Source organism: Lepisosteus platostomus, chromosome 9 (assembly GCF_059453375.1).
Source record: "Lepisosteus platostomus isolate fLepPlt1 chromosome 9, fLepPlt1.hap1, whole genome shotgun sequence".
Lineage (NCBI taxonomy): Eukaryota > Metazoa > Chordata > Actinopteri > Semionotiformes > Lepisosteidae > Lepisosteus > Lepisosteus platostomus.
In genome coordinates, this window is record NC_142619.1 from 29,561,557 (window position 1) to 29,705,735 (window position 144,179).

General features: G+C 37.0%; 2 protein-coding genes and 1 long non-coding RNA gene across 4 annotated transcripts; 2 read left to right on the plus strand and 1 right to left on the minus strand.

The window, feature by feature from the left end:
• Positions 1–12,205: 12,205 nt before the first annotated feature.
• On the minus strand, positions 12,206–16,517 carry LOC148654743 (uncharacterized). The gene is made up of 2 exons (XR_015941133.1): positions 15,746–16,517; positions 12,206–13,867 (listed from the first exon to the last, which is right to left on the minus strand). It is a non-coding gene; the product is annotated as an uncharacterized LOC148654743 (long non-coding RNA).
• A 905-nt stretch (positions 16,518–17,422) lies between these two features.
• hmga2 (high mobility group AT-hook 2) lies at positions 17,423–88,589 on the plus strand. 2 transcript variants are annotated; one of them, XM_088644655.1, is made up of 6 exons: positions 17,423–18,615; positions 20,808–20,894; positions 33,683–33,733; positions 78,437–78,469; positions 84,790–84,825; positions 87,386–88,589. In XM_088644655.1, exons 1-5 carry the CDS (start codon positions 18,508–18,510, stop codon positions 84,823–84,825), a joined length of 315 nt encoding a protein of 104 aa, XP_088500781.1. In that variant the 5' UTR covers positions 17,423–18,507; the 3' UTR covers positions 87,386–88,589. The 2 variants fall into 2 exon arrangements, with proteins under 2 accessions (XP_088500781.1, XP_088500780.1); XM_088644654.1 differs by having other exon boundaries at positions 17,438–18,615; positions 84,790–88,589.
• A 33,698-nt stretch (positions 88,590–122,287) lies between these two features.
• On the plus strand, positions 122,288–142,614 carry dera (deoxyribose-phosphate aldolase (putative)). The gene is made up of 9 exons (XM_088644656.1): positions 122,288–122,442; positions 123,249–123,346; positions 125,478–125,625; positions 128,098–128,193; positions 130,682–130,816; positions 134,430–134,558; positions 138,379–138,491; positions 139,325–139,474; positions 140,574–142,614. The coding sequence occupies exons 1-9, from the start codon at positions 122,412–122,414 to the stop codon at positions 140,628–140,630; spliced, it is 957 nt and encodes a 318-aa protein (XP_088500782.1). The 5' UTR covers positions 122,288–122,411; the 3' UTR covers positions 140,631–142,614.
• Positions 142,615–144,179: the final 1,565 nt, after the last annotated feature.

A 144,179-nucleotide genomic window follows, 5' to 3' on the forward strand; every position in this document is an offset into this window, starting at 1 on the left:
ACCCTTTGGCTGGTTGAAGAATTTTAATGATGGTGGAGGAAAGGATTGCAGGGCAACTGGGACCAGTTTCTATGGTTTAAATGAAGTAAATGCTCTCTTAGTCCTTACAGAGAGGATCTGGAACCTCCTCTCAGAGGGTAGAGGAGTGGATGAGAGGGGTCATCTGAGGTTTATGTGCAAGATTAATAATATGTTGCTCTGTTAGATATGTAATTGAGTTCGAGGATGTGCTGGTTACGCTGGATGCGCTGGAACCATCCATCTTGTTGTAAGTTATTTTGCACTACAGTGCTAAACTCGCCTAAAATGGGAGTTAGGTAATTCTGAATGAACAGAAAGACTTCATCATCCCCGTTTCCCATTTCTGTGTTTTGAATTCCATTGCTACTTTCCCTGAAGATTGAAGACATAGGATACCAAAATCTGATTCTGAAAATCTGGCCTCAAAGACCTTGTATGACAATCCACTAATGTTTTCTAAAATTATATCTATGTTGTTATTCTTAAATGTTGTATTTAGATTTATTTACACCTGTTATTAAGACAGCTTCATTTTGGTGAGTGAAAACCAAGCTGGCCATTTAGCAAACTTGATCAGAATCTTCACAAACCTGATCTCAACGGCTCAAGCTCAACTGTACGTGAGTACAATGTTAATTTTATTTAGCATCAACAATTATTTTTGTTATTCCCAACCAATTTTGAACAGTCAATAGTGTCTTTTTATGTCTCACACACAAGACAGAATGAGAAAGTGTAGGCAGACTTTGAGCCGCTTGTCTTTTAGCACTTCACAGGCACCACAGCCCTATCCTGGACATTAAGCAGTGAGCAGAGGAGAGGCATGTCCCTCAGACAGCACCGCTTGCCTACAAGTGGCCACAGGGGCCACTGTGTCACTGAGAACCAAGACAGCCATTACTATCTAACCCCACCCTACATTAGGCAGTGCTCAGCTAATTGTGAGCATGACCCAGGCTTGAACCCTTTATCATAGAGCTCAACTTGCAGGCAGGGCCTTAACCAGCTAAGCCACCTGGCCGGTCAGGTGAGTAGCCAATATGAAGTGTTGTAGAAGCTAATCCATCACATTTTAATGATCAAATCTAATTTAACTCTTGCCAGGTGTTCCTCGCTACAAATCCTACACAAGTGAAAAGGTTATTTTTTAACTTCTAATCTGCGAATTGTAGAGGTAGGAGATCACCACAGAATCATGTTTCTTTATAAAGAAGGAAAAGCGTCGAGTGAAAAAAAATCAGGCCAATGGAAAATTAGTCTTGCTTAGCACTTTATAGTGTGCAATATACAAGGTGTCTGTTCCTGTATAAGATGGATTTCAAACAGTATGAGATAAAAATCATTACCACTCATTGCTCCTTACCATTATTTAATGTTCCTTACATATATCACTCTGTCTGAGGGAGAAATTCAAATAAATTTAAACAGCTGTTAGATGAAGTGCAAAATCGTCAGTGAATTCCTGTAAATCTTGTTTTCCTTCATTTGTGGTATGTTTTTCAGGGGTCGCAAATCCAGCAGATCTCCTAGATCATCCTTAAATAAAAAAATCATACAAATCTGGAACACATCTGAGTTTTGATCAGTCTTGGAAGTTATTTAGTTTAGCGAGATCAGACATGCCCAACTGCCCAACAGAAAGGGCATCTTTTTCAGGATTTTAGCTGGACTGCTGTGGGAAAATGAACTTTGTTGTGCATTGTTGGCTCTGATGGAAGCATAAACCTAGAGACTGTGTCCATTGTATGTGTGAAACATGCATTTTATTCAAAGCAGTTGCCTGTTATAGACAACAAGCCTCTTAGTCAACAACTGGAATTCACTGAATACCCTCTGACAACAACGAACACCTCTTCCACGCCTAAAACTGATTACTGTACATTCTTCAAATTCCTATTAAAGTGTCACTTACTGAGTGGAGGACGTGATGATGTTTTCTTGTTCTATGGGTAAGAGTGACAGTCACTGTGGCTAAGTCTGTCTTACTCCAATCTTCTCCACTTGCCTCACCTTAACATGTTACTTCTTGGGTTTTCTTTACTTGTTTCCCCATCAGTTGTGATTGACTGAGCCTGGGTGCTTGCTTTTATTTCTTTTTTTCTGATTTTTAGATGAATAATGAATACCTGTTAATACATGGATTTGCACATAAAAGCATATGTCATTATAAGACTTAAACCCCTTCTTCCCTGTAGGTATACTGTATTTTCCTTTTTTTACTATTAGAAATTAATTATATACTCTATATAAAATTGACAGACCCTAGAACAAAATTGTATCCAACTCCTCTCACAGCACACACACACATTTCTGAATACAGCTGTTTTGCTGTATTAAACAATCTAAGTTTTTAAAATGACATGGTTACTCTTACACAGGTAATACCTTACACAACTTATCATGACATAAAAGTTTCAATTTTAAACTAATGTTTTAAGATTGAGTGCTTTGCTAAGCCTAAGTATATTTGTCTTTTGGGCACAAAAAATAATGTAATACCAAAGAAAATACAGTGGCTCAATGCCATGATACATAATAGTACAAATGAGATTTCTGTTAAGGTACGATTTTCTAAATTCATTTTAAAATATAATGAGGTTATAATACAATCCATGAGTAAATCTATTCTGTTAATTAATTTCACCCTCTGGAGGTGCCAAAGAATTCACTTCCCACTGTCGTAGTTCAATCATTATCTGTGGATTGGAGAAGTGTTTTAAGTTGCACAAAAACTGACAATGCTCTTCCATCAGCTAAAAACTGCTGCTATTTGGAAACAAACAGACATGCTTTGAATAAATTGGTATTGATTTTTTGGTTACCTCCTATCATAGAGTAAACAGGTATTTGATGTTTGGTCTGGCCAGGGGGAAAAAAAGTTACCACAACAGTTCATTGTTCAGTGAAGTGAAAAAAGTATTTTATCTTAAAAGACTGAGAACTCATCTTATCTTTTCTTGCTTTCTAGAACATGTGTAAACAACAGAAAATACCAACATTAATTGCTGGTTAAGGAGTTAAAATGGTCAATGTAAGTAGAAGAAACTTTGGGCCTTAGAATCTGCAGCATTCATGTGCAATTCCAGTTGTGCTCCAGAAAGTGGAATTATGGAAAAGGGATTTTAATTTCAAATAAGTAAATACTCTTCAGTAAATATTTCTGCAATATATGTAAAAATCCTCCCCAAAAACAATTCCCAAAAATTGCTTTATACATTTGTCACCAGTTCATATGTTTTATATGTTATGTTTTTTATATATTTATATTTGTTATATTCTCAGTTCAGGCCAGGTACAATGCAATATTTAAAGTACAATGCAATTTTAACTAAAGCAAAACAAACTTCTGTTCTGTTGTTCCTGTAGAAATTTCACAGTGTATACCTTAATAGCAGATAGATGCACAGATTTAATATTTTCATTTTATTCAAAATATACAGTAAGTATCAAGTATATGGTTAGCAGAAGCTCTGTCCTAGGCAAACTACAATCCATATACAATTACAAAATATACATGTGCACACACAACAATAAGGCAAGAACATGCTTAAACAAATATGTTTAAATATCAAATTAGGAGAACCCGGAAGTACAAAGCAAGAACTGGGCAAAACGAAATTAACATGAAGTAGAAATGCCCTGGCTTTAAATACATTGGAATTACCTTTGTGAGATTTAGCTATCACTCCACACTAAATAAAACCAACACAGATTATTTAAAAAAAAGTAAAGGGTGAAATACTTATAACACTAATAACTCTGGACACCTATCTTTGTTATTATTATTATTATTATTATTATTATTATTATTATTATTATTATTATTATTATTATTACTACATGGGGACTTGGTTACTGTTCAAAACAAAAGTAAACAAAAATCTCATAAAATACTGAAGACGTTGTCCCTTTAAAGACTTCAGTTAAAAGGTCTGGATACCTGCATTACTGACCAATGCACATATGCTTCAATCAACCACAAAGAGAAAATAATTATTTAGGTGTCTTCACTAGGTTGCTGTTTTGGATTGCTGTTTATTTGGATTCAGCTTTTGCTGTTAAACACAATTTTATGTTAAACCATATTATTTCTGCTATTAGACCACAAACTAAGTATTGACTATTATAGTCAAATGTGCCACAATCTCAAGTAGGACAAAGTATACAGTATATTGAACTGACATCTGCTGGCAGAAATTGGAACAAAGCATTAATCCTTTCTCTGTTGTCATTATTTATTCACAGACTTCTTGATAGCTGCATCTGGTTGCTGCAGAAACCATTAAAAGGCATAATTCTAAAAAACAGCCATACCTACACCAATAGATAAGTAACAGGGTTTCCCATACTTACCATACATTAGGCTGTAGTCCTTCAAGTTTTCATTCCCATGCAACATTTAGCAATCTAATTTAATTCATTTTTGGCTTAATCGGAAGAGTTTAACAGAATTTCCCAGGTCTTCAGGTGCTGTTGATTTAAAGAGACTTATAAAACGTGCAGGAATGTATCCCTTCGGGACAGTAGCTGGCAAACTAGACTTCATCAGACAGAGAGGCATTTAATAAATTTACTGCAGGAGAAAGGTTCGCTCAAATCAGTTTTCATACAGATAACTCTCAATACTTTTTCATAAGGTTAGACCAGTGATTCTCATCCTGAAGGTTCCTTATCCTTATCCTGAAGGTTCCTTCTGTCTGCTGGTTTTCATTCCAATCGAACCTTTAATTGTCAGTTGTAAATGGTACATATAAAATATCAGCTTGCTTGTTTAGAATTTTTTCTGCACTCAGATCTTGGTTTCAAACTAAAGTACTTCTTGCACTTCATTCCAACAACATTATCATTCATGAACTTTATGCAGTCTCTCATCAACTTGCTAATTAAGAATTTTCTCCCTTATCTCTGACTAAAAAACTCTTAAAAGGTGTCTAGTTTGTGACGAACAGACACAGGTGGGAAATACACTGTATCAGATACTCCCATAGCAAGTGTTTTGCCTTCTGTCTAATTTAATACAATTAAGTTGTGTTGGTCACATTTCAGCTAACACACTGGAAGGAGGGCAGTTATTAGTAAAAGGATGAAACCTTACAATTACAAATCCCATTCATGTTTTAAGACCTGAAATCAAATTTTAAAATAGTCCACAAATAGGAAAACAATTTGCTGGAGCAAAAAACAGAACTGAGATCCACTGAATTAGAAAATTACATCTATATGTATCCAGCAAAATAAAAACTGTGTACATTTTTTTACAGTCCCTCTACAACAAATCACATTCCTGATAGTGAGTAGTTTGTGGATATCAGTTACAACTCCAGTTTTCAACACCAGTTTTCTATATTTTATTTGAAAATAAATGCACTGTTTAGTACACAATACTTTTTAAAATAAATATATATATAACTATAGTAGTTCAGGTGGGTACTTTTATCATACCTGAAGAAGGCTCCACGGCCGAAACGTTGTGTTTTACTTGTTCCTATATATAGCTATACTAACTATACATGTTGCATTCACACTTTGTTCTTTATCCCAGGTTCAAAACATTCATTTTTTCTTTGCTTTTACTGTTTTGCCTTTATAATTAAGTAATTTTATATATTGATTGGAAAAAAAAGTTAATCTGGCTTTGAGAAAAATGAGGGGCCATTCTACTGTAGGTCTGTATAGCTTCTGATAATTACCTATGACCCCCTTGTGTGTCTGAACCACATTTAGTTTTTGCTGGGCTGTCATGAACATGAGCATGACATGAACGTCTACAGATACGACTGACTGCGAGAATGTCCAGCCCATATTTGGTGAAGCTCTGTTTTAAAAGCTGAGTGTTAGAACTTTGTAATTTATATGAAATCATAAGCACCAGAACAGCCAAATAAATACAAATTCTTCATTGATAAGGAATTATTTATATCATAGATCATTCCAGTCACTTACATTACTGCAAAATTATTTATAAAAGCTGGTTCTGGCATTTTTTCAAAGAGCATTATTTTATATCCAAGAAGTCCTGTGGGAAAATGAAGAAATGGTCATAGCTTTAAACAAACTTGTGGTTTTGTTCTGGTAGTGGTAAAGATCTTATCTAGGAGTGTTTCATTAACAAATGTTCCTAAATTATGTGCTGTTCTTCAGATATCAATATCTCTCTGCAGCTTTTCAGTGAGGTACTGAGATTCCTCTAGGGTACTCACACAGTGAACTGCCATCACTTTCAGAATTGAAAAAGGGAGGCATCTCTTTACACAAAGTGAGCTGGATGTGTTTTATCTTAAACAGTTTTATTCAGCAGAGCCGCTGTTGCTTAATTTTTCTACTGGATAATGTAGTGAATAATTATCTATAGTCATGATATCGGTTGTTTTTTGCAGTGACTATGTCCGATAGCGTGACTATTTAAATTTGTTAATAATAGATCAGAATTTGCAATGAATCTCCTAAACAAATCAGTACGGCTAAACAACCGTTCATTCACTGAGCAGCTCATCAGTATTAGAAATATACTGAAAATAGTAAGCCCTTATATTCATCACAACAAGGGCGTAATCCATAATTTGTGAAAGAATTTGTTTCACAAATTGAAGAGCAATTTTAATATCTCACTCTGAATGACTATTTTCTGGTGAACAAGGAATCATATGACAATCCTGTGTATAATGAGCCTGTTAAAGTGATGTCATTCCCTTAGGTTGTTTAGACAGGTGAAATCTCATGGGAATGGGAACTTATCTCTGTTTGATAACTGAGTTAACCTGAGATGGCTGGTCAAATCTGGGATCTCAACCACACTCAATGAAAAAATGGGATTCAGGAAAGGATACATTCTTTTAAGGAACGTGAGGTTTTTGGATTCCTGCTGAAATGGGGTGAGCTAACCTCAATCTGGACCCCTTTTTAATTATTTTGCCTGATTACTGTTAGTTGTGTAAAATTAATTAAGGAAATAAAAGACTGGCAGGTTAGTAGAAACAAAAAACAACACCTTCAGCACTACTGTAGGTGTCGAGACTTTCTCTTATTCTGAAGGTGAGGTTAGAAGAGACATGAAACAAGTCTTTTTAGGGGGATATAAGCAGGCTGAGTTCAGAAACACGGACGTATTCATGTCCATTTTATCACGTCCGTTTCCTCCTCCACAGTTGGGTGCCCAGATTAAATCAAAATCTTGGCCCAACTGCCACGATCATAAATTCCTAACCCTTGCTTCTCATTTTATGCCTGTAAAAAATATATCTGACAATTAGAAACCTGGGTTAATAGTTACTGGAGCTAGGAATATGGTGCATCTGTGGGCCCAAGACATTCTACAGTTGCTGAATGAAGGTAAATAAACCCCCATAAAATACTTTTAAAATGTTTATTTCTTTATTTCCAAAAATCCATACAAAGCCACTAGCATATGTAAGGTTTCTGCTTAGTAAACACAAACACAAAAAACATTATTTTGTCTTCATAAATCTTAGTAGTTAAATGTACTATTAACTGCCCAGTTTCAGATTACAGTTAAGTAACCTGTCTAAGTCACCTCATGCTATTATGGGTTTGTATTCACTAGAAATTTTAGGGTTAGCTGAAAAGTTGTTGGAGGTCATTCACTTTCTTTGAAGTTTTCCAGGCCAAAGCACTAAAAATTTGTCAATGAGTGAAGAGTTAATTGTGAAACAGACAAGGCTACATTTCAACTGCAGCAATACCAGACCAAGGATGTGTATGACAGGCATGCTTCTTCTTATCAAAATACTTCTCTTTCTGGAAAAACATTCAGCCCGGTTTTCTAAATGTATTCACATTTGATTTAAAGAAGAAAAAGAAATGTCACAGATGTGAATTTGAAAAATTTTAAGGCCAGTCTTGAAAGCCACTGTGCACAGAACGAATAATAAAGGTATTTTATTAAGGCAGACAAATTTGAAATGTTCAAAAATTCAATTACGCTTGACATTCATAACCATATCCAGATTGAAAGATGTAACATGCTATTTTGTTTGACAAGCATCAGGCAAAAAATAAATAAAATTGCTTTGTTAATTTCACCAGTGAATGAAAATGAAGCACAGAGACAGCTGAGCACAGATACTACATTTTTTTCAACCATCAGTAGGGATACATTTTCAAAATAAACTGTACATCGTTGGGATATTAAAATGGAAAATGGAGGGCTCCGATTGCTAGTACGTTGTTCAACAATAGACACCGCGAGATACCAATATCCTTTTCTGAGTTTTGTTTTCAGTTCCAGCTTCAGAATGGAAGTAGAACTGTTTGTCTGTGTGGAATCTACTGTTATCAATATCCTGTATGTCAAAGGGCTCAAGGGCACAGAGAAAAAGCCACCTTCTTCTGAAACTGGGCAGCACTGAGTTTCCCCAGTGTGGTTCTGATGCCACAGTTGCCCATGAGTGGCCCTGACTGAGTCCTAGCATGGGCAGAGCTGGTCTCGGAGATCTGTATTACCTGTAGCTTGCTCACCTGTATTTGAAGCTACGGGTTAGGAAAAGCACATATTGGGCTGGATTAAGACAACCTTATAGTTCTTACTGCTTTCCTTTAATTTATACTTTCACATATTAATAGTTAGAGCTCATTATTCCCAAATCAGACCTGCAATGCAAACAGGAGCTCATTGATTTGATTGTGTTTCACAGAATGATTCTACTAAAGGAGCTTAGATCTTGGGTGGTACTTTCTCTGCTGAATTTCATGACTGAGAATGGCCATTGCAAAGTTGCATTTCATTTGCTTTCTGATACCACACTAGAACGTTACCTACTAAATAAACTCAGCAGCACTTTATGTACTGGTCACATTTTAATCTTTCTTTTAGCAAGAAGTGCCGACCAGTAAGGATGTGTGTTGACTTTGGTGTCCTGGTGCCTCTCTAACTTAACTGTTGCCAACTTTGTTATATCAGATTAGCATAATATATAAAGTATCTCATAATATATCACATAGCTTGACTGAAAAAAGAGATAAAGCTGCCTCCCCTCTTCTTCAGAATGTTCTGGAAAGGCTACGCGGAAGCTTGAGAAAATCATTAAACCCTGAATTTTCATAAAAAGGTTTGTCTAATTGAATTGGGGAAGACTGCTTTAAGGTTAGTAAAGCACTTACATACTTGTTCATGAGCTGTGCTTTGTCATAGTGACTGGTACAGGGTACTAGGATCATAAAGAAATGTATGGATGAAACCCAAACAATTAGCCTTCAGAAACACTGGTCCTGTTTCTTCATTCTCAGTATTTGTCCTGCTGCTCGGAGTGAAGAGCTAGTTTGACTCATACCAGTAAGTTTTTACGAGCTATTGATTAATTAAAATGGCTGTTTTCATTATTTTTTATTATTAATCGTATGGTTTCATGTAACAAATAAGCAACTGTTTCAGAAAACAGATAGTGTTTTAGAGATGGTTTGCCAAGCACAAACGTGCACTTCAGTTTGCACTGCTGCCTAAATCAACTCTATTGGCTTCAGTGCTTATAAACATTTAAAATTGGTGAAATGCAGATGTGAGAAAACTGTATGGATTCAGAAAAAACAAAGGTCTTTTGTGTTGACAACAATTGTAAAAAAATGCATCACTACTTTTATGAATAATGAACTAAATAACTGTATGCTTTTGCTTATGAACATATTCTAAAACTAAGCACCTTAGGTATTATATAAAATCTGTATTTTTAAATACATTAAACTTAAACATAAACGTGACAACTCATCTCCTTTTACAATGTCCCCTATTCACTACTGTAGGATATTTAAAGCACAATATGTTAGATGACACTCCAAGCTTTTGAGAAGAAAAAAACTAAATTATACAAATATACCATTGACCTGACCACTCATATCAAGGATTAGTGCACATTTAAACATCCGCTAGTAAAGACAAACCCAGACTATGTGATAAAGACACCAGCCCTGTCCTCTTTGAAGTGTAATATTCATAACAAAGTCTGGGAACAGCTGCTGCTGTCACATCTCCTTGGACTTTTTTTTTTTATTTGGCGAGTGAACAAACCGCATGATTTGTTTTAAAGTTATTTTTTGTTCTCAAAGTTGCTGAAAGCAACAGGAGGTTGTTTAAAGTTTGCTCAAGAGGTTTCCCCAATGTCTATTAAAACAAAACAAAAACAAAAACAGCTGGTTCTCGTTCTGTTTGTAACTTCTGCCACTAAAGTGAGAAGTCATGGAAATCCCCCTGGTTTTCTGTGATACTGCTGAATGGTTGGACGCTGCTCTGTAGGACCGATGGCTCAAATCACATCTCAGATTGCATATCGCATTGGGTGCATGGATTTTCTAATCTACATTAGCATGGCTGGGAAAGGTTTTGTGCGGTATGATTCATATCTACATTTCTTATGCTTCTGTTTTTTTTCTGGTGTTGTTTACTTCAATGTAACATCAATTACTCTTGCATTAAGTTAAGTGGGAAAGTGCAGAATCAATGTAACTGGATGATGGACTATATGGACCAACGGACTGCCTGGGCAGCTGGTTCCTTGAGGGTGAAGAAGTCGGCAAGGGAGACAAAGAGGTCTCGAAACTACATGGCTGAGAGGAAGCAGCCCGTGGTAGTAGATCTGTAAACATGTGTTTGGTGACAGGAGGTGCAGATAGTGAGAAACATGCCTGACAGAGTTTGAAGAACCCCAGGAAAAGGAATATAACCATGACTGGGTCAGGGTACAGTCTTAGATACTACGGAGCTTAGTAGCACAAGCAGTTGGGTTTGTGAAAGTGAAATTTGGTAGGCTTACAATGGGGAAAAGGAATTTATTGTCTTCCACATGAACATGGGAATGGCATGTTCAATATGAGCTTATCTAAAGGTTCTGGTGACATGACAATAGATCCTCTTCCACCTGTAGTGGCTGTGTGTCAATCTGAATATGCCATTTGATAATGTGTTCAGTCTCTCTGTCAGTGACAGTTGGATATACAGAAGTATGAAAAGATGAAAATGTAATGCAAACACACTGACTAGCAGCCTTCCTGGAATTAACTAAAACGCTTGCATTCCCACGAGAGATGCAGAGAGATGCTGTCCATCTAAGTGTCATATGAGCCAAGATGCAAAATTGTGCTGCCCAAAGAGAAAGGCAGCCTGTCGCAGTATGTTTTTTGTTCTTGCCAAGATGAGAAGCAGATGGCCTAGAACCTGGCGAACGGTTAATTTGGCTCAGCAGCAGATGATAGCAGCTAATCAAAATGCCACATCATATGAAAGCATTGTCACTCTTCAGGCATAATTTGAATCAGTAAAGTCATCACCATGACTGTAGAACTGGGATCTATAGAAGCTGTGAGATTAGGGCTTTTTAGATTCACAGGATTGTACATGAACAGATAAGGAAGACCAGATGAAAACAGGACCTATATAAAAACATAAGAATGGTTTCAAAATGAGAGGAGGCCATTTGACCCATTTGGTAGTATTTCAAGAAATGGCAGAATATGTCCTTCAACATAATGGCTGGATAGCTTGTTCCATAGTCTCACTGTCCTTTGTTGTGGGCATATATACACCACCTGGAAAGGGTATAAGGGATATTGGGACTGGCTGTCTGGCCGGGTTAAAAGGACACTTTTATCTGCTGGTCTGTGTTGTAGACTACAAGAAAAAGTGTGACATGAGAGTACAGAAAGCACCTGACCAGCAAGTGAATCTTGAGGTTGTCAATAGTTAATGCTAGCAGATGAGCTGGTACTATAACTTATTGGGCAAAGGTGTGATCTCTTTATTTACATTAGAAATGTCATGTGATCTGATGTGCACCCATCCAGGCAAATGAAATAACTACAACTATCTGTAGTGTATATTTCCTATATTTATTATTTATTATTATTATACAAGTTTGAGCTATGCATTCTACAGTGTGAATAAGGTATCCCATTTTTGCCAACATTCAGCTTGTGTATATTTTGTAGATGGACTCACACCCTTTTATTATTGTCTGTTACAGTCTGTGTTTAAATAATACAAAATATTTGGACCCTTTGCACATTTTATTCTCTTCCTGCTTTATAAGAAAGCTTATAAACTAAAGGAGGTGATTTAGACCATCTCAGTCGTGATTCTAAAGTATCACAATATATCTACTGAGTCCTAAAGCAGGGTTTCAAACCCCAGTGAGACCATCTGGTTTGAGGTCTAGTTACTTCAACAAATGATGACCTTAAGTTAACATATTTAACATTTTATTTCTCATTATATGCAGTTAGTGATACAAAGCTACAATGCATTTCAGAGTATAGTCCCAATGAATTAATGGATAGACTGTGGCCTTATAATCATTTTTTCTGTTACATCTGTGATAAATATTGTCCTAACAAATTATTTGTGTACAGTATGTTCACAGAAATTATCTCTCCTGTCCACAGTAGTGGAAATGGCCAGGAATGTAGTATGTCACATTATTTGTGAGGGCCCTAAGGTAGAAGCAGGCCATGCCCTTTTGCTCAATACGGTGTGCTGAGGAAAGGCAGGTAAATATAAGTGATGACACAAGAAGCATAATCTTTGAAGCTTCTATGAGTTCAGAATTATCATGTGAACACATTAACTTTAAGACACTTATTTCCATATAATTCCTGTAAGAAATATATGCCTGTATCCATAAATGTGCAAATGTAAAAATGATCAAATATAATTTCATATACTGTTAATATTTTGTATTTATCAATTTCTTAAGGACTCTAACAATATCACGAAGAATGTGTGTTTGTAATAATCTTGTGCATACCTTTAAACGGTAGCAGCTAAACTATCACATTCTTTAATTCCTTGTTTACTATGGAATCCTGTATAGCCTATCTAAAACAGAGTTGCAGTGTGCTGTGTTCGGGGCCACCCTGATTACTGATTCACTAGTAAAAGATTTTTATTCAAGAAAGATTCACAGTGAAGCTATGTCTCACACATAATCTTATTTGAGGTCAAAAGCCACTGAGCAATTAGGCTGAGCAATGAATGTACCCTCAGAAAAACGACTGTTTAAGTTAAGTAAATTAGAATAATATGGTTGTTGATAAAGAGATGTGGCTTGAATGGAATTAAAGTAAAAGGGAAATATGAACCTTACATTTACCTTTTCTGTTTTTACTTTATTTATCTTCAATGTTTCTCACAATGTTTCTTAGAGGTGTGTGATGAAACTGTGTGTGTTTTCAACAGTAATCAAGAAGAAGGAACTGTCTGAGCTGAACTTGTAGTTCTCTCTGGAGCGAAGCTCTTCACAGGTAACAGTAGATGTACAGATATGTAGACCATGCTGCTATTTATAAGACATGATACATTTGAACGACTCGGGAAGGCATCCTCTTACCACAGGTGGAACAGTAACAAATGTAGTACATTGAAAACATTAAAGTGAAATATTGTTGTGGTTAGTATGGTTAGTAGTAAAATGAAAAACAATCTGGTAATAAAAAATCTACATCTTTCATGTATTTATGCACAATAAAATTATTTCTCCATTATTTTATTTAAATTTAGGATTGAATAATCAGAAGGAGTTACAAACAAACCACCTTCTGACATTCTGTGGCTCTGTGTACAGCATATAACAGTAGCAGCTCCTTAACCTACACACTCCAACAAAAGATAAGCCACTTTCGTAATTGTGTCTTGTCTGGTCCTAGGCAATACTGGCCCAAAAGCTTGTCTTAGGGACCTACTGCATTCTTCACAGCTTCAGAATGGCACAGGTCTTGTGATGATGAACATGGACGTGGTCTGACCCATCTATTTGACTGTGCCCAAGTGCCATTGGACTCAGGCAGTAACTGCTGTTGTTGAGACATTGATGAGCTCTTCAGTGTGTGACACTTCTTCGGGTGTGTCCTGCTGACAAATGGGTTCAAGATCAGTGCTGTTGTTAAGACATTTAGCCTACTTTGAAACAGACACTCCACCATACCCTGTATCCTGCCTCACCCAGCTCATGTCGTGGTGGTATGTGGAAAAAAACCTTCAGAGTAGTCAGCTTGCCCCCTTTTGCACTGACCACCCCTATTCCTACCTCTTGATTGCCTTAGCTTTGGAAATCTGCAAATATGCACAGTGTGGGTACCCCTTATGCATTTCTCAATTTGTAAAAGCTAAGTGTGAATGTCTTTGTCACCCCAAGATTCAGAACGTGCTCTAGAGGCAGGATTTGACCCAGTATTAAGGTATTATCTTTTTCCACTAACAAGGTTCTGTTCATAGTCATCTCCAGCTTATGTCATAAGACTAACGATGGGATTTACTGTGTTGTATTCAGTGTTAAGGAACGTTACTTTTAAAAGTAATCCATTACACTTACTAGTTACTTGTTTAGGGTTTTTTTGTAATCAATAATTACTTTAAATGATAAATTAAGACAGAAGAAATTGCTTTTAGGAGGCAATAACTTAACATATTGACTATACACCCCACATACAGAAGATCATTGTAACATTTACTTACTTTTTACTTAATTACTTTTGATTACTTTTTTAAATTATTTACCCCAGTTTCGTGTTGATCTTAAAAAGTAATCCATTACACAATTAATTTGTCACTGGATTACTTTTTAAAGTGACTATCTATTACAGATTGCAGTTCACCTAACTAGACTTGCTTCATCTCAGGCATTCAGTTCACATTTGTAATGTGTATGATGGCAAATCCTAGTGCATTTGAAAATAATTTAATCATTTATTTAGGCAGCAAGGGAGATATAATTTCAAATGATATCCTTGTGACAAAGACAAAGTTTTACTTTTCGGGGATGGGCAATTCTCTTAACGACTTTGATGCATCTGCTACAATGAGTTAATACTTAAACATAATATTAAAGTTATTAATGGACTAAACTTGGCAGGGAAGATTTCTTTTATATAACAAAATTAGCACCGAAAACAAATTATAATTTAATAATTTGTATCTACTGGGTGTATTACACGTTTCTTTGTGGGTACATTTTGATAATTGTAATATGTTGCCTTATGCAGCGTTGGGGAAAGTTAATCTTAAAAAGTAATACATTATAGTTACTAACAAGCAAATACAAGTTACCTGTGTAAGAGTTTACATTTTAAAATTAACAAGAAAATGGAGGACATTGCTTTTAGGAGATGATGCATTACTTTGCATTGTAACTGTAAACATGCTACATACTGTAGGTCATATAATGTTTTTTTCCTCCCAACCTCGTGTTAGTTTTAAAAACTAATCCTACTTACACAAGTAACTTGTAACTGTATTGTTGGATTACCTTTGTAATTAAGTTGTTAACTGCTATAGAAATCTGTAAATGGTTCTGTTGCAAAGCGTTGCAAATGGGACTATACCAAATCAAACTATTGATTGAGAAGCACCTTTCATCATTAACGGCGTTAATATGGGGATGAAACGGTTAAAACTGTCACTGGGTGGTTAGAAGACGTAGTTGCCCTCAAATCTTTTTTTATGCTGCTCCAACTTCTCCCACAATTTAGCCCTAAAGCGCTCCCTCTCAATACAAAAGAGGAAATCTTTCAAAACTGCTTTCAGCTCAAGAATGCCTCTTTAAAAATGCATGGACCCACTCATTTAAAACCACTGTGAGCTTGGTTTTCCTCTCATTCCATATACCTGGGGTTCCTCGGAAAAATTAAAAATATTTTTCTAAAAACCTAGAATGTATCATAATGGGCCTATAATATTATTATTCATAATAGGTTTTTGAATAAAAATAGTAATAAATCAGATTCTTACCATGGAACTGCATGACTGCTTCAGAATTATAGATGTTTATATGCAAGCGGGCACTTCATGCTAGAAACAAATATGCGTCGCTTCCACTACACTGTTGTTTATATTAAAGCGCAAAGCCTCTGTGAACTGTGCTTCAAGTTAAACACTATTTTGAGTAATCGATCTTGGTTTTAGTACTTCCTGCAGTAATTTGCGGCCGTGACTATTGATTGTGTTCATTTCATTCGCTCCCAGCCCTGACGCCGTTCTGTCTGCGGGGGCGTGGCCTCGCGATGAAAAGGAGGGATGAAAACACCGAAAATTCCTCTCAGATCCACCTTCTTGGGGGTCCCAGAGCTGTTTTTTTTTATGAATGAACTGGATGCCAGTGACAAATTAACCACTTTCTTTTTAGGAAAGACAGAAGACATATCCTAATAAAGTCCACACCGAAACAAATCAACAAATCGCAGCTCTGTTTCCCGCTATCCAGACTTCATTTCCTCAAGAAAGGAAACGAAAGGAAAAGTCACACAAAATCTGTGCATTTTAATTGTCACGCCTTTAATAGAAAAGAGTGGGTTGCCAAAACGGCACTTGTTTATTTATTACTTTCATGTTTACAATGAAAGCTGACCACTAGGGAAAACGAATCCTTTCGGTATAGTAGGATACCCGACTCTCTTTTTTTTTGTCTGATCGCAAGAACAAATTATTTAAGCTACATTATATTTGGGGTTAAAAAATAGAGAGGAGAGAAAGCTTTTTTTTTATTCCATCGCCGTAGATTTTTTTGGGAGAAAGGTTGTAAAACCCCCAATCACCCGCTTTCTGGTATTTAAAAACATCTTTGGCGCTATTGTATTGAGTGGAGTGAGTAGGGAGGGCTATTCCTCGTCGTTGAGCTGGCTGGTCAGATCGTGGGAAAGTGCCTCCACGTACAGCAGTATATTCTTTGTCACTGTTGTTCTTCTGTAATTGATCTCACTTCATGTCGATGGGCGGAATACTTCAAAGACACATGTGGCTGTTGGAGGTCGGTCTGCAAGCGCACGCTTTCAGTCACAAACGCACTGCTTACTTTCGGACTCCAAAAAAAAAAAAGAAATCCCGTAACAGGAATTCTAGTGGGCTATATAAGCAGTCGTACCCAGAAATGGGGAATGCGTTTTTTTAGGGGAAAAAAAAGAGTGAGACGCAGCTGTGGTATCGTGTATTTTTTTCCCTTGTCACCAGAAATCAATTAAAACATTTTTAAAATTTAATTTCGGTTTGTCTATATGATGTCTTTTTTCGTTATGATATCATGGCGACACTGAAGTCCTGTTACTGTTGTAGACTAAGAGGAATTTGATTGTTCGCTTTCTTCTATTAACATTTTAAAATCCTGTTTCCTGTGGATATTAATTCGTTTATGCATTTTAAAAACATATTCTTAATGTAGTAACATCATATTTAAGGGTTTATACAGCTAGACGTTTTTTTTTCTTTGTAATGAGACTTAACTATTCGTTCACGGCGCGATATTGAAAAATGCACGATTTGTTCAAATTAATGTGCTTAATACCAGGTAAAGATAATCTCACGAAAGCACGATGCGTATTTATGTCCAATAATTCACCTTGTAAAAATGTATGTATTCCATAATGTGCATTATTATTTCCATACAATCACAGGCAAAATATCATAAACAAAATAATTCCGTTATAGGAGCATATTGACTTTATTATACAACATTTTAAGTTAGTTAAGTGCTGTATTGTTGTATGTACCAACGCGCGTATATTGCCTTTTCCTGCGTGATTTAAAGATTGTTTTACTTCCACCATTAAATAAGTGACCATTTATTTTTATCGTCCGCTTTCCCTTTTCCATTTAGAACTTCATTTTGCATACGAAAGGCGGATTTGCGTTTGTCCTTGGTGTATACCTACACAGTCCTTTAACTGTAGCCTATTATGAAATGCGGGATTTCCTGGCCTGTCTCTTTAAACCTGTTGGATCCCAGCCACTGAGATGAATGGTGCTGGACACGTGAGTTTGTCTCAATGTGGTCTCTCCTCTTAACGCCGCAGAATTTCTCATGTTTTCTCTGGCTACGGTCCAACCTTAGTTTTTTTTTCGCTGTGCCTCCTCCGTCTTGTGTTTTTTTCTCAACCCCCTCCTCTGTTTTCCACCCGCAAGGAAAGGTGCTTTTTTAACCCATCCTCATTCAATCCGTGGGCTGGCCTCATAATTTTTACCAACCCCTGCAAAAAGATCTTTTTTTCCCCCCCGTAAACTCTTATAAACCAGCACTTATGATTTGTAAGTCACAGATCCTTTAAAACACTGTGCATGCTCTTGACAGGAAAGTGCGGTGTCACCGTTTCATTTCAAATGTGTCCCGTCCCAATTTGTACCAATGGAATCTAAATTCCTATCTAGCACTGGCTTATTTTCGTATTAAAGCAAAAAAAAAAACAACAACCCAAAATACAGGAAACAAAAACAGTAAAAACAAAACAAAAAAGGGACATTTTGCGTACCAAATACCGCAACAGCACGTGCTATTCCCAGCATATCAAGGGGTTGAGTTTTTTGACTTGTCGGTCCTTTTATTTTTTTCCCCCCTGTTTTTGGTTTCGATCATCCTTATTTATTACTTTTGTGTGGAAAACTCCCGATTCTTACAACAGAAGATCTCCCCCTCTCGAGTTCCGCACCAGGACGTCCGGTGTGCAGAATCAGACCTTGTTTTAAGAGTTGAAGGTGCAGGAGATTACAATTTTGTAGAAGTCACCATGAGTGCACGGGGCGAAGCAGCCGGCCAGACTTCTGGATCCCAGGAGCAGCCCTCGACAGCAGAGGCTCCGAAACGAGGACCCGGCAGACCACGGAAGCCGCAGCAAGTCAGTCTGTTTCTTTTTCTTTGAATCGATATCATTTACTAGAAACAGGCAATTGTCACTGCTCTTCCAGCAGCGTCTTGGAGATAGAAGCTAGCCCGGCCGTTGAGCACCTATCGCCACTGTTTGAATTTCGTTCAGTGCGAAGATAATAGATCTGTGTGATTTTTAATGTAGTGCAGATATTTTAAAACCCGAGATCTTTAAAAGGAACACGCGCTGACTCTGAAGAATCCTGTCCCTTTAAAAGTTTTAAGAGAAGGTTAAAGCTGAAGAAATAGTAGAAGTGGTGGTTGTAGTAGTACATTGTGCTGGTTTCGTTACTGTTACGATCGGGTTACCCTGAACCGTCTACAGTATGTGACTGAAACGCTTTTTGGAATTGTTTTCCTCACCTAGGTGGATCTTCAAGATTAAATCAGTGTGATATGATTTAAAAAAGTAAACTTGGAAAATATTTTTAAATTCAAATACTGCTTTAATTGTAGTATTGATGTGTTCATTGAGGAAGATAAGTATTACTTTTGTTTTGACTGTGTAGATCCACAATCGAAACACGTATTACTTTTTAAAAACCCATTCATGTTTTATCTGTGAAAGAAACTGTGAAATAGTTAGCATTTAATGAATGGAGTATATAATTGAGTTCCTCGCTGTCCTTGCATTTTTTAAAACTTCTTGAATGTGGAAAATGCAGTATTTCAAAGTTTAGAATGGAATTTAGCTGTATTTGTTTCCATATTTTGTAATGCACAGATATGAGCTACCACTCTTCAGAGTAGTGTCGAGAAACTAACTTCGTAATAATTAAAAGGTTATTGGTGTACAAGCAAATAAATTATGAATTAAAAACATGTTGATTTCTAGCACATATTATGTTTATGTTATAATCGTTATTATATGTTATCTTAAAAAGCCGGTGCCTTTGTTCCAATTAAAATGCAGAATGTGCGGTACAAAAATTAAAATTGGCGCTTGAAAAAAAACTTCATAGGGATTCGGACTACTCAGCTCCACCACATCCTGCAGTATTGGTAAGAAAAAAGCACAGTTATATTTTGATCTGCACATGTTTGAGAGCAATGATTCACCACCCAAAGGAAGTATTATATGAATCATACATATTTGTTTTCAAATAACTGTATTGCTCATTGTTAAAATCGTAACACTATCATGTATGTACATTGAATGCCTTATCGTTTTATATATATGTGTACAGCAAATGTTGGCGTCAGTTTGGGAGGTCATTTTACTTCGTTTCAGAGGTAGCTTCCTATAAACCACATTTTAGGTTGGATCAGAAAGGGGAGAGTAAGTAGTCCACAATATACCTTTGAGGTATACTGTGAGCTATATGACTTTTAAACTAAATTGGTATTGTGCTGCGTTACCCATGTAGGATCCAATGGTTAAACTTTTAATGTTATTATTTGTGTACACTAGGTGTACAACTACGAGTTAATTCGCACGTTGCAGTCATTTTGAAAGTGGAGCTATGCCACTTTCTAAAAATGCTTTAAAATAGCGTTCTGAAATCACGCGAGCCTCTGCAATTTCAGAAAACTGCACATTCCACAATCTGTGGTGTAGTTTACCACAAAATACAGCATATGGTATTGACAACTATTCTGAATGTATGAAAACAAGACTCTAATAAAAATAAAACACGCACACAACACAAAGATATAATTTGCATAATTTACAATGAAAATGCACTACTGCTGTAGAGGGTATATATGTGCTGCTACACAATGTGTTTTTTTTCATTTTGTTATAAAATAAACGAAACTTTTCGTATGTCAAATGTCTGCGCAAGGGTGATTAATAATTATTTCAAAAACATTAGAACAGGTTTAAAGAAAACTTTGTGACCTTGAATGGATATGAAACCTTAATTTTAATTTGAAATATGAAAGCTTCTATGGTAATGATAATATATTTTTTTAATTTATCATTTACCGTCTCGGTTAGTGTTTTAAAAGTTTCTTTCAAGTATAATGTGCAATTTCGTTCTGCGTGATCTCATTTTCTGTCTCTTACTCTTTCTCCGTCTGCTTACATACTGTACAAGTTTTAGAGCAGCACTGCGTTAAAATGGACCCCCTCTATCCAGAAGGGCTGGTTTTGAGTCTGGTGGCAGGATTATTCCCCTGTTCTGTTTGTCTCACAAATTGTATTCGCCTCGTCTCCACAAGGAACCAACCGGAGAGCCTGTCCCTAAACGACCGCGGGGAAGACCTAAAGGAAGCAAAAACAAGGGCCCTTCAAAAGCCGCTCAAAAGGTGAGATTCCAGCAGCTTCTGCATGTTGCCATTCCTCCACTACACATCGGTCTTCAAGTCATTCCAATCACACAACAAGACAGCAGTTTGAGATGCTTCATTTTCACCTGTGCAAACAGAAACAGACCAGCCTTTTCTCTTTCCATCTGTAAGCCTAAAAATAAAGTTGTGTTCAGCTGGAAGGCTATGTTGAATGCCTCGTTAATTGTAATTTAACTAAATCAGAGCAAATATAGAAATATATATTTTTCTATTGACAGTGCAGGGGGTTCATTCTCATAATCTGTCACAATTTGACCCTGCCTGTCTTCTCTTGTCTCAAATGCATTTGAAAGGTGTGTACAGTCGTGTCTTTTTTTGATGTTATATCTTATTTTTTAGAGAAATAGATAATTAAAAAAATATTTGTATATGTTGTGATTTAGTAAGAAGGTTTATACCATAATTAAAATGTCTGACCCTACAAGTGTGTTTACCTTCACATTCAGCACTGTGTATTACCTTACTGTGATTCCCATTTTATTTTTTGGTGTCGTAATCAAAAGTTGAAGTTTGAGAAATAATTTAGATTTAATGTTAATATATAAAATCTAATGTACAAAAATGCATATACATCATAGTTTGTATGTTTCCTTCCTAACACTGTAGGAAACGGGGCGGGGGGTTGCAATATGTGAGCTTAGCTGTAAAATGTAATGGTTAAAGCACTATGTTAGGTCTAATTTACTCGTTCCATTGGTTGCATCAGTAGAAAGCACTTATTCAGGGTTACTTACCTTTTATTGATAAATTCTTAAAAGGATGGCACGAGAAAGTACTAAGGTTTTCCTTATAAGAACAATGTTCATGATCTTGTATTTTGTAGTGCAGTGTATGAGGCTGCCTGCTTGATGTCTTAATTAGACATATTGAATGTTTTGCCTTTGAGTGGTCAGGGTGCTGGATCAGCACAAACCACAGTCTGGCAAGATCAAAAGCAGTGCTGCATAAAAATATACACCCTCCAGGCTAGGTCGCTGAATGGGAATTGTAAGTTTTGTTGCACGTATGCCTGAAAAAGTAACCCGTCTTAGCATGTCAGTATCCTTAGTATGTTGTGTGATCTATAAATTAAATATTTATTTGTTTTTATTTTGTTAGACTGTTTGCATTAAATGCTCAATTTTGTTCCTCTTATGTAAACCTTTTTAAAATTGCTGAGCAGTCATCATGCTCTTTTGTCAGTGCACAGCTCGGCTGACACAAAGGGGTATTGCTGGAAAATTATATTAATTTATAATCCCATGTTTTAAGCATAAGAATATGCAATTTATGGTTTTGCTAGAACATAAGTAGGCTTTCCTGTTAGATTAATTTTGACTCATTTGGTCAACCTGTTACTGTTACATGTATGTAAATGTGTAGATTGAGTTGCGAGACCAAATATCCCCCCAGTATTGTATGAAACATGAAATGAAGTGAAAGGTTGGGCTATTTCATCAGTCTGGCAAAAACGACACAATTTGAGCAGAATCAACTCCAAATGTTAAAAGGAATAAATTGTAATTGAGCAGAGAAAAGATTTCACCAGTCTTATTCCCACTAACTTGACATTTTGACAGCTCCTAATATGGTATTTAAAAGTTATGAGTGAAGAGAGGTATCTTAAAATTCAGGTCTTTGTATTTATTAGTACAGGCCAGAATGTGGAAAGTTATTTGGCATCCACTGCTCTTCATGGTTTAAAGTATTAATGCATATTTGCCTTAAGGCCCCAGGCAGGTTTGGATGTGATCATTTATTTAGGTGCTTCAGACAAAATAATAGTACAGTACATTCTTTTTCTTTGGGAACACACAAGAAAGTCAGGTAGACACCAGTCTTATGGCACTGTTTAGACAAAGATGTAAATTAGAAGGCAAAGAGAGTCATAACCAAAAAGCTCTTTCACTTAGACATTCTGACATAGCCAGTCAGTTCTAATAGATTTTTTATAAGGTTGTTTTTCAGTTCCACTCATGTGCTCTTAACATGCCTAGTTTTGCAACATCTAAAATGGATTTAAACAATTATAATACATCCTCATTTTTTCCCCCTTCTTTTGATGCCTTTGCATGCAGTCTTTGTTGCTCCAAAAGTGAAGTCAAGCCTTTCTGAAAGGAACTGAAAGGCTGAACAGGACTGAAATCAAAAGTTGAAGGTTGTAAAATAATTCAATAATTCAATAATTAAGGAAATTGTGCATTCTTGTTTCTTGCAAGGAATTGATTGTAAGACTAAAGAGGCTATAGCAAGTTAAAATCCATTATCATCAAGATGTTGTAAGATTGGTCATGTTCTCTATACCTCTGTTGCACAAGTGCTATTTTATGAATGCTGGTGAGGGAAAGCACTGATGTCTACTGGTCTAGCCTTTTGCTGAAGACACTTTATTATTTGCTTTATTAATAACTGGAAAGGACATGTTGAACTGGGGAAAGACTTCTTGAAGAAACTTTTATCCTGCACCTCAAGCATTTTGCTGATCATTTACAGCCTATTATGTAATATGGAAAGGTGTAAAACACTGCAAATACCAAAGGGAATAAACAGTGGCTTACTCTTTAACAAATAACACTTCAAGTTTTCTTCAGCAGTGTATGAAACAGGATGTTGTGTTAAATGCACAATTCATGAAAAAAGATGGACAAACTGCAAATTAGTGATTTAATTGCAAAATTAAAGGGGCTGACGTTTACGAGTTAGAGACTTCTATAAAATGTAAATCTAAAAATGCATGCCTCGATTGAGGAGAAATGCTAGTTTTAGAAATTATAACCTTGTTGGAGTGAGGCTTAATTAATGTACATTTCAAATAATATTCCGTATGCAACTAGGAATTGGTGTGGATTTGTATCACCTCTATTTACTTCAGTAAATGTTGTATATATCTTTTCATGTGCTCAGTTTGATTATGTCCAGTATTTGGTCAAGCCACCCAAATACTGCTGAAAAAATGAGCTCTGCACAACATCCTAAAATCAGAATGGTATTAGATGGGCCTGGGGATAAATGTCAGGGTTGAACAGGAGTACATGTAGCTGTTCAGCGCTTTACATGGGAAATTCAAACTTGTATGGAAATCTTTACTTAAAATGGCAGTTTGATTGACAACAATGAAAGAAACATACCATATACTAGTATGTCCTAATACAACAAAAACAAGGGGAAATTCCCAAATAAACTAGCATTTAAGATCCCATTCGTGCTCTTGTATTTAGAGATCATCTTTACTCAGATTGCATAATCTCAGTTAAATGGATCAATTTAAATGTCTTGTTAGCTAGCATTGATATTAATTTTTCTTCCAACCAGTGGGGTATGAGACCCAATCCAAATTGGGAATTAAATGTTTTTTTTTTGCTGATTTTTACCTTGAATATCAGTCTGTGAACTGTTAGTTTGGTGTCAGGCACACTGTACATGCTTGTCTGTGGAACACATTCGAATTTCATGCTGTAAAACTGTGTTGCAAATGAGTCATTAACTTTATTTTGATACTTTCTGTAAAATATTTGTTGGTGGGAAGCTTCAAGGAGGGTACTGTAGCTATAGTGGTGTTTCTGAAGGCTGACAATAAGGTTTATAAATAATGAAACTTAATTAAATTCATTGTGCGACACAAAGTATATTGTTTTTATGCATATTATCACACAACATTAAATTATATATTACCACAATGTATTTCTTGGTTTACAAAACAATATTGTCCTTGCACATTTATCATGTTAGAGATTTTTAACATAATGTTTTAAGTAGATTATTTTTTATTGACAGGCGTTCAGTGAAAAATGAATCTGGTAATTATTTTAAAATGAGGTCCATGAGGTCCTTAATGACCAAAGCTCCATTAAGAAGTGAAATGTCATAGGGCACATATGTCTTTTCCTCTGAAAATAACTGCATGCACACATCAGTGAAACACTCAATGTACTTCAGCAGGGTTTTAGCAATTTCCCTCATATACATGTATACTATTAATAATTCAATTTTATGTTACCCTGTTTAAATGTTATTATCCCAGGAAGACATGAATATTATTCTTGTTGTTTTTAGCTATGTAGAATTTAGGAGTGTTAATATTAAATCAAGCACAGAGAAGCAAATACCAGTTTCTTCTCAACATTAATTTATATATCATTTGCTCTATATAATGCAGAATCTCAAGTGCTTCCTGCAATCTGCTCTTGGCATGTTAGGAGTCAGAGTCAGTTACTGGAACTGCTTTTCATTTTTTACTATCATTATCAAGCAGAAGGTTAAACCAGTCAGCCCCAGTGTGCAATATCCCAGTACAAGCAATCCTGAATGTAGCTTTGTAATAATTTTGTCACCTTGCTCTATTATATATTGCAGTGCTATATTTTCAGAAAGTTTTTTTTTTAAATCTGAAATAAAATCTACAATTTTGGGAATGCAGTTGGTTTTTTAAAGGCTAAAATATTTCAAAGGGAGTTTAGAGAAATTTGACATGCACGACTAGGTTTCCGTCCAAATCATTGCTTTTCAAATTTAATTAAAATGTGCATGGGTTAGTTAATCTGAAAAAAAATCACTGTCCCCCTTCAACTGGTTTTAAATGAAAACATCAATATAACCATCCTAAAATAAGGAAAAAAGCAAAGTAGTACTGAACATATAAGACACATTTATAAATTGGGATGCACCAGTAAGCCAACAACCCCTATAATTCCTCAGCACAAGTTCTTACAGCTCAAATAACAAATCATGACATTCTACTAGAGTCATGCTGTATGGTGTCTTAGATATTTATCTGTTAGATGTATTCACAGAGTAGTCCTCTGAGATGCAATATCCCTTGCGTAGTAATACAGTTTGCAGCAGCTTGGCAACAATTCTTAAAAGGTAGGTAACATTTAAATGTTACATTTCAATAAAACCTAAAATTTATTTTTATTTAATATGCAAGACTCTTAAAATCTTAAGTATAATCTTCACTCCAGCTCAAACTCTTTGGCTTTGATGTGGAGATGTTAGCAATGCTTTTATGTGGTCAATATCTTCCCCTCTCATTGACCACTGTCAAATCCCTTGTGCACAGTTACCCATGTAGTGGCATCATGATCTTTCCTTGCATGTAAGGGGGTTGAAAACATTGTAGGTTGTTAATGTACCTATAACAAACACATCTTCTTAGCATCAGTTGCAGGGTTGCACGTGTGGGTACTTGACTATTAAAATAAAATAATTAAACAAATAAAGCATACTTTGTTTCCCTCTCAGCAGCATACATGTTCTTGGAAATAACCCGCAAACACTTCAACTGACACACTGCGTTTATCGTAAAAAGCTTCAGGGGTTTACCAGGGTGCGATTTTCAGATTTAGTTTTTAAGGCAACTAATATTAAATTAATACATTTTTGCAGGTGATTTTTCCATTTATAAACTGTGCCTCAGTAAGGCATTACAATCTTTTAGCGTAGCCTGTCATTGGCTTTTTTGTGTGTGTGAGCGCCTCATTTCAAACTTTGTGCATAAACCCTGCCCTTTGAAGACAAAACCCACAAAGGCAATGGCAGGGAGCTGCTGCAGTCTTGCCTCCATGCAAGTGTTGGTATTTTCTCAAACTGGTGTGTGGCCCCGCTGCTTTTTGAAGCTTGGAATGTACTAAAGTGTTCACAACATGTGAGAGAAGTGTGAGCCTGTTGGGGGCCACTGAACAGACATGCAAAAGTACTCATGATTAATTGAGCGGGTGTTCGCTTACAGACCATTACACCTCACAATTAAAAATGTATTACCCAAACCAAGGGCCAGCTAAAAATACTCTGGTGGGGTCTGCGTCTTTGTCTAGTCGCTAAAGTGTAAATAGCCTTAAATCAGAAGGGCTGGTCAAGAGACTGGAACCCTATCTCCTGTTAGGGATTTTCAGAATCCTACAGCACATGGTTTGCTGTTTTTTACTGTGGGATTTTGTAAGGGCTTGGTAAACTGTCCTTGGGGCGTTGAAAACAAACTGTGCTTGTTAGGAAACGGGTAATGTGAAACTTGACAATGCATGTACATAGAGGGGGAAAGACTGTTTAACACTGCTAATAAGCTGACATACTCTACTAGGGTTTTTATTTCTTTTTCTGTAGTGCATTACATTTCCTGAAAAACACACCTTTTTCTTTGCACCTCTAGGGTGTATTTAATAAAAATGTTAATTTGAATTCAGAATCTTCACTTCAAAAATGTCACAAAGGTTAGATTGTGTACTTCCAGTATCATTCAGTTAATTTAATAGTGGCAGTCTGGTTATGGTAAGAAATGTTAGGATTTACCTCTTTGAGAATGTAAACATATTCACATATCCTGAATACCATACTGTTAAATTATGGTTAGAAAGAGTTACTTGAATGCTCTGGTTTATATCAATTTAATTTTATCTTCAAATCATTTTTTAAAAGTTCTAACATTTTAAAGTGAAAAATATTCACTGTAATTAAAGTGATTATAGTGTTTATTTTGCCCTTAAGTCGTAACATTTAATGAGTATGTGCTTCAAGGTTTTGTAACATGTACATTTCAGCTTGACTGGTTAAAAAATGATCGATTGTCTTCCCAAAGTTTTCGGTATGCAAACTTAGGTTTTTCAGTGTTTGTTTGGTCCTGCAAAGGAAACACTGTCCAGGTACACACACAAAATCACAGTGAGTTTGACCCATGAAGTTAATACTTAGTTAAATGAAATCGTAAACCAGCATTCATTGTTTCCTTCACTAATCAGTTTGCAAGAATCTCTGGTTTAAAACAATATGGTACAGTAAAATCAGCAGAATGTGAATAATGCGTTCATAATGCATATATAATACTGAGCTGAAATTACAGGCATTATTCAGCAGTTGACACAATTCTTTAAGAAATCTCTCTGATATCTGAATTTATCTAATCCCAATTACATTTCACAGTGTGGTATGGATGAAAATTATTTTTACTGTGTCTTAAAAGTATATCCTAAAACAGACAAGTGGATGAAAACTTTCAAATATTCTTCAAATAAAGTGTTGTAACTATGACCAACAATTCTGATTTATGTAGAATTTACAGTGTAATAAAATGAATCAGAAACAACAGTACTTTTGCCCTGTTAATAAAGTTATATTAGGTGTTTACTAACAGTTTTCTGTAACTATTCATTGATGTTGGACCTGACTGTATGTAATTCAAAAGGAATATACTGTAAGAGATTGGCTATGTAAAAAGTTCTCTTACGTCAGATCATTTGTTGTGGGGAGAATTCAGATGTATGCAGATAACCTGGATTCGGAATTCTGCATAAAACATGCATTAGATTGTGCTCTTAATGCTCAGAATTAACCAGTTTAGCTTGTTCACCTGACCATTACACAGAGTTGTAAAGCTTGAATATTTAGGCAATTAGTCTCAATTAGGCAATTGGGCAAATATATATGTATATAATCTTTACACATTGTAAAATGTAAAATATGGTATCTGAGCATGCATTCATATGCCCAATGTAAGTTAACTCACATTCCACAAATGTGCAGTAAAATATTTGGATATACTCAAGTGAAAGTGAATTAACTTCTTGCTCATGTATTGCCTGGTACCTTGACGTCACATCTATTACAAATCACCATTCCTACCACTCATCAGTGAGTAAGATTTAACCGCTAAATCAGATCTTTATTCTAGATCATTTTCCTTTTTGGAGACTCAAAAGCCTGATTGTAACATGCTTTAGCCAAAGATAGTCAGCTGTATAAGTCACACTTGAAACCTGTTTAAATGAACACTAATTAAGTGTTTAGCTTGAGCATCACAAACTTCAAACTCTCACTAGTGGTTTATGTACAGTCTCAACAGAATTGCTGCTCAGAATAATTTTTCATCATGAAAGTAGTTTCATTGTTGTTATATTTTGCCTTGAGCTCCTGGTTAAGGTGGCATTTTTTACCTTTTTCTTTTGGGTTCAGGAGAACACCTGTATCTCTGTTTTCACTCATCAAAGTATGAAATGCCTGCAGCAGTGACATTAACATCTAGAGTCACTTACCAGTCAAAGGGATATGATGCTATAAAGAAGTATCGGCACTGGATATTGTAGACTTAAAAGTCAGTGACGTAATATTAATTATCCTGGGTTTTTCAGTTGCATGATTCTTAATGGTTGTACTGTACATAGATTGATCATTAAAAAGAAAGCATAGTGGGACTAATAACCATCAAGAGCCATAGCTAAAATTCCCAACTTAATCTGCAACAAAAGTTAGCTGTTGATTTTACCAGAAAAGGAACGAAATGTCAGTAAGTTTTAGAGGAAACAAAGGTAGGAAATCCTTGATTCAGGGGGCTGTCAGCTTTTTCTGGGTTGTTAACTATTAGCTTTACGAAAACAATGACCAAAAGCACAAAGACTCAATTTGATTTAAACATATAAATACAATTGTTCCAGATTTCATACTTCAACGTCAACAGGAGGCACTGGCAGTCATGGAGGTGGCCTAATGAATGGGACCCCTGTAGAACAAGTACAGATATTTGTAAATTGTGTACTTGCTGCAGTTGGCTCACTTGAGAGGCATTAACTTCAAACAACTGGCGTTGGGGAGTATCGATGGAAACAAAGAAGATATTAATAATTCAAAAAGGATTAATGAAGTAGGAGAATTAGGAAGTCAGTTCTCTTCAAAAAATAACATTGAAGTTGTCAAACTTACACTGGCTTTTAAAGCTGTTACCCCTGGAAAGAAGAGAGGATATGGGATGGGGATATCGATGGCAAGACTTCCTCCACATACGTTAATATGTCAGTAATGCTCAGTCCTAGATGATATTTATGGCTTCCTCTTTTACGAAACAGCAGAGATGCTTCATTTAACTGTGTCTGAAACTGTAAAAAATGTGTTTTGTTTATCCTGCAGACCTGGAGGGTTAAAACCAAAGTTATAAGAGTAGGGAAAATGAGTTTTCTAGAATTCCCAGTGTAAACATTTATCTGTAAACAAATGTGCAAGATTTCTTTTCTTTATATAGTTGATAGGTCAAGAGTCGGGTCCAGAGCAATGATTCACATAACATATGGAACCACTATACTGAGAAAAATGTTTATTCACTCAGTCCATTCTCATTTACACTGAGAGGTATTAGAACTACAGCCAGTGAGTATTGGAACCACTTGTTACAGTTTTAATGTCTCTAAGTATATTTTGAGATGAAGCTGACCACATAAAAATGATATAATAACTGGTAGATGTTGTTGTTTCAGCAGAAAGAAAGTCTGATATTTGTAGCGTGTGGATGTTTGGCTGTTTCCAGTATTTTCCTTCAACACTGAATTGTGACTGAATTTGGAAAACATTTCAACTTGATTGTATCTGAGATAAATGTACCTGTTAAGAAAGGAGGTAAAACTCCAGTCTGCTTGAAAAATCATTTCCTTCACTGGCACTTACGTCTGTTCTTCCAGTCATCAGCAGATTCCACCTACCAGTATTTCCACCTACCAAAATCTTGCTCTCTGGATCGCTTTGGAAACTTCATAGAGGTCAGGCAGATTGGGTCAGGTTACTTTCAGGTTTCTGTCGGGCAAAAACTGGAGACTGGAGAAACACTTTATATCCATTAAATTATTTAAACTCGTCTTGTCTTGTTAATCGCCCTCAACTGAACAGCTGTGGATTTTCCAGACGGTTATATAAGCAAGTGCCCAGAGATGGGTGAGGAAGCTCCACCTTACTCCTGCTGATCTTGTATCAGTCATCATCTCATTTCAGCATACTGAGAGCCTTCACCTTTGAGGCTTGTGTGTCTTCATATGAATTGTTCAATCAGTCAAAAAGTAGAGGTTGTTTGGAGAATAGGCCTACCAACACACATATTATTGAACATTTTAAACTTGGGATCAGGGGTTGGTATTGTTTGTGGTAAAAAGAAATCAAAGATCAATTTGGTACGGATTGGTCAAAATTACAATTTAAAGGCTATATTAAAAATGACAGGATACCGATATAATATTGGAATAGCATTATGAGTGGGCTAGGTTTAATCTCTCATTTGTGCCACCTGAGAGATAGAGAGCTACACTCTTCAATAACTATGGTTACCTATGTAGAGAATCTTTTTGCATTTTTAAACAAAAAGTTTGTTTTGTATCCAATCAGATAAACCTTCCGCTACCTAGGGCATAAAAAGAAAACTAAAGTGTGGAAATAGGTGAAAAAAAAGATCAGTCAATTCAGCTTGGGCAAGAGAATATTTTGTTTTTGAGAAGCCCACAAACTGCTTTATGTGCAAGATCTGGCCAAAAAATGAAACAGCTCATAACCCCTGCAGCTTGTGATTGTGTCAAGAAATGGTGCAGAGTAATGTTAGAAACTTCACACATCGATTGTAAAGAAGGACAATTCGTCAAGGAGGCCAAAGCCAAAAGACGTAGTTTGGTAAAAGCAATGTTTTTTAACTGCGATGGCGAAGACTTACAAAATGGTCTTGCTTTGCCTGTAGTTTAGCAAAAGCCAAAATTCTGTTTAATGAAAGTCTCATCTTCAAAGAAATTGACACTTAAATTAGCAACATCTGTTACCTTTCAAAGATTACAGTGCAAGAATGGTGGCAAGGAACATTACGATTCAAGGAGACAAACTTTAAGATTTAAGTGAAACTGTTCAAGCAGCTGTAGATGGAGGTCACTGGCTCTAATGACAAGAGTCAGGTTTTTTTTTACCATCCATTAGAGAACTGTAATGCCAATGCATGTGAAATTGGATTTTTTTTACTTAATTTCCATAACTGAGTGATGTAATGCAGTGAATATGACTATAGAGTTGTTGTATAGTTTTTGGAAAATGAGCAAACAAAATTTGCTGTGCAGCAAATTACATCAGATGGGGCATCCATTTTACTTGTCCAATGGGAAGGTGTAATGAGATTATGGAAAGGTCACAATGGCGATTTATTTGTCCAGCACTGTATGACCCGTCACCAAACCTTAAAGGCCTAAGACACCATATCAGTCATACCTGAACTTTGTGAATGATGCTGTGAAAGCAACACTTAAGAATTTCAGAGGAACTGCAAGAAAAAAGCTTAGACTTATCCGAGAAGAATGAAGAGGAGTACTTACATTTAGTAAGTACATGTAGTTTGCCTAGTTACCTTTTTGTAATTAGAGGTATGATTATATATTTATCGAAATTTATTATACACAAATATAGAGATATTCAACATGGTTGAATATTAAATAAATCGTTAAAGTATCCTTTTAGAACTAAGGTAAGCTATGTACTAACTTAAATTGCATGTAGTTAGAGGAAGTTAATAGGTCATGAATGGAAATTTGTGTAACTACAAATAATTACCTTGCATATAACAATTATCTTGGTTTCTATATTTTCGTGCAATGGAAACCTTAACACAGAGTGTGAAGGAAAACTGTGTGTTTGCTCTAGCCTTTGAGTTCTGTATGGGTATCACCTTTCTAAACTCTTGTTTTAATTGGTGTATTAAGGCATAAAGATAACAGGTTATCATGACATTAGGATAACGCTGCACTTCGGAGACTGGTAATTAGTCTTCTTCCATCATATCTGCCACTGAGCCCACTGGTTTTGACAAATAACTGTTGAGCAACTTGCTGGTACCAACCCCTGTCTGGGATTAGGTCTGCTGATGCCTGCACCATTTAACTAAAGCAACCAATTAACTTGGAGTCAAATGGTTTCCTTTCTTTTGTAACATTTCTCATATTCTTATCTGAACAATATGTGCAAAAGGCTGCCATTGTAAAGCCTGACAGGGAGCACATTGCTGTGCAAACTATATCAGATAATAGGTTCATTCTGGGGTTGTGGATTAAGGAAATGTGATGTAATATTCATTTATTTTTTACATCAGAAATGTCTGTCTTCAATTGCACAGCTGCACTACTGATACTCTAAAAACAGAATATAAGGAAAATGGAGGAATGTCAGGCATAAATCTTCAAACTCTTGTCCTAACATCAGGAAATTATCATGGTGATCCGTGGAATTGACAGCAGAATGAACGAGATAAAAAGATTTTACACGAATTGGATTAAGTATAAAGTACTACATGCAACATTTAATTGTTTGCACTGTCGACAGTTTTCCTATTGGGATTTTTGTAGAGTGAAGAGTGAAAGGGGGGAAAAAAGGATCATGCATGGTTGGCAAACATTATCTGGAGAAAGTGAAATTGGGACCACTACTTTGTCATATAACTCTCAATCACTTTTTCATTTTACTTTCATTTCAGTGTTAAGCTGTTACAGACAGTAGTGTGTTTTCAATAAAATCACACAGCATTCACTAGCACTGATTTCTATACCTAGAAGTTTTTTTTCCATATTGCAGGTAACTATTTAGCCTTCACATACTTTGATTGTGATAAGGGGGTGAAACAAAATGAAAGATTTTAGATAAGCACTAGTTACATCATGCAGACTAGTGCTTATCAGCAGATACAAATGAGTTTGTGTACTTCCCTAAGATCTTAGTTTGATTAACCTCAGATCAAGGAGATGTAAATAAAATTTGGTGCTCAAAGTAGCAGAGTGGGGAAAAAAGGTTGCAGATCAACTGTTATTTGTAAAGTGCTGATTTAAAGACAGTAAATTGTGGATGTTTACAGCGTTATGCGTTGATATAGTGATATAGTGTTATATAGTATACAGAGTGTCATTGTCTGCTCAGCTTTACAAAGCTTGAATTACAGTTTAATTCAAAGTATGAATTATGCATGTGTCCTAAGAAATGTTTTTTAAGAAAACATTATTTTGCAGAAAGCAGAGGCCACTGGAGAGAAGAGACCAAGAGGAAGACCCAGGAAATGGGTGAGTCTTTGACTTTTTATAGTGACTTTTATAGTTTTATCTTCTTTAGAACTGCAAACAACTACTGTAGCCCTAAAATTGACACAATTTATGAATACAGCATTTTCAAAGCTTACAAGGAAGAGGTTAAGGTTAATTCCGTGCTGAATGGTAAAGAAAACAAACTGTTTTGGCTGTGGAGCCTTCTTCAGGCAGCCAGACGAAATGTAGTTTCTTTTCTTTACCTTTCAGTTTAGAGTGAACCATTACAACGTTATTAGCAGCCTATGCTTACTGACACAGCTACTTACCCAAACATTTCCAAAGCCTAGTTTTTTTTATTATGACCTTCATTTTTATAACATTTTTTATGTTAGTAACTGCTTGATATGTCCTTTGTTTTTACATCACTGGGCAGCAGACCTGGGAAAAATCATTGATTTGAAATATTCCAATGTTTATAGACAATGCATTCAAAGCAATCAATTCCACTTGTGAAACTGAGTGATGGCACCTAGACTTGTAATTCTTTGATTTCATTTGAAATATTTTATTATTTCAAAATGTTTTAAATACATTTTTGAGCATTCAAGATTGGTGTTTTTTTGCAGGTCTGTTGGACAGTGCCTGAATGTGCAAAGAAACTTGTCACAACAGTCATTTTTGTCTTACTGTAACCATACACAAAAGATTAGAGTAGACATTAAAGATGCTATTGGACAAGAAATGTAGAACTATTTGCACTTTGGAAAATATATATTTTATTTTCATTGCCACAAAATCAAAATAATAAATAGACTCTAATGGTTATAAAACAATGTTATACATAAAATGTATATTTTAAGATTCTACTTTTCCCATTTTTTAAAATAATGTTATTTTTGTTTTTGTTACTTTTGGAGTACACCTCATGTTGTAAGTGACAGATATTATGCGAGATTTATACGAAATAATAATTCTCAATTTCGCTTCCCCTTCACATTTGTAGTTAACCTTGTAAGTTGTTTTGTTTGAAATATGTTTGTTTGCAAATCTTAATAAAAATGTTTTTTATTTTTTTAAGGCCCAGAAATCACTATTTACATAATGTTGCGATCAAAATAGAAGCAACTCTATAGATGTTAGGGTGTTTTTTATCTTTTCATTAAAGCACTTACCTAGTTTTAGTTGTCCAGTTGAAATTAGTTTCTTGTCATTGTGGGTAATTAACTTTAGACGGAGCTCTGACTACTTTCTGAGACTCTGTTTTCTGTTACTGTGGCCAGCAAGCAAATGTTGAAAAAGTCAGATCAGAACAAATTAGTGCTGGACCTACCACACTCTCACCATATTTCCTGCATGAGTGACATAAAGCTTTGCCAAGTGCTATAGATACTAGATATTGTAACCGTTTTTTTTTTTATTTCTCTTGGTCTGTTGAAAGGATTCTGAGGACACTTTGCTTATTCTGTGTACAGAACATGCTAAAGAGAACCACTTCATGTGCTCAGACTGAGTGATGGAACATGTGTAGCAAAATAAAGATTTGTCTCTTTTCTGGAATTGAAGGGAAACCTCTAGGGCTCCTTAAGATGCTGGTTCTTGTCAAATCACTGAATGTGGCCATAAAGCGAAATGACCTATTGGATTGCTTTATTGTTAACTCTAATGCTAGTTTCAGTGTTCTGTATGTTGGCTTGGGATCACAGTTCCCTTCCCATGAATTTTCAGTACCAAAATTCATTGTAGGGAAGTGCAGTAGATATTTGCGCCGTTATCTCCGAGTGTTTGGGTCCGGGGTTTCATTCAAGAGTGTTGTGCCTTTAATGGGCGTTTTCTCTCCATGATATGTGTGTGAGTTTTCCAAACACATGTGAGCTAGATGAATTAATCCGTGTTTCTATTGTCTCTGTGAGCATGCGAGCCCCATGACGAATTTGCATCCCATTTCCGAGGTTTGGTCCTACCTTGCTCCCTGTGCTTTTGGGGGGGTAGGCTCCAAGTAAGTGGTGTTACCCAGAATAAGCCCTTTTCTGATAACGAATGGGGAGCTGGATGTAAAATCTGTTGTTTTCTTTGAGACTGTAAAAAGATGATTTGGATCAGCAGTATTTTAACAGGTACTTCTGAGCTTTCTTTCATTTTTTTAACCTATCATCATGAGGAAAATCTGGAGAATATAGAAGGCTGAAATAAGAATTGCAGTAGAATAACGTAACAGAAGCACCTAATGTCTAATGCATATTATATAGTAGAAAGTCCCTGTAATTGTATAGATAATATTTTGTGCAAACTGCACATTATTCATTTGATGAGAGTAAGATGGGTAAACAGAAGCTAAATTACAGTATAATTTAAAATTTTCCCACCTGTGTGGGATACTGTGTGTTAAATCTGGGAAAATTGTAGAACACCCAGAAAAAGGCCGGCTATGTTGCTCACTCTTTTAAAACACTGCTTTGTTTGCCACTAAAAGAAGTGGAGAAGGCAATGTGTTTCCATGGTATAACAGGCAATCTTGGTAATTAGTCAGCTAATTTAACCCAGTGTAAGGGTAATTGCACTTCCAGTTTTCTACATTTATCCTGTTGGTCATACTGCTTATATAATAACCTACCAGTTTTCCAGTGCTTAATTTGATGATTCATGTGTGCAAGGAGATACTCGGAAATAGCTGTATGTAACAGAATAGTGTTTTGAAATAATTATCGTACAAATATCCCCAATAACAATTTGTACACCGCACTGTAAAGAGGAACTAAGAGTAAGATGGAAAAAAATAAATTAATGACTTGGGCAGAGCACAATGAGGAAATGAGTGTTAGCTGGCTAACTAAGGTGCTTGCAGTCTTCATACAGTATAAATGCTTCAACAGTAATTGAGTTTGTGGTATACAGGTGCATTTAGAAACAGTGTATCTGAAAACAAACAGACCGCATATTATCCTGTTACATTGTAGCACTAATACATTAATATATTAATTATCCAAACTTTTGGAAAACTCTCTGAAATGCTTTATTTTTCAAACTCCATCCTGCACTTTAAATAGGCCATTTTCTGTATCTCTTTCCCTCTATTTAGGATAAATTAGTTCACTGGACTCAGTTTATTGTTCATTGGTTCTCATAAATTCCTTGAAAGTTGCTACACTTCTCTATATGATACTGCAATCTATATCTGTGTTCTTTCCATTGTCACTCTGTTGTGAGGTAACATAACCTTTCTGTTCCTAATGAAGTAACTAGATTATTTACTTAATAGTATTGATTTTATTTTCCAGATTTATATGATGTATTTTCACTCTATATATAATGCCTTGCAAAAATGTTCAGACTTTTTGCACAGCTTTCACATTTCGTTACTTTAAAGCTTGCAGTTACGACATTGCTACGACGAATTGCTACGACATGTAGCAATTAATATCTGTTATACAGACAGCCTACTCCACAAGTTCAAAGAAAAAAAAAACTTAAAGAAAGAAATAGACAATGTCAAAAGAAGGATGAAAAATTAATAATTGTGTAAGTATTCAAATCCAGGATTACCCAGCAGCAATATTACTCTATAACCCACAACTGGCAACCCACTGAAGCTCAGCAGGTGTGAGCCTGGTCAGTACCTGGATGGGAGACCTCCTGGGAAAACTGCTGGAAGAGGTGTTAGTGGAGCAAGCGGGGGGTGCTCACCCTGTGGTCTGTGTGGGTCCTAATGCCCCAGTATAGCGACGGGGACACTATACTGTAAAAAGGCCCTGTCCTTTGGATGAGATGTAAAACTGAGGTCCTGACACTCCATGGTCATTAAAAATCCCAGGGAACAGAGTAGGGGTGTTACCCTGGGGTCCTGGCCAGTTACCCCCAGGTCTTTATCCATCATGGCCTTCTAATAATCCCCATCTATGAATTGGCTTCACTCTGTTCTCTCCACTGATAGCTGATGTGTGGTGAGCGTTCTGGCACACTATGGCTGCTGTCTCATCATCCAGGTGGATACTACACATTGGTGGTGGTGGAGGGGAGTCCCCATTACCTGTAAAATGCTTTGAGTGGAGTGTCCAGCAGAGTGCTGTATAAGTGTGAGGATATCATTACAAATTAATTAGAGTGCACAAATTTAAGCACACAGTTTAATTATCACAGTTGTCAGACTTCTGTTTGTGTTTGATAGTAGTGGTTCTCATGGATTTCAGAATAAATATATCTGTCTCCGGGAGGTTCCTTGGTCAGGTATTGAAGTTTAAGCAAAGATGTGTTTGAATGGATGTTAAGAAGCTTTCAAAACACCTGAAGGGATTAAATGTAGAAATGCACAGACCAAGTGAAGCATATAAAAAAATTGAAGTTGAATATCCCTTTGAGCATGGTGAAGTCATTAAGAGGTGGAATGTGTATCTTACTACCCAGACACTGTCTAGATCAGGCTCTTCCTCCAAACTGAGCAGCTGGGCAAGGAGGAAACAGGTTTAGGGTGCTGCTGTGAGAGCAACAGTGATTTAGAAAAAGCTATGTAGTTCAATAGCTGTGATGGGAGAAAATGTCCATGAGTCAACACTGACAAGAAGGCAGTCATTAATGAAGAAAGACATCTCAAACCCTGCATGTAGTTTACAACAAAGAATTTATGAGAAACCGCAAACATGTGGCACAAACGTTTTTGGTCAAACAAGACAGAATTGGAACTTTTTTAATTCAAAGAGTTACAACCTGATGCAAACCCAACATTCAACATCATCCCTACTGTCAAGCAAAGTGGCAGCATTAGGTTATGGGCTGCCTTTATTGCAATCAATTCACTTATGCAATCAATCATATTTCATTTTTTACTCTTAAGATTTGCTGAAATTTACTGTAACTTATTTTACCCTTCAGTTTGAGTATTTGGATTTTGCATAAAATATGAAGTTGCAAAAAATGGGTATGCATCATTTTGTAATTTCACATTTATTGATGGGACATCATCGAAGAGCCTCTGAATGTTTTTTCAAAGCATTGTAGATAGTAAAGTGGTAGCTTTGTTTTAGCTAGGGATTCCAGATTTACCTGATAGTGAGAAAAGAATCATAGGCAGTTTTTTTTTCTGCAAAGCCGCCTGTAAAGAAAAAAGTGTTCTTATCTCTGGGAACTGAGACCTTTAAACATAAATCTGAAACTGTAAAGAAACACAAAGATGTGTTTTTTCTACTCTTGACTCAACTCTAAACACACAGTTTCCAGCACAGTATAGATGACATTTCTGCATAGTCTTGAAGCTGTAGTGAATAAAGAGATTGTTCTGCAGCCATGGGGTTAGCAGTGATTTGTGGTATGGCTTCACCTCTTAGCAGGTTTTGCTACTGGAGATTTTGACTTAAACCGAATCTTGACTATATGTTATGCTATATACAACATTGTATAATGCATTGTATTAAATGACTAAAACAAATGTAGAAATTATCTGCTTGAAATAAATCTTCTTGTCTTAAAATGATATTTCCTTGATCCAGGTATACTTGAATCTTATTTTTAGAGCAATGAACACTAAGAAAAAGAAGCTTTTTAATTATATCAAATAGGAGATTTTTTAATAGGAGATTTAATGGCATGATTTTTTTTTGCCCAGATTTTGAAATGATAATTGTTTGTCATTGTGTGTATGTTAATGTCTACACATACATACACACACGCATAAGGTAAGAGCCAATGATTTCCAAAGGTAATAGATCTCAATTCTGAATTTCATCTGGATGTTAATAGCGCATCTCAGTATCATGGGACTTCTTACCTCCTATTATAACAGAGCTCTTTTTGAGCTTGCAATATTGGTGATGACAGACTTTTAAGAGCGAACAGTTTTTGACAGGAAAAGATCTGTTTCACTGTCCATGAATTGTTTCAAGTGGGTGTAGTATATGATGATCCTAAAAAGCAACTAAGCAGTTTTTATCATGTGCTAAGGTGTCACAACTAATCTGCTAGAGAACATAAACGCTGCCCTGCTACTATGGACAGTAAATCAGTTTCACAACTCTGCACCCTATTTCCACAAAATGCTGTGGCTTCAGATCAGGCTGTAGCAGTGTAGCAGTGCTGGCAGTGAATGAACTTTTGGACTCTGAATGAACTGATAAAAAAGTTAAAATTTATTGCATGATTTTCTTTGTACTCCTGCCTCAGTGATTCGGCTCCTTTTGATAATCTCCCCCAAGTGACATGTTGGACATAGGTATTGCTACCTAGTACATAGGTCAGTGCCTGGCTCAGTTTTGCTGAAAGTGTGCCGTTTGCCAAATGAAGCTGGTACATGTTCTTGCATACTTACCCACCCACACATATCCCCTTGTTAATGTTTGTTGAAAATATTTTGGCATCGTCATAACAAACACTGAAATCATGCTGGCAAAGTTTCATCGTGAAGTCAGCAGTCATGTACAAAAGGATATTTGATAATCATTTCAACAATACTGATAGATAAAGGTGATCTGATTTTAAAACATAACATTAAAAATCACGTTTTGCACTCATTTGTACTATTTAAATCAACAGAAATGTAATTTCCTTGTGTGGAAAAAGTTAGTACTCTTCTACCTTTATCATTGCATCAAATGCCCAAAATTTGAATCAGGTGCACCACAACAGGATTCAAATGATTAGAACATCACTAGAGTAACCTGGAGGGCACTGCCTTATATAAACACTTCAGAAACCTGTGGTCTAGTTTGGTCTTAGCAATTGAGGTGTGTGGCTACATCATGCCAAGATCAAAAGAGCTCTCTGAGGCCCTCAGAAGAAAGACTGTTGATGCCTATGAGTCTGGGAAGGGTTTTAAAGCCATTTCCAAGCAATTTGTAGTCAATCACTGCACTGTCCGAAAGATCATCTACAAACGGAGAAAATGTCAAACCACTGGCAATCTATCCAGGCCAGGTCGCCCCACCAAATTCAGCCTAAGAGCTGCAGGAAGTCTCCAAGAACCCCAGGATAACATCAAAGGATTTACAGACCAGTCTTGCCTCAATGTCAAAGTGTATGAGTCAACTTTGCCCTACATGTGAGGTCAGGAAGGAAGAAGCCTCTGCTCTAAAAAAGTTTGCTAGACCACACCTAGGTGAAGATCAGGACTATTGGGACAATGTGCTCTGGACAGATGATACAAAGGTAGAGCTTTTTTGCCACAATTCCAGATGTCATGTTTGGCGAAACCAAAAACTGCCTTTGACCAAAAGAACCCCATACCAACTGTAAAGCATGGTGGTGGAGGCATTATGGTTTGGGGCTGCTTTTCTGCCTCAGGGCCTGGCCAGCTTGCCATCATAGAGTCAACACTGAATTCCACATTGTACCAGAGAGTACTTGAGGAGAATATGAGGCCATCTGTCAAAAAGCTGAAGCTGAACCATAAGTGGACCTTGCAACAAGACAATGACCCAAACCACTCAAGCAAATCCACAAAAGAATGGCTCAAAAAGAAGAAATGAAGGGTTGTGGAATGGCCAAGTCAAAGCCCAGATCTTAACCCCATAGAAATGCTTTGGGGGGACTTGAAGTGGGCAGTACATGCAAGAAAGCCCTCAAACATCACACAGTTGAGGGAGTTCTGTAAGGAGGAGTGGGCAAAAAGTTCTCCCAAGTCTATGTAGGAGACTGATAGACTATTACAAGAAACTTCTACCAGAAGTGATTTCTGCCAAAGAGGGCAACACCAGCTATTGAAGCTAGGGGGTGTACTTCTTTTTTCCACAGCAGAGAATTGCATTTCTGACTTTGTTGAATAAATTATTGCAAAGAATAATTTGCATTGTTACTTGTTAAATCACCTTTGTCTATCAATATTGTTTAAATGAAGATCAAATATCCATACATGCAAATATGTTCAAAAACACACACCTTTTCACGGGATGTACTTTTTCACAGCACTGTATATAGGTAAAATACCTTTCTGTATGGTATCCTCAGTTGGCATTGTTTGCAGGTGATACAGGAAATCCCCCTCACCTTTTTTCTTAAAAGCAATTTAGACAAGGTTCCAACTCATCGGTAGTGCCCTCTGTCCCTTCTAGAATTCACGATGAAGAGGAAGTACACGCACTTTTCCCTATTCTGTCAAAACCTAACACAACAATATATATATCTGGGTGGGTAGCTGCATCAGCATGCGTAGGCTGCAAAGGAACAAGTAATAGGTTTATTCCATGCTGAAAAAAAGAAGCAAGAGAACACAACGTTTCGGCCGTGGAGCCTTCTTCAGGTGTGAGAGAGACAGGGCAGTAGCAATATATACAGGGCAATATATATATCTGCCTTACAACTGGCTAAGTGATATGTAGATTAAAACAGCAATGTTTATACTTAGTAAAAAGAGAAAGGCATTAGATTCTATTATTCAAAATAAAATCTGGGAACTTTAATTTAAAAACTATTCCATTATTCACAAATATGTATTATGCCTACTTCATCAGGTTAAGTACTTTCCTATTAGAATGTTGTTTCATAGTTTTTTATTTATTTATTAAACTGTAGCTTTGCTTAACAGTAAAAACCTTGATTCGTAAATATAAATACAAGACATAATATTCACCATATTAATTGTTTCTTTCTTAGGTTCTTCTTTTTTGTTCCTTATTCTGAACAATATTTTTCAATTTTTGTTTTCTTTAGTTCGGTTTTGCCTCTACACTTAACATTATACTTTGTATATAATCAAGAGACCCTGCACATTTCAAACCCTGGCACCTCATAGTTATAGTGCATAGTGAATGATAATTTTATAAAAAATAACAGTGAAACACCAGTAGGTTGTAGTGTGGTAGCATACATTTTCTCACTGTGGCTCATTTATTTTATGCCTGTGTTAGCTTATGTTCTGTCCAGCATGATGTGCTGTTTTCTTTCCTTTCCTGTTACCTCTTGATCCATAGAAGAAACTTCAAGAGAATATATATTGGGGCACCTAACATTTTTTATTAAATGACAAAGTGATAAAGTAATTCACTTTATAATAAAGTGTTCAAAAATGATTTTCCTTGCAATTTTCCTTGCAAAACATGTCTCGCCAACCACTGATGTGTATCTGTTGCATCTACATGCTGCAGTGAGTCGGTGAAGATGCACAGCACTTAAGAGAGGGCAAGTGACTACTAATAGTGTTCTTCAGATGTGGTACAAAGAAATCTCCTTAGCAAAAGGTCTGTTCTATAGCCTCTTAAAACAGTGACCTAAAGGGATTCAGTGCTGTGTGATGTTCTTCATCTGCAAATTGTCCAGATTGTACTATCCAAATGGAAAATAACAAATCTGAAAAAGAGCAATTCTTGCCATAAGTGGTTGGGAAATTTGTACTTAGAAGAGAAATAATTATCACTGTGTGGCTGTAATTGTCTGCACACGTAGTGGGGAGGGCATGTTGAGCTGTAGTAGTGGCATTTGTTTGTTGTCAAACCACTGTAGAACATGTGGAAAGCTAAGACATTGAAAACATCCTGTAATCCCAGAGTGACTCAGCGTGGAGTCATAGTGAAAACTACACTTGAGGGGGCAGTGATCTGGTCCTTTTTTAAGTAGGAAACCATCATCATTCAGTCAGAGCTGAGACTCAAACCACAGAGATCATAGTGTGTTAATTGTTTGGGCAATGACTCATGCTCAGCCTTACACATTAACACAGGAACTTCAATCAGAAGCTTATGAACAACCTTGTTGCTGTTTTTTTATGAATGAAAACAGAAACCACCTCTTTCTGTAGCACAACCATACTCACTAATGTATGGCCTACTTTGTCTCCTTTTGAAAGCTTGGGTTATTCTTTGATTTCTTTGGTAGCTCAGTGTGTCACAGATTAATGTTTTCAGCCAGAGGCTTGTAGCCACATGGCAATTCCACACAAAGTTGACTTGTAGAGGACTTTCACATTTCTTTCCTTACTAAATAAGTCAGCTTTCTTTATTCAGCTACTGCTTACCCTCCTGGAACTAATTATAGCATATCCTTTTGGCTACAACCACCCAGTGGAATGTTTTTCTTTTTCTTCCTCCAAAATGGTTAATGGAAGAAGGCAGCCAAGGTCATTAAAAAGGAGATGTCTTTAACCATATCCATTCCACTGTTCGCTCTTAATGGTTTGTGGGTGAGTCAGTGTTCACATCTATTTTTAAAAAGTCTTAAAACGGGTGAAGGATCCCCCTGAAAAGGCTATAAAACAATGTGAAAATTATTGTCAAGGCTGAAAACAAAACTTTGATTTTCTTGTTGTATCAGTCACAATATTTTTATGGTTCTCAACTTTTTAATAGTGCAGTCGATGTGACATGTTATCATTTCTTCATATTCTTGTTTCAAGAAATCTACTCTTATTTCCTCTTGACATAAAAGTTGTAGCTAATTTTAGAAGTAGAATGGCAGCTTTTAAGCCTGCTGCCAGAGGCTAAATTGAAGATGCAGCTTCATGGTTAAATAGTACAGGTCAAGTTGTACAGTCGTTCTGAACTGAAATCTCATAAACATTTTGTTTTTAAGACTTTTATTAAAGTAGTTAAGGGTTTCAAGCCTTCATATTTAACGTTCTTCAGGAATAAAAAAAACATGACATCATACCCAGTTTTACAGCGCTTTTAAACAATTATCCCACTCAGGTGTCATCAGCTTTAGTATTGCAGTGATCACCATGACATCTGGATTTCGGTCCAAACCTCAACTGAACTGCTTTAGCTGATAAGAAGTATAATGATACTGAAGCATACTTGTTTTCTAAGAATACCATACTACAGACTCGGCATGCTTGTTGCCTGGCGAATGCACTGAGGGCTGTGGCTCGGTGAATATATTATGTTTGCATCTCTGAGCAGGGAAATGCCTAGTTTTGGAGTCTGCAGACCTGTCAAAAGATTTAGCAGATGTCTCGTGTAGTGAGTGATCTGTTGAATACTATTTAGGATGGATTTAAACTCTTAATCGAGAGGGTAGAAAGACTTAATTGTTTTTAAAACAATTTTTTTTTCTGTGATCCTGTGCATTGCTTTGATGCTTTTTTCCTTCCGTCCAAACAGACACGCAGAGCCCCCCTGTCTTCGATGAGATCCAGTGTGTATTCTGGCACTCAGAACCCAGTGCCACACATGGCTGTGCTGCTGGCGGTGCCCGGCGTTTTATGCAGTTGGGCCTGACAGTTTGGTAGGGAAAGAGAACTGACAGGTGAACAGATTATATAGAGAGCACTGAGATGACTGAATCCACTCGGTGCAGGGCCGTTTCTTGTGCGGGATGATTTATTTAAGTCGCAGGAAAAGGCCATCCATCACCCTGCCTGTTGGCTTTGTTGGCACCTTCTCACATTCTTTCAGGGCCGAGGAATTCATTGGTTTTCTGACTGATAAGAACCAAACGGATTTTCGGCCTAAGACCTTGGAAAGTGTAGAGAGTGAGGAATATTGACGTGAAATGGGCAGATTCACTTTCCCAAGCGTCCTTTTTTTGTCCACAACATTTTTGAAGCCAGACGGTGCAACACAATGGTGCTTCCATTTTTTTAATATTTATTTGTGTATTTATTGCGTCAGTCTTTTATTTTATAAAGGAAAGATTGTAACAGATAAAGTGTACGGGTGTGTCTAGGATCAGTCTAGGATCTGGGATAAGCACGACATTTTAAAAGGTTTAAAGATACTAATAGAGACATGTTGGTACACCTATTATATCTAGTTACAGTTGAATCTGCCCATGACCAGTTGGTTTTGTTTTTTATCCTGTGTTGTTGGTGACTGTTGCTCTGATGGTACTAGGAATGAAAGTTTTAACTTGGGAGCAAAAAAGACAAAATTAGAACACGTGTAAGAAATATGTTTAGGGGACCAATTTTGTTCTTTATTGTACTAGTATTTTCATTACTAAATAGAGGAAGACAATCGTATAATGTTTTTGTGGGGTAGTCAGTGAGCTAATAAAAAAATTAAAAGACTAACAAGATACATTTCTTAAAATGAGGCATTCTAGAAAAAAGCAGAGTTTGTAGCTGTCATTGTCAATGTGCAGATATCTAAGCAGGATTTTGCCCATAAAGCAGATGAACTTCACTAAGTATTTTGGCCACTGCATGAATGAGGTTGTTATCAGTACAAAGAACTAGTAAACCTAGGCTTATTAACCATACAGCAGGTGTCTTCATTTCATTTGTGTCATTCCATTTCTTATCTAATATCACAAGATAGTAGCAATAACGAGATCAGAAGAAAGAAACACATCTGCTTGTTATCGGTGCACCTGTGTTTTTTAAACAGAACACATGACTTGTTTGTTTTATCAAAGTAAACCCTACCCTGTTTGTTGAGATTTTCTTCACTATCTTATTTAGGAAGACAGGTGATATGCTAATGTTAAAATACAGCAATTGACATTAATTAATGATAGCATTTGGAAATTTCCTTTTGAAGGCGTGGTGTTGAATTTTAACTTTCTAGAATTTGTCTTGATAGCCAACATACAGACCAATGCAGAATCCAGTTTATCTTGGATCTCTTCAGATAAAGGTCTTTACTTGTTTTAAAAACATTATTTTTAGATATTCTGCTTGTGGTGTTTTAATGTAGTCCCCCAAGAGTAAGTTAACTATTGGTGATATATAATTTACTGGGAATGGATGAAGAGGAGGCAGCACATTAGTGTAGTTATTAGGCTTGCTTTACAGCTCTTAGGCCCAGGGTTCAATTCCCAGGCCCTAAGGTCCCTGTGTTTTCTTTCTCCTGGATTTCTCACACCATCTGAAGTCTCGTTGGAAATGTTAAGTTGCGTCTCTGTTTTGTGTGCCCTGTGATGGACTGGTGGTTCCAGGTCAGGCTTCACATTGTCCCGACCCTTACTAGAGAGTGGTTTCTGATAATAAATGGATGAAGAGGGAAGAATTTTTCAGGTGTATTCGCCATCTAACATTTGCAGCTTGCAATGCCAATAATACCCAGTAAATGTCCCAACCAGGTTTTTTGCTGTGTGAATCAGTCTCTTTGCCTGGTCTCTAGTGGTGACCCCTCTTTCCTGCAAATGGCTTTTTGCATGTCTGTACTATGGTTAGTGTTGCATTTTGTTTAGTTGAAGTTTGGTATCTGTAGTCTCTTCTACAATTTTGGTATCAAACTAATTACATGAAATCAAAGCATACTGTAGTACTAACATCTGCAGTACTACACTTTATTTTTTTAAATAAAACAATCAAATAAAAAAAAATTAGGCTAACTACACGTATATTTGTGATTTGAGTAGTCACCAATGTAGGCATTGTTTTGATATTTTAATGAAAGGTTATGGTTAATAGTATTAGATACTAGAATTCCCATTTGGTTAACATGATAGGTATGGAGAACAGCTACAATGAAAATATCTTTGTCTTTCCTCCCACTTTATTGTTTGCCTGCTGGTCTCATCTGCTCTTTCATCGCTTCTGTCATCCCCTGCAATTTTATCTGCAAAATACCTCTGAGGATTTCCAAGCTGATTGAATCATGTGTTGATTTTGTTTTGGGTTGATTTTGATTTACAACCGCTAGGGCTGGAAATGAGACCAAAGTGTGTTATTTCACCTGTGATCCGAGCCACATCAGAACCTATCTTTCCAAAGGTTAGTTAATTAAAATGCCACACAACCTTATCTTCTCAAAGCAGCACATCATTGATAACGTTCTGTCTCTTGAATTTGCATGTTAAATCATTTCTGACTGAATCATTTTCTTTTATAACCCCCATTCAATACTACTCAATACAAATCTATTTTTAAAATAGATTTTAATACTTTTAACACCAAAAAGTATTTTTAATACCCAAAATAGTATTGCTTTAATACCAAAAATTATATAAAAAAGGACAATAAAACCCATTACTAGTCATTGAACAGCATCAATAGATAGAAAAATAGATTTCAAATAGAAAAATAGATTCAAAAGCATCTTAAATTTCAGTGTCGTTGATATAGGAGTGGAATTCAATGCAAACAGAATGTTAGGATTTATTGTCTGAAGTGTAATATTTTAATCAAGGGATGTGATATTAAAATTGTACCACACATGATTAAAACATCATTTAGAATGTTGTGTACAAGTTTGGTCACCATGTTGTAGAAAATACACCAGTGCAAAGAAGAGCAAGCAGATACATTTCAGGGCTTAATGGAATGTCCTATGCTGATTTTGCTGAAAACTAACAAAGAAATAAAAATTAAAATTAAAAGAACTAAAAATGCTTAGTTTTGAGCACAGAAGAGAATGAGGGGAACTGATTCACATTTTCAAAATTCACAGAAGAGTATGAGGGGAACTGATTCACATATTCAAAATTCTCAGAATGGGAGGCACTTCTTTACGCAAAAGGCTGTGGGAGTGTGGAGCAAGCTAGCTATCTTACCTAGCTGTATTGGTAAAGCCAGTATTCTTGCTTCTTTCATGAAATGGCTGGATGAGATCCTTGAGAGGCCATTTAGCTACTAGCTACCAATCAGGCCAGATGGGAGTAATGTCCTCTTGTTTTGAACCTTTTCTGAACTTTTCTTTTGTCAATTTGTTTTATGATTCTCTGACATTGCATCGCCTGGTATGACTTTAACCTTCCCAAACACAGATGGCAGCTACTGTACGCGGTTCCCATATTCCTTCTCTTCTGTGCGATCAAGCGGTGTAAATTAACTGCTCCAAGCCATGGTGCTGGCAGTGCATGGTTAAGCTCCTTATGTCAGGTTTTACAACAGTAGGGCCAAGGTGTGGGAACATGTCAGCCATTCAACAGCTGATTGGAGTCCGTGCCCAGTCCTGCCGCTCTTTCTTTAAAGTATCAGAGCCAAAGACAAAGTCTTGCGCTTTTTGTGTCCCGCTTTTGCTGGCATCATTAAAGCTACCCCCTTTCCTTAATGGGGTGAAATAGGCAGAGTGGCAAATCACTCTGCTTTAGCCAGTAAAAAGCAATTGTCTGTGCCTGGCCCTCCTCAGCTCATATGAATTGTTCGTCCTCTGCGGTTTTCCTGTGTTTTGCCAACTGGCAGCCATCCACTTTTTTTTTTTTCCGGTTTATGCTCAAGCAGGCAGGATCACAGTGAAGGAAGGGAGCCCATTTCTCAAATACCCTGTCACAGTCATGCCAGAACTTTCCTGGCACCCAGCATTCCACAACACAGGCGTGATTCTTGGTTGGCTCAGTGGTAACCTAGGAGAGGCACATAAACACACCATCCCCTTTACTGTGTTTCGAGAGCTATCCTTCAAAAGAAAGTAGCCAAGCATTCCCTGTCAGAATGTAACATCTATTCAGAGTGCTAAAGTAAAACTGTGAGACTATAATTGGCAAACGCTCTGTATATTATTAACCAAAATGCTTTTCTCTTTATTTGTTCCTCCTTTGTAGAGCGGAGAATATTAAAAATGACTTTTGTTGGGTTTTCTTCTCTTTTGATGTACTTTTCACTTGAGTTGATCCATCATAGCCCTGCTCCACCCATGCCAAAGTTACTTTTTCTAGGACGTGGTCAGCCTGCTCTTGTCTTAAACCGCTTAACAAATCACATAAGCGACACTTTTGCAGCCCTGCCCAGTGTTTTGTGGCTGTCCACTCATGTCCCTGCACCAGCTGTCTTCCTGTTCCTGCGTTGTGTGGAGGGCCGTGCGAATGAGCGAGCGAGTGAATGAGTGAAGCCGCAAGTGAGAAAGAGAAGGAAGGAAGGAGGCAGGAAGTCCTCCCATCTCTCACAACTGCTTTGCTGCTCTTGGCCTGGAGACAAACGATGTTGGCAGGGTGAAAACAGGAACTGGAGAGAGGCAACGGCGGAAAAGAATTTGGCAGGGAGATGAGCCGCATTATTGTGATTCATCCAGCAGTCTAGAAATGTGGCAGAGAGGTTCGGAAAACCTTCCAATGCTAGAGAAGTGCAAAGAATTTTTTTGTAATTGTGGAGGGGAGGTCGAGGAGGGAGGTCACAGTCAAACATCGAGACCTTTTTATAGCCCCGGCATGCCTCATAGGCAAAATATTGAACTTGGCCTCCAAGGCTCTGGGCACCAGATCCAAAACTCTTTGGAGTTTCTTGCTGCGTGTGAGTCACCGTCTGAATCAGTGGCTTGGCACACGCTGGAAACTTTCTGTTATGGCTCTCTCATGTTTTTTACTACGTACACAGCTTGTTGTGAACTGGAATAAGAATGACAGAGACTTCTGTTTTTTTTGGGGGGGGGGGGAATCATGATGGAAAATAAAAACAACTCCCAACAGCCGGAGCAGTTATAATCTGCGGTGGGTGTTCTAGCACATCCAGATAGCTGCGACTGTATTTACTGTTGTAACAGGGAGTTTTTTTTTTCTCCTCCATTCTCATTTATACATGAGCTGGCGAGGGAGTTTTAAACTTCTCCTTAAGCATTTACATTAAGTAAGCAAACGGCCAGGAGCAGTGCTATGGTAACTGATCAGATTGGATTAACTTTCTAAATGTTGATACTGAAGTGGTTGGGAGACCAAGAGCTAGCCGAAACCTCTATCCAGGAGTCCTGAAAGACAGCGTTGCTGGCATGCCTGCTGTTTCATTCCCATTCCCTGCATTCTCAGCCCCATGGCCCTTCAGAGCCAGGGCTGCTGAATTCCTGCCAATAGAGGCGTGCTGTAATGGAGAGACTCCACACACACCAGGACTTTGGAGGGACCACCTCAACAGATTTCCACTGCTGACCTCTGCAGCTCCCCCCCCCCAGCCCCCCCTCTTCCTCCCTCAGCCTCGGGAAGCACTTTAATCATTTCACTCTGAGCTGGCAGCTAAAACAGCAGTCCCTGTAGGTGCTCCAGTGAAGAGGATGTAAAAGGCAATGGAGTCCAGAGCTTCTTAGCAGCAGTGCGCACTTGCCCTCAGACAAGAGCTGCTGTTTTTATTTCTGCTTCACAAACCCAGACTGGAATGAAAGAGGAAGTGAAGGAGTGAAGCAGAAAGGGAAGGAGAGAAAGCATGAGGGGCAGTTAGAAAGTGAAAAAAGCCTACAAGCAGAGGGGAGAGGACACTGCACACTTAATGTCCTGAAGGAAGAATTTCATTTGCGGGTAGCACAACTAAATTAGATACCATTCAAAATAAAAACAAGAACTGGATGACAATGTCAGACTGTAACATAGCAACATCTTTATAACTGTGTGAAACTGCAGATCTCTTAAAATTTAACATTTTTTTCTTCAAATAGTAAATATTCCCATTAAAAAGAGAAGATGAAAGATCATGTGAGTGTTTGAACAGGAAAGGGAGATTTCTGATTATTTCAAGGCCCATTTGTGTGTGGAAGTTTGGAGAACGGTATGTGACAGATTTTATTGATGGCCAGGCTGCTCACAATCACAGGCCTCTGTTCTGCACAGGCTTTACTAACTCAGCCTCTATTTCCTGTTTAAGGTGTGACAAGGCTCCCAGTGAAAGAGAGCTGGAATTACATGTGAACGCTGTAATTGACTTTAAGGGGCACGATAAATACCTTTCAAGAGCATAGAAACGTTTGATTCTTTGTGTAGTAGTGAAGGGCCATCTGTATTTTCATGAAAATAGTTACTTTGATTTTTTCTTCTATGTATACAAAATATATAATCCTTTATATATTATTATAAATCCAATTTAAAAGGTTTTCTTTTATACACAATTTGCAGAAATATATATTTGGTCTAAACGACTTTATAAAATCCTTTGTAAAGATTTGTAAACACTTTTAATAAGCACTATGTTCATTACGTTATGAATGGGTGAATCTGATTGTACTGCAATAAGTATGGTTATGGGAGCTACACCAAAAAGAGTAGAATGGTCTAAAGGAGATTGTGAACACTAGTGACGGTAAATAAGCTAATGTCTATCTGTTCAGCAGTATGAATGCGGACAGATGGTAGGTCAAGTCATGTATCATCCCAAAGCTGCTGTTCTGTTGGTGTGCAGGGAGCCAAGAAAACTTGGAAAAACAAAACCTTGGCCTGGACAATAAAATAAATAGGGTATGTAAATGCCTTCTTGCCTTAGTTTCCCTGGGGAAGGAGTGGTCTCGGGTAGGTCTGCTCTGGTAATGGAAGACGGAGCTTCAGATCGGTAGACTGGTTAATGAGGAGTGCATCTGGGTTCTCTGTGTCTGTGATTCTGAGAAGACAGTGTAAACTGAGCTGTTATTTGAAACAGCGCTTCACTCTGAACTTTGATACCTCTCTTTAATGTCTATGTATATGTGAGGACATGGATTTTGAAAAGATAATCATTGCCGTACCATATACTGTCGTGCTTTGGCATAATTAGTTCCTAAAAATGACAGTGGCTAGCATATGTATTGGCGGTCTCATCTTTAGGATATTGAGCGCCCTTTCATCATAAGAAGTGGTTAAGATTTCTAAACAATGAATTAAAGTTTAAGATACTCACTACTGCAAGTTCGTATTTCACCAAGTCTCACGAAGAGGCAGAAAAGGGACTATAAGGTTCATAAACCACAGAAAACTGAGTGAAGAAATAAAATCGAAGGGATAAATATTTTATACAACAAGGTTTCGAGAAACAAGAAATGTTTGTCACCTTTTCAGTTATTTTGTGTTTACTGTGAATATATATCTGTATAGTTAGTTAATTTTGTCAAGCAGCATTATTTTGGAGGCATGTAAACCTAGACACTTTTGCTCACATATTGACTGTAAAGATGTATTAACATGAGACCTTAAAGCTAATGGTAGGAGTGATGATTGAAATCATACAATTTTGGTACAAGAGAAAGACTTGGCCAACATTCTAGTTTCAGGTATTAATTATAATGTATTTTAAAAAGTACACATTGTTTTAATTTTTATATTCTGCAATAGGTAAAATTAAACTACATTGCTAAATCTGTTTTCCTGTTTCTGGATTACTTTCTAGGAACATGTCCTGGTTTTCGTAAACTGAATCTTAACTCTGGAAATTTGCTACATTAACCTTAACTACAAATCTTATCTTTCTAACCTATTAGCTTAATGTGATATAATTATATCAGAATATGTGTCTTTTAAGAATTTTCCTCTAGGTGTCATCAGCAATGTGGATCTCTGATTTAATCCAGGTTTATAATATGATCACAGGTGGCAATGTGTATTTTGTCTATTTGAAGTGGTTTCCACAGCTTGGGATGTTTCAATAACTGCCAGTATTGATGTTGAATTAATAATATAAAATGAGACTTTTCAATAGGTGAAATACTGTTTGAAAAGTGATTTTTTCTTCATCCGGATGTGAAAATACTTGTCAGAGTACATCATTTTTCTTGAGATTTCAAAATGTTATTTTAAAAATTCATTCCTCATCCAACACAGTAAACAATAATGAAAAGTGATATCATTGTACTTTTATTTCCAAACTTTTTTGTGGTTTCATCAAAGGCATCATTAGACAAATGTGGTTGACGGTATGTAAAGGCGAATGGCTGCCCAGAGATTTTGTCCTATGTATAACGCACTCTGTAATTCTGATGTGTCGTGAGGTAACTCAACATGTTGTCAGTCAGTAATTCCCCTTGTGCCTTAAAGGACGTGTGTCACAGGGTTAACTTTGTGATGAGAGTGTCAGCTTCGCACAGTGACCGAAGAGTTGTCTTTCACAAACGAATCAAAAAGTAAATATCTACTAGCATATTTCTATGGCTTTTTCACGGATGTACAGGTTTTTTAAAGCATCCTTAGGGTGACCAGCTTTTCAACATTTTTTATGTATCTAGCACTAGAGAACCTTGAATTCTTCTACAGTAGAGCTTTCGTGGAAGAAAAAAATGTCTCGGAAAATCTCGTTGTTTGCAGAGTAAGAGTGTTACTGTGAAGGTAGATTAATAAAGGGGTTGGTTATGCTGTTATGAGCATTAATCATTCTACCTGACATGGCAGCAAATAACCTTACTGCTAACCCTTGCAGGAATAAAAACAAGATTGTGGCAAGTTTGTAAATGCAAAGCAGAGCACGGTCTCTCACCCTGGTCGGAAGAACACAGGGGAGTCTTGCTTCTTTTCAAATCTCCAAGTCTGAACCCCTTCACATGTGCATTTGCCGGGCACAGTATGAGCAAGCTGCTTGCTTAAGAGGCACAATATAAGTTATTCAATGAAGGGAAAACCAGAAAGCTGTAGATTAATTACTATTTTTTTCTTATTCTAACAGGTTATGCACAATGTATTAGGACAATAACATCAGTTCATTGAAAAAACAGTTTTCTACTGTGCAAGTTCTGTAAAGTGTCTTAAATATTTGTCAGTGAATTAAAAATACAATGCATTTAAACACTATATTTAAATTTTTATATATTTTTTTATCTAAAATATTTGTTAGATTTATTTTTGTATTACAGTTTTTCAAAAGACTGCGCTGCTTTAGGGATAAGATTTATGTGAAATGGTAATTTACTATTTTCTTGTGTGTGGAAAGAACTACATTACTGCAGTGTTGTAGGCATTAAAATAGTGTATTTTTAAGTCATAAGTATGTTATTTTGGGCATATATCTAATATTGCTGTTTTGTTTTTCTGACAACCATATTAACACAGTTTGTCCCCAGTACTGTTTGTGTATCTGGTAATGTTGACTTATTTGAACATTTAAAATACTTTAATATTAGGCATTTTATAAAACATTTTTTCGGTTGGATGTAACATTGGAGGTTAAAAAACATTTAAAAGGTTTGTATGCTTAGTCTAAACAAATACCTCCTTCTCCCTAAAATACAATACATGCCAAACAATTATTAGCACATTATCAAGCCATTTCGCAGTTCTGTTGAAAGTAAAAGTTGATACACAACCAATCTGTTTTGTCAATTTTAATTATTTTAAACACAAACAGCCTTTTGGTGAATATGTTTTATTATCTGAGCTCTGAGACTGGAACTAAACTGTTTCTTACGCTGACTCAGCTCCAACCTTAATTTGTCTCCTTGTGCCAAAAAATTTAGGGAATCAATTGAACGAATAATCCAGAGACACATGAATTAATTCATTTGATTCACTGAGACGATTCATTCACAAATCATTCACAAACTGCGCAGTTCTGTTTGGCAGCATGATCTATGTTGAAGGGAAGGTGTTACCTTGTAAATTGTTGTGTGGTCTAGAGTGTTGTGAACCATCAAGGCTGGTGTACGGCCACATACAGAACATGAGCAGTTTAGAGGGAAGATTCTGGGTCCTTAGAGGGGGAGAACTGGTCCACACCATTGTAGACCTGCCACCCTGCCTTACAGTACATACAATTGACCTTCTACGACTTGCCTCTCCTTTTTGTCTATGGGAGGCTTTTAGCGCTGGTTTGGAATTTTTTTACATTTTTTGACTCGTATTGAAAACATCCATAGGCGTTTTCAGGACCTTTATGTCTCTACACTGTTCATTTTTCCGTGCTATAAGTTCTTCATTTTGTGTTTTTTTTTCTTGAAATGTCGTACACCTTGAGCAAGGCTCATCAAAGCCTGGCTTGTTCCACTCCGAATTCCGAAGACATTTTGTAAGCTCTTCACAGTTAATCTAGGGGTTTTGCAGAGATGTCCCACAATCTGCTTTATTTATGTCAGACAGAAACTTCTAATCTGTTGTAGACAGCGAGGTTTGCACATCTTGCTGGATTTCTGTTTGTACCTGTTCACTAGGATTTGACTAATCTGTTTTTTTTCCTTTAATAGCAGTGCCACACATTTTTGCATCTTGCATATAACATTTGCCTTCTTCATGTACATTTATGACTTAATATGTTAGATTTGTATAATGTCACTTAGACTTACCTGTAGGGAGAGTGATAATTGTTCAGAAAATATTCTTTGCAGGACAGAAAGCATTAGGATACATCCTATTTAAACCAGGAACAGAATAATTAGTGGTTTGCATCAGATTACCCATTATTTAACCATTGTTTGAAAAAGTACAGTATGTAATTGTGGGAACGTATATTCCCATATAAAGCATTGTGTAAGAATTAGAGATGTCGTTTCTGTGTGATAATGATATTTCCCTTTTGTCATGTTGCTGTAGTATAGTTCTTAAAACACAATATAAATTTGAAATTGGCCAGAAGAGTTATGCTATTTTTTACTTTGCATAGTGTTCTAGAGAGTGTAAAATACTTTCGTCTTTGACTGTACACTGAATAATAAAATTCAGTCTATTATAAAAGTAATGCTTTAAGTTATGTGTTGTGACATAACTGTCTATTTTTGTACAGTGTAAGTAGGAAGAACAGTATCCATCTTTCAGTAACACAAACTGTCGCAATATAAATGTCATGAAGTCATTACATTCCTAGAGCTTAGAGTTAAAGAACTGAATGAAAACTGAATATAATGTATTCCTTTTCACTTTAAATGAATCAGTGTGAAATAAGTCCATTTCAGTTAGCACTAGCTAGCTGAAGTGGCTGGGTGTAGATGCACATGTATGCATAGAAATATAAATATTAATTGAATCAGAAAGTATTACATTAGATTAGTATTATATTCATGCCGTTGTTTGTTGCTTTATATGAATCTGATTAAGATGATTTAATACAGCCTATTTTGAATTATAGTTTAATCATATTGGATATGTATTTTGTGGTGGATGTTCATTTATTACGTATTGATGTGGTTGACCGATACCTAATTTAGATAGAATCAACTGAGTTTGTTTAATAGTTTGCTTTATATGTTTTTTAGTATTTTTAAAATAGACTTGATGAAGGCTTTGTTGCTGAAATGTTACGTTTCATTTAGAGCTGCAATACCAAATCAAATTTTCTTCCAAGAGTTCCCTGCCTTTTCCCTTGTCTTTGATTAACTGGAAAGATTAATAGTTATACCTGAACATGAAAAAAGAAATGGAGTAAAAATAAAAGCTGAATTATGTTTTCCACCTAGACACTCTGAAAGGCTGGGAACAGATTTCACTTCAAACAGCACTTGCTCCCTGAACGGAGCAGATCCAATTTGTCTGTGCCTTTATTTTCTCCAGAACACCCCCAAATCTTCAACAAAAGGCAGCTTGTGCTGCCAGGAATTTTCCACATTCCTCACTGGAGCAGGCATTTTTCTCCTCTACAAAGGCCCTTCGGCAAATTCCCCCTAATCGGTGGATTTAGCCTTGGCTCTGATAGGTGCCATTCATAGTTCTGTTTGGTGGGGAAGGGGGCTTTAACGGGATCTTTTCATGATCAACCAAACTGGAGGACACATTCCACAGGAGATCACAAAGCCACCGTTGTAGCAATGCACTGTCTGCTCTCAGGAGACACTTGTTTTCCCACTTCCACTTCTAAAGTAACAGAGCATGTGGCCTTTATTCAGAGGAAGGATGGAGGGGGAGCTGGATAGTGGGGGTTGGGGGGTTTGTTGAAAGGCTATAATGTTGGGGCTGTGCTAGTGAGGGAGACATGCATAAAGTCTGCTTCACAAAATAATTTATACAATTCAACTTTTTTTGTTGTTTTGCGCTGCAGCAGGCCAAAAGAATAATCATGAGAGTGTTCAGGGCAGTTTTTGCAGCGCAAATGTACTGAGGTGGTGTTAAAATTAGGGTCAAGGTCAGTATGATTTGTGAAATTTGTGATTGGTGTCCTTATCCTGCAATTGATTGATTGACTTTTCTTTAAAAAAAAAAGTTTTTTCTTGCTTGACGTGCCTGTCTCGTCAATACAGTTATCTCTTCTGAAACTGAAACATTTTGCAAAGTAAAAAAACAGCATAAGGTCTCCTATTTTCTCTTACAAAGAGCTAATTGCTATGGTGCCTAAGTCGAGTGCTTTAACATTTTATGATAATTCTGTGTTTAACTATGCAAAATATTTTATACTAAGTGAGCTGAATTTTAGCACTGTTTCAATTCAGAATTTATAAATGCATTAATGTTTTTCGTTCTACAGTTTTGGAAGTGTACAATGAAGTATTTTATATGCAAATGTTTGTCTTAAACGATATATGATATAGCAGTAAATGCTTGTACTGTAATCTAAGCACAATAGCACCAGATTACCCAAAATAGTTGAATGATGCATTAACATTAATTACATTTGTTAGTAGATTAGGCTATTGTTTGGTATCCTAGCAATTTATAATGATTTGATTCTCACATTTGCAGCACCCTTGATTATTCATATTATCCTGTGCTGTCAAATTCACAAACAATTAAATGTACTGTACATAAATGCAAAGTATTATAGAAATGTAAAATTACTCTGCATTTTTAAATAGTGTAAAAATGTTTTTTTTTTTGCATTGGCTTAATTTTGCAAATGGCCTTGAAGGTATTTTGTTGCAGCAGGTATTCACAATGTTCATTTATGTGAAATTTTAGTGTTTCTATACCACTTTTCATCCCAAAGGTTCTTAAAATGCTTCACGTACGGGATCCTTGCCTACCAACTTGAAGGAGAAAAGGTGTAGATGAAACACATTAGCCTATCAGCCCCCTTACAGAGCTACCATAAGAAATTATGAATTGCAAGTGACAGCCAAGTCCTGATTGCATTTAAGAATCTCTCTTCTGTTCTGCCTGTGTCTTGTGCTCTGACCCCATTGCCCCCCTGATGTAGGAAAGTAGCTACAGGGTCAAGTTTAATGATGGAGGAAGGTGAAGTTCTGCCAGTGCTGGGCAGCACACAAGCGCAGAATCACACAGGGGTCAGCTGGGAGTTTGTGCTCTGCAGAAGCAGGCCCTGTCTGTGCAGCAGATTTATTTTCTTGTTACTTCCACAAAATTGGGTCTCCGAAGAGCTGTAAAAGTAACAGTTAAAAAAAAAAGAAGGAAAAAATGAATGAAAGCACATGTATGTAAAAAAAAACATATTTTTGGTAGGGATGAAGGGATTGAGGCAGTGTGTGTGCAGATAGATGAGGTCTTGTATCTGCTGTTTATGTAACAAAGCAAAAGTCCCTGGTGAGTACGGGTCAATGACAAAGGAAGCCAGAAGGGGTCTAACAGGCGTCTATAGACTGTGGGCCTTGTAAAGCAAAAAAAAAAACTAAGATGTCTGAGTTATGATGAAAATTTTTATAAATTATACTTGGCACATGCAGAAGTCTTGGCAGAGTGTCCAGAGAAGGAAAATTTGATTCCTTCACACAGATCTTGGCCTTGCCTTGTCTCAGCACGTTCCTCACATCTTGCAGCTGCTTGATCCAGAGTGAGTGCCTACCTTATACCTGTGAGGTTCTGTCTGCTTGGACCAAAAATATGTCCGATTGGCTTATTTCTTATTAGAGATTGTTTCAATTTTATTTTTGCTTTGGTACGCTATGTTTGGGTTGGACATCAGTTGCATGCACTTTTACCCATATTGGGCTGCGGCACTATAAAAATAATGATGTCTTATGGTTTAATTTGTGTAATCAGTTTGCAGAATCATTTTAAAAGAGAACATAAAAGTCACGGGAAGAAGCTTGTCTGGTTTAAGGAGGCACATCTTTTTTTAGAACATGATGTATTTCATTATGAAATCCACACACAAAGAGGGGGAAACAATCTGGTAAATTAAAGTTTTAACCATTATTATGATTTATAGTTTGTCATTGGTGTTGTTGAGGTGACTTATTTTTTCCCTTGATGCAACAGGACATTTATTCAGTTCAACACTGAACTGATTCTGTTTGTAAGACATCTTCTACAGAAGCATGAAAAAGTGGATTTAAGGTTTACCAAAATATCTCCTTTACCCTTTGCCTAAATTCATCTCTATTCATCCACCCTTACAGCGAGAGACTCCTCCATTAGCTTTGCAGTGATTTGCCTGGGTGACCCTCCATCTTCAGAGTGCTGTGCAGAGGCCTTGTTTCACTGTCCCTCGTAATGCAAAACAGAAACATCATAATGACTGGAAGACCAAGCAGTCTGTTTATACAGCGCCCTCCTTTACCTTGTGTTCAAGCTAGGTAAAGGTGTGTGGTGTGTTGTTGCTTCAGCCATTATTTATCTATGGATTTTGTCTCAATAGTATACAATTGAGAGTGGTCTATGGCATTTTCTTATTTGGGCACCATTAACAAAATGCTGGCAACAGTCACTCAGAGTGAGGATGATACCAATCAGCTCGATAATCAGACTTGAGTTATCATAAAAGCATGTTGTGAAACCCGCTTGCGTATCAAGTGGAATGATAACCCACTGGTCAGGCAATGTCATGAGTGGTTGTCTGGCTTCTTTGGTCCACAGTATAGCAACAAAGTAAAAAAACAGACAAGAACTGAAATGACAGACATCTGCACATTTACAAAAACTAACAAACACAACAACAAAGACATAGATGATTATTTTCAAATATTTACAGTAGGCGTGAGTACCTTGGCCCAGTCATTTACAGAACCAAGACTAAGCTACCTAGATCTCTCAGGGACAAACAGTCCAGCAGTGTCTGAATGAGGCAAATTCAGAAGTTAGGGCCTGCACAAGACAAAAAAGTGCTCCCCAATTCAATTCAATTCAACTTTATTGTCATTATACTTTCACAGGTGCATAGTATAATGAAAAGTAGTATGCTAAACTGATGCTAAACCTGAGGGAACTTTCCTTCCTATGCTACATAATTATATTCCTTAGACAATAAAAAATGGTTTCTCTTGCCTGCTGGATGCCATAAAGGAAAAATATGTATTTCCACAAATATAAGTAAAATATAATATAAAATTAGAAATATAAATAATACAAATATAAGGAAACAGGCCCTTTTAATGAACAGAAACTCATTCTCTTCAAATCTCAAATATCTCTTAAGTTTCTATCTCTCAAGGAGAAAAGCACCAAAAGTGAGGCCTGTCAAATACGGTACCCACACACACTGTGATTCTGCTTTCATTACTGAGGGTACAGAATGAGAGACGTATGATGGCCAGATCTCTGATATATTGAACTGATCTTCTAGACCTCCCGTTCACCTCTAAGCTTGTGATTTCATGACTATATTAGGGTATCTTTTATGTATGTCTCTGCATATTCATACCTCTGAGTCACTGAAGGGCTTAGTTTTAGTCAAGTGTATGTGCCCCACTATACCAATGTCTCCACTTCTCGGGTTTAGATCTAACTAAAAACTGTCCCTTAAGTAACCAATCCATAATGTGTCTTCTGTGGTATATAGCAATATGATATAGAACATTTAGATTTTCATTTATTTTGCTCAAAGTTAAAAAATCTTAAAGAAAGTTGACTGGGCTTCATCAGAATCAACATCAAAACACAAATCAGAGGACATATGAAAATGGAGGGAGTTGAATTAAAACAGAGAACAATAGGCACTAACAAAGAGTTGTGGGAGACTGGAACAAGCTACCTAGCCATGATGCCAAAGCCTTTACAAGGGGAATCCATTTAATGTCCCCTTGCTTTTACGCCATTGAATTGTTGTGACTGTGGATATAAAAATTGCCCGAGCTTACAGGATGAAAACTCCACCCTAAAAATAGACCCTAGAACGTAAAAAATTACAGTTGTTTGGCAAAATAATTGCAAACTTTTTTATGTTGTATACATTTTATTTATTTTATGTTTTTGATATTATACAAAACTATTTTATAACCGTACATGTTTAAGATGTTTAATTTTTACCTTTTCTATGCTCCGACTTTACATCGCCTGAGCTCAAAGTGCCCTAACAAAGAAGTTCAGAGAAACGTTGCGAAGCGCAGGGAGACTACATTGTTAGATAGGTTAAATATAAGTTTGTTTACTCTTTACAGTATTAGAGGTCCATTTACAGTATTATACTGTACTTATAAGTTGAATTGAAATGTAGTTTGCTGTATGTTGCTTTCATCTTCGTGTGTACTGTACGTAGGCAATACATTGCACCATCTTGTGCATGTCCTAAAATATTTCAAACAAAGTTAATTACATTTAAGTGCTCAACATAATGGGTCATTACTGTAAGCATCTGTTTACACACATAAAGCGTGAATGTTCTTTTTATACACCGAAAACATGAGTGTACACTACTGTAGACTTAAGTCATTATGTCCCGGTCCCTATTACTGTTGAAATACACTGATTCTTATGGAAAAATGTGTCACATTAAATGTCCTCAGGCAGATATTTACGTCCTCCCAGTCCCCATTAACTCTTATTTCTATTATTTATTATGGGAAATAATTCCCCACTTAATGTCAATTTGCTTAATGTCTCTGTTTTATGGTCCCCATTAAGGACCTTAAACAGGGACCCCCTGTACCTTTTCAAGAAGTGGGTGGATAAGATCCTCAGATCATTTAGCTAATAAAAACCGAATGACCTGTATCGACTGAATGGCCTCCTCACCTTTGCAAACGTTCCTATGTTCCTATGCTAGCAAAAAAAAAACTTTCAGTCACAAAATTAATCTCTCTCCACAATGATTTAAAGCACTTTGATTCCTGTGCTTTTTTAGAAAGTCTATCCTTTGTTGTATGGTGTATTTAAGTAGGCTAGAGTTGAGGAATAGGGACCTCACTGTTGTGAGATGACCCCACTGAAGAGACCAATATTATAGAGATTTGATTGCTAATTTGAATTATTGGCTTTATTAGAATTATGTACCTAAATTTAAAGATACCCTATACTCATTTCCAGCTGAAATGGGGAGGGGTTATATATATATATTTGTGCTGGAATGCTGGTAAATATAAAAATAACATTAAAGGAAGAAGATGCATGCTGAGACCTATGTGAAAGCAATGGGCTGCCTTCTCCCAAGATACATCATTGCTAAAATTATTTCTGAGGTAAAAGAACAAGATAATCGATTCAAGAACAACTTAATCTGCAGGAGGACTTTCAATTTCTTTTCGCTTTCAATTCAACTTTAATTGCTTGTATGTAAATTATATATAAATCATGTCTTTCTTTTACCTGCCAAAATCATTGTTAGAATTATTTTATTTTAATGAATTAAAATGTAAAACCATGCCTTTGTTTTTGCTATAGCTGTTTGTGTTGGTTTTAGTTAGGTAGTAATTTAATTTAGTGTGACTAAAAATGCAGATTAGGTACTCACCTATACTTGTGAAACTTGGGCAAGTGTGGAATGAAGACCAGAACACTCCAAACAACACATAAAATGCTTTATTTTGACAATTAAATGATTTGCTCAGATGTAGATTTTCACCCTTGCTTATTTGTACACTTGTGGGAGCTACTGTGTACTGTATTACTCCCACCTGTTTAGTAGTACCCTGATAAGCATGTAGACTTTTCCCTTCACTATTTGTAAACATTCTGCGGTAGCAGAGATAAAAATGTGTTGCTATTTTGTTGACAATGTAACATTTTAAGCACTGTGATAGCTTGCGTGTGCTAAGTTAAAACAACAAGTTGAAGTCACCTTGCATCATTAATAGCTACATAATATAACACAAAAATCAATATAACAACGCCCCCCACACAATAAGTAATAGATCTAGGCATTTTATGATGTCGTACCGGCATTTAGCTTTGAAATATTGAAAAAAGATTTCTGTGGTTGAATTCCTAAGAAAATCCTTTTTGTTTTCATTTTGACCCATTTCCTCTTCTGCCACTTTTTAGAACCAGCACAATAACTACCGAGACCACATCCTCCTTACTGAATGCACATTCATAGTGCGACTGTAACAGTGCACTGCACAGATTCTGCTGGTTATAAAAGGAGGGGGGCATCCCATCTTAAGTTCACTAGCCTATACAGTAACACCCATACAATGCACAGCTTGATTTGGAAGCTGTTCAACATTATTTCAGTGTGTGGGTGGACATGTTGATAACTAGTTAGCCATCAGGTTCAAAGGAACATGAAAGAGCTGAGTGTGGAGCATAATTTTAGGGCTTGGCAGCAAGCTGCTGTGAGCTGCTTATCTTGTCATTGCCTTGACACTCTGCCGCTAAAATGAAGTGTTTAAGGGTTGGGGGCAGGGAGGAGTCTGGAACCCTCTTTAATCGCATGGCACTAACCTTCCTGGAAGAGACAGGCTATGGCTGGAGTGCCAGGCACTGAGTCAGAGTTCTGGGGAAAGGGCAATTGTTGAACAAAAAAGTCCCGCAGAAGGGAGTTAGTTGCCAAAAAGTATTATTCTATTATGCTATTGTTTTTCAAATGTTTTAAAAGGGCTAGATATTGAGGCTACAACATTTAATGCTAAAAGTAAAAGGTGGGACTGGGATATTCTAGTTTAACTAACAAGTCACTGGCAGAGTGTAAACTTCAGATTGAATAAGTGAGATAGGAAATAAAACACGAATGCCAAAATCTACATCTCTGAAGTTGGGGTTTGTGTCGTAGCTGTTCAGTAGAGCACGGGTGGCGTGTACTGAGCCAGTTTTCCCGAAACAATGCTGAATGGTTAATATTGCCTGCTATGGAGAGTGAATTTTAAGGATCATAGTATGTTTGCCACTGAAATATAGATAATATACAATAATTACAACATAAAACAATTGCATCTTTCAGTTACACTATGTTCACAACAATTATTATTGTATACAGCGTATGCTCCTTATAAAACTGCTAATTTTATTACCATTGCTACATTGTAATAACTCGTTTTGGAATTGTCACTGTGGTAGTGATATTGAAAAGGGGTTTGTGTACTGTACAACGTTGTTTGACCGGTTGTTTGTTGCTAGTGTATGATCAGTGCATGAAAGCACTAACACCAGGTTAATAAACATTTAATGTGCATTAGTGTTTGTCTGTCAGCCACACGCAGCTTCAGTGTGCTCTTTAGGTAACAGCTCCAAGCTTTTTCCATCTGCGGCACATTTTTAAAATCTACAACTACAACATGAGCTGAACGAGTGGGCGTGGTGGGCCAGAACTAGATCTGTGGCCTGTATGTTTGCCACCTCTGCCATAGTGTCTTCCAGTGAGTATTCCAGTTGTGTCATTCATTAAAAAATTAGGCAACTATGTAACAGAGCTCAGATGGAAAAAAGCTTTTTGACATTGCATTTGTGATTTCACAAATGTGTGTAAAGTAAAAACGCATTTCCCTTTGCTTACTTCACCTTCTTAATTACTGGGGGTGCTCAAGGATATACTACACCCATGGAGTTTGGATTTTTTCCCATTTCATTGCTGTGGATGCTGTTTATAAGACTGAGGTGGACTTTAGACTCTTTTTCATTGCATCTACTCCAGTCTAGCTCATCCGTTTTTCATCTATTTGTCATTAACCTCATAGCTGAGTCCTTGAAGTCTGGTTCGTTTAAAATACACTGCACATCCTTACACAGGCTTCTCTCCTGGTTTGGCACCACATATTTCATACCAGAAATCTGGGTGGGAATGTGAATGAAGTTTTCAGGACGCATTTTGAAAGGATACTGTAGCTATGCTCAACGAGCAGGTTTGTGTGGGCCAATGCACACCACCTTTAATAAAATCCATATACCTTCCATGAGGTCTGGGGCACAACAGCTTAAATCCGATCATCTACTTCATTTTAAGACTATGACTCAGGGGAACTGTGCTGGCTCTGTCTAATAGTAAATCTTACTGTAGAGATTGAATGTAAACTCTTGGAGCATCGGACGTTTTTAAATCTATTGTTGAGTGCGTGTGTGGGGCTGCTAACACCATGTAAACATTAGTAGGGTCTAAGGAGGTTTAGTCTGCGGGGTGTTTGGATGGTTGATGCCTCATTCCCTCTCCCTGCCCTGAACGAAACCCCACTCATGAATTATCCTCCATTCAGCTTGGTGGTGAATGGTTGGGCTGCTGGTAACAAATGAACTCTATATTTCTGAGGAGAGCTGGGGTGAGACGTTTGTAGATATTTCATTGCAGACTATTTATATTCTACATGTGATGGTCAGTGACCGTGAAATGCCAGGAATGAGAGGCCTATGGAGACCTCTCTTGTTGCTCTCTTTCTTTCTGCCTATCTCTCTGTCTCACTGATTAGGCCACATACTTCTTCTGCTGGTTTCCTCATATCTTTCTGTCTGATTCTTAGGCTTAGCACAGGGTTTTTTGTTACTCCATTTCAGTTCAGGACTTTATATCCAGCATGTTTTTGTCAGATTTGAAGTCAGAGTACGAAGTACAGAGACATGGTCAGTTAAGTAATTGATTGAACCAGGAGCTGTTGGAGAAGACCAACACTGTAACGAAAGTGAGCTCCTGGTTAACCTGATTTTGCAGATATCCTGTTTATGAGGCATTACAAGTATCCTGATACACAACTGTGGGCAATACCAACTTCAGCATTAATCACTATAGCCTTTCTTTAAAAAAAAAAAGAAACACCGGTTGATATTGCAAAATAGTTTCTAACATCTCTGGAATGCTGTACCGATTAGGTCTGAGCTTTTCATTACATGCAAATAATGGAAAGAAGTGTTGACAAATATCTCTCTTGGTGCAGACGCTAGGCAGTAGCATTCTGAATTTAATACCTGACACATTTGTCAAGGACAAGACATTTTTGCGTAAGTGAGTTGGGTAAGCTATTCAAACATTAAAATAGTTGTTTTTATGATTCTGCATCCTTCAGTAATGACTATTGGAATTTATGCTTATTATTTCCCAATGGGATTTATTGTATTTTTACTTGTTTTGGTGAATTCCCCTGAGCAAGTTTAAATCACTTTAATTTATGAAACTTGAAAAAACATTTGTGATCTGTTTTGTTTTTTTTGAAGGTGGTGGGTGACAGAATTGTATGTATTTAATTTGTTGGAACCTTTTTCATTTTCATATGTAATGGAAAAAGGGGACTACCATGACCTGTGACTAATTAATCATTTAATTGAGACTAATTAAAACCTTCCTTCACCACAAACGCTATTATAGGCAGAGCTCAAAATATTTAAGAATGTTAATGATAAAATCTATTCCCAATCTTACATGTATCAGAATGTTAAATTGCTTTTTGGTTCCTGTAATGTAATCTTTGTGTTACTGTAAGCTATTCTGGCCAATAATCAAACAGAAACAATATTTACATGTTTCTCATCTTTGTTGAAAGTAAGACATTTAAGTGTAAAAACATTAGTGTCCCTGTAATGTCAACCTTACCTGGAGTATCTCTGTAGTTTAACTGTAAATTTTTTGTTTTTTTATCCTCTGAAGAATCTAGCAGATTCTAATTCATCAGACAAAAACTGGCACCCAGGCCCCTGATGCAGGTATTCTACAGGTCTATAGATCCGAGCATGACCAAATAGCAAGTTTGGGCAGTGATACATCGAGAGACTGCAAAATAAGGAGTGGTAGGTTATTTTAAGGCAGTGTAATTGAATTTGTACATCACCCTTTAGGTCACATAATATTAAATTGAAATCTTTATACGTATCAAAGAAAGGACATTTGGAACAGTCTGCAAAGTAAACATTATTATATGCATACATTTTACTCATTCCTGCTGTGTTTAACACACACGCACATAATGGTCAGATAACTTTAACAGAGGTATTTTTGTGTCTCCCTGAATTCCCTGGGAAATCTCCCTGAAATCAATCTCAGGAAGTTGAGTTGTCTGAAGATAGTTTTTTTGTTTGTTGTAAATTTAACTATGGCATTGTAAAGTCTAATAAATGTTAATACCAAAGAAACTTAATTAACCAGATTGCCTTCAATACAAGTTTTCTTGTGGGAATTCTAGCTGACTACAAATCTGCTGTGAAATGTGCACTTTTGCAGATTGCCACTTTTGCTAAACTCACTAAGCCTGCAGCTGGAGGATGAAGAGGCTTGTATCATCAGTGTCTGATGACAATACTCAGTTTCCGAGACAAGATCACTTTCTCAGCACCAAAGAGGAATCTTACTCACTTATAGGAGTTTCTTTCACCCCTTTACCTCAGTGTCACTTCATCACCTCTCCCCCTCAACCCCCAAGAGAAAAGTCACTGTTTCAATACTGACACTAATGCAACTATCGGGTGTAGGCAGATGGTGGGTTACTAATTTACAAGTGCTTGACATAGTCCTGAAAAGGTCTGGACCTGCTGGCAAGAAGGAATCTTGCTTAGCCCCTGTTCCCCTACAGGGCAGGGTCTGTAACACTATATCTGAAGAGCCTACAGCACACAGTGTTCAGACATAACCTTGCTTAAGTCAATCTGACACTCTAAAAAAGCACTCAAGAATCCTTTCCAGAGAGCTTCAGAGTACAGACTTTTGCTTCTTTTTCTTCGGTTTTCAGACATCCAACAGATTGAAAATTCAAGCTGTTGTCACACACATTACTCCTTAAAACTCACGAATTTCCTTCATACACATCTCCCCTCCTGGAAAGTGAAATATCTGTGAATTTTAAAAGGACCCTTTCTGCTATTTCTGCTATTTAGCACACAGGCACTTTGTAATATACAGTATGTATCTAATGCATTGTCATCTACACAGTGAGATTCCGCCACCTCTGGGCCACACATTTGATGATCACAGACCCCAAAACTCTTTTCCTGTTAATGTTTGTGATTGTGCTTTTAAGATCTTATGTAAAAAAAAAGCACCACAATTATGAAACTTAAAACAACTGATGCATTAAAATACATTATATTATTAGTTTGTCAAAGGATTTTAGGAACTTGATAGGGGGACGTACTACTGTAAAGTATCCTATTGAGATTTCCTCATGGCTTTTACAGTTTTTTTCATTATCAGATAATTTAAAATTGCAGTTACTTAAATGAAAAAAAAAAACACCAGATGGAAACACAAATCACTAAAATGTATATATGCGCAGCAACTGTTCTGCTATGGAAACATACCGTTCTGAAATTGTGAGCTTGGTTGTCTAAAACTTTTCACAAATGCTGTCTGTCTTGTATTATACTAAATATTGATTGCTGGATAACTCGCAATCATGCAACAAATATGTCTTAAGAAATTACTCTTTCTTAAAAAATAAGACGTGTATTATTTTGTTAAAAAATGTTATGAATCTGTGTAATTTCATACCTTAAACTAAAAAAAAGACCAGAACAGTTTGTTGCAGTGATGAGGAACTTAAATACATGTCTTTTTAGACACACGCATGCAGTACAATACAGTATATGTATAATTTATGCGTTCACATGTGTAGATAATGATTCATTTTTGATCCCAGCCAGTTATATTTGCCCTTGGCATTCTTACCATGTTTTTTAATACAAAATCAGTGGCATATAATACCATGCACATCTGACATTGAATGATAATGTTTTGTTATTCCTGATAATGTTTTAAAATCTGCTGCATAGTCCTCTTCTTTCTCAAATGTATTTTAGTGGTATTCCATGATCTGCTAAATGAATAGTTTCAAATGAACCCTGCTCATTGCCTTATTTTGTAGCTTCCTCGAGCTTTATAGTCCGATCCAAGATTAATTCAATAAGGCTTTATGAGTTAATGAAAAGAAGATTTAAAAACTCTTTGGGTGAATGATTTTATACTGCCTTAGTTAGCATGCAGACTAAGCGTAAATTGAATCATTTTGTTTCTGATGTCTGCATAAAACATATCCTGACAGGAGAAGAGATTGGGTTGTTAATAATTTCTGTTTACTTCTTCCCTTCAAAAATAATGATGACAAATAGTAAAAGTACACTAGAACTGTTTATTAAATCTTTGCCTTTTTTTGACAGATCAGGTGTCTTGGGGATTGTTCGATAAAGACTTAAGGGCTGAATATTTTAAATGATGAATGACAGCCATTGTAACCTGAGCAATATGATGAGACTGTGTTGGGAGTATAACTGTTTTTAAGCACAAAGACAGTATTGACAGACTGTTCAGTGCAGGTTCATATTGGAATCATGATGTCTGTTGTACAGATTGAAAGTCTACACTATGGAACTTCTTGCCAGTTTTTCCATGTGGCACAGATTTCCCATAGTGCTACTTTACTAAACAGCTATCACATCAGAGGATGACAGAGTAAAACATTCTTAACATTCCTTACCCCAGGCCTTAGAGAGTTTTATCTGGGGAAAAAAGAACGTCTTAAAAGCTTTAAAACCATTTATTGTATTTAGACTGTGTCTGGTGAACCTGAAGGCTGGTGATTGCTGTGTTTTCCAATGTAATGTTTCTGTATCTTTGTGGCTACTTCCCAAAAAATTGAATTTAGTGTACTGGAAGATTAAAAGCTCATTCCCTAATGAATGTAAAAATAATTTAATAACAATTCCTTACATTGGAAAATATATCATATATAATACAATTAGAATTACCAAGTGCCTCTCTAATGATAACTAAATGGAAGGAAATAGCACTCCATCCACGCCCCATATTTCCACAGCCTGTAGCTCAAATGTGGCACTTCTCCATCCACAGCTATCAAACACCATGAAAACGAACAGGACAGTCTCAGTGTTACAGCGATGCTCACGAACCTGTTTTGTTTTCTGTTACTGCAGGAGGAGTGTATTTACATGAATTTAACCGAGAAATTGCCCAATTGTCTTCAACCCCCTAAAATTTTATTTAGTTTTCAGAGAGAAAATATGAATGTGATTGAAAAAACTTTGTTTATTTTGCCTTATCGGGAAGTCTCTTAATTTGCTAATTCGGCATGTTTGCCCCCTTTCTGAAAACCAATATAAGTTCCTTTTGGCAGCACACCTGGAACACAAAAAAGTATTCACTAAAGTTCTCGCTTAATAGTAGCACAAACAGGTGGTTTCCTGAATGGCAATTAACTCTGACTAATTAATGTTGTCTTGATCAGGGACCGTAACACTAACCATTAAATTGGTTTCGCCATTAATGTTTCTTTTACCTTTAAGTGCATGTCTGAGAACTAACTCGCCCATTGTAAGTGAAGTGAAAATCCCTTTCATGTTCTCGGTGCCTTTTGACAAACAAAAGTTTCATTAGATGTTGCATTTTTCCGATTTGAAATAGATTACAGTTTCAGATAAAATAAAGGGAACCACATGAATAATTCAAATACTGTGCACCTCAGCCAACTGATTTAAAAAGTAAGGAGAAGTTTGTGGGAGATGTGTTGACTCATTTTGCCTTGGTATGGGGCGACCCACTGGGGCTAAGGATGGCGAAACAGCAGAAGATGATTGTCTGCTGTCCACCTATCTGGTGAAGCCCTGCGAGTCCGTGCTAAATAATTCAGCAGATTTGTGACTGTGAGCGTATGGCGAAAAGGAGTGCTAGGGAGATGTAGAAACAAGAAAACATAAAGATCTCCTGTTCCTTTTGCTAATAGTCCAGCTGTAAACTACAGGGCTGCACTGGGTAGGGGGGGAATGAATTGGAGAAACAAGTCACTTGTTTTCAAACTCTAGTCTATGAAAAACATGAAAAGCAAGGTTCTAACTTTGAATTTATTATTCCCCCCTTACACCTTAGTGATTTTTCTTTCATTTTTTTTATGAAGTTGAAATTATGTGGGAGACGACACTACCCCCCTGCAGTTTCCACGTACTTGTGTCCTGCCCAGATACTTTATGAACACAGAACCTTAGTGCTGCCTTCCCCTTTTGTTCCTTCACCCACACCCCTCATTGCTCCTCTCAAAGCAGGGCCTTGGCTCATTTCACATGGGGAGTTCCAGGCCATTTTTCCTCACTGTGAGTTTCTGAATTCTAAACCAGGCAGGCTAAAGTAGAATTGTATCCGCAACACTGGTTTAGGAAACTGTAAACAATTAACGTCTATCGTTGGGAGACGCTGTTGGCATCCCTGGATTTTGAGACAGTTTCATAAGCTCTAGCCCTCTTCTGTAAAAAAAAACCTGTAATACCTTCCACTTTGGGAACACTTGTTTATTCTTGTGTAATGGAAGAATACAGCGAGTAAAAAAAGCCTAGGGTTAAAATGTTGTCTGACCTTTTCACACCAGTCATTTAAGATAGGAAGCTGTTAACGTTGTGAATGGTGGTTTGTGTTAGGTATAAGGAGGGAAACCTTTTCTTACTTTGATCATTAGAAAATTTAAAAGCAAAAAAAGTTTGCTGGAGTGCCCAAGGCAGTACATTCTTGATGCTGGATCATGTTACAGTAATATTCTGAGCTGCACTGCAGGGGCTTTCAGTCTCTTACTTCTTGCACTGCCTTCCACTGTTCACCCTGGTTAGTGGCAGCCGAACTCTTTCAGGATCTGAGTCAAGCTTTCCCATCAGAGAGATTAGCAAAAACGTTGTATGAAGTAATTGATGCTATCAGTGAGGGTCAATACTACAGAACGTGCACAACTTAATGTGAAAGACAATGCATTGATTTCCTTTCTGCTAAAAAGGGAGAAGAGATTAGAGATGAGTGTAGCGATAGAGATTTTTATAACCTTTATCAACAGAGCTTCCTGACATTGACTGATAAGCATTCGTACAATGCTAATCAGATTACTGTTTATCCTCCAAGATCTTCCCAGAGCTGTCCAGCTGTCTGTCAGCTGTCTAGTTATTGAAACAGTCTTATATAAAATGCTACTGAAAGAAGCCTATTAAAATAAAAATTAAAAGAGCCAGGTGCCAAGATTTGTGTTGTAGTACTTCGTTTTGTATTTATAATTAAAAAATTCTAAATACAGCACACCAGAAGTATGAAATAGTTATAGTTTCAGGTTAGAAAGCCTGGCTTTCTAGTCAGCTGAAGAAGGCTCCACAGTCAAAACATTGTGTTTCTTTTCTTCTCTTTTCAGTATGGAATAAACCTTTACTTGTTACTTTCTGGTTAGCTTAGTTTTATTAGTAGCAAAGATGTAGAATATAAGGAAGCACTCCACACACATTAGATATAAAACATTTCGAAAGAATCTTGTGTAGTTCCAGAATGCCTGCTTTCAAAACCAATTTTGCCTTTTGCCTACGACAACTGCATGAAAAGCAACAGTAAGATACAGTACGTATGAAAGACAGATATGAAACCAATTATTTTGTTTTCTCAAAATAATCCCAGCAATAGTGTTAGTAGTTAGTTGTCTTCATTTTAGGCTTAGTTTGAAGCATTATTGGATGATGCCAAGTTTTTCAGGGGTTACAACATTTCCAGTGTTAACAGCACCTGTGGCTTATCAAATATGTAGTAGTATAAATTCTGTATATCTGCTCCTTGTTGATAAAGTGCTTATGGCCTGCCAGTGAATTTTCAATATTCATAACAAAATCACTGGTCTGTTTGTGAAATGAGTGCTATGACTTTATGGATTTTGTGGTATTACATACAATGACATTTTAAAATGGAGTCAAAACTGAATTTCTGAATATCAAGTACTTGAAAGGTCACAGTCTTTGTTCTATAGTGGTGTGGGTGGCTTCTGACGTTATTATCCGTAATAAACTCTACTAGTGGTGAAAATCTAGACAATAGACATTTTATATCTTTCAAAAGAGTTCCTATTCATTCTCTGTGTAGGTATTAGATTTGGTCCATCAATTAATAAAAAAATTCTCCCTACCTATAATTCTGTGGCTTATATGATAAAAGAACAGTGCATTATAGCAGCAGTGAGTCATAGACACACTCATATGCTATGAATGGTCTGATCTGTTGAAAGATATCTAATATCTGTGGTATTTTTTAGAATGTAGGAGTCACGACTTTAATTTTATTGATGAATAACTAAATGTGAAAATGAAGCTTTCTTAGTCCTTGTGCAGTGTCTTAGGTTTTTCCTCTACTTTGTTTTTTCAGTTCTTCATGTACAGTGCCTTGCAAAAGTATTCAGACCCTTCTCATGGTGGCCCCTTTTGTGAAACTGTAAAATGACGCAAAAAACACTATTCAAAACCTAAAAGCTCAAATGTTCTGAAGACTTTTAGAGTAAGGTAAGTTTGTCACATTAAATGTCAGAGAAAACTAAAAAGAAAAAAATGGAATTTGTTGATTCCTTAAATATTCAGACCTGTGAATTCAGTATTTGTAGGAAGCTCCTTTGGTTGCTATTACAGCCACGAGTCTTTTTAAATAAGTCTTTTCAAACATTTTTCATGACAGATTTCCTCAAGCTCTCTTAAGCTGCTTGGGGATCTGCAGTTTTCAAGTCCTTCTCCACATTTCCAGTGGGATTCAAGTCAGTACTTTGACTGGGTCATTTTGTATTCTTAAGCTACTCTATTCTGTAGCTTTGGCCTTGTGCTTTTTGACCATTGTCCTATTGAAAGGTGAATTTGTGTCCAGTACTAAGTCTGCAGCAGACTGAAACAGGTTTTCCTGTAGGATTTACCCATTCTTAGATCTGTCTATTTTTTCTTCAGTCCTAGCAAGCTTTCTAGTCCTTCCTTAAGTTTAGCATTCCTGTTGGAGGGTGTTGCCACCACCATGCTTGAGTGCTGGGATGGTGTTGACTGGGAGATGTCCAGTGTTGGAACTGTGCCTAACATCTAGACCAAAAAGGTCTAATTTTGTCTTCTCTGACCATGACATTTTGTGCCACATTTTTCTAGGATCACTCAAGATATTTTGCAAATTCCATACAAGCTTTGAGATGGCTTATTTCTTAGTCACGTCTTTTTTTATGCCACTCTGCCCAACAATCTAGGTTTGTGAAGTGTTCTGGATCCTGTTGACAGTGCGATTTTTCCCATCTCAGCCATTTAAACAGCTCTTTCAAATTTGTCGTTGTCCTCTGAGCGACATCCCTCAGCAGGGAAGAAGAATGGTATTAAAATAAAAATACAGTAATTATTTGGAAAATGGATAGACTGGATTTTATAAAAAGAACATTCCAAGGAACTTAAGAAGAAATATGGCACAGTGGTGCACTGGTTAGCATTACTGCTTTGCTGGGTTATGGGTTCTTTGCTCTGGGTTAAATCCCAAAAGTGTGACCTGTGCAGAGTTAGTATGTTCACCCCGTATTTGCATGGGTTTCCTCTGGGTGCTCGCTCTGGGTGCTCCTGTTTCCTTACAAAAGTCCAAACACATACTGGTACTGTAGGTTAATTGGCTTCTAGAAAATTGGCCCTGGTGTGAGTGCATGTCTGTGTGTCCCCTGCGATGGACTGGTATCCCATCCAGCATGTATCATGCCTTGTACCGGCTGCTTGCCACGGAAGGCTCTGATTCCTCTGTGACCCTGTATTGGATAAAGCCTTTAAGAAATGGATGGATCGACTTTAAAATGTGTAGCCTATTATTATGGCTGTTCATTTTGTGGCAGGGCAATAAAAAGCTCACTCTAGTTACAGTAAGTAAAGTGCATTGATTGGTTTTTAAAGTGTAGGTTTTTTTTTCGTCAGTAGCAAATTAATTTTGATCTAAACCAAACCTTGGCTGTTACTGTTTGCATTTGTTAAATGTGTTCACTTAGCAGCTCATAAGACTTTTCCAGTTTTTCTTTTGGCTCATAAGGACTTTGTACATTTTCTCACCTCCATCTTTCCCAAATACCCACACACATCATACCTCACAGACTTAACTAGTCCTAAAGTGACAGTATTCATACATACTGTTAGAATATGATTGGCATTTGTAAGATTCATACAAATAAATTACTTATTTAATTTTCGTAATCTTCATATGGTAACAATAAATATGTGAAATGTAATACAGAAGAGCTTTTTCCAGACCCTGTCTTAAGGAAGAATTTGTTTTGAAATTTAACATTCCATTTTTGAAGAGTAACCACCTCTCTTCTGTTGCCTCTGAATCCAGTTGTTCACAGTTTCCATTATTTGGTTTTTCTAAATTTCTAAACCATAATTTTAGAATAGAGTGTTAAAAAATTATAGTATACGTCAATAGTTAACATGTTGTTGTTGCAATGTACCAGTCAATAACAGTTTTCCCACAAGAAAAGATGAAGAAGTGAAGTGAGTTATGCCACAATTAAGTAAAAGTCAGTGAAGAAGTAGCCCAATGTTGTTTAATAAAGAAAGAAATGTGGAAGGAGTAAGAAAGTCCTCATCAGATCTCAGAAACTAAGCCAGGCTGCGTCTGGTCATTATTGAGATGTGTGACTTCAAAGGGAAATTAAGTTGTTAATGTACTGTAAGTGGTGTTAGTGGACCAATTACCCACTAAAGGAGGTGCTGTCCTTCAGGTCAGATGTCAAACTGAAGTCCTCACTGCTTGGCCATACACAATCCAGTGGCAATGTTCATAACGTTAGGAGTGTAACATTGGTATCTAGTACAATTCTTTTTTTTTTCAGTTAGGCCTTCCTGAATTTAATCCAGCAGTTGAGCTACTGTAATTTTCCCATGCTCCACACATAAGATGGTGTTCTTTAGTGTATATTTCCCATGCTTTCCTTTACTTACAATAGGTGAAGGTTTATCTTATTCCCATCTGTCCATGTAACACTGTTGCACACTTATTGGGAAGTGCTTCGATATGCAGCATGAGCAAAACACTAAACATGTAACCAATGCAGACAAGGAGTTCATCAGAAGACAAGACTGGTCTTGTCAGTCTTGAGAATTAAATTGAATGAGTGTGCATTATACAGTATATGCTAAGAAAGTAACCTCAAAAACTGGCAAGAACTCACAGTGGCCACAGAAAAAACATTTCATATAATTCCACGAAGGGTTGGGGAGCTTAATGGGTCACTAACTTCAAGCAGTTATTCCCTCAAAGGGATATGAAACCATTAAAGCTCTGGATTTTGCTCAAAGAGAATGTTTCCCCATACCTATGGTCACTTGAAATCATTAGGTAGAGCACAAAGTATGTTTTGGTTTTAATATGATCAAATGTTTCTGTGGAATTACCAAAAAATAAAACAGACAATATATTGTACCTTTATATTAATCTCGTGATCACATGTACAAACTGATATAAAGCAAAAATTACAGTTTTGATTTGGGCTGTCCCAATGTGTTTGAAGGGCACTGTATTTAAATGAGTGATTCCTCAATTTGGAAATTATTTCACACTTCTTTTGAAATGCTCCGTATGCACAACCACGTTCTAATCTTCCTTCGGTGGTCCATGCTAGTCTATTGATGAAAAGAGAATTGTTTGAACAGCATGATGAATTGAAGTATTTCTAACCTTGAAAGAGTGTAAATGAAGTGATAAGCTGCATTCAGCATACTTTCAGCATACACAATTACAGGGCAGTGGTGACAAAGCAGAACGGGAAAGGTAATCAGTTACCAATCATTTTTGTCAACGAGTGGTTTACAGGACCAGCCTGAACATTTCAACAGACACCCTAAGCTGCTTTTTAAGTGAAAAGGAAGTTCTAATTGTATGCATTTATTAAAAGCCAGAATCTGATTTATTTATGGACATAAAAGCAGGATTCAGCGATGCCAGTAGAAACATGTGTAAATGCCTGAATTATGACATTCCAAATGAGACCTGAGAAGTATACATCCACCGCCAATGCCCACAGGCTCTACATGTAAGCTCTGCTCTGCCCCTTCACAAATTCATCACAAACACTTTGCTCTCTTAAGAGTGTTCACGGAATCAATGCCTAGACATAGGTGTCCTCCACTGAGCCAAAAGATCAGCTGTTCTTGTGAAGATGAGATCAAACAGGCAAATTCCGCAGATTCCTTCAGAGTGGAAAAGTTTCAAAAAAAGAGATGTTACTAATTAACATTGTTTTTTAAGCTACCTTTTTAGCGTGGTATTGAAAGTGGCAGCTTGAAAATGCATTTAATAGAGCTTTAGTTTGATATTACTGTATATGTGTGTCACGGTTAATCACTACAGTGCCTGTAACCCCATCCATTCTCTCCAGTTCACATTGAGCTCAGGCACCTCGTGATTTACATTTTAAGCACTGTGCATGATGCCATTTTACTTCGATGAGGTTAGAATGTAAAAGCCTTGTCCCTGCTCAGTATTCCTTTATTAACGTTTTTGGTGATCCTTTGCTTGTAACACTGAGTCCTGTAATAAATTACAATGAAAGCTGGCATGCTGAGAAATAGCTGTTGAGAACAACCTATGCCACAGGGCATGCTGTTAAGAGAGGTTGCATTAGGTTTAAAACATAATGTTCTTTTACAGTTTTATTCCAGTGCTATAAACCCTTACAGAGTGTTTTAATTTCTCTGTTTTATTGATGTAGTTCGCCAACATGTTTTATTGTTGGGAGTTTTCTTTTCTCACATACTGTAAATCAGGTTCACAGAAATTTTTAGTTAAAGGTGTCATTGCAGAGTGATCTTTATAAAAAATATGCAACACAAAAGGGGTTGTAAGGTGTATGAATATACTCAGAACGTGTAATATACTGAAGTGTTATCAGAAATGTTTTTATTATTATGGTATAATGCTTGAGAAGAAGTGTGTATTTAGTTTGGAACAACCGCTTTGGAAAACAGTGTCTTATGTGACAGACCCCAGACAGTCAGGCTTGTCTCTGCTTCGGAGATTCTGTCCCTTTTACTTTTAGGATTTATTTCTCGAGAGATTCAGTAAACTGACAGCCTCCTTTAAATGACTCTCATTGAACCCCAGCACTTACGGATCCCATGAGTGTACATGTATTGTAACGCGTACAATCAACAAATTGTGAGACTTCAGAGCCGAGGGAGTCAGCAGTGTGGAATGTTTAGGGAGTTCTGATGTGGGTTTAGGAGTGTGAATGCTTACAGGTATAATTGGAAAGAACCCCAAAGAGGGAGGAAAATGTGATGCAGCGAGAGATGTACAAGGACACACTTTTTATGTCAAAGTCTATGAAATTTCATTTTAAATTTAATGCCTAGATGGAAGAGTGTGATGCCTTTTCTTCTGTCGAATCTGTTGTATTCTTGTCTTTAACAATTGCTTTAAGGGAACTGATATTAAAGATTCCATCTGCTGTAAGATTTTGATTTATTTCTAATGAGTGAAGTGTCTGTGAGCACAGAAGGAAGGTATCTGGTACAAAATCGAACCCAGTTGTGCCACGCTTTAATAGCTGGAGGTGATTAGAGACATTTTCTCCTAATTAAGAGGATTCACAATGTAGATGTACTCACTGTGTTTTTTTTCTATTACAGCCACAGCAAGTGGTCCAGAAGAAACCGGCTCAGGTATGTTTTTGACAGAGTTAACTCCCACCCTGCTCTCTAGTACCTCTGTACCACTCCACACAATTATCTTTATAACAAGTTATTTTTCATCTGGGGCTTCTTGTTACTATAGAATTCATCTGCAAAGTGACGGATCCAGTGTTTTTCTGGAAAGTTGAGTCAGAAAAGACTGCTGCTTTGTTAGCATCTGAGAAAAGGAAAGGCAAAGAAAGAAGAATAGGGAATGAAGGGTACTGTTGCGAAAGATGATGTTTCTCAGTGCAAGGCGAAGGAGAAATGAAAACACTTTTTACAAGCAGAACGTGTGGGTCAAAGGGACACTTTGGGGGGTTCGAGTGACAGTATGTGAGGCAGTGATTAGATTAGTTCTGGCTTTCCTTGTTTTGAAAACCATCAGCAGTATGAACAGGACCTTATACAGTTTGTCTGGAATGGTGTGAGGAAATTATGACACCTTGTATAAACGTGAGAACTGCATAGCGGTGTATTGAGGATGATAAAAATTTCTGTATTCTGAGAAATCTTTGCCTTTTCTACCCTTCAATATACCTGTACAAATGGCTGAACCATGTAGGAGTCCAACTTAATTTTGAAACTTATCGACAAAAGTACTCACGCCACACTTCTCTTCTTTTAATTTCCGTGGAGTTTTTCTCCGTTTCTCCAGTCCGTTCATCTTCCAAGCCAGTCCGCAGTCCATTCTCGCAATCCTTATTCAATCTGAGTTCCAAAATCAGTGAAGTACCACAAATCCGCGTCATATCCAAATCACGCAACCATAAATCGTAATCCTTTATCTCTTCTGTTAATCCGTTATTCTTCAATCTACACAGACACTAACCTGATTCCTCTATCTCCTCCAAAATGGATTCACCTACTGGCTTCCATGCTGGTTCACTGTTTCCGGGCAAATATATTTTGTTTCCTGACAGGACTCACCTGTGTCTCATTGTTTTTCGGAATAAGCCCTTTCCATCTGTGGGTCAGCTGGTTTCTCTTGGTGGCCATCTTGCTCAGGTCTAAGTTGAGTATATTGAGCAGATCGTTCCTGAAATACCTGTCCTGGATGACCCTTCCCCTGGTCATCTTACACCTTTGCATTAATATAGTTTTAGGTTGAGAATGTATTTTTTAAACACATATTCCTTTGATAAAAATACAATATGTGAATAATCTTTTAATTGGATATCTGGTGTAGTATTTCCAGGGTGCTGACTCTCTGGTCCTACGTTAACTCTCCAAAAAAGAAAGTGACAGTTACATTCTTTTAATGGCAAGTAAAACCACCTGTCGGTTTTACAATAGCCCAAGAACATTAGTACAGACGCTGTAAAACTAACAGTAATAATAGGGGTATCAAAGGCAGCAGTCACACTGTAATTCGTGGCTGAACAGTGAACCAGATGGGGGCTGTAAATCCGACAACCTGAGAACTTTTCTTTAATTTTCGGAAGCCCAGTTTTGTGATTTAAAGATATCTTTACACCAGCAATTGAGTAGCAACACACGTACTGCCTTATTGAAGTGTTTCTCTTGTTTAAATCTCTGCTTGCTTTTTTCAGATTAAATCTTAATGAAATACAGAGTCTGAGATCTCAGTTCTGTCATTTCTTTAGTTATGTAATGTTTAGTACAGTAATGATCTCTCACTTTTGTTTGCATAGTTAATTGCCATTTGTTTCTTCAGTCATGTTGTTTGAATTTTATTATAAAAATATCTTTTTTTTACACACCAGAAACAGAACAAAAAAGAAGTGCAGATAGCTTCCCAACATTAGATAATAAAAAGATTCGTGATTACTATTCAGACCAATATATATATTTCACTTGTTTTAAATCACATCCTTAAGTATATTATATTTTATGGGTATTTGGAATACAACCAAACAAACAGTTTATGAAAAGGAGAAAACTTCCCAAGAAGAAGTTTCCTTCCTCACAGATTTGTTAGTCCCAATAGTGCTAAGAACCTAAGAATGCTTCCAAAGAGTGGGGGCCATTTAGCTTGTTTGCTTTTTAGTATCTGTTTATTTGGGTCATAGTGTCAGCTTTAACATCATGGCTCGATAGCTTGTTTCATAATTCCACAGCCCTTTTGTGCAAAGAAGTGCCTCTTATTCTCAGTTGTGAAAATAAAATGTGTAAGGTGGGCTCTGTATGTTTGTTTTTTAGAATGGTTTGAAATGGTTTTGAGTTGTGTGGTGCTCAGGGGTCTTCAGAGCTGGAACCCATAAAAATGTCACTACTTCCACGTTGAAAGGCTCTTTTATCTTACTTTCTTCAGACCTTTTTTTCTCAGTGGATAAGCGTGCTTGACCCGGAAGCTGCAACCTGGCCTTCCCACATAGCTGAGCCCTAATGAGGGGTAGGCTGCAGCTAGTTACTATTTCAGTCCTTCTCATTTACTTCAAAGGGAATGAAAGCATGTGGGACCAGGGTATAAACAAGTAGAATTACGCTACTGAAGGAGGCTGTTGTTATGGCTATTACTTATCATTTTTCATGATGATGTAAATTAATAATAGGTCATGTAGTCAATGTAGAAGCCATTTTCTGCATACCTGTATCTTCACAGGACCTCTTTGGAAGGCAACATAATTCCTTCTTCATGTAATAGCTTGAACAGCAAAAAATTGCTGGAGAGTGTTTGTCTTTTTTTTTAAAGCATGGGAGATATCCCAGATATTTTTCATTGAGCAGATGTGCTAAAAGTGAAGAAAACTGAGTGGATAATATTGCTTTTTGTAGTGCGGGAGGAAAGGACCGCCAGACTGTTGGATCACAAGAGTGTCTTTTCAATTCGGTATGAGTGTGAATTATGTACAGCATGAATGATCCACTCAAGAACAAGGAGAAATGCATAAAACTAGGCAAATGTGTTGCAGTGTATACCTTTGTGCATTTAATCTTTGAAAGAGTTTTTTATTCTAATCTCTTTCTTACACATTACTGTTTATAATTACTACTACAAATTATATGAAACTAATACCATGTACATTCTTTTAATGTGTACACTGTTTTTGAAGACTTCTTCCCTGGAATTGTTTGTTTCAGTTAAAAGTAGTTTATTTTTTCAGGTCTATTTTTTAAATTAACATCTATATTATTATATAAATATAAAAATAGTTTTTTGTAATTGTCAAATGTCCACCCAGTGTTTAAGTTTAATACATTTTCTACTCTTGATACAAGTGACTAATGAAATACAGTACACTGAGACACATAATAGTTTGTCCCCCTGTGTATCATCAGGTAATCATTAAAAAAAATGTAACTTGTTTATAGTGTACACCACACTACTAAAACCTGTTACAAAGTTTCCCTTTTTTTGTTTAAAAAAGCTTCTTTAAGTGAGCAGAAATATTTCTTTCTATCCAATCGTTCCATTAAATTCAGAATGATGACCCTGCTTTAAAACAGATTCTGATTTAGAGCACAAAATGTTTAGGTATTGCAATAGTTATGAAGTATTAGGCTGTGGACAAGCAAGCCTCCAAATAGATAATTCATTTTTATTTGAGTAAACTTAAATACGCTTTTCTATGTCCAAGTGAAATAAAAATGCTTTTCTCAGTACGAGGTGAAGATGTTATGTACTTGCTGTCTCGTGTTTTCAGCAGCTGCTGTATGAGTTATTTACAATGGTGCAGTCATCATTTGTTTGCACCAGTTGCAGCATAGTCAAGTGAGATCCGCTGAAATTCGAGTGTCCATGATTGGCAGTGATACAGAATTCCTTTGTTAAATAGTCTCAAACTAAATAAAAGATCTGCATCACATTATTTTTGTACAAAGCAATAGACATTACATTACCTCACGGATTCTAAATGTCTTATTTACCTAATGTAGAATACCATAAAGAGAAAGTCTTTTATATTTAATAACATACGAAAGGGGTTTCTGTGATGAACCATCTTTTCCATGAAATGCATTCAGTGCAGTGTCTTATTAAAGAGGATGGCTGCACTCACAGCCCTACTGTCGGAACTCAGGCCTGCTCTCTGCACACTAGACCTGAAATGTTAGCCCCCTGCTGTAAATATCTGCGACCCTGGGTTAAGTAGAGACCACGGTTCTTGTCATCCTTGTTTTTCCAAATAACCAAAAGCAGACTTAACAGCAGTGCTGTGAAGTCTCATGGCTTGATGCAGCTTCATTAATATTTTTAACCTGTCCTCAATGCATTTTGAAGCATGTGTGTTTCCTGGATTTATACTCTCCCTTTTCTCGCTAAAAAAAAAAACGTAACTTTTTTTTTTCTTTTTTAAGATGATGGAAAACCTTTTGAACAGAGGATTGCAGAGTGGAGCCCTGTATGATTAAAGCATTTTTTCTTCCATTCTGCTCTTGTACAGCAATGTCACACATGGTAGCATTTAGCAGCTCCTTCACAGCTGAAGTGTCTGAAACAGTAATGAATGGAAGTTTGGTCATATAATGCAGACAAGCTTTAATGCAGCCTTTACTGAATGGCACACTGCAGTAGCCTGGGAAAGGAAGAGAGTTATAAATTGTGTCAGCTAGCCGCCCAGACAAAATGAATCCATGTGGAAAATCAAATCTATTTCGCTATAAAAACTGGGGAAAGCTGTTTTTGGAACACTTCACAGCAGCTACTAGAAAAGAGGAACCTTAAAGTAAATACCTTTTAAGTGAGATTAAAAGCTACATTTGTAATGGTTCTAATGGTGAAATCTCAGCAGTTCCATTTTCAGTGTATTAGTGTATTCAGTGTAGGAGACATGCAACTGAAGTGGGAATAGAAAAATGCCGTAGGTGGCCTTTTTAAGAAGTCAATAAACTGCTTATCTGTTGCTGTTTAGAAAAGTGTTTATTGGTTTTCCCTATTCCAGACTAAATCAATCAATAAAGATCATATTGTATCTAGATTTTGAATAACAAATCAGTTACTATGACTTTTATCCTCCTTCCACACACTGGAGCTGGAAGTATTGTGCATATGTTACATTGAAAAACTACTACTGTTTTTTTCCTTCTGGGACTTCACTTTATTCTTCTTTAGCCATGTAAATGCTAAACGTTCAGATGCCAGCTGAGAATAGACATAACAAATGAAAAATAAATTAACTTCAGGGAGCTTAACAACCACGTTGTTAAAGCAGGTTTGACACATAATCTAAACCAGGGGTTCCCAACAATGGTCCTGGGGACCACCACACCTGCTGGGTTTTGTTCCAGCCAAGCTCTTTACTTAATTGAATCCTTAATTGAACTAACAAGTTGCCTGACTGGAACATTTGAGGATTTATTTTTTCTAGCCAGACTTCGGCAGTCTTAAGTTACTTGTGAAATGCATTAGCTAAAAGGCAACCTCCCACATGTTCAGGAACAGAAAACACCTGAAGAGTTCGAAAGAAGCCTGTTGTTTGGTGTGATAAATTAATTGTGAAATGGAGGGCTAAGCTGAAACAAAAATCAGAGCCGTGTGGGTCCCTAGAACCAGGGTTGGGCACCCCCTATGTAAACCATTAACTATTAGAGGTGGAAGAGCGGTTGTGAAAAATACTTACTCTTTGAATACAGAAAATAGACATTTTTAGGACCACTTTAAGATGTTCTCTTTCTATTAAACCATAATCCTAGAGGTGTTGCCACAACTGTTTCTCCGAATACATGAGTACAAATGAGACTTGAACTCACTTTAAATACTTTGTAATGTAATTATTCTAACTAGAGCAATATACCCATAGGTTTTATTACTGTGACGTATTTACAAATTATGTGCTTTATTACATGAATCATTTTGATATATAAGAAGTTGAAAATACCCAACTGTAGTGATTTTTAACATAAAAAATGATCAGGAAAACACACAATACGTGCCTGTGTGGCGGGACAAGAAGGACTTGTTTCATATGTACTGTACCTTTGCAGCTCTAAATTTATCTAGCTTTGAGGATCTGAAATGCCGCAAAATTATTATTAAAAATAGGGTGTATTAATTTTTTACGTCTGTACGGAAACTTTATTTTCATTTGCCAGTGTCATGAAAGAAACATTTTTACTCAGTGTTTTCAAGGAGTGACTCAAGATGTCTGTCATTTTCTTAAATGATCCCTGTTTCAGTGGGGAATGAAGTAAAGGATTATAGTTGCATCAGTATGGAAATGCCTTTCCAGTGCTCTGGGTCTCTTTTATGTGCATGTGTGTGCGTTTAGGTAGGAGGTGGGAGTTCTAAAATAGCCATGATGTAATAAAAGGAAGCAATGTTAACAGTCAGGGGAGAGGGGAGGTGGGGCTGTTATTGTTTGAAAGTGAAGAAAAATCCAAATCCCAACTCTTGCTCTGATTTTTTGTAGGAAGAAGAGGCTGAAGAATCTCCCGAGGACGATTAAGTAACCACAGCATTTTACCTCTACCTCATTCAGCTGTCAGGTCTTTCAAGGGAAAAGACACTACCTTGACCACTTATTTTCTATTTCTACGGTCTTTCTACTTTTTTTGTTTTGTTTTTTTTTTGTTTGTCTGGGAAAATCACACACAAACAACCTCAAAGCAAATGTAAGAAAGAGTGTCTGTAGCACAGGGAAACAGGTTGAAAAATACAGCCAATCAGTACTGTGTCTTTTTCTTAACCTGCTAATAGACTTTATTGGACTACTATGTGGAAGGCAAACGAGCAGCTTAAACATAGAGTCTGGCTTAGTCATTCAGAAACTTGAAACATGTGGTCAAGCTCCCGAATTGCCAGTAGAGGAACCTTAAACAGCCTGAGAAACCCACTGCCTATAAATCCCCTGCTGTAGACCACCAAAGACATGGGAAAGAGACAACCCCCTTCTGTTTTAGATGATCATTTTATTATTATTATTATTTAAACAAGTCATTTTAATTTCCTCTGAGTTTAGAATTAACTTAGAACTGACCAATCACTTTTGACAAATCTAGACTCAAACAACACTTTATGTATATTCCATAAGAAAAAAGATGAGCATGCACCACAATATCCAGTATATATTTAGATACGTATTACGATGCATGAATTTGTATGCCTTTTACTTCAGTCATTATGTATTTTTACTATAGCGTTTTGTGCTCAAAGCTTTGATTCCGAAAGTGAAATACATGTGAACATTGGTTAATGCTTATAAAACTTGCCCAGTCTGAATATACGTTCACAGGACTTATTTTAGAAAGTGTCATCGGCAATCAGATATTTCAGTAGGCAAATATCTCTCCATGACAGTGCAGGCTACTCATCCTAAGGCCACCGAAGGTGAAAAAAAAAACTAATTCAAATTTTAACAGAAGGCGGCAATTTTATTTTCATAAACTTGAAAACAAAAAGTATATTTTTATGTGTAAATGAGAGTGCACTATTGCAACATTCATGACGTGCTTTAAATGAAAATAGGTAATTATTACAGTGTAATGCAAGTTGTTTTTGTTCTTATGGAGCTACAAAAGAGAATCAGGAATTTTGTTTCAGAAGGGGCTTATACATGGAGTTACAGATACTGATTTATGTGCTCAGAGAGGTACCAGTCACAGTTAGCCTTGTTGTCAACACTATATCTATGTGCTGTGTAGCTCATCAACAGAACTTGTCATGTCTATTTACAAAAACCCTCTGCACCTGAATATTGGATCTGAAATGTGTCCTTGAGTTTATCATCATTCATTATGCTTTTGTCACAGAAGAATAGAAACATAAACAGTAGCAGCTACAAGACATTGCTATTGTTATTTTCCTAATAGTTAACAAAGATGGAAAGATATTTTGATTTTCATATGATTTAAATTGACTGCTACTCTGTGACACAAAATTACTAGACTAAAACAATTAGCCTCCATATGAAGTCTAAGCTCTGTTAGATGCACTGTGCTCTCAGTACAATAATTTGTATGTAACTCTGAGGTTCTTTGAAAACGTCAAACACTATTCCCCATTGCTTTTTTCCTTGTTGCCACTGTAGGGCAGAAAGTGGGAATTGCTCTTTTTCACAGAAAGAAAAGAAAATACAGGATTTAGAGGTGGAACCATTGTCAAGAGACTTAGGCAGGGCTGAGGAAAAAACATCTTAGATGTCATGAGAGATATTTTCCAAATTGAGGGGAACAGGACGGGCATCTCAAAAACGTTAGGTAAAGATGAACACTGCCAGCAGAATAATCCTGATAATTAATGTTTAATTACAAGGCTCTTGCTTCAGATTTCCAATTACTTCATTCAAAGGGAATCACATGTTGTCAGCACTATCTCATGCAAACAAAGCACATTTTACCTCAAGACACACTTTATTCCTGAATTCAGTGATTACATGGAATAGGAAGATTTTTTACCATAAGTTTTCTCTGACCATTCTTCCAGAATGCAATATGTATAATTTCTCCTTCACACCAGCACTTTTCAGCAGTTGATGCAATATTACTCCACTATTCCAGACTACCTCTGATTTCTTCAACAAGTAATACAGCCTGATGAATACATGCTGCTATACACAAGACAATGTAGGAAATAATTATGGGCAGGTAATCACTGAGATCTGGGGCCTTTATTTCTCTATGTAATTCAGATGCAGCTAAGGGAAAAAGTACTGTTTTTTTTAACTTTTTTACATTAGCACTACTTTATATCTAACTGATCTAACACGACACTTACCTTCCATTCTGCGCAAATTATGACTTCTTTTGACATGTTTTTTAACTTGAATATATTTTTGTACTGATTTACACAATAGTATCTAAGGATCATGTGCTTGTGTGACACTACATGAAATAATTTTAGCTGTAATGTCTTTTTGTTGTTTTTTTTATGTTTTTTTGTTTTCTGAAAATATTACTGTCCACATTTGTACCTCAAATGAACTGTTGAAATGAAAATGGACTAATAATCAATTGACAAAGACCTACCTCCAGTCTCAAAAAGGAATGCATTTTTTGTGTTACTTTCAGCATTAGTTTGGACACCTTTTAGGACTGCAACCGATCCCTAATCAAGGTATTTTTGTAACAGAAAACAAGTACATTTCACTTGTGGGGAAAAAAATAAACCTTCAAAGAAACTTGAAGCTTTGCAGGTTGGGAAAAGATAGGCTTGGCTTTTGTATATTGCTTTCATAAATATGTTTTAAATTGGTAGAGATTGAGATATACTTGATTAGCGGTTTCGTGTACCTTACACAAATGTGATTTTCTTTTGTAATATGGTTAAACCAGATGTATTTTAAATGCTTCTTATGTAGAATTTGATTCCACTTTCTGCTTGTCAACTTTTTTATTGTTAACATTGTTTTATTATAACTGGGCCAGGTAGTACTGGGTAGTACCTCAGGTTGAGCTTTTAACAGCTGGGCCTCAGTCCTGAGCCAGCTTACCACCAAAGCCTACTGGCTTCTTTATTGAGGTATCAGGTAAAATCAAACGTAAAAGAAAACAACTTGTGATGCCTCCCATACATGTTGTGGTGCACATAACTGAATTTAATACCATCGAGGTAAAGATGTTCTGATTTCAGAGCTCCAACCATTCTGGATTTTACTTCATGGATACTTGAGTTTAAGAAAAGCCTTTAAGCTTTCGTTACCTCATTGTTGGTTGAATGCATGTCCAAGGAAGCCACTGTTTGATGTTTGTTCAGGCTTTTAGCTCTGGGAGTCTTAATGAAGTTCCAATATCATGTTATAGTACAATCGAATACACATTACTACCTCTAAAAAGGGCCTACTGTTACCTCATTTTCAAACAGAATAATCTTCTTAAATGCATGTGGCCAAGAGAACAGGGAGAACACCATAAAATTTTATATATATATAGTTTATTTTTCTGGGGGATGAATTTTATAAGACTGTTCTTCCCTGCCTTTAGGTCACTGTTAGGTAAGTCTGGACATTTTAACTTTAAAAAACGTTATGCAATATACCGTAGTTGCATTAGCAGGAGAAAAGTTGGAAGTGCTTCATTGCTGTTTTTTTTTTCTTTAAAACAATCTTTCTTTTGCCTCTATACCCGTTTGATTGTTTTCTAACTTTATGGCTTTCACTGTTCACATAGAGTTGCTGTCTTTGATTACGCTTTGAATCGCTTGCTTGTTAAAAGAATCTTTTAATGGATTATCACAGACTTGTTCAGCACAATAAACTTAATACCCTCTGTGCTCCCTGTGGTGTGTGACTCCTATTTTTTTTCCCTTGCAGTCAGGTTGGGAATACAGGCAGTGTATGAAAAACATTAACCTGCTCTCTTGTGTGCAAACTGCCTCACATCCAGACATTGTGGTACCTCCTAGGATAATCAAGCAGAAGACATAACCTTTGTTGATCAGTGGCGATTAAAAAAAAAATCATCTGTAATCAACCATATGCTTCATAGCTGTTCTTAATGTCTGGCTGCTTTTGATTAGGGATTATTAATGTACATTTTTCTTACCTAATCAAAAAACATTGCATATACACTCTTGAAGGGGTACTTTAGCAGTCTTTTGTCTCTTACTGAGGTTCTTTGCCTGTGATTATCAAGTCACTCCTGTGTGATTTTAAATCACAATGAATCACATTGTTTTCTGAGGGTCTATCTTCTGTAATAGAATTATATTTTAAATGGGAGTAATCCTAGGTTATCATTTCATATCCTAAGATATCATTTCATTTCGAGGCATTCCGATGTTACAGTTCTACATTGCGCTTCGGAAGCATAGTGGATAACTGAACTCATAATAAGTCCCTGCTGCAGACACTGTTGTTGTACCTTGGTTACAGAGATTCGACTAGCTGTGGCAGCATGTGTAGGAAAAAAAAGGAAAAGGAAAAAAAACACAACATTGGAGCCTTCTTCAGTGGAGAGCAGAGAGAGAAACCGGTATTTGTTTCCCTCTCTCCCTCACACCTGAAGAAAGCTCCACAGCTGAAACATTGTGTCTCTTTTCCTTTCAGCACGGAATAAGTCTTTACCTGTTCCATAACACGCATAAGCTGGGAGACCATCGTAATGTGATTTAGTTGCTTGTGTTTTTTCTCTCATCGGTTGTGATGTCCATTGCCTTTTCCCCTGAGGTACTGTAGGTGTTTTCAGAGCTATCCATGGAGGTGCACTATGTCTTCTAGCTTTATTCTTAGTTCTTACTTCTCTATTACCTGTGACCTACTGTACCTTGTGCACATTTATTGAAAGATTAGTATAACTGGTTGGGAAAAGACTTCTCCCTTGGTGTTTGACTGCATTACTAGAAAAAAAAATGGAGCTGCACTCTAAACTCCTAAGGTATTAGTACAGTTATCAGTATCTTTAAAATCTGTAACTTTTGTCTCTTTATACCTCTTTTATAGGCAGGATATAAATTATATTTCAAAATGTATGTTATGTGATGAATGTGCACAAATTAAACAGACATTTACAAGGAGTTTTGTGAGCAAAGGTGAAACAGGCAACAAGATATAAAACACCTGTAGCTCAAGAAGAAGCCAAAATTCAGAACGTTAGCATGCAAAACACCTGCAGGATTTCTGCTCTTGCAAGACATTTGAAATAGTCTTGAGTGTTTTTTTTTGCAGATTTGTGTTTTGTGTGGGAGACTACTATTTGATACAGTGTACAGTTTAGTTGCAAATCATTTAATGATTTCTAGATTGCTAAAATAAATCAGTAGGCTAACAGAGGCTTTGATGTTAATTAGGAAATGGGGAGTGCTGAGTTTTATCTTTTTTTGGGGTGCTTAATGAGTAAAGTATCAAATCTAGCAAACTGACATTTTCTAAGTAAGGGTTTATGAAATATTATTTATTTTTCTAATATAACTTTTTTGTGTGTGTTGATACTGAAAGTCTTGGCAACAGTACAATCCAAATGAGCTCATTATTGAGGTCATGGGAGCTGAATCTAGTGATTTGAGAAACTGCAAAGAATAACAACATGATAATTAGTTTTTAGCTATTATTTTAATGAGATGGAAGAATCCTACATTTTGATACTAATAATTGATGTTCTCTGCATGGGATAAACACATTGAAAGTGGCTTCTGTTAATTAAAAACAGTATGTACGAATCTCAGAAACAATACGTACATACTAGTATGTAGCACAGTGGTAATAAAGCAGTGGGCAGTGGTAAAAACTTTAAATCTCTAAACGTTTTTCTGAATTTGTTATTTATTAATGCTACTGCCTTAAGCACACAAGCCTAATATTGCTGAAAGAATTATTGACTTTAAAATGCACACATTAAATACTGTGATTTGCTATTAAAGCAAACCTCTTTGCTGTCATGTCAACACCAGCAGCACACGTGTGTTATTAGAATTAGGTCTATCTACATGTTGTATATCAACTATACTGTATAACTTTATCCATTCAATATTAAGGGAAGTCATTTAATTTACTGTAATATGCAGGTGATGTTTCATGTTTTTGGTGTGAACAAATGGTAAAAAAAAAGCTAATTTGTACAAGATATCAGATCGAAAGAGTAAAAAATTATGTTGCCAAAATACCTTTTAAGTCTGTTCTTGCCTTGGTTTGTTTAATTTTCACGTGCCCTGGCTTGCCTATATTAAAAAGAACGTCTGCACACAGAGAATAACACATGATAAAACAGAGACAATGTTAAGAAAACATATTTCATGACGGGCTTATCAGAAACCGTGTGAAATCAGAGAATACGTTGGACTGTTTGTAGCTCAGGTTGATGAATTCCATAAATATTGTTGCTCCATTATGAAGACCTGCAGTACTACAATGTTAAAAGTCTGCCTTGGGATCTCAACCATTTAAACAGTCCCATACAACTCCTTTGTTTCCTCCTGCACCTGCAAAACCAAGATACCCCAACCAAGACAGCCTACATGGCACATCACGTTTGTTTAAGGAAATTAAGTACACTTCTTAATTTTAATAGTTGCCTCCAATAGTTGCGCTTATATTGGGGAATTAGTTTGTGGTACTGCTGTTCAATATTGAGATGTGACCAAAATGTAGTTTTTTGTTTCCTTTTTTGCTTATTGTCCATTGTTTAACTATAATCACTGCAGTAAGCAGATGAATAGGTATCATGGCATGACATCTTTGTGCTATCCCTTATGGTGAACACCTTATTAATTTACTAACTATTGTATGAGATCATTCTGAGTGCTTAACAGAAAATGAAGTGCTAAACACCTGGTTCTAATTACCCTGCAAATAATGGTAAGTAAATTAGGGGTCTTGAAAGACATTGAAAGGTAGATATAAGCCACTTTAGATTTTTAAGAAAAGAATATTCTCCATGTCCAGTGCATTCATGGCAGCATGGTAATAATATGTATTTCTCATATTTACTGTATATTGCAGGTTCACAAGCTTTTTTTCTGTTCTGTTGTATATGGGGTTATTATGCCACCCATCTGGCTATGCCTCTAGACTAGACAGAGCTGTGCCCTTGCCTATTTAAAGGACTTTGTCTCCAGCAGTGTCACAGGAGCCTCCTCTACAGGGCACTCCTACCTTTCTTGTATTGATTTTAGTTTTGTACTGTCAGCTGTGTTTCCTCCCTTTTTTGTTATATAAGCCCGGCGTCTCCGTAGTTCTTGGCTAAGCATTAGAAGACGGACGTCTGAAGGCCCGCCTACCTCCGGGCTCTGGAGTAGCCCAAGGGCATAGACCTTATCCCTAGACGTTCCAACCTCTTGAGTCCAGGGCTAGGCCAGGGATTACGCCTAGTCCCGTCATGTTTTTACTTTTCATGCTCCTGATCACGGTTCCCCATTCCTTGGTTTTTAAACTGTCTTAATCTTGGAAGGATCTACCGGCTTTAGGATTTTGGACTGCCCCCTGACTCTCCATTTTGGACTTTCTTGGATTTGGTTGCCTGCGCTCGTTCCCCCACATGCACTGGAGCACTTCATTCACCGTCCCCCCTGTCTACCCAACCTAACCCTGCTGTTTCTGTCACAATGCGTAGTTGAGGACCCTGTGCAGATGGTATAATCCGGACGTGACTGGAAAAAGACTTTTAGGGAAACACAGCAGGAGCAGGACGGGAAGACAGACAGGAGGGCATGACTATGGTGATCCGGTGCTCGGGGGGCTTGGCGCAGGCGAACGAGTCCAAAACAGTCCAAATAGGGAAACCAGGGCACAGTCCATAACTGAAAACCAGGAGGTCCATCCAAGACGAAGACGAGAATAAAAACAAGGAACAGAGACATGGAACCAGGAACAAGGAAGTTAAAAATAGACTGGCAAAGCCAGGGACTTGGAGCCCCGGATTCAGCTGGTCAGGACACCGTTCGGAAGCCTATGCCCTCAAGCCGCGGACGTGGGGCGACTTGATGCTAGGCGGGCCTCCAGATGTCCGTCTTCCAGTGCAGAGAGCAAGGCATAGCGGGATCGCCCACCTTAAATAAAGACAGACAAAACAGGGGGATGGTGCATGAAATCAACTAAAATACGAAAAGGCTGGAGTGCCCTTAAGAGGAGGAATTACGATCGTGAAAGGTTCTTCCCCTGATGTCCTACTCCAGACTCTTCTGGATTATATCGTCACGCATAGAGTCTTTATTACACACTTCACAGGAGTCTGACCCAGCTCCCGTGACAAGCAGGCTGCAGAGGAAAAGGATCACTGACGATCAAGGTGAGAAAGTCTGTGAAAGTCCGAACAAGCCAGAACCCAGATGTCCACATCTGAGCGAAAGAACCTGGCTTATGACGAAGGCTGTGCCTGGAGTTCTCAGTGCTAATATCATGCAGTCAAACGACTGAACTTAGGGTGTGTCTCAGAGGTTTCCAAAACTTTTAGCTTGTGCATATTTATTAAATTACCTGCAAAATTGTGTCGAAAAAATGTTTTGTTTCTGATATCAATGTTCTTTGATATAGGCAAGAAGCCCTCTGAAAGAAAACAAGAATATGGCTTTCAGTGAGGACATGCTCATTTAGTCCACTTATTGCTTTCACCTCAGTGAACAGTAGAAGTATCAGGCCAGTAAGGGGCTCATAGGATGGCCACCAGTCATTATTACTGCTGCCGCACACGTGGGCAAATACAGTAAGCTGCTGTTTAAAAATAGCCAATAGATACTATTGAAAAGAAAAAGAGTTGTGTCTTTAAAAAAGTATTCACCCCCCTTTCAACAACGTCCCGTTGTATTGTACAGATTCCATGTTTAAAGAGTTCCATTTTCTAAAATGGAATTATTTTTTTGGTAAAAGGAATCAAATGTCGGGAAACAGCGTATGGAAAAGTAAAAAAACAAAATAGGATGACTCCTTAAGTGTTCTCCCCTTTGCTATAGCGATCCTATATTAGTTCAGGTGCTTGGAATGACTATGATGAGTCACATAATTAGTGTTACTAATTGTGTGAGTTATCACAGGGGCCCTTCAACAATTAGATGAAGGGCCCCTGTGTGTGTGTACAATAGTAATGGTCCATGTGATTTCACAAAGTGTTGAACATGCAATTAAGATTGCCTCTTAACTGATTTCTTTTTAATTTGGCTAATGGAAGCAAGGTTGGGACGAACGCTGGCGCAGTGGTTAGTATTGCTGTCTTGCTCTGGTGGGGCTCCAGGTTCAATCCTGGACCCGGGGTGCTGTCTGTGTGGAGTTTGTATGTTTTCCCTGTGTTCATGTGGGTTTCCTCTGGGTGCTCCAGTTTCCTCACGCAATCCAAAGACATGCTAGTAGAGTAATTGGCTGTTGGGAAGGTTGGCCATGGTGTGCTTGTGTCTGTGTGTGCCTGATGATGGTGGATTGGCACCCTGTTCTGGGTGCCTTGAGATTGTTACTTACCGATTGCCATTACCAGCTTACCACCATTACCAGATTACGATTACCAGCTCTGCTGTGACCCTGACATGCATAAAACAGTTAGAAAAGGGGTGGATGTGTCCAAGGACCTTGGCCATCTGTTTCTTGAAGAACGCCTAATCATTTATTTGTTAGGATGAATGTCATTCACACAATGTTATTTTCTAATTCATAATTTTGCAGTGTGAAGATCATTTCTGTTTTTTTTTTTGTGCAAATTCTAGGGCAGCAGCAACAGGAGCTTTGTAAGAAACCACAATACCACACAGTTGAATGACTCCTCCAGGGGCGATTCCTGGGCAGGACAATAGCAATCTCTAGTCATGGGCTGTACTGCAGTGTGACAGGTCTCAAAACTCCACAGGTAGCTAACAGTAAACTTTTTTTCCTAAAACATGATGGGATTAAGAATGAATGAAAGTAAGTTATGCATTAAAAATTGGACAGTTCATTTTTAATTGGATATGATTATAAGTACCAAGAGAAGCCACAATAACTTACATTCCACCTTTTCTTTATTTTTTTTCCTCTTTCTGTTCCTGGTATATTGATTAACATGCCACCCCAGAAGGGAAAAGTGACCCACCTCAATGCTTCTGACCTCTCACCCTGTCCAAATCTCTGTGTAGGGGTTGGGCCTCATCAAAGCAATCACAGTCTCCACAGCATGACAGCTGGTCACTTGTCATGCCGGCTTCTTTCAAACTCTGCCGTTAGTACTAGCACACATCATAAAGCTATGCACTAATTCTTCACGATTGACCAAAACAGCCGGGGGTAAAGCCTGCATGGAAAATGAATACTTCCCTAGTTAAAGGTGGTCTCACTCTCTTTTCCAGGCACAGGCACTTCAAAGAGCACCACAAATAGTCAAATCCGGTACTCCCTTCAAATTTGGGAAAAAATAGCTGTTCTTCATACTCCTTTAGAAATAGGCATTTTGTACTTAATGTAAAACATACTGTACAAATGAATAGATTGAGACAATAAATATTTCTATGGATGATCTACAAAAAATATTCAGGAAGAAAAAAAATTGGTATGTCTTCTCTGGTCAAGAGGAAGTGTCAATTGTATGTTCATGGACTATAAAATGCTCAATCAGTTAAGCAGTTATGCAAGTTTCTTGACGATGACATTTTTAATCAAAAGCATCGCTTTAAAAATGCCACTAAACAGGTACACAATACAAAATAATTAACAATATGCAACTTCCTATTGCTTAGGTGAGAAAACATAAAAGAAAGAGTCTAAAAGTACAGTACTTTGAAGACCTTTGAGAAAAGGAGACTGTGAACATAGGCAATAGTTCTGAAGTAGAAGAATGAGGCTTTTACAATATGTTTTACATCTGGGTCAAACTGCAAGCCTGGAATTTCACCCCCAGGTTCATGTACAAAATAAATAAATGCAACAAAAACAGCCGCTTCATTGAACCCTTTTCAAGGTAGAAAAATCCTGTGGTTTAAGTTCCAAAAAGGATCTCATCATAAGATTTGTGACCTAAGAAACCTAGTCAATATTGGTCTTACCCGTACAGATTTGTGTAATACACCATGCCGTGATCTAAAGAGGTCTTAGACAACATCAGAAAGAAAGTTTTTAAGTGCTCATCAGTCTGGAATTCATTAGTCTACTGTAAGACAAATAGCTTACAAATTGAGAAATCTAACCATGGTGACTACAGTAGATGTAGACATTTTTCAAAATTATCCCACAGAGCAACAGAACAAATCATACAGGATGTCCAAAGGAAGCCCAGGAATGTAGTCATGGTAGGATAGCCAGGAGAAAACCTTTGCTCTCAAAAAAGAACACCACTGCTGATTTTGTTTGCAAACGACCTTCTGGATGATTCTGTAGATTTTTGCAAGAATGTTCTCTGGATGCATGAGTCTAAAATTGATCTTTTTGGCCACAACAAAAAATGCCATGTTTGGCAAAAACCTACCACTAAATAACCTTATCCCCACTATCAAGCATGGTGGAGGGAGTGTCATAGTCTGGGACTGCTTTTCTGCCCATTGACCTAGATGACTTGCCTTCATTGATGTAAGTATGAATTCAGAGTCATACTAAAATGTTTTGGAAGACAATGTTGGGCCCCTCTATCCATGAGTTGAGCCAAAAAAAGGGTTTTCCAGTAAGACAATGACTTTAGGCATTCCTAACAAATCTAACAAAGAATGGAATAAAAGGACGAAAGTTTGTGTTTTGGGCCAAGTCCTAGTCCAGGTCTCAACCCTTTGAAAATGTTGTGGCAAGACCTGAACTGGGCTGTTCATGCAAGACAGCCAACAAATCTGCAGCAGTTGAAGCAGTTTTGTAAGGAAAAGTGAGCTAAACATCCTCGAAGCCATTGTGAGAAACTGATTAGTAACTGTAGGAAATGCTTGGTTACTGTCACAGCAGTTAATGGATGGGGCACCGCTAGTCAGATTCAGATCATTGAGTTTCTGTTAAATAGCAGACAGACTGCTAGGTACTGTAGGCTAGGTTGTGGTGAGTATGTTTCTACTCCGGATTCAAGCAAAGGACACTAGAAAGTCAATTTCACCCTGAAGGTAAAAGTGGTTAACTGCATTCCTTACACCATTTATACTGTTTCAGTTCCAAGTCCTATGTGGGAGAAGCATTGTTCTCCCCCCAGTGACTTTCTGGCAGCACCAGATTCATGAAGATGGACTGACCATCAAGAAGAAATGTTACTAGATTTGAGTGGTGTTAGTGGCACTGCATTACAATATGGCAAAATAGGATTCATGCATAAACCAGAATAGATGCCTTAACAAAAGCTTGCATTTGAGGCCTCGGCATCAGTCTACTGTAACTTAACTCTTACTCTAATCCTAATGTTTGCTTGGACCCTAACTGTGTTCATGGCCTTAGCTCCAGCCCTAACCATATTTTCATGCCTAACCCTACTTTTACCTACAATTCAAGCTTTAGCTCCAGCCCTGGCCTTAATCTTACCAACAGTCCTAACCTTTGCTCCTGTTCAGGCCCAAACCCAGGAGTGCAGACCTGCAGCGCTGGAGGGTGGGGGGCAGATGTTTTCTGACTTTCTTTGCACCTGAGTTTTTAATGAGCTAATTGAACTAATTGACTTAAAATCAATCTTTATTTTATATAGAGCTCTCTATGAAAATAATGGCAACAAAGCTTGCATTTCTCCCTACCAAAAAACAATCACTACTCCTTTAAAGAAATCAAATTGAATATAAAAAGCAAAGGCCTATGTAAGCAGTAACTGACATATCTTAATTTGTTCATCTGTTTTGGTAATAACAGGATGCTCCACATCCTCTATATAAAGTCCAGGCTCTGAAACTATTTTGTGCAGTGTGCCCTAGTGTGTGTGTCCAAATCACTGATGAGACTTTTCCTGTATGTTTCATCGGAAAGGAAGTGAAGCCCACTGGGTAACTAGAAAGAAAGAGCACCAAATATTTCAATGTCTGGCTCACATGTCTTCATTTCCAAAAGGGCTGGGGCACTTATCCCTATTGTGTTTTCTAATGCTTCAAAAAAAGGTCTGTAATATTGGACTGAAAAATCTGCTGGCAGTTGCCAGAGGCAAACATGGCTTGAAAGCTATGTTTAAGCATGTGCAATGCAGAAATATGCAGCATGACAATCGCTAGAATATTTTACAGCCAAGCTTCAATCCAGTCACTGTGGTGGGTGAGCCTCTGAGGTCTTGAAAAAAAGTATTATATCATGCTGAAGACATTCTTAGCTGACTACTTAAAAAGCATGACCATGCTTTATCTGAAACAAAATCACTTACAGTAGATTAGAAAGAAGTTTAGAATATTGTTTGGTAAAAAGTAAGGAAGTTAAAGAATAGTTAAACTCATATTTTAATATTTTATCACGCTGTGTTTAATTTATTGTAGGGCACTGATATCTACAAAATACATCCTTTAGAAAAGAAAATCATTCACTATTTGCATAAATTCTGCAAAACAGGAAAAAATAAAGCTGGAGACTATTCCAGCAATCAACAGGCTCAAGGCAAGATATACTCTGTTGTGATGCCAGGTCATTGCAGAGCACATGCAGACAGAAACATGCACACAATCATACCAGGGCCAGTTTTCCTAGAAGCCAATTAACCTTCCAGCATGTCTTTGGACTGTGGGAGGAAACCAGAGCACCCAGAGAAAACCCACACGAACACTGGGAAACAAATACAAACTGCACACAGATATCAGTCCAGGTTTGGAATTGAACCCAGGGCCCCAGCAACACGTAACAGCAATGCCAACCACCACACTTCCATTTACTACAATTAAAAAAAAGAGATAATACAATATAATGTGTTTTTGTAAATGCATACAGTACGGTATACCACAAAAATACCTCTGCTAAAGCCTTAAAACACATGCACAAAACATTAAAATGATTAAATATAATTTAAATACTGTGCAGCTAAAAGTGTATTGTGAAGAAGATCCTGTTAACAGGAATTAGGAATAAGGAACACGATAAATACTTAAAAATGAAGTTGCAAAGAGAAATTAATGGTTTTACATACAGTAGGGTGCAGAAAGGTTTGATATTCCTGTTAATTTATTATTTGCTCACCTCCCACAATATTATGTATCATCTCTCCCTGCCTTTGTTGTGGTTTCATTTGAAATTGTTTCCTATCAATTAAAAAATAAAGATAAAACAGGTATTGTGAAGATATGGTAGTGAGAAAGTGAGGCGGCATCACAGTATTCTGAAGCCCACTAGTGTGGCATTTCTTGTGTTTGTTTTTTTAATCCTCATAATCAACTTCGTGAAATATTTTGAGGAGCAACATTGCTTGGAATAGTTGCAGTTGTGGAACAAGGTCCCCAGTCCTTGACAAATACTGTTAGGCAATAAGAGAAACAATGAGAAAATGTTTTCCAAAATAATAGCAACAGATCCCTGCCATATTAAAATAAGCAGCCTGGATTTATATGTTAGCCGTTGATAGAAATGCTTTAAATAAAGATGGAAAAGACACAGACACAAATCTGTAATGGCTTAAATTTGTTAAAATGCTGATTTTAGCACCAGGGGCACAGATGGGATCTATTAGAGAAAAACTAAACATTTAGTTGACTATTTTGTGCATGTAACAAAACAACAGGGCTCTATATACTGTAATTTTTACAAAAGTATCAATACAAAGACATTTATTGGGTTTAGAATAAAAAAACATTACTTATGCATTAGTTTGTGAAATATCCCATGTTTGATAAAGAATATACAAACTGTTGCCCATTAATTAAATGAATTTCAAACAACATTATTAAACAGACATAGCAGGATTACAATGAATACAAACAGGCCATAAAACAAGTGGAAAATGTAATAGCAGAAAGAAGCAGATGGAATAAACGACATTACGTAAGAAACTGGAAAATCATGGACTTGAAATCTTTCACTCCATACAGCTCACTGAGGATAACAAATGGCAGTCATTTGTTTTGACTTGAGGCATTTGATGAGATAATTTTGAAATGTGGGATTTAGTCAGACTGGCAAAAACCTAGTAAAACAACACTATTCACATGGAGAAACAAAAATATTGACAGTAACAATGAGCAGATACCGTGCTGACATGTCTTGATAAGTGGAAGCTGTGTACCTCAACTGTTGCAAAAATAGGATACACAAGGAGTCATTTCCCAAACAATTAAGTAAATATTTAACCTCCATCTCCTATTTTTTGTCAGGAAGTCACATTTCTGCACGTCCTTAGAAGAGACCAAATAAGACAATGGCTTTGATGGGTTCAAGAGCACTTCCCACGTGAGGTACTGAATAGCAGACCTTGGAGCACAGACTTAATTCTAAGCATAATTCCACTGTTTCCTTAAAAATATCTGTTTCCTTAAAAATATCAGTATTAAAATAGAGCTCTTACAATTTCTCTGATTTATGAAAAGCATGTCTATATCACAACCTTTCAGATCCCACTGATATAATTGAAGACAAATGACATACAGTATTTGTGGGAAGTACAAATGAGAGGTAAAAAAAGGTAATAAGAGGTAATAAAAAATACCTAACAAAAATGGTCAATTTTGTCATCTTTGAAAAGTCCTAATTGTGTTCTTGAAGAGACACTTCTGATGTCACTCACAGACAATGCTCTGCTTCATGAGACTTGTTTTGGCTTTAATAGGCACTGAAGATGATATTTGCACTTTTCTTTCAGTTACCCACTTAAAATAATGGGTTATGTTATTAGAATGTTCAGACTATTTTTTGGAAAATTGAGTTTTGGAATCTTCATAATCAAGTGTATTGTGATTGAAATTACGCAAATGTATAACAGATGTCATATCTGTGCTGTGTTGTCCAGTGTCCCAACTGCTGAAGTAGACAAAAATAACTATAGTTGTACTATAGATATTTGTTGGTGAGTTTATAATGATTTCCTCAAACTTGTGTTCATTCCTCCTCATCTAATACTCACAAACTGCTGGTTCTCATTAAATACAGTGTATAAGGTGCCTGTCTATTATTGTTCTCATACAGTAATGCAAACAGAAACATTGGAAATTGGTATTGGGTTAATATGGAACCTGAGAATTTACTGTTACTCTCCCATTATAGATACTGTAACGTGTATCTACTGTATAAAGTGGAACAAATCCGTTTGTAACTATTTTCATATGGCCAAAAACCTGACTATCCTTAACACTTAAGAGTCACATTAATTATGAAGAGGGAGTTCAAGTAATGAGGAAGTCCAGAAACAGACAACATCTGCTCACATCACCAAAACTTCAGGTTCTAAGGATGTAAGATGGGGTTTTAAGAACGTTTCATTCACAGACTAAGAATTAATAGTGAACTTTGAAAAATGATGCAGAAAGAGTTAGAGTTAGAAAACCCAGCAAAATGTGAATGAAACCAAGTCCGTCGTTGTGCTTCAGAGGGACAAAGTTAATGAGTTTTAGATGTAGAATGGGCTCATGTTATTAATTTTCATTTTACACTTTTTAGAGAGGCACATCGTCTCTCGCCTAATACAATAAACACTTAAAAGCATAAAAAATTAAAATGTCAAAATGCAGAAAAATATCATGAAATCTGTATCCTTAGTAGGTCCTAATTCACATCCATAACGTTTCTAAAGGACCATTTTGTCTCACTCTCTAACCCTAACCCTAGATGCATACATTTTAAAGCTTTCAAATCAGTAGTGCATCAGTAACAGTGTATAGAACTTCATGGGAGTTAGAGAATAATTTGTTGAATGTACCCTTAAGATGGAAAATTAATGTTGTTTTCAGAGCTTTTTTAAATGCTGAATTAACAGTTTTACTACCTGGAGTTTTAAAATGATCTCTTTTGAAACTCGATTTTAAAAACGTAAAGAATATTTATAGATTAGATGGCATTGAGAAATGCTGCAAAGAGGTTTAGGGTTAGAAGATACAACAGAATTTGATTGAAACAAGTCTGCCATTGTGCTTCAGAGGGACAAATTTAAAGAGTTTTAGATGAAGAATGGGCTTATGAATGGGCTGATGTTATGTTATTAATTAATTTGTTTGAATGGGCTCATGTTGTTAATTTTCATTTTATACTTTCTAGAGAGGCACATCGCCTACTGCCTAATACAATAAGCACTAAAAAGCATAAAAAATTAAAATGTCAAAACGTAGAAAAATACCATGAAATTTGTATTCTTAGTAGGTCCTAATTCACATATATAATGTTTTTAAAGCAGCATTTTGTCTCACTCTCTAACCCTAACCCTAGCTGCATACATTTTAAAGCTTTCAAATCAGTGGTACAGTATATCAGTACCAGTGCATAGAACTGCATGGGAGTTAGAGAATAATTTGTTGAAAATACCCTGAAAATGGAATATTAATGTTATTTACGGTGCTTTGTAAATGCTGAATTAATAGTTTTACCACCTGGAGTTTTAAAATGATCTCTATTGAAATTGTATTTTAACAACATAAAAAATATTGATAGATTAGATGGCATTGAAAAATGCTGCAGCAAGGGTTAGGGTTAGGAGATACAGCAAATATTGATTGAAACAAGTCCACCATTGTGCTTCAGAGGGACAAATTTAAAGAGTTTTAGATGTAGAATGGGCTCATGTTGTTAATTTTTATTTTGCACTTTTTAGAGAGGCACATCGTCTCCCGCCTAATACAATAAACACTAAAAAGCTTAAAAAATTAAAATGTCAAAATGTAGAAAAATACCATGAAATCTGTATTCTTAGTAGGTCCTAATTCACATATATAATGTTTTTAAAGCAGCATTTTGTCTCACTCTCTAACCCTAACCCTAGCTGCATACATTTTAAAGCTTTCACATCAGTGGTGCATCAGTACCAGTGTATACAACGGCATTGGAGTTAGAGAATAATTTGTTGAAAGTACCCTGAAAATAGTATATTAATGTTGTTAACGGTGCTTTGTAAATGCTGAATTAATACTTTTACCACCTGGAGTTTCAAAATGTTCTCTTTTGAATCTGTATTTTAACAATGTAAAAAATAGTGATCGATTAGATGGCATTGAAAAATGCTGCTGCAAGGGTTAGGGATAGAAGATACAGCAAAATTTGATTGAAACAAGGTCTGCCATTATACTTCAGAGGGACAAATTTAAGGAGTTTTAGATGTAGAGTGGGCTCATGTTGTTAGTTTTCATTTTACACTTTTTAGGCACAAAGCCTCGTACAATAATCACTAAAAAGCTTAAAAAATTAAAATGTCAAAATGCAGAAAAATACCATGAAATTTGTATTCTTATTATGTCCTAATTCACATAGAGTATATAATGTTTCTTAAGGACCATTTTGTCTCACTCTCTAACCCTAACCCTAGCTGTATTGAATTTAAAGCTTTGAAATCAGTGGTGCATCACTTGGCAGTTGTTCAAGGTATTTTACCATTTTTCAAAAAAGCTGGCGGTATTATGCGTTTCTTTTCAGTACAAGCTCTGCAATTTCCCGCAGTATCCCAAGTACCTGTTGAATAGCTGGATCTCTATGAACACTGTACTATAGTTGGGGTACTTAGAGGTTTTTGTGAAACTGTATTTTAACAACATGTTAAATAGCTGATGATGAAAAATGTGCACAATGGATTAGGGTTACAATTTCCAGTAATGTCTTATTGAAACCATGTCTGCCACTGATTTAGATCAGCAAAGTAAATAAGTTTCAGTTATACAGGTGGGTAGCTGCGTCAGCATGCGTAGGCTGCAAAGGAACAAGTAATAGGTTTATTCCATGCTGAAAAAAAGAAGAAAGAGAACACAACGTTTCGGCCGTGGAGCCTTCTTCAGGTGTGAGCATCCTGAAGAAGGCTCCACGGCCGAAACAATGTGTTCTCTTTCTTCTTTTTTTCAGCATGGAATAAACCTATTTCTTGTTCCTTTGCAGTTTCAGTTATAGTTTAGGTTCAACTTGATAGTTTTTATAGTTAACAGTTTTTCAAGTGGTACAATATCAATCTCCTAATATAAGAAACGGTATAAAAACAAAACTGGTTTAAACAAAACTGGTAGTATATAGTCCACATCCATAATGTTTATAATGGTGCATTTTGTCAGGTTCTTTATAAACTTGGCAAAGGGAAAATTGAATTTTTGTTATTGTATTTGTAATGCTTTTGTTTCCTGTTAAACAGAATTTCCCAGTAATCTCTATTTTTATGGAATGCGCGACGTATTTAGGAGGGATCTTCAAAGTTCAGTCTTATGTGGGATTATTGTGCAAACTCTTATGCAGTCTATTGTAGACTAGAATTACAATCAGTGGTTTTAATCATCATGACATTCGTAAGTTTTATTGATACATTTCAAAATGCGCAAACTGTGCGAAATACGTCTTGGATTATATTCATTACATGCAAAAATGAAGTGAGGAGGTATATTAGTAGTCTTAAAGTTTACGAGTAAAGTGATCAATGACATAGTTCACAGTAGTTCTTTATTCAATTCTATTTCAGTTCCACTGTATACATCTGTCACATTGAAATTGTAGCTGCGTATATAACATCCCTGCACATAAGAGAAGAGAAACCGCTGTGTTTGGAAAGTAGCGTATGCACATTTGGCAATTCAAGCAAACTGTATTCGATGGCAGAGGAGTTCACTTTAGCACTTGATGAAAAGGATGAAATATACTTCCTGACATGTTTTGCCCACCTTGCTACTCTTTGTTCCTTACTCTACAGGGCTGCTCCCAGGCCGGTGGGGAATTGCTTGCCACCTACAGTCATACATTTTACTGTCTGATCCTCTGACAATATGCATCCTTATGTCAAACCACAGAGCATTTTACAGTGTAAAAAATGGGAAAATATAGCTTGTCCTTGTGTTATTTCACAAAGGTAAATGCTTCCTCCTGATTTTAGGATTGATGTGAGGATTCTTTCCAAGAAGCCGACCAGCATTATAAGTTCTGTACAGCCTTATTTAATTGTCTAGGGACACAATGAGGCTGTTTTCAGCTCTCAAGGACGGAGTTAAATCTTTCACAGACATTTCTCTGTTTTTTTGATAAACCTGCTATCTTCCTGTCTTGCTGAGATGCTGTATTTCATTCTCAGACATTGACAAAGGCTGGTGGCAGTCATTTTTCACCCCTCCATGACTGATGACATCCCTGATGTCTAAGATGCATCTTTTTTGTCATCCCAAATGACAACCAAGAAAATATTTCCTCTTCTGCATTATGATGTCAAATCCATTAAATCACCATTTAGTGCTGCAAAATGAATAATACAGTTTTGAATACCATACAATAACTTAATAGGATCATTGGGATCACCTACATTTTCCTACTTAATTGGGTTTACTATATGTATAACTTATGTTTTCCTGTGGATGGTTGCATTGTATACTAAGTTATATATACTTAGTGAGGCTTATTAAAACCTAATTCAGGGATCATGCAAGGGAAGTAAACTGCTTAGAAACATTAGGGTAAAGCTTAGGAAGAGTCACTAGAGGAAAGCGCTAAGCCTCATCAGAGATCAGACACCATTGCAGATTTGTAGTTGCTCATAACAAGTTCGTTCACATCATTCTGTGTTGCTTTGTTTCTTATATTTTCCCTTTCTTATTTGCCGGTGGAAGTAAAGAAACACCCCCAAGTCAAAAAGAAATAACATTTCAAATTGTGTACCTCTAGAGAACAATAAGAATAGGAAAATGTCTGAAAATATGTTGCAAATGTTTGCTAAAATCAAAAGTGCTATTACAATAACTTCCCTTTGGTACTGTGTAGAGAATAAAGGTAACATAAATTAAGATAGGTCAGGCACTGCCATCTTTACTGAAAAGGAGCCTTGAAGACTAGGCACAAAGATAGTAGTTTGGTCAAATCTTAACTAAAGTGGAGAAGACGTGTGATTTAAAGGGGAACTGCAGTCCCAATTTCTCAGGTTGGTTATTAAATCTCAGTAACAAAATAAATTAATTGAGGTTATAGGAAAAAATTACAAATTTCAAATGATTAATTGTGAAAGTTGAAGCCATGTTGACACAACTCGCATTCAAGTTCCTACAAATTGCCATGTGATGCGGCCCTTCCTGCTCACTAGTTTCCGTAATAAATAATGTAATTGGATGTACAAGCATATAAATACAGGTTTTGCAGCAGACATTTCACCGCATAAATGTTTCAACATGATCTACGTGCAGAATTAATAAGCAAGTTTTTGTTGTCTTTTGTTGTCTTCCAGTGTGGAATCTATATTTTTCCATGGGTTTTCACTGAAAGCTCTAAATTCTTCTCACCTTCCAAAGGCATGTACAGTACTCAATATTTAATTGGTTGATCTAAATTGTACAATTATTTCTTAGTAATTTCTATTCCTATAAGGGCTGGTCTCCCTTCTCACTACCAGGCCTAAGCAGAGAAGCTTTGGTGCATCTTTTCCCCAGTCCCTGGTCACCAGGTCTGGCTGTACTCCGATCCACTGACTGACCTAATGTGCCATCTGCAACTCAACTGATGCCAGAAAGGACCACTACACTGTAACACCCTAGGTCTTTAGGTTTGCCTTTAATTTTAATAAATAAACTGATGAGCTCCAACATATCGAGACCAGACTAAATCCTAAGGACATCAGCCCAATGTGAATGGATTTAAATGTGTGATTTGTCTAAATCTACTAGTAGAATGGACATTACTGAACACAATGAGCAAAAGAAAATAAAGATAAAAAAATAATTTAAAAAAGATACACTTAGTGCATGCTACAGGTGACCACCTACGTATAGTATATACCTACTATAATGAAGCTCAGCATCTGACTACAACATCTGGTAAGAGCTTGTGGATTACAATTTTCTTTTGCAAGTGAAGTCCATATCCTGCATGAAGTCTCAGCGGGGTTCAGTCCTGTCAGAGCACACTAGGTTTGTTTTGATCTGTTATGGGCTAACACACATAGCATTCAGTTCGCACTAATAACATCCCAATGTCTGGTGTACACCAATCCAACAGCTCCTAATTAAAGGTTAGCATAAACCAAATACAGATCCACTGCAGAACACATGCTACTTATTAAAGTTCATGAGTAAGTGCGAGTTTGTACTGCAAAGTGCCGCTGCACAATACAGGAGCATTGTGTTGCTCTTTGTGCCAAGAGGTTTCACCGTATCTATCAGGTTTAGGCTCATAGCATTTCTGAATACAATACTATTAATTGTTATTTTTCCCTTTGATAAACATGCTTTGGATGACACAGTTCTAGATTTACAAACAATCTTTAATGGTCAGAATGAAACACAATAAGAAAAAGAATCTTTAGAAGCTAAACAGCTGTGTCAAAATCATTCTGCACTGGTTAAGGAAAGGAAATGTTTTTACTGTATATTTCTTTTAGCTTCAGTTGCATCACAGGGCAACTGGTTTTTATGCAAGCAATTGTGATTTGGGCTTCTTAAAAGTTCTTCTGTGAACATGATATGTTTGTTTTAGCATTGTATCTATCCTAATATTTTGTGTACCCTTTTCTAATGTCTCCACATTCTCTAGACGTCTGTCCAACACTGTCTCCATCAAAGTCAGTTTATATCTTTAATCTGTCAATTTTGTGTTTTGCTAACTGAATGTAATATTCTGCACTCGTCTATATTAATTATTGTATTGTCTACCAGGTTTTTGCCTGATCATCTCGATTTTATTCAAATTTCAAAGTATTTTATTCCACAAATCCACATACACTTTATTACAAGTTCTGTCCATCGTTGCTGTCTGTTCTAAGAACTCTACGATGTTACAGCGCAGCTGGGTGCTGTGCACTGCTGCAGTAGGACTGCCAGGCTGGGATGGAACTGCAGCTGTTGATCAGGAAGCCAAAGTAGGACAGTGTTTCTGAGATTCAGGGTCTCACTACGGCAAGTTTCCAAAAGTAGATAGGAGAGTGCATTACCACAGGTGTCTCAATGTCAGAGCATTGATCCAGTGGTGTCTAGGAACATACTGTTTTTGTGGTACCTCATCTGGAAGTCAATTAGTGTGATGATTGGCTCCCTGATTACGAGGGAGCAATCACACAGGGGGCCCCACCTCGTCCTCACGGGTGGAGGGGTGGAGGGAAAAGTGCTAGAAAAGATGCACGCAGACTGGTCTGCAGCCGGGAGATTTTTAAATGTGTGGGTGCTCTGCAGAATTTAACTTACCTGGCTGATGAAATGGTAGGAACCATGGAGAACATGCACATAGTGCAGAGTGAATGAGAAGTGCGATAAGATGCAAGCCTGTGTTTGCTTGATTGAGTAGATTCAGATTTTGGTGGGACCCTGATAGAGAATGAAGTGAGAAGCACCTGTGATGTGGGTGGGAATGCAAATCGGCTAACACACGCCACCACTAGTACAAGCAGTGTCTAGCTTGGGATTGGAACACTTTGGTGGACAGTGGAAGACATTGTGGTGATTCAGAAGTAGGAAGGTATGGCTAGAGAGGTACCTCTTACTGAAGTTTGCTAGAAATTAATGAAATAAGGACATAGTCCAATTAGAATCTCAAAAGAAGAAATAGCACCTATATTCATGGGTGGTAGCTTTGGGAGGACAAAGTTGGACACCGTCTGAAGGGTGGTGGAAAACTCTTCTCTGTTACCGCCGGGGATGCAACCAGGACACAGATACCAGGGACGGGAAGGGCTATGAATGAGTAGGCCTGGACCCAGTGCAGACTGATGCTGTATGCACACATCTGTGGGCATCAGCAACTGGGTGGGGAACCTCATGGGGACAGTGAAATAGAGGATGGGACACTGATGGGAAAAGTGGAGAGACAAAACAGTATAAACTCAAGACATAGGCACAGTGTTTTGGACACTTGGACAGTTACAGAGAAAAAAATGGGGGCAGGGACAGAGCAGAGAAGGAGAGAGGGAAAAAAAGACAAAGTGGCCTCAGTTGTTCAAAGTTTCAGAGAGACAATATCAGGAAAATTGAAAGAATTGAAAGCCGATAGCATGGCAGGAGCAGAACCGGTTGTCTTCTGTGTAGAATGCCAGGCTAAAGAGCTTCTTGTTGAAGAAGAGGTATGAAACTGACTCCGGTCCTGGCTTGTAGGAGCCGAAGATGATAAAACTACGGTCTCAGTAAGTGCAAGAGATGTCTGACTCCATCGAAACCGCTTAGTGAAAAGAAGTGTGCAGCTGTTATGCAGCAAGTGGTGAGCAGCTTGGAGTATTTAAACATAGAGGAGTGAAAGTGCAACATTAGAATTTGACCTCCTCCCAAACCTCTGTTAAATAAACACCATACCTCACACTTGGACTATTTAATAACCTTTGTAGCTCTGCTTGCCATTCATTGTTTCTTTAACTGGATCCCATTCTGTGTTAATCATTTTATGAAGTGTTTTCCCTATTATTCTAATTGATTTGTTTAACTATTTTGGATACTGCTCTTTACCATTTAATTTACTCAACCTTAGAATACATTTTTCTGGGCTTCAAGCTAAATCTTTTTAAACTGTTGATATTCACTCCATCAATTCCCTATCTCCCTACTGTCCCACTCTATGCCCCATAAGCTCATAGGCTTTGTCTCATTCATCCTTCAACATCTGCTTTACTGAAATCATAAACTAGAAACCTGGAATGGACACTGCAGTTTTGATATAACTAGATATTAATACAGCACACTATATTGTTAAAATCAGATAAGATTTTTTAGTAAAAAGATTTATCCAACACACTTCCAAAGACAAAGGGATGAAGTAAGCATTGGGTATATATACTGAATTCCCTCATACATCTTTTTGAATTACTTTTTTGAAAATTGTGCTCTTGATTTTAGAATGTACAGCTTTTCCTTTCCTACTAATATTACACACATGGCTGCTGTGCATCGGTAACGCAGTGCATGATTTTCCCACATCCTGGCAGGCAGTGCCAGTGCTGCTCACTGCCAGTGGGCTGGAGTAGGAGGAATCAGTGGGCGAATCGCATGTGGGAGTGAAATGAAGCTGGTGGGTGGCGATGAAGAACGTCTTGACATCCACGCTGTTTACCCAGTGACAGTCGTACCGCTGAGTCACCCTCTTACTCAGCTCACTCACTAACCATGGCCTCCGGGGGCCAGTTATGACTAACGGCGTAGTCACGGACACACAGGAGTCGCGTGCTGCGGGGCTGTGCAGCGCGCTGGATTTTGGAGCCAGCTTGGTTAAGTAGCGCACTGACTAATTTCAGTTTCAGTTCGCTTGCTCTTCCACTCCCCTTCACCACTGCAGTGAGTGATCTAATTTTCATCAAGCACAGATTTTAAACCAAACTGAAAAACATCTGCTAATCTGTCTGTGTTCCCCTCAAAGGAGTAAAAGCTCTGCCCTGTGAGTATGCAAATGAGAAACAGTTTTTTAACCAAGTTAAAAAGAGTTCACTGGAGTTGAGGAGCAGTGACAGTTTTTCACATATATGTATTTGAATTTTACATTTATATTTTAATGGTATTTGTACTGTGCATACCACCCCACATCTGTCCTTGTATTTATGAACTACCTATGGTTATACATACAGGAATACATGCCAACTTTTTTATTACAGTAGTTTGAAGTAATTTACTTTATCATTATGCACTTATTAGTTCATATTGTCTGCATATCAGAAAATCCCCTTTGAATTTTTTGTTTTCATTATAGCAATTTATGAGTAATCCCTAGCCACCACTGTCCAGAACCCACTTGGAAACAAGACCTTGATCCAAATGGATCACATTATTCTTAAGCAAGTTTTCTATAAGATGTGCTTATGTAGTCTGTGATGGGCTAGTGACCTGTCCAGGGTGTACCCTGCCTGTGTCTGTTGTTTGCCAAAATAGTCTCCAACTCCCTGTGACTCTGAATTGGAAGAAGTGGTTAGATAGATGTATTGGATAGATATTCTCACTCAGATGCTGGATAATAGTTTTTCCTAAAACCTAATGGCAGTAGTTTTAGAAGTGTTTATTCGGTGTAGAAAGAAGATTTTGTTCTTTGTAGGATTTTCATAAATTTGAATTGAGAAAAGGTTTCACAGGACAATCAGGCCCTTGCCTAATCTTCTACCCTTCCTATTGTACAGTAGCTGTGCTCATTGTTCTGCTAATAGGGAAATGTGTATGTTTCTTTGTTTTTAATTAAAATTACCCTCCTTGATATTACATTAGCTTACTAACTCCAGGGATTTAAGAGGCCAAAAGATTACCCTGTTTCTATCAAACAGTCTAGCCCTTAATGTGTGGAATCAAGCATTATATTATAGGAACAGACCACTCCAGTCCTGTCCAGTATCCAGTCCAATCATAAAGTATTCTATTTCTTGTATAGCTCTCTTCCTAGGAGAAGTGTTAAATTTAGCAACCTAAGGTTTAAATGGACCAGTTGATCTCTTCTTCATAGCCTTCAGCTGATGATAATTTAAAAAGACAAAAAAAAACACTTTTTGAACCCTCACATCAGTGGTAGGGAACCCTGGGAATAATCCATAAGAAAGACACAATATTAGGAACATACAGTACAGTATACTGAGTAGTGTATGAGTAGCGTGTTTCAAAATATTGAAAGACATGCTTTATCAATGGTTAAAAGGTTTTTGAACTTCACACAATAATAGCATGCCAGTGCTTGGCAATGATATTCAGTCATAGTGCACAAAAACAGTAAACCCACTACCAAAGTACTCATAATTACGGTGATGATATCAGGATGACATACTTTCAAAATCCCCTCATGAAAGCATGAAGGCTCAAGAATCCTCCAACAAAAAGCATGGGTTCAACACTATTGAGAATAATGATCTTACTGACTTTTGAAATATTAATGGAACTACTGTGTAATCATTCCTCTTTTGCAGGTTGTGTTTCTTTAATTTAAAAAATGACATTAAGGAGTTTTGAGTGATACATCTTTTATGTTAATTTGCCCACGTCCATTTTCTTGTTTTTCTGTCAAAAACATGTTTTATGTCTTCTAAATCCATATTTTGTCCATCTCTGCGGTTTTGCAAAAAATTAATCTAGTGCAGTTTCCTCAAGTTCTCAAAATGTTTTTTTGTGCAATCGTATGTAAAGAGATTTTTTTCGGGGGATTGATATGAACCTTTTTCAAACACTTACTTTTTTTCTTGAATGGGATTTAGGGGGGGGGTCTAAACTGTATGTACTTGTATGTACTCGTGTACTTTGCAGTTGTATCCTGGAAAACACCCTGGGGAGGAGATTAACAGTATCTGAGCCCTTTTATTGGGTTATTAGCCTTCCAAGTAGTCAAAGCCTGTTGAGATTGTAAGGATCTTTTAGGCTTCCAGGAAGTGGAAACATAGTGGTTGTAAGGATTGTTTCTAATCTGCTTTCAGAAACTAGGCACAGTTTAGCCAGGTGTGAACTGGAAACCAAGAGTGCTTCTGTAGATGCTGATGGTAGACCATTAAGTGGCACTATTACCACTGGATCCATATTTCCAAACCAATGCCCCAATATGGCAATGGGGGACACTCTGGACTGCATGAAGTGCTGTCCTTCAGTTGAAAGTCCTGAGCCAGTTAATAAAAATCCCATGACACTGTCTGTAAGGGTAAAAGTGTTAAGCTGAGAAGCCTCACTAAATTCCACTCAAGGCATGAAAATCTGGCCTTCTTAAAGTCCCCCCTTAATTGAGGATTTGAAGAAATTTCTCACTTCTGTGACTGATAGAGAACCCAGGCTGGATGCTGCACCTCAGTGGTGAATGACATGGGACTCTCTGAATGTCTTTGGGATCAACTGCTTTGTAAATGTCAGCTATGAATAATCATTACAACTCCATATTAGTCTAGTACATGAGGACAGAAAAGCTGTTACACAGAACATAACACTAAGTCATTTTGTTTAAAAACTGGCCAATAAACTTGAAATACAGGATATATCATTGTACCTAGCACGCAATTAGTCTATCATACATTGACATTCTTGAAAAAACCAAAAGTTGCTACCTCACCACCATTTTGTTCTCAACAACTCAAACCACCTCAGCCTTGGAACCGCAACTGCAATGAAATCGCAACTGAATCAAACATGAAAGGTTTCATGAACAACCAAAACTCATGGTGAGTCACCTATGCATTTAACATATACTGTAGCAATGGGGTTTCTGCATAAACCATAATGGTCATTTGATGGCCATTTGTTTGCAAAATTCAAATGGAATTCAAATGAAATATATTGCAGACATGTAGAAGAATATAATAATTGAGATAATAACAATAATTGAGCTTTATAGTCTAGCTGAAATGCATTATGTCTAGCTCAAACCAACTGTCAAGTGTAATGGTGGCAGCATGTTATGGAGAGGCTTCCCATCAGCAGGGAATATGTGTCAGGACTGAGGGGAAAATCGTGCAAAGTACAAGTACCTGAATACAGTAGGTATCCTATAGGAAAGCCTGCTAGAGTCACTCAAGTTTCTTAAACTGGGTTGAAAATTCACCTTTCAGCAGGACAATGACCTCAAGCAAAAGGACATGTCAGACAAGAAGAGAGGGAATGCCCTTTGATCATTTTCATGTTCCTTGTGAAGGATATAACAATAATTACAGGTGAAATTCCTACATAATATTATTTTTTAGATTTACTGGGAATTTCAAAATCCTTTTCCAGGAGCCACATTATCCAGGATTGCCTGTTTGAGTCAGGGCCAACTGTGACTGGAATTTCCCAAACTGACATCAGTTGATGAGCCTGATCTCATCAGTATGAGAGACTTCCTGCACTTAATTTGTGTCAGAGCTCTCTGGAGCTCAACTCCAGAGCCTAGAAATCTGAGACTTTCTGGGATCACTAAAGCACAACACCAGGACTTTCTTGCAATGTGAATAATGTAACATACGATTTTACAATTTCAAAACTACTTTAAAGAAGGTCAGAGTTTTATCTTGCTGACCCACTAATTAGATTCATTCATCCAATTTCTAACTGCTTCATCCAATGCAGGATGGGGGGGGGGGGGGGGCGGAGCCTATCCAGGCAAGATACAGGCACAAGGTAGGGTACACCCTGGACAGGACGTCAGTTCACCACAGGGCAGACAGGGACACAAACACACAAACACTCACACCTACTGTAGGTGAATATAGGTGCTCAATGCTTCAAGGCAGCAATGCTAATAGCACTGCACCATAGTACTGTCCCCATCAGTTATACTTCTGTTAAAAAATGTCATTTGCACACTTTATGTGAATACTGTAAAAAGACTTGAAGTGTAATAAACAGAGCAATATGTGCAGCCTCATATTTTGCTATCCTGCTGACGTGCTGAGAACGTTGCCAGTGCAGATTGTCAGGAATGCAATGGGATTCATAAAGGACAGATTTTGCACTCAACAACATAGTTCCTCAGAACCGAGGAGACATTTTTCTGAGAATATTGTACAAAGTGCTCCTGAAATCTGGCTAAGGCAAGATAAGGCTATGAGTGAACAAATATGTGTCTCGATCGTGTTACATACCGATTTGTACCGTTTAAAACACACAGAAATGTGTTTAAATCACGATTTTATGAAAATAATAAAAGTCAAGAATGTCATCCTTAAAAATATTTTATGTCACTATATGACATTTAACTGTATATCCGGTACATACTATATGGGCTACATACAGTGTCACTCTCTAGACTGGCAGATTCCACTGCGCCAAAAGACCATGGCTTCTGCTGCGCTAGAATTCTTTATTCAAGTTCAAGAAGTTAATGTCACTTCTGTAACTTACTGCACTAAAACCTGGCACAGCATAGTACAGTACACACTAGGAATATAAAGGGCTGTATGACAGGTGCATCAGGGTGGAAATATTTTAAAATTTATTTTTAAAAAATATTTTAATAGTGTATGACAGTGCTGTTACTGCCCCAGGGTATGCCACAATCTGTTTACGACTGGCTTAAATTGGACAACACTTAATAAATAAAAGAAAAAAAACTTCCACCCATTGTCAGAAAAGTACACACTTACTGGTACAAACTGTATCAAGCTGCAGCTTAAACTTTATACGCAAGAAGCAAGGTAGGACTGAGAGCACAAAAATACTCTCATATTGGATGGTTTGCCAGTCCATTGCCCAGTCATAGAGAAAAAGAAATGTAGAATTATTGCCAATCAAACCTAACCAGCAGGCTTTGGGAGTTGGGAGGAAACTAGAACACCCAGCAAAAACACAGGGAGAACATGCAAAGTCCACACAGACAGACACCTGAGGCTGGTATTGAACCCAAAAGCTACGATGCAGCAAAGCAAACCACCATTTCACTGTGCCGCCCTAAAAGGAAAACAATCAGGCAAAAAAATAATTACAGAGCTAATATATAATATTGTTAGGACGGCAGAGTTGTTTCACTTTGGTTTAAATATCCGAGAAATTATATATGAGTTATGGCAACAGTGAGTGCTAGTATGACTGCAAGGCCCACCCTGATTCCAGCTGAGCAGAAGCAGACCTACAGCATTCCCTTTAACACAAAGTACAACAGCTCCACTATCTCCCAGCTGGAGCATGCACACATAGACAGACATTGATCAACAGCTGCAAAGCGTTTATACAAGCCATTTATATATTACAAAGTAATGCAATTGTACATGGTTGGTTTTGGAGCTGAGACCCAACATCTTATAGACGTTGTACTCTGTACTCACTCTTTCATGAATGTCAATTTGAATGTCAATCTTTAATTTGTAGGTTTCACTATTTTTTTTTCAATGAGTTTCCTGTTCCAGAGCTTTTTTCCTCTTTTTGAAGTTATTGTCCCAATTTTGTCTTTACAGTATAGCAGATGGGTGCCAAGAGTAGCATAGACAGTATAGAAGCATGCTTAAGTTAACCGCTTGCACCTACACCTATTGCTAGTGCGCACATTAAAAAAACATACTGTATCTCCCTGCTCCACAAAGAAGACTGGATTGTCTTCTTTTCTTTTAGTCCTTTCAGGAACAATATCTTTTTACCTCTGCATGTCTAGGCAAATGTGGATCTTGAGCCAAGACGTTTGCATGTTTTATTTGGACTTCATTCTGCTGCCAAAGATTAAGCACTGTAATACCTCAAAAGATTATGTTCAGTTAAGTTTCAACCAAACAAAACCAATTGGCTATTCCAGAAACAACTGCAAAAGCTGAACTATAGGAGCTAAATAAACATAAAGCTAAAAGAAAATTGAGCAAAAAAACAAACAAAACCATTTTTCTTTCCTCTAATTTGACAATGACAAAAAAACTAATAAATTATACTCTTTTCTGCCTGTATCACATCTCCCCCAGTTAATGTAAATGCAACTGAATGGAACACAGAATATTTTTAAACACATGCCTCATGGCATGATAATTCTTTAAAATCATGTCTTCAAAATTAGTCACCACATTGCAGGCTGTGAGGAGTGTTTACAACATGCTTTTTAACTCGTTGTGTTTGCACAGCTGGTCTCTGTTTCTCAGAATGTTTGAAGCCTCCTTTTTTTGTGAATGAACTGCAGGACTGAATTATGAATCACATTCAAGGTATTTGAAACTATTAAGATGTTTCATGCTTAGTTGGCAGTGTTTAGGTGCAGTACAGATTCTGTGCTTTGTTTAAAAGACAGTCATAGAGGAAATGAATGGAATAAGAAGCTCTTTGAAAGAAAATGTCCAAACAAAAAATATGTTTTCTTGAATAAGCTGGAAGTATTAAACAAGCCAAGCAATTTAATTCTCCACAGTTGTGTAGTTTTATAAATGAATGAAACACATAAAAGGAACATATGCCAAGAAACAGATTTTAACTAATCTCTATCTCATCTCAGATTAGTTCCTTTTCCTTTAAATTATTATCGTTTCATATGTATGTCATATACACTGCACACATGACTCATACAGTATATTTGCCTCTTACGTGAGGTTTGTAATATTATTATGGTTTAAGTAACAGTGTATGAGACATAGTTGTTCTATTAAAGATTGAAATGACTTTTCAGACAAATTATTCATGAATGAAAGCAATATAAAATAATTTCCATTTCATTTAAACATTTCATTTTGTAGCTTAGCAAATTTTGTCATTTAAAGTATCTACAGATAAACACTTCAGAGGATATTTTTGTTAAGTGTAATATCCAGGTTAAATGAAAACATACCACAGAAACCAGGTCATTGTCGCATGGAAACTATCTGGTAGAAGGTACAGGAAGTTGTCATATGCTAAATGTCCTACACCAGCTCCTGACACTTCTGGGAGGCAATGGCTTAATGGCATCTTTAGAATATTAATTTGCTGTTAAATCTATCTTCTTTTTCCATTTGTGCTCATGAAGAACTGAAGGACAGATCTGACAAAAATATATTGTATTGTACTACAATAAAGCTAATTTTATATACAGTAATTGTTTTTTCCCGTCAATTATGATATTCTTCATCTCATAAATCACCTTGATTTGCTCAAGAATGCAGTTTGTGAAAGAAAGTAAATACTTTAGTGCTGTAAAGTACTGAGAGAAATTGTATTCAACCACTAGACCAATTTTAATACTCTGATGATATTTTTAAAAACAGTAAAACACCTACAGTATAACTGTATTGCAGAATTTCTGAAATTAATTTGATCATCTCAGTTTGATGAATCCCTTTTAAAAAACCCAATATTAAACACAAATGGACACATGTTCAAAACAAAAGCAAAACAAGTGTAATAACCAAGAATTATTGTAAACAGGAACAGAAATTGGCCAAAACTAGAACAGTTATGTTTTACCTAATGATGGGTGGAGATAATTTATGTCATGCTGTGTTTACACAGTTTCAGGGTATGGAAGAATGGCAACATCCTTGCTTCCTATTGGATCATGTTTTCCCCATTAAGTCTGTGTCCAGGATGGTGCAGTGCTGTCTGGGCTGTCAAGAGGATTTCAGGTTTCCTGGAGTAGAGCCACTCAGCTGACACTCTGGCCGCTCTCCTATTAACTGAATTTGGTACGCTACAAGGACATCACACATTTGAGCAGTCTGTGACTTCAATTATTTGGCAAAACAAATGGGCACTCTCACTTGATTTTGGCCTTTCTTTTACTCCTGTTCGGTGCTTTCATTAAAGTGGAATGATTCATTCAAAATACCAAATTCAGAACAGATGGGCAAAAACTGCCAAAATTAGAAAAAAATGTGGGTCTGGAAGGGCTTTTTTTGGGGGTGTACAGATCTACATAATACACCTTCTTCCAATGCTCAATGAATCACAAATCTCTGAAGAAGTACAGTGTGACTGCAGTCTTGTCGTTCATAAAGCAGGGGGTAGACCTGCAGCTCACACCAGTTCTCACAACCCTTATTATGGTGGCTTATTTTGCTTTGTATGCCAAGCATCAGTGCTATGGGTAAGAACACTCTCAATCTGTACCAAATTGTCTTGCAACGCACCTGCTTTTACAGAAGTGTCACTGATCATTGGCCAGTTGTGTTCTAGAGCCCCAACCAACAGCTGATTAGGGCAACAATGATCAACCCTATGCCCACAGTTCCAATCAATGTATACTGTATGTGCATGAACTAAAAAAGAACAAATCAATGTTCCCACATATCATTAAGATCTGTGTTAAAGATTCTGGAGGTGAAATTGTGTTTTGGAAAATAAATGGAATTGGCACAAATCTTCAATAATGGTTTACTAATGCTTTATTTCAAAAGTCAGACTTTCTGAGAAATTATAGACTTTAGGAGAAATGGTTATAAATAACTTACATCTGTCCTCCATGTAAATATTAAATACACATAAAGATACACATATACGATACACTAATTTTAGAAGAAGGATTTCTGCAGAGAAAGTACTTTTACAACCTGTTGCTTTCACAAAAACCTGGAATACAGCACCACCTAGTGCACAGAAGCTCTTAATACATGTTAACTGTTTGTGTGCCTATTCATGCACAACTGGTACTGTACATCTCTACTCCTGGTACGTCTCGTGAAATTCTTTCACACCCTTGATGTACTGTATAAGAGAAAATAATTATGATCCTTAACTTTTTATTTTCAGGTCCCAGTAATACCAACCATACTATTACCTTTGATATTCAGTCCATCCATTTTCCGTCAGGGAACAATAAATCTTAAATCTTATCTCTAATGCTTATTTTCTACCAATAGGGTTGTATGAATGTTACAGCTACAACATATTGTAAAAACAATTAGAAACAAGTCTCATGGTTTAATTTGGCCTGAAAATCAATTTTATTGTGCTAGAGTGTTTGCGCTAGTGAGGTGGTAGCAGCTCGATCAGCCCCTGCCAGAAATTGGTCCTGGTCACTTGTGAGCTCTGATCAAACACAATGCAAAATAGTGTTAGCTCTGCAAATTTAAATAATCTCTGAGTCTCTTCCACGAGATAATTTTACACTAATTTTCAAGTGAGTAATGCTACCTTGTTTAACTTTACCCTAATTAATTACACTTATTTAAGTGTAATTCTGTACCTTTAATCTAACCATGGCGACCTACCAAACTAGATTTGATTTGAGTTCATTAAGAAAATCTTACATTTATGCGGCTTTTAATATTTAAGATCCTCTCTTGCAGTACATTGAACAACATATTTTTTTCAGTATAGATTTAACTCCATCCCAGTTTTTATTGTAACTGAAAATTCATTCAAAATTTTCTGTATTGATAGAATATTGTATCAAACCAAAAATACACTATCTCATTTTCAGAGCCAGGCAATTGAGCAACACTGCACTTGTATTCTCGTTTCGAACAGCACAAGGAAAGTTTTTCGGTGGCTTGTTGTCTCCGGATGGCTGTCTTAAATGTCTTGGTCAAAGGTTGGCTCTCTGGTTCTCTGCTATGCTGGGTGCACAGTGAACATTCTCTTCTTGCAGTTCTTCACATGCCTGATGGATTAGGAGCAGTTTTTATATACTGTAGGAGTCCAACTGTCAAGGATCAGGAAGATAATGACTGACAGCTAGATCATCTTCAGTGATTATCTAGGTTGACTGCTTGTCATAAATACATTATGTCTGACAGGTCAGTTTTATGACTTACAGTATTGTAAAATAAGGTTCTGAAAAATTTTCCTGTTTCAGTTCAGTACTCAGAGTACTACGGTATATGTTGTGGGCACATGTTTCAGTTGGTTTTGATGACAAATGCCTATTCTTGCACAACTTGTTTGCTTTAGGTCTAAGTTCTCCTAGAGCAGTATTTTAATGATACAATTTCATAGTGAAATCCATTAATGATGGATTGAAATCTGTGCTGGTAGTTCAGCTACGTTATGTTTAGTATTAGACTTGCACTAGGGATAGGGTTAGATTATCCCTCAAATGAAAGGTTTCATTAATGTAACAACTACAATGTTACGTACAGTAAAATAACACTGGGATATTTTGCACTGTACATCAATTATTATATGCATGTGTGTTTTGTATTTAGGCTTTCAAATATCAAGACCAATTTTTATCTAGTATCAAAGTCAGAATCCAATCAGAATGGGACAATAACTTACTAAAGATGTTGGAAATTCAGGTGAAATGCATATAATACAAACTAATTATACTTGTGGTACTGTTAGTGTTGGATTATTTTTTATCTCATATTTATACATTATAAGTATATAAGTATTTTCACATACTGTATAAATAGATGTATGGTAGTGATTAAATCCAATTAAACTGAAATTAAATTTTGGATGACATAATCCATTTAATAGTAAATACAAATGTGTCTTCTCCACTTCATTATCATTATTTACATGACTTTCTATAATAATTTACTAAGAAAGTTAATTAATCATAAGTAGTATATCAAGTTTCTAAAGTTTCCCCAAATATACAATAATACAATGATTTTCATTTCAAATTTCATGTTTTGAAATTATAATTAAAGTTAGAAAATGTTACACATACAGCATTACTGTTAACAAGATCAAATTTAAATCTACATTGTAAAGAAATGTTTTTAAAGTGATCATGCCTATCTAATTTAGTATTTAATAATCAGTTATATATGTTGTCATTTGAGTTAAACAATTACAATTGAAAGCCTTTTTGACAGTTTTTGACAGTTTAAAAGAATATTCCATTCACTTTTGCGCATGTTTACAGTGTTGACAATCTATGCAGATTAACACACACCCTGTAGATTGACACAGTCCTGTTGCAGACTGTGATCTGGGGACAGGTATAAATACATACTGTATCTACTGTCGGGTGTTGATAGTTTCTAATGAGGGACCTGGACAGCCTGAGGAACCACCCAGATTCTCACTAGAGCAAGTCGTCTTCCCAAACTGGGCTACTGGGAAAGAAGTACTGTACCTGTGAGAGAAGTGACTGAGAACCCAGTGCCCACCCTGTCAGAACTATGGAGCTCCATGGCTGAGATCAGACAGCCTGTCAAAGGGCAATAATATCTGCAGTACTTTACTGATTTAGCCCCTGGGAGAGTAGGTAGAAGTCAATAGCACACATGGAGTTTACAAAACAAGGCACAAGGCAGACTTTGAGCTCTTGTAGCAAAAACATTGTTTGGTCTGATGAAGCAAAAATTGAGCTCTTTGGCCTGAATGCAAAATGTTCTGAGGGTAGTTCTCAAGCTAGTTGGTACTCTTAACTCAACATAGTTATAAAAGTATGTTTTGGTAAATTTGTGGATTTCTGATCTTCACTGTAATATAGTATTGTGTTAGATTTTGTATATGTTATTGATGTTTTTTCTATTGCTTCTTGTATCTGTCTTTTTTACCTGTGATTTCGAGCACACCACACTAAAAAAAAATCCTAACAACATGAAGGGTTGGTTTGGCAACAAAGTTGACTTTGACTTTAACTTGACAGAGCTTGAGCAACTCTACCAAGAACAGGCAAAAATCCCCAAATCGAGATGCAAAGATGATACAGACAAACTCAGCAACACTTGCAGTTGTAATTGCTGCCAAAGGTGCTTCCACCGCGTTTTGATTCATAGGTGAATACTTACGCCATCAGCATATTTTAATTTTTGGTTTCTTTTTGCATGTATTACTGACATTTAACTTGGTTCATTGGTAAAAGACTTCAGCTTGAGCCTTCACATTTTGAGTAAAAACATTCACTTTAAAATAATAATTTGTAATTCAATAAAATGGGTCATTATCGGATGTGGGTGAATACCTCTACAAACCATGTGCTTACACCACCTTAGGAAGCAAGTAGATTTTATGTTCTACTGTGCTTAGAACCTAAGGTTTTAATGGCTTCTTAATTCCATGTGAGATGATGAATAAAATAATAAAGATTTGAAAGGGATATATGGGTTATATAAACAGTAGTGATTTGTTTGTTTTGTAGAAAAAGTTTGTAGCAAGAAATATTAATCTCATTAATTGGAGAGTGACACGACAGTGACAGCCTTTGCTTTCGCGTTTCAGCGGAATTGTGTCAAAGGCGAAACAGCGGTGACGGCAAATCCAGGAGTCGAAATCCGATGAAAAGGATTTACAAAAGCCTGCATACTGCTGTATTCACACTTGTTCCTACATCTTCCAACAGCTCAGTTTGAATGGGATGATTGGTCCGCAGAGTAGGGCGGTGACGGGGAGGGAAATGACGGAGCAACAAGGAAACCGAGAGGCGGTGCTAATTGGTGACGAACTGTCAGGCATAGCTGCTGCTGGGAGTGCGGAAAAAGTGCTCATCACTGTGAGAAGTTTTAGTGTTTTTTAAAGACCTGTCACACATTCTTATTCATGTCTGCAAGAAACCCTGGAATCGAGCTCGGTAAGGTTTATGTCCACTAAGTCCACTAAGAAAAGACAATGAAATGTGTGTTTCGCGCATGGATAGGTACAGTGACTTTAATACAGAGTTCTGTTGTCCTGTCATGATTCTTATTCTTTTTATTTTATGTTATTTATGTTTATGTTTATATTTATGTTATTCTTTTTATTTTGAAATTTAATCACTTCACAATTTTTTTAGGTATATAGATATGAAGTATTTTCCTTGTGCAATATCCTAACTGATAAATAATGGTCACCGTGTAGTATGCAGTTACAGTTTAATGGAAAACCGGGCGTTTATGTTAAAAATCAAAAGTCCCTCCTTCAATCCGAGAAGAACTATGCTTTAGCAGTATTCCACAGATGAAAAAACACACGGTTCAGAAATTTAAAAGAAAACTTAATACGAAAGGACACAGTATAGAATATATTATTTTCGTGAGCAGCTAAACGACGTAGGTTAGTTTTCTACACGTGGTGCGGTAAAAAGCGGTTGAGAAGTTTGTGGTTATTTTACCTAATGTGTCACAGGACTGGTGCTGCTAAAGATCATGTGATATGATTATGGAAAATTGCAATTTAATTAGTATCAGTGATAAAAATAGCTTGTTCCTTTCCCAATATAATTTGAAACTCTTTGCTTTAGAATTATGCTTAGAAAATTGTTAACACTGCACCAGGAGTGATGCAAGTTTTTGGCAGGATCCTGAATTACAGTATACACCATCCCGAAGCTTTTAATAACACTGTCATGCAAAATCAGTACCGGTGTATTAATAAGATTTAATTTTCTACCCATCACAGACCTAGGATGGGTGTCTAGAGTCCGTGTAAATCATCCTGCAGTTTTGAGACGGGCACAAAAAATACAGAGCTGGAAGCTCGTGAAAAAAGGATGGCAGGTATGTTGTGGTTTATTACCTGAACTCTACATAAAGGTGTATCATTTCTTATAGTGAATATCGAGATTATGTCTTTATCACAGTTTTGCATTTATCCATTTTACCTGTATTTACCTTAACATAAAGCTTAGCCATATCACCCTGCAACTCAAAACTGGCAACCCACTGAAGCTCAGCAGGTGTGAGCCTGGTCAGTACCTGGATGGGAGACCTCTTGGGAAAAAAAAGGTTGCTGCTGGAAGAGGTGTTAGTAGGGCCAGCAGGGGGCACTCACCCTGCGTCTGTGTGGGTCCTAATGCCCCAGTATAGTGACGGGGACACTATACTGTAAACAGGCGCCGTCCTTCGGATGAGACGTAAAACCGAGGTCCTGACTCTCTGTGGTCATTAAAAATCCCAGGGCGTTTCTCGAAAAGAGTAGGGGTGTAACCCCAGCGTCCTGGCCAAATTTCCCATTGGCCCTTACCAATCATGGCCTCCTAATAATGCCCATCTATGAATTGGCTACATTACTCTGCTCTCCTCCCCACTGATAACTGATGTGTGGTGAGCGTTCTGGCGCACTATGGCTGCCGTCGTATCATCCAGGTGGATGCTGCACATTGGTGGTGGTGGAGGGGAGTCCCCATTACCTGTAAAGCGCTTTGAGTGGAGTGTCCAGAAAAGCGCTATATAAGTGTAAGCGATTATTAATTATTATTATAAAACTTGCCTTATATTTTACATTTAAAGTAAATATTTAGCATTTTGTCCTCCATGTTTAACATTTATTTTATTCCAGGCCCACATGTACTGTTGGTCAATAAAATCTACAGGACTTAATCAGAGAAACGTGACTTCCTTTCATGTTTCAATCATTTATTTTAATCATTTATTGCAATATTTATTAATCATCCAATGAAACATATCACTTACAACTAGAACACATTGACATACTGTAGTTAAATTCATCATGTTGATTAACATTTGTCATCAATAGGGGTTGATCAGCAGAGGGTTCATTGTGAAAATCACAGGCTAGAGAAGTGTATTGCCATTGTAGGCAGCAATACAAGCTGTACATCATAGACAGGTTTTATAGGGTGTGACCAAGCATGTGCAGCTTCAGCAGTCTGAGCCATAAATGTCAGACATTTAAACAGTTCATTCCACAATGGGACTCAAGTGTGGTGAGTAGGGATTCCATATATAAATCCACCAATCCATTGTCTAACAGCTTCATCCAATTCTGGGTCGCGGGGGCCTATCCCATCAAGCAATGAGAGCAAGGCTGGTTACTTCCTGAACAGGATGCCAGTCTATCACAGGACAGACACACGCACTCAGACTAGGTCCAGTTTTCCTAGAAGCTGGTTAACCTACCAGTATGACTTTGGCCTGTGGGATGAAATTGGAGCACCCGGAGGAAACTCGCACAGACGTGTGGAAAACATACAGATTCCATGCAGATAGCCCCCCAGTGCCAGAATTGAACCCAGGGCCCCAGCACACACTGTACATCCATACACGGTATATGAAGTTGTATGAGCAGGTTTTCCTGCTGGAACGTTATCCTGTTAGGATGAGGCTGCAGGGAGAGCAGCAGGTGAGGAAGCAGAAGGTGATGAGTGCAGTGCAAGGCGGTAGGGTTGCCATCACTCGTTACAGGTGGAGCTCCGTTGTGACTAGAAAGTCCCGCTCAGATCATCACACCTGGACTTCCCTATTGACAGGGCTGTCGTACACAACAACCAGCCACGCTATTCCTTCACATCTGTGCCACACGCGCAGGCACTCTTCAGGGTGGTCTGCACACAAACTTGAAGAGGACTTGGCACAAAAACATTATTCTGTTCATGAGCAGCACACATTGGTTCCGTTCCTGTATTAATCAGTGAAATCAAGGAAGTGCATTTATAACTTACCCATTTTCTTTCTTTTCTGTCCTCATATTCTTCTTCCTTTTGTGGTGATATTGATGTTTTTCTTTGTTGCCGCAGTTGTCACGGTCATGTAATTTTGGTTGTTCCCAGTAAAACTGCAAATAAAAAAAATAATTAAATCAAGCAGTCCTGTAATTGCCAGTATACTGTAGATAAGTGTTTTAATCAAAATGTGGTCTGCTGACCCTAACTCTTATTGCATTTAATAGGCAGCATGGCTACTTAGAGCAGTGACGTGTATAGATCTGACCACCCTCTCTGGTGACGACACTCCCTCCAATGTCCAGCGGTTGTGTTTAAAAGCCATTCATCCCATTCGCGACGACCTGCTCAAAAGCATGGATATGGATGACAAAGGTAGGTCGATCTGATGTTTCCCTCTGGTTATGATAACAGCAGATACACTAATGAGGACACCATTTCTTTCACTGGTAAGCCTTTTTTGTAAAAGGTATTTATTGAAATGGGAGCTAATTAACATTATTCTTATAGCAGGTCTTGTGTAACATCTCAGGTTATAACATTCAGTATGCAGCACTGTAATGTTAGGAAATGCCTGTCATCTGTTAATATTATTGTTGAGTAAAACTTATTGTAATATGTTTTTTACATTCAATCCAAGAAACAAAATCAATCAGATCTTTCGTCCCTATAGACTATATTTTAACATTTTTACACTATTAACCTGAATACCGTTTCTTCACAGTGTCAGATTAAATAATGACTAATATTTAAATTGTAAATAAATAGTTGCTAGTTATTTCAAAAAGGAGAAGCTACTGTAGTCCCAATATGAGCACACTTCCTTTAAAAGAAATAATTCCATTGCATTAACAATTGTGTAAGATTCCTGACTTGAGACCATGTCTCAGGAACTTGGCATATAAAACATACCAATCTGTGATATTAAATTAACAGTGTGAGTGTTGATCCTGACTTTAAGTAGTTTTTACACACTACTACTGCTACTACTAATAACAACAATCAAAAACAAAAACAAAGCTCTGACTAAACTTAATCTATAATCTATGTCTAACATAACCCAAAAGGAATGTTATAAGAATAGGAGAGGGGATACTACTGCCCCTCTGAGCTAAACACCAGTATTTCCCTTTTCGAGAACAATTACTCTGAATTAGTGCAGGCCATAGGTGAGACTACGGAAGTGACCTTCTTTTTGAGTCTGATTTAGCAGCCTCTAGTGGCAAGTCTGTGGTAATTGCAGACCTCTCACTGGCCAGTCTCCATAATGCTAATAGTCATGGTGAATAATAATAATAAACTTTATTTTATATAGCACATTTAAAGGTGGCTTCTCAAAGTGCTTTACAGAATTACAACAACAATAAATAAAAAGAATACACAAGATAAAACACAATTACAATACACAGAGGAGACTGTGGATGGAGGAAGAAAAGTAGAAGCAGAGGGGTAAAGAATGGAACCAGTTAAGTAAAGGCGAGGGTTTTGAGTCTGGATTTGAAGGAGTTTAGAGAAGGTGACTCTCTGATATCCTTGGGCAGAGAGTTCCAGAGCTTGGGGGCATAACAGGAGAAGGCCCTGTCACCCATACAATGTAGACGGGCTTGGGGGACAGTTAGGAGACCAGAATTAGAAGAGCGAAGGTAGTGAGGTGGGGAGTAGGGCGATAATAGTTCAGATAGGTTGAATGATGATGCTTTTTTAATTATGTTGTTTATGTTTTAAAAAAAAAGTTTTTCTGTTAATGTTTGATAAGATAGAGATCATATCCTAGTATAATGGAATTAATGTGAACATGTAAAAGTATTACCACACAGCTGAAGAGGCTGCAAAAGCTAAAACATTTTTTTTCTTTTTACCTTTCATCTAAGAATTAATCTAATTAATTTAATCTAAATTAATCTAATTTAGCAATCTACTTGTTGCTAAAAATGTATCATGTGGTACAATTCAATTCAAACATAATGGTAGTATAACATATGTCCACTAGAGGGTGCCTGCATATTTCTTTAATGCAGAACTAAATTAGAGACTTTTCTTAGACACAACTTAAATCAGAAATTAAATTTGTTATTTGATTAATCTATGGGCATACAGTAGTATTTCTCAATTTTAGTTAAAATGTTAAACATCAGAGGTTCTTTACAGCAGTTCACTAGATCTGTGTTATGTGTAGTCAATGAAGAAGCAGTTGTACAGAAAAATAACGTGTGATTTAGACAGCATGGACATCATTGCTTATATGAATCTTTAAAATTAAACCCTCTTCCCATGGCCTACAACATTGCCAATGTGCATAATGTCCACACTGACTATTTGAATAATGGACCTGATGTAATGTTTTTGTGATGCTCTACATATTTCAGCACAGGGAGAGACTGAGAGACTAAGAGGTATAATAATATAAGAATATTGTCTCTTACTTTGACAAAATGTAATGTAATGTTTCAATGTGGAAATACAGTAACATCAATAACAAAATTATTTTTACATTTTGAGATCACTTTTGTTTCATTGCAAAACTTACGTAATTATCCACCTGCTATTGTTACTCAATAGGGAAATTGATTTTTTTCTGACAACGGTAAAAACAATGCACAGTAACTTTTTGTGGTCTTTGATCAAATGTGTCCGTCCAATGGTTTAAGCTGACTTATACAGTAGCTTCCTTTTTTCACTGCTGGGTTTTTTAGTCACTTAACAAAACATCGAGCTTCCTTCATACAAAATATTCACCCCCTTTCAGTGATGTCACATTTTGTAAAATTAACTTTGTAAATGTACAGTTTTATGGAAGTTTATCAGGCATTCAGGTTTTGAAAGGTGTTACTGTTTTCTGCTGCCCAGGTATAACTACAGCTGCAATTTGTGTCTACCCGGCTCGTGTAACTGATGCAGTAAAAACACTTAAGACAGCCAAGTCTAACATCCCTGTGGCCTCAGGTAAGTGCACAGACATCTTTAGGTTGAGCATTTAATACCGCTCATACTTGAGGTGATATGGTACAGAGTGTCCTGTGAATTCCCTTGTGAAACCGAAACGATGTGATAACTTGGTGTACACCATGGCAGAAGAATTTAATCACTGCCTGAAGAATTTAATTTGCTTAATAATATTCTAAGCAGCAAAATGCCAGACATAAGATGATTCCACTTTAAGGAATTAAGCAATAAAATGTAATTTGATTATAGCAAATTAAATCAAATAGATACATTCAAAATCAAATAAGATGTAATTATAATAAAGAATTAAGAAGGATGTGGGCTAGAAGATTGTAACCTTTAGAAAGAATTCAGTCCTGTTCTTGAATGCTTATTTGTACAGTAAGTTCCTCAAGCTCCTCAGCCAAAGATGGTTGCAATGAAATTACTAAGGTGGAAAAACTACTCTTTGACTGGATGATGTTGAAGAGAGGGGCCTTTAAAACCAGACTTGGTTTGTTTTAACATGCAGAACAAGGGCTGTTTTAAAATTTCAGTGCCTATGATTTATTCAGACAATGGAAAGTGTTCCCAAGTTTTTGTGCGGAACATTAATAACACTCTCAATTTCTCATATTGAGTTGGCATGTGAAAAACCTATTTTAGAAAAAGGACATTTGTATAGAAGTAAATGTGAGGAGTCTGCATATTTCTTGCACCAGAACATGATAAAAAATATTATTTGCTTAGTTTAACAAACTCGCAGTCCAAGTGAGAGTTTTTTTTAATAGTTATGGAAGTTGTGGCCTTCGCTCACTAAAACAGGGACAATTTGCATTATTGCTGCCTGGTAGGGGGACATCACAATGTATGAAATCTTAAATACTTTATTCTGTATGAATTGCTTAATAGTTAATATTAATATTAGTTGGTTATAGATTATTAAAGTAAATGTTTGCTTCGCATATATCCTCTGTATGGGAAACAGCGGGAAACAGCACGAAACAGCATGAGGGTTTACAGACAAAGGTACAAAGGGGTGATGTAAAATAAAGTACAGTACTGTATACGTAGGAAACCAGGAGTAGCACTGAACTGCACTATCAGCCTCCAGGACCCCCTGCTCCCCAATGCAAAGATATTCTCTGCCTGCTCACAGTTCAGTTCTGCACCTTACTCTCCACTCCACATTCACTGTTGCAGCAGCTCTCTAGTTCATTCGTCATAATTAGAAAAAAGGGGAGGTTTCAGGTTGAGCCAGACTGGGTTATTGGGGCAGAGCGTGTTTATTTGTGATTCGCGTGTCGGCTTTTTTTTTAACCCGCACCCCGCCTGCGGTTGTGAGAAATGAACCCGCCCCCGCCCGACCCGATCTAAAATCTTTTTTTAACCCGCGCATCACTAGTGTTTATATTGTTGTTCTCTTTAACTTTTGTTTATATATTATTTTATGATGTTTAGGAGAGAAATGTGGTATTAGAAGTAAAGCTTTAAGAAATTAGAAGTATTTTTTACATGCTACGTATGGTCTTAAGACATCAAGAGTGACCAAAAAAGTTCTTACAGTGCAGAGAGGTAAAATCACATGAAATCTTTTGAAGGTACCTGTGTAAATCCCCAAACACCTGAAAGTTCTGAACGTTTTGAAAAATAAATACCAATTCACAGAAATTTTAAATAAAAATATTATCTTAAACATAGGCATTCCATCCATCCATTTCCTAAACACTTCCAGTTCAGGTTTGCGGGGAATCTAGAGCCTATCTCTGCCAGCAATGAGTGCAAGGCAAGGTACATCCTGAACAGGGCACCAGTTCATCACAGAGCAGACACACACACTCACACAAGGGCCAATTTTCGCAATGTTCAAGCAAATGGACCTACCAGTATTTATTTCACTGTGGCAGGAAACTGGTGTACCGGGAGAAAAACCATGTGAACTCAGGGAGAACATACAGAAAAACAACAACAGATGCAAATGGCAAACAGCACCTCACTTACAGTACATCAGGCTTGAATTGAACCGAGGGCCCAAGCACTACTGTGCTATCTTCTTGATGTTGCAGGGTATATAAATGACTCAGACCTCATGGTAATTGTTCCACGAGCTTGACATGTGCAAAATGCATTACCACAGTGGATGAGGCCCTGCATGTTCATCATCATTTTATCCTTGAGAATGTGTTTCAGGTCCCTCTGACGGTGTTCATCTGCCGTACATGCAGCATGAACATTTCATTTGTTCACTGTGGCTTCTGAATGGACTGATGGCAATGGGACAAGACTTCTTCCTTCATCACAAGCCTTTTCTTTGCAGTTTTGTTTCCCCTTTGGGATTGGATCTTGCTTTGCTATTTTAGTTATTTTCTCCTCTTTGCTAAAACAATTGATGACTGTTTGTAGAGGCAAGAACCGACTATAAGTAGCTTCCTACCCATTTCTTTAATACAGTTCAGTAAGTGAAATGACAGTGCGGTCGTTTGTAACAGACGGATTGATCTTACCGTAGTGGCCACAGGGTTTCCTGCCGGACAGACCTCCTTGCAAACGCGTCTCGAAGAGGTGCGCCAGGCAGTGGAGGATGGAGCCCGTGAGATTGACATCGTCATTAATAGGACTCTAGCGCTGACTGGGCAGTGGGAAGGTAAGCTTGGCAGTTAATGGCAGCTTCGCATCTACATTCTCTATTACAACAAATCCTTGTTCTGGGGAAAGTGTCAGTCTTTACATTTGCAAAGACAGGATCAATCTTAGCCTTGTTAAACTTTTTGATACATATTTCTGTTGTATTTACTGAGTTCGTAGTCATGTTTCTCTGTATCTAGACCTGTGGCCTTTCATCGGAAATTTGGGCTGGGCATGATATGGATATACAGTTCCTAATATTTCACTGTTTTTCTGTGCCTTTTAGTTAGAGTTCGGTTGTACTAATATTTCTACTTTGGTTTCTGTAATTGCGGGAGCTGAAGCCACATAGGTGGCTTTTGTTCTGTATACACTCTCACAAAAGTTCTTCACAAGAACAGAAACTGGTACAACAAATGTCTACCAGAAAAAAAAGTAATAAATATCAAACAGTAAAACGAAAAATTGAAGGTATATGTCATTTAAAAATGCTATGATTGCAGCTGTCCTCTATGTCCTTTAGAAATCACTGGACTTAGTGTTTTTACTGTATATTGTCTCAGCATAGTTATAAAATGCATGCTTGTAATTATCCCATGTGGATATTTTGAGCTGTTGTAGTGGTTAAGTTTGGGGGAGGTGCTAATTACGTTTCCATGTTCAAAGGCAGACCTAGTGTCACAACATTTGAGAACCAGGATCTATAATGTAAGCACAGTGAAAATAAAGTGTAAGTAAGGGGAATATTTAAATAATTAATGTATCATAGGGGATTGTATTTGATTTACAAAGATGTTATCTTGTGAGAAGGACTGGGAACAATAGAGACAACCTGAAATCATATTTAATGCACAGAGTAAGGTAGAAAAGAAGATAAATCTTTACAACAAAAAAGACTAATAACAGTTCTGTTTAATCATGGAGTCATTAATCCTCCGTTACTGTAAATGTCAGCATTTCATTCAGGTGAAATGTATTTTGTGGTTCTGTAAAAACAATATTGTTATAATGTTTTCCTATATAGGCCCATCTTTTTTTAATGAAATACACCCGCACAATTTGGAATCGCCAGTTACAGTATGTGTTCAAGTGTCGGCTCACAGTGACAACCCCTGTGCCTATAAAAAGTACAGTCAGACTTTCAATCTGCTCCTGCATCGAGCTGTTCATCTTCTGACACTACATGCTTTGCACCAACGTGCAAGGTTCAGTGCTTGCAAGCACCTGGGATGTGGCTTGGGATCCCTGTTTCACCAGGTAACGAGAGGGACTTGGCTGGCTAATGCCAACCCTATCCCTGGCGGTGCCAGGCCAGTTGTGTGTCTGCTTGGGCGCAGTCACCTAGCAACATGACAGAGATTCAAACCTGCAAAGCTCTGGATCATACTGTATGCAATTGAATGTCATCTCACCTGTCCCTGCACAAAACTTAATGAACATACTGTATTGACCAAAATATTTTTTTTATTTGTGCTGTCTGACACCTGGATACATTAAAATGTGTTTTTATTTCAGTTTCTGTATGGTAACCTCAAAATCCTATTGTTTTTGTAGTTTTGAAGGGGTACTTGGATTGTCTGGGTTGATATCAGATGGTGTCTAATATAGATGGCATGATTAATTTTAAATGATTTTCTTCATTTTAATTATTTTACTTGGTTTATTACTGCAGTGAAACAATCTAAACTATATGAACTTGCAGAACACAACAACATAACTGCAAGCGTATTCTGATTGTCAGAGAAAAGGGGAGGGAGCATCTGATTTACTGTGGATTTACAATGGTTTGCAATTATGGTATTACAAAACAAAACTCAAGAGCAAACAACTTAATGCATCTCTTAGTTTGTTTCAACAAGAAAATACGACATAAAAAATGTCAAGCTTGGAGAACTTTTAGGTGTGGTCGTGTTCTGTTACAACTTTAGACTTACAGCTGTAGGGATTTTACATACTGTATACCATTAATATCCTTGGAAAGAGAGAGTGCTGTAACTCCATCCAGTCTTCGTTGAGATATGAGCCCTTAATATCTTATGAACTCCTCTTATTCCTGCTCCAAAGTAAACAGCACAGATCCTTCAGCCGAGAAGGGTGGAGCAGGATCAATCTTTAATCTAGAAAGAAGCTGTTTATCAGAGGCAGTTTAAAATTACGTAGCTTGTTGCACTCTCCTGAAGAGTGATCTCCACAGATTCTGAGGAGATTCTACCAAACCTGATCTCGCTGTTTCAAAGATGGAAACCATTGCAGGGACTGTTGAGATCATCTTGCTTTTACCCCTCAGGCAAGCCCACTCTGTGCCCACCCAAGTCCCCCAGCTTGACCACCTGAGTAATAAGCACTTGTTCACCGACAACCAAGTACTGTTTCAGAATCAGTTGGTGAATGGTTGGCAGCTGTTGCAGCAATTTGTGAGCTCAGTTTTTATAGGCACTGCCTCCTTCTCCTGTGTCTGCATGAGCAGATTGATTTTTTGAGTAATTCAAGAGATTCTTTTAATCTTTTAGGCTGTGTCCCAAAATGCACACTTGCAATCTTGTGCCCTTCATATGCACTTTCCTGCTTAGGTCTGCAAGAGCTTAGTGTGTCCCCTTTCTTTTCACAAGGGTGCTCATGAGGGCCCCCAATGTGTCCTTTATGCGCCTTCTCTGAGCATCAGAGCAGGAAATTACTCTCAGTTCGTTGCAGAAAGTTTTGAAAATGAAACCTTGCCGATCAAAATGGAGAGAAGTTGCCATGTAGAATAACATACTGTACTCATGTGTTAGTAAAACATAACTTTTTTTACAGTTTTAAAACTCATACTATTGTATGTAAAAGCATTACATACAATCATTAGGCTGCTTTAGATTCATATGTATCCTAGGTACAAAGTGTTGATATAATTTTTTTATTGAATTCCCCCATTTTGACAGATGAATATGAAGGCTTTGAGTTTTGCCAAGTGTACTTTATTTATTTTACTTTAACCACTTCGAATCAGTCCTGTTCGACATTATGAGTTATGTTCCTCATACTGTCATTTTTGTACCTGCACAGACGAGATGAAAGGTATTTAATAATCCAAAGGTTTGATAAAACAGAGAGCATTATTGCCAAGTTTTCCTTAGTGTACTTAGCCCGGTTTGAGTCAAGCCTGCTCAACATGAACGAACATGATTACTGTATGTCACTTCTTTTGTGCAGGCACAGGCGAGATGGCATTCAATTTCATGCAACTGCGAGTGGAGAATGAAAAATTATTTAAAAAAATTCTGCAGACCTGCACTTAGCCACTGGAAAAAAAAGTGGCATGAAAGTACCAACAACGGAAAGCATTTTGACTGTGAGCCTTATAACCAGAGAGTGATGTCAATTGAGGGTGTCTTATTACCCTTTAATCAAGTTGCACCCTCAAATGCTCGAGCACTTTGTCCCCACTTGCGCAAGGTCACAGATTTGCGGACTTGGAGGAAGGTTTTAGGGCTTAGTGCGGCATTTGGGACACGGCTTTAGAGGTCTTGAATAATTGCTGAAAAGGTAAACATCAAATCACTAATTTATTGTTTAATTTTATATTTCACGTTTACTGAGCATGTATGGTTAACTGACAGTGTCAGTCTCTGATGTGTTGCCTTGTCTTTCTTTAGCTCTCTACCATGAGATCTGCCAGTTCAAGAAGGCATGTGGAGAAGCTCACATGAAGACTATCCTAGCAGTGGGAGAATTAGGCTCTTTCACCAATGTCTACAAAGCCAGTTTAGTAGCTATGATGGCAGGTGAGTGCATTGCTTTCTGTAGGCTTGTTCCCTTTGGCTACAATTTAGCTACCTGGCTACAATGGGAACTTTGCCTGATCTAAAGTAATTTGCTAAGGCCAGCTTGTGAGTGAGTCTGAGAATTTTCAATAACTTTAAAGTTCAGTTTTGAACCCTTACCATTAAAAATCCTCATAAATTCACAGCAACATTGTTTTCTGTCTTCCTAGATGATCATTTTCACGTGAAATTACGTTAATTCGATTTTTGATCACACAACAACTTTATGACAAAATTTAGAATAAGATGCAAAAATTGACAAGATCTCAAAGTGTTGGATAATGTAATGTAATCACAAACAAATCATTATTTTCAAGACTGAATTAATTAAAGAAATTGTTACGTTTTCTAAAGCAAATAAAATCACCTGGGATGATGTGAATGTCAGGAATTTTTCATTTTTAATTCATTTTAATTCAGGATTGCCATACAAAGACAATTAAAGTGTTTCATTATGTATAACATGAAAGAGACAAGTAGTCATCTCTTAGTAGAACTCTGGTTAATTTCATTTATTGAAAGCAATACGTTTGCAACACAGTCCATATTTTCTTAAAATAAGGGACCTGCAGTTCACCATCATGTCCACTACATGGTGCTGTTGCTTAACTCTTGCAATAGGCCTATTTTTCTATGAGCACTTAAACGAGAAATGCAAACTATGACTGTATGCTTAACTAATAATCACGTCTTAAGCCGATTATAGTACCAAATTGTCCGCAGGTCTGATTAAGATCATTATTAAAATGCATTGCTTTTGTCGCCACGCTCATTTCTTAATCTCCTCTTGTTTCTATGAATTCCGGATGAGATTTCTGAAATTGAATAATAATTTGATCCATTAATCTCAGAAGCTGGCAATTTTATTTCACCCTCCTAGCAGTCTCCCTGGTTGGCAAATGAATAGAGCTTCATTACCACAGCCTGCGTTTAATAACCATTATCCATTATCATGTAATTAAGACTCCCCATAACGAATCTTAAGGACAATGCAAGTTAAAAAAAGACAGAAAAAAATACATAGAACATTTCTTTAATGAACTGGAAAATGTTCATCTTGTTCTGTTCAGTAATGAGGTGCAGAACAGCCATTAAACTTGCTGCAGAACAGAAGGAGACTGATTTTATAAGTCTCCAGTTTGTGTTAAATCTATTAAAAGCACAATTTCATCTTCTATTTTTATCAAAAAACTGATTAAGCTTCATTTCATGATTTTTTTTCACATTTCACATTCTTCAGAAAAAAAAAGATTAACTACATCAGACACTAACAATTGTGTGACTCTTCTTTACCAGTCAGAAGCAGCGTATGCTTCTTATGAGCCCTGCAGATATACTTTGTTAGACAGACTAAGTTTAATAACTCAGCTGATTGCCTGAAGATTATCACTGTCCAAAAATGTAATGGTATTGTGTGTACTTTCTTATTTTGGCAATATTGCATAGATTAGGAAAGCAAGAGCCTCTCAGTTTCACAGTTGCATAAAGGAATTATAGATATAAATGCATTTTTAAAGCATTGATATTATTGACAAACATTACATCAGAATTGTCTGTACAAGATTAGTTTGTGAGGTATATTGTATGAGTTAATAAAATGCAAAAGATCTGTAACTGATGTTTGGGAGTTCTGGTAAAAGTTACTACTGGAATGGGGTCATCTGGAGTCAATGACATGATAGTGCTAGATTCCTTAATAACTCAGAACACTGCAGTGATGGAAACTCACTTAGCTGTCTAATGCACAAGCAGCAAGGAGCTTAGAAGGTATATCAAAATTGAAAGGGTATAATCTCTCACATCTCTCTCATGTTTTTGGCTGTATTATAAACTAGTTGGTCATTGCTGTGTTAGTATTTGATATAATTAGTCTTTTTCTTGTCTTGTTACTCCATACTTACTATAGCACTTTTAGAGTATGTGGTTTAACTTGTCATACCACATTCTCGCGGGAGCAACGGTTCTTATAATGGTATATCATTTCTGTCCGCCTGTTTGTGGATTTAACAGAGTTTGCTCTTGAAATGATACTGCTCCATTTTCATACTCATGGGCTTTTGCACATCCAGTTGTTTTTCAACAAACTTAATATTTTTAACTAAACGTAGTATTTTCTTAGTATTTACAGTAGGTATCATTCACACAGGTAATATGCATGAATACTTAATAAATCACTAAAGTTTTGCACAAAAAACAAGCCGTGGGAACATTTCCACACTCCCTACCATTTAAACAAAAACATCATTTTGTCTTATTCTGGTCTGATTCACGTCAAATTTAAACGTTGACATTTTAAAAAGTTCGTTTAAAAAAAAGGTAAGGTCAATTGGTTTTAAAAATAATTGAATTTGTAAGAGAAATAGTATGACTTTACATTTTGAAAACAGCGGTGACAAAATGTATTATGTTCTGTGGAAACAAGAAATTCCAGCTGTTTCTTCCTCTGTCATGGGGCATGTAGAGACTTGCATGTGAGAATAAACAGGGAAGCAAGATCACAGAGCTCTTTTCATAAACTTTCTGTTAAGGAGGCCTGTCCCTTTCTGAATAAAAGCTTTCTGACCCTCATCGTCAAACTTTTCCTCAACTTTATTAAAAACAGGTCTGTATTTTAGAGATGACTTTCATTGCAGGTACAAGGCAATGTTCCTGCTTCCAGACCTTTCTTGATTATTCCATTCAGTGGTCCGATTAAATCAAATTGGCAGTAGCACTCATTTAACCTACAGAAATTAAGTAAGCATATAAAACAGACAAGCTAGACAAAGCGTGCCACTATTAATCTTTCCCTTGGGATGTCTTAAAGGCGATACAATAAAGAGGAGTTTGCATTCATGTGAGTTAATTGTCTTCTAGGACTTTCTACTACGTGAACTTAGTTAAAACTCAAAATCAATAAGTTGTAGTAGTGCAGCAGTCCTCTGTTTTACCTAATATGTTTTTAACACCCGGCGTTTGAATTTACAGGATAATCAGACCACGTGGCACAAGATTATGTGCTTTTTGAATTTGCATCTGTTGTATTATATACTGTACCGTATATATAGAAGATAGTCTCGTTGACTGAGCACTGTTATCGTAACTTGTTTATACGTTTTGTGAAGCAAAGGTTTTAAGTCTAGAGAGGAAGTGTCTATAGAGACCATTTGGGTCATAACTTAGTTTTAGGGAAATAACCAGCATTTTTTATAAGCACAGTCCTATACACAGTAAAAGGCATGGTGTTTCAGATTCTAAAATCTAATAGAAGATGACTTTCGAATTTTATCACTTATAAAGTTGTTTTGATTTATGCAATACTGATTTTGCTTTTCATCATTGCACATTAAATAATGCAATATAATGTGGTATTTGCAGAATAAAGCAAAGGTGATACATATTCAAAATCTACTTCAATCTCCAATATAAATTAGATCTTCTTAAACCCCATGATACATTTTTAAAAAGATATAGACACAGACATATTAATTGACTTAAAATAACACAAAATACTGTTGATTGCACATGAAGTGAAGTATAGTATAGAATCTTAATTGATAAAGGGATATATTTTAGTACATTAGTCTTTCACCAAAGTATGAATTTATTTATTTTAAAATTAGGCTAAGAAAAAAAATGTGATGGAAGGCAGCATTTTTTTGGTCTTCTAAAAAACTGCTGTAAAAAATTTCCAGTTCTGCAAAAGTAGTAGGAATGTTTTTTTCCAGCCATTTTTGGAATGCCAGTGAATTTGACACCTATTTTCACAATGCAACATCCTGATGCCACTATCTTTTCACAGGTTCAGACTTTATAAAGACCTCAACTGGGAAGGAGACAGTCAATGCAACAATTCCAGTTGCCATAGTAATGGTGAGGGCTATACGAGACTACTTTTGGCGGACAGGTCATAAGGTATGTTTGCAACTTGTTAACACAGAAAACATTGGTATTCCTAAAGGTTAATCAAATGTGTTTGTTCTGTAAAAGGCAAAGCCATCTTGCAGCCGGAACAGGAGAGAATATCTTGGACCTCCGAACAGTTGTATTGCTCTGTTTAAATCGTCTGCTGAATCAGACAGACATTCCACAGAGTATGCAGTTACTCATAACAATGTTGTATCATTATAATAATATTCTACCCAGAGTTTCCTTGTCACACAAACAACTGATAGCTGCCTCATCACTTGGCTGTATTTCATAAATCCCTAGTTACTGCTCTCCTTTAGTTTTAAGGAAATATAAAAAAATACTGAATTATATACTGTGGGAAGTTGAGGTCATATGCATCATACTGTATTGTCTTAGTTTAATTTCTGAACGAACAACACTAGACTTAATGCATTATTTTAGACTACAAAAAGTAATTTTTCAACATATTAGAAATCGGTCCTGCAGAAGGATGATGTTATTGTTGCCGGACTTTCAACTGAAGGGCTTCTGTTGTTAATAATTGTTATTGTCTAATTGAATTACTGTTTAATTGAATTGCTTCTATTGTTTCAGTAGCTTCTTTTGACCAGGATTTTAGAAATTCCTGCATAGAAATACTCCCATCTTCTGTTTTGTATAATTGTCAATACAGTATAATCCCTCGACTCCATTTTTTGGGGGATGGTTTCATCTGAATAGTCAAATGATATGGCTCTCATAGAACCAGATTAAGTGCCCCGCTGTGTGATTTAATTGTCTGTTTTTATACAGTGCATTCATGTACAGTATCTTTTCGATGTTTTTTGTTCCCATAGGTTGGTTTCAAACCAGCAGGTGGGATTCGCACTGCCAAGGACTCCTTGATATGGCTGACCCTGATGAAGGAGGAGTTGGGTGATGGGTGGCTAAAACCAGACCTCTTTCGCCTTGGAGCCAGTTCACTATTGGCGGATATTGAGAGGCAGGTCAGTGCCTGAGCCTCATGCGCTCACTGCATAGTCCACATAGGAACTGCAGAGTTACAGGCCTCTGCAACTAGCTACATCTTGAAAGTACCAACTATGAATGGAAGAAGACTCGGCACTCTCAGCCAGGTATTACCTGGTTATGCCACACCTTTAAAATGGCTATTTTTATTGCTTGAGAAGGCACCTCATACACAAAATGAAAAAAATATTAAAAGGCAGTGGGGAAAATAGCATATTTTCATGTTCACTATTCTTTGGTCAAAAGAATCCAATGCTTATTTTTCTAAAATATACAGTAGATAGTCATTACTATCTAAGATAGTCATTACAGTTCTCATAAGAAATAACAACATTTGTTTTTCTTAAACTACAAATGTATAGTGGTCAATAATTTTTGTTATACGTACTCGATTCAGAAACATTGATTTTGTCTTTCACGTATCGGCTCACAGCTGAGATAATGGAGGCTGCACGTGGGTGTAGGAGGAAAGTGCAGGCAGTCTCCTCTGGCCTGACCGCATCCAAGCCACTCACTGCCTAACACATCACGGGCTACGCACCTCTGAACCAGCGGTTTAGTGCCAGCTGGAGGAGAGGAGCACCCCTCTGCTGTAGCACTGTGCAGGGGTCACTGTCTGTCTGAGAGCCAAGAGAGACCTGGCTGACTTCCCTCACCAGAGCTCAGCCAAGCGTGCCACTGCCCTTTGGGAAATCACCGGTCACAGTCGGCAACCCTGACCTTAACCCAGGCTCGAACCCGTGACTTGATAGATCAAAGGTTTCAGAAAGATGATGGAATGACTTCAATTTACAAGCTTGTTTAGTGTTGCCATGAACACTGAAGATTAATACATTAGTAAGAGAACTCAAAAGAATGAAGGTTAAAGTTTGAGCATAGTTTTGAAACTGCTCAGTACAGTGTGTGTGTGACAGAGAAATGGAAGGAGAGTACTGTCTGCAGAGGCCTTAGCAAAGATCAAACCAGCCGAAACAACCTCTTATTATCTCTAAAGTGCATTGCAAACACTGTGAATGTACATAAAATAAGTACATCAGATGGAAATCTAAAGAGTTAATGTCCTGCTTTTTTCCTCAGATCTACCATTATGTGACTGGGAAATACGCAGCATACCATGAGTTACCCATGGCCTGAATTCAAGGAATCTGAACCTTCATGATCAACAGGTTTTCAGTATCTGTGCAGAGCAGTAGACTGAATAATTCAAATTTTCATTGCTGAAATGTTTCCAGGATCAGTACTGTTATTAAAGTTGAAGACAAAAAAACAACTTTATCAGCAGTAATATTTGCTAATTAAAAGCAAAGTCTGGTTAATTAATGATTAATTAATGTAATGATTGTTTTAGGTGTGATAGTCACAGAAGGTGAAAACTTGTGTTACATGTTCCTATCAAAATAAAATTGAACATTTTTCCAAAATTTTTAAAAGAAAAGGTTTTGCAATGTACCTTCTCATAATAAGCCATCACAGAGCTGATGGTGAAACATTCTTGAGCCTCATTCCTTCAATTTAGTTTAATGGTGGACTAGCCAAAATCTTAATCCATCAGTATGTGAGTCTTAACTCAGTAGTATGTGAATATATCCATGTGCAAAGAAACAAATAATAGTTCAAATATAGATTGTGATATTTAGCCATAAAACATACATGGGTGTGAGCCTCTCTTCCAGGGTAAGGAAACATAATGTGTGCTTCCACATCTGAACAAGTTTTGTTCCCTTCAAGAAACTATAAACTTGAAGCTGTTGTAAGACTATTGGAAAAAATGGCTTCAGCCATTAATACGTTTCATCCAAAAGTACAACTCTGTAGTAACTGATCAAACCTTTTTAGCATTTCAACTGGTAAGACACCAACAGGCTTCGGCAGGAAAACATTTCGGTTTCATGATTTTATACTGTACAGTATATGTAATGAAATGTAATAGACTAGCAGTGGTTTCGTTGATATTATTGGTCATGTTTGTGAGATGCTACAAAATTGAAGTAGCAGCACCTTAAAATAACACTTGAAATATTGATTTCGCTTTTCAATTCAGAAATTAAATATATATATATTTAGATATCTAGACCCTTCCATGTTGATTACCTTGCATGGTAATGTCTGTAATGTTGTACAGATTTCGGTTTAAAAAAATTAAGATGCTCAGTTTTCTTTTTGGGCAAACCATCCATCTTATTCATTTACCATTAAATAAACAGTTTCCCCCTAAGGAAAAGGAGAAACATCGGCCCCAGCACACTAGAACAGGAACATCAAGTTAAACCTGTCATACTGAGTGGAACTGATGTGGTAAACTACGTGTGTGCCTAATCTATATTTCACACATTACGGTGTGTATTACTATAGCATTGCATAATCTACTGGACTCATCACGCTGTTCATGGTAAAGGAAAAATTGTGAAAAAAAGTGTTTAGTATTATGTATTATGTACATTCAATTGTATTTTTTCTTCATGACTCTTTTTAGGTGAAAACTATTCACTTTTTTATGATAGAACACTCTTCTTTATTTACATTTGATTTCCATAATTTATTTTGAATGTAAGTTAAGTGGTTCAGCCACATAGGACAAGAGATAGTATGATCTCTCTAAAATCATGTAACTTTTTTTTAATCACCAGACCAGACTTAAGTTACTTAATCTTTTGCTGGAGCACAATCTTTTTCTGTAGTCGATATAAATAAATTTGTTTAACTTAATGCCTACATCTTCAATCAAATTTAAGAGTGTTGTTGATACTTTGAATCTGATGTGCACACCTGTACAAAATAGGTACTGTATAAAATCTTACCCTTTTCAAGTGTGCTTGTATTCCTGTATTTTTTAGGCAAAACTGAGCAGAACGTTACATGTAATTTGAAAATTGCGACATACAGTACAGTAACTAGGTATTATATGTTAACCTGCAAGAGTTTGGAGACGGCTATCATTTAAAATGCATACAATTAGGTTTTGTTGCGAGGCACCTCGTTTTCAGAGGGACAGACCGAGGAACAAAGGTCCTTGAAACAAAAATAATGTTGAGTTTGACTTCCCTGAGCTCTTCTACTGCAAAGGGACATGTGACCTTAACATGTAATACATGTACATTAAACATCATAATGCAAAGTATTGTGCTTGTGTTTATAAAGTGTCAATTTTACAAGGTCTCACATACACATACAAGAAAGTGGTAGAAGTGCATGATCTTCATTTTCTCTTACAGCTGTTCACTTTTGTTTTCTAGGCAGTGTTCTCAGTAGCTGCTGTACTGTAATTATCTGAGTGCTACAGTATATAGTGTTACATGCATAATCAAACTGTACTTTGAGGCTGTGGAGAGTCATAGGAAGAGGATTTAGAAAATCTAAAGACAGAGTTACAATTATGGAAAAGAAATTCATAACTGTGTCAAATCAAAGTTCTAAGGAAAAGCAGCTACCCAGAACGAGGCTGTGTACTTCTTGTTCGAACATTTTACATGTCTCCAGTAGTTTGTATTTTATTGATCCCACAAACTCTTCAGTCTGTTTCATGCAGGAATCCTAGACAGCATGCATCTCGGTTCTCACTTTTAGGGTTAATTTACCTAACTACAATCCCAAGGGGCTCTTCCTAGTAATCAAGAATAATGTTTTAATAGTGCTTCCTAATGGGAGGCCACAAGATCAATTAAAGCAGCAATAATGAAAAATAACGGTGAAGCCACGATTGGGTTTTAATGAAGTTGTGCGTTTAAAGAACAAGATCTAATGTACGAAAGGGTGCTTGTAAGGCAGCACTTGGGGACTTGAGAACAGCAAAGGCCTCGATGAATTGCTCTACAGCTACTCATCTCCCTTTAGTATTTCTTTCAGATGTTGCTTTCGCAGCAAAGGAGCCAGGATTTTCATCTTTCATTTTCTTGCCATGCTACAAAAAATGGCCCTGCTTGGAATAATGAGACGGGGCTTACAGTTTCGAAAGCTGTTCTAATTAGGGTGCTTGTACCCCAGGGGGGCCTCGGAGGAGAAGAAAGTATATTCTGATGCCCAGGATTATTGCTTTCCAAACCTCTGTGGCTTCCTTTACCTCACGTCTCTTGAAAAACACATCTTAACTGTGTCACAGAATGCCGTACTTTTGCTTTAAAACCCTTTCTTACAGTACATCCCTTACAAACATTAAGACGTTTTAGGTGTTGTTTTTTTTCTCCTCAGATACAAATGTCTCCATAGAATTTTAAAGGAGGTGAACAGCATACAGTTAAAAGCAAAGTGATAGTTTATTGGGATGTGTTCAGAATCTTCACTATCTTCTTTCGTGTTGCATAAGATGCACGTTTCAACTAAGAATCCTTTCATCTATGGAAAACATGGACATTCCAGATTGTGTGAAGTAGCACACAATCGTGTAACAGTATTAAATGTTCACTTCAGCTAGACAGTGGTTCAGATGCCAGTTTTCTGTGTAAATTTATAGAAAATGAAAAGGTACAGATCTAAAATTAATTATTTAGACCCCAGCTAGGTATGCTTGTCCACATCCATCTGTCTGTTCATCTATCTACAAAATCTGCAACAAGATGGTACTGTATAATGATGGTACAATACATCATGGTCATTAATTTCCTGGAATTTTGTATGTCTGCATATTCAGTATTTCTCATATTTCATTGCATTTTTTAAAAAATGATTCTGTGCTGTGAATGATAAAAT

Bases quoted from the DNA above. Each gene is read 5' to 3' on its own strand.
- hmga2 (XM_088644655.1), top strand. From the start codon at position 18,508: ATGAGTGCACGGGGCGAAGCAGCCGGCCAGACTTCTGGATCCCAGGAG. The intron at 18,616-20,807 runs GTCAGTCTGTTT...CGTCTCCACAAG, and splicing joins GACCACGGAAGCCGCAGCAA to GAACCAACCGGAGAGCCTGT. The intron at 78,470-84,789 runs GTATGTTTTTGA...GATTTTTTGTAG, and splicing joins TCCAGAAGAAACCGGCTCAG to GAAGAAGAGGCTGAAGAATC.
- dera (XM_088644656.1), top strand. From the start codon at position 122,412: ATGTCTGCAAGAAACCCTGGAATCGAGCTCG. The intron at 122,443-123,248 runs GTAAGGTTTATG...TACCCATCACAG, and splicing joins AAACCCTGGAATCGAGCTCG to ACCTAGGATGGGTGTCTAGA. The intron at 130,817-134,429 runs GTAAGCTTGGCA...GTCTTTCTTTAG, and splicing joins GCTGACTGGGCAGTGGGAAG to CTCTCTACCATGAGATCTGC.